Genomic DNA, 144,179 nt, shown 5'->3' with positions numbered 1-144,179 from the left:
GCAGGCTACTTATGTAGCTGTGAAGCTGTTAGCCCTTGCCTTCAACTAGCACAGTGACTCACCTCAAGCAGCACAAGCCCCTCCCACCAGGACTATGTGTTAGAGCACATGGCAGCAGCCCCTCTTGGCCATTTCTACCACTCCCATGTAAAATACCCTGTTCACTCCTTCTGGACCGCTCTGAATCTTGCACTACTATCAATGACACTTACGATACTTGAGGCTTATGTGATTGCATGGTATAAAGAAATACAATTTTATTTTACACCCCACTCTTCTACTAAAAGTACCCAGAGTGGGCATACAACCTCATCATAAAACCATATAATCAATAAAAATGCATGGACAACAATGAATTTCTGAAAGCGATACTACCAATGTGGGGCTGCGGTGGCTTAGCGGTTAAGATGCCGAACTGCAGACCGGAAGGTCGGCAGGACAGCAGTTCGAGACCCGAGTGCCACGTGACGGAGTGAGCTCCCGTCTTCAGTCCCAGCTCCTGCCAACCTAGCAGTTCGAAAGCAAGAAATTGCAAGTAGATAAATAGGTACCGCTTCGGCAGGAAAGGTAACAGCGTTCCGCGCACCTCGGTGTTCAGTCATGCCAGCCACATGACCACGGAAGTGTCTTCGGACAGCGCTGGCTCTTCGGCTTAGAAATGGAGATGAGCACCACACCCTAGAGTCGGACACAACTGGTTGGGGACACCTTTACCTTTTTTTTTTTATACTACCAACACTTAAAGCAAGACACAAGCCTAGAAGCAGGAGAGTAAAAGATGTTATACATTAAAATTAGCGACAATAAAAGTAGGTCTCACACATTAAAAGGCCATCAAGAGAGCTTCAGCTATGGGGCGGTATAGAAATGCAATAAATTATAATAATTATAATACCAGAATAAGTGTCTTCAGTTTTTGGTGAAAGACACGAAGAGAAGGGAGCCTGTTTGATTTCAACAGGGAGGACATTCCAGAGTCACAGCACCACCACTGGTCTCTCATGTTCACTCACTGAATCTCCCGAGATGGCACCAGGAGCAAGGCCACTGAGATTGATCTTCATTCCTGGGCAGGCTTATATGGGTCCAAACAGTCCCTAAAGTAACCTGGTCCTGACCCATTTAGTAGAATCTTCACTTTGAATTGAAGCCAGTGGAGATAACATAAGATCAGAGTTACATGTTCTGACCTGCAAGCACCAGACAAAAGTCTGGCTGCTACAGTTTGGACCAATTAAAGCTTCTGGGCTGTCTTCTAAGGCACCCCACATTTTGTGCATCTCAGTAATCCAGCCTGGAGGTAACTGAATCATAGGTGGCTAAAACCAAGTCTGCCTTCTCCAGGTAAGGCTGCAGCTGTTCTAATAGCCGAAGTCGATAAAAGGCATTACTAGCAATTGCTGCCATCCGAACATCCAAGGAAATGGATCAAGCAGTACCCCCAAGCTATGTACGTGCTCCTTCAAGGGGAGCACAGTGCCATACAGGACAGGTTGAAGTATTCAATGGAACCAATTACCTAGGGAGGTGGTGGGTTCTCCCACACTGGAGGCATTCAAGCTGAGGCTGGACAGCCATCTGTTAGCAATGCTGTGACTTGGATTCCTGCATTGAGCAGGCGGTTGGACTCGGTGGTCTTATAGGCCCCTTTCAACCCTACTGTTCTGTGCTTCTATGATTCATCACCTACATTGCCAGTATTCTTGAGTAATGATACTCCTATCTTTTCTGGACTAGACTTCAGCTTGTGCTATGATAGTGCTATGTGTCATCTGCATCCTTGTGATATTTCAGCCCAAGCCTCTGGACAACTACTCCCAGTGGTTTCATGCAGATATTAAAGACTGAACTTTGTGGTGCCCCAAAGGCCATAGAGTAGAAGAGCAATCTCCAAGCACACCTTCTGGGTCTGGCTTTCCAGCTAGGAATAGAACCACTGCTGGCCCTGGACCACCATGACAAATCCAATAAGGCTTTTACGCAAATTACTTTTTAGGGATTTATTGAAAGGGGAGTTGGCAAAGAAGAGAGAAAGAAATGGAACCACTACATTTCTTTAATAAGGGTCTCACTACAACCTCTTTCAGAACTGTGGGAAACGGCCCGTCTCTAAGGGAGGCATTGACTTCACACTGGCCCTGATCCATACACAGCTCCCTCTACCTTAAGGCAAGTGTGTGTGTGCATAGTTCTTTACATCCAGCAACATGGATATTGCGCATGGCTATGGCCCTGATCTAAAGACCTAGTGTGCAAAGTAGTGTACAGAGCCAGGCTAACCTCACACTGCTCCACTCCTAGAATAATCTCTTCCTCCCTGTTTAGGAGGTGGGATCCCAGATCAAGTATCCACTCCCAACTTCTGCCATTCATCTGTGTTACTAGGTGAAGGAATTTCTGGTTGATAAAAAGCAGTAAGTTCACAAGAAAGGGCATTTAAGGCTATAACCCTGGAAGCCCTGCAAATCAACTCCATCCAGTTAAAGTCAACCAATCAAGAGGCATCAAAGCTTGCTGGTTTGCCTGAAATTATTGCTGCAGTGGTACAAAAAGAAACAATTATCATGGGGACATAATGGAAATGCCAATACTCGCTACATGTTTTTCCTTTTTTTAAGTGCTATTATTAGCACTATATTAAAGTGTGTAACACTGGACTAAACTGTACCATGAATTTCTCTGCCAAAAGAGCTTACAGTCTAAAAGAGGACATGACCTAATAGGATGAGAGGAAATGGGAACAATGTTGTTTCCTTTCTGTGTGTGTGCGTGTGTGTAAAGAGAGAGAGAGAGAGAGAAAGTGAGAGTACAAGTTAAGGAGGAAAAGCCAGAGGAAAAAATGAGGGTATGATCCAGATGAAATTAAGCACTTTTTAGTCTCATTATTTTAACATGAGAATTAAGGAAATGCTTAAAATTATCCCGTTGGAATCAGTGAAACTTAGAATTCACTGTCAGCATTTCAATAGCAACTGAACACTTTAAAAAAAATCATGTATTAGCTGATCCAATGTCAGTATTTTGCTGAGATGGCTCAGTGGTTGAGAGACAAAGCAAACTGCCTTGCTTCAAACAATGTATGAATAATATTAGTAGGATAGTGGCAATGCTTAGCAGAGAACAGTCCTCTGCAAACTTGTATCTAAACAAATAATTTAGCATGTTCAGATTTTATGCAAATCTGTGGGCTCTTATGTCCTGTTATCAAGTGTCTCTGAGTTAGAGATGTGAAGGCTGGAAAAATTAAAGTGTTTTTTTTTTCCCCAAGAACCGTTTTTGTTTTTTTCCAAAAAATTGGAAAAATTGAACAGCTTTGTATTATGAAATATTTTCTTTTAGAATTTAAGACAAAGTATTTATATATTGTTAACAAGCCTTTACTCCCCTCAAAGTGATTTCTACAAACTATGCAATAAGAACACTTTATGAAATAAGAACACAATAAGAGAAAGACTAGAGATGTAAAATGTCTGGAAATAATTAAGCCATGGGGAAAAATATTTTTTAATCCTCTCTGTAAGATTCCCAGCATAGTTAGTTCTTTCATTCCTTATTAAAATTATTGATTTAAATGATATTTTTGTGATAGACATTTATGCTCAGTTTCCCAACATGTAAGCAGAGTCACCACTGTGCATTCTTGACAGTAAATGTGCATTCTTGAAGGCTTGGGTTTTGATCTATAGAGTCCTGTGATTCTGATGCTGTAGCCAACATTTAATGTAGTTCTAACCTATTCAGACAATTTACCACCTGAGTTTACTTTTAAAAGTTGAAAAATATAATGATAATTTTATGAGCAAACCAAGTTGTACATAAAATAATTTTTGGAACAGAAAGGCTGCTTTATGTTCGTAAAGCAGCCCTTCCCAACCTGGTGCCCTCCAGATGTTTTGGACTACAGTGCCCAGCATTCCTGACCATTGGCCATCTGTCTGAGGCTGATTGGAGCTGAAGTCCAAAATATCTGGAGGGCACCAGGTTGGGGAATGCTGTCTTAAAGCAACTAAGGGCGCAATCCTATTCTGATAGGCGGCTGCCTCTGAACTCAGAGGTGACCAGCTATCCAATGCAGGGCAGGAGAAGCATGGAGGGGATCATTCCCTCCATGCTTCTCCTGCCCTGCATTTTCGGCTAGATAGCTGATGGTGGCTGTCTAGCTGCGGGAGGGCAGAGGTGAGGGGAGAGGCTACTGTATGTCATACAGGCATTTCTGCCCTCCCTACCCCGGAACACCCTCCAGGAAAGCCCCTTTTCAGCTGCTCCGCACTCCTCTTGCGAGCGCACAGGGCTATTCCGCACTGCCTCTGAGGCAGCACGGAATTGCGGAGAGGTCAGTTCTCCGGGAACCAGAGCATGGGCTCCGAGGTCGGTTCCCAGAAAAGCAGATATCCTATGGCTGTCTAGATGCTGTCTAGCAGCCATAGGATTGCTCCCTAAGTGTACAATCCTATGCATGTTTAATCTGTCTAAACATGCATAGGACTGCGCCCAAAGTGACTTTAGATCTGTAAAGAGTGCTAAAGAAATAGGTATTGCTTATTTTTCAATTTTTCCAGAATTCCCAATTTTTCCAAAATTTCCAATTTTTCCAAAATTTCCAATTTTTCCAAAATTTCCAATTTTTCCACCCCCCCCCTGGAAAAAACTTGTTTTTTCCCATGGCCTCAAGATTTCCAGAAATTTTACATCTCTACACTGAGTAGATTTACCAAGTAAATCTACTCAGCAGCCTGTTAAATTTTACCTTCCTATTTACGCTGGGAGGAAAGAAACACTGGTATTCCACAGCCCCGTGGCTGGCTGGCCTGTCACTGCCACCTTGCTGGCACAAAGCATCAGGCAGCCACTTATCTGAGCACTGGTGTAGTGGTACATTTTGAAGTGCAGGTACTCTTCATGACACCCCCAAAGCCACACACTCCAAAGCCACATCCCTTCTACAACTCTAGAATAAAAATGATCTTTTGATCTCTAGCCTTGCTCATAGTTCTGTGAATGTGGGATTTGGGTATGTCCAAGATGCAGCCCCAACTGCTTAAAGCAGCAAAGCAGAAGCTGTTGCATAAATTAGAATCAAGCCAACTTCTCTCTCTCTCTTCTCTCTCTCTCTCTCTCTCTCTCTCTCTCACCCCCCCCCCACACACAAACACACACACACTTCAGGATTTCAGCTTTGCTCAGGCTGCAATCCTATACACGTTTACCAAGGAGTAAGTCTCATTAACCTCAGTGGAATTTACTCCTCATTAGACATGCACAGGATTGCACAGCTGAAAAATTCTGTCTGGAGAATTTGGTCCGCAATTCTGAGAAAGGCCTATCCACCATTTCACAGCCCAGATGAGGAGAAAATCTCAATCTAATTTCACCCACTAAAATTACAGCACAATATTTCCCCAAATCCACCTCAGCCAGCTTTTAAAAACCAACACACCAAATTAAATGCCTGCCATCCAGACAAACTATCAAGCCAGTTTTCGCCCCACCCCATGGATTTTCAGCTTTGTTCAGACTGCAATCCTTTACACATTTACCTAGGAGTAAGTACGACTGAACTCAGTGGAGTTTACTTTTGAATAAACCACAGGAAATATCTTTTAAAAAACCAACGTTCAAACCAGCTTCTTGGAAGAAATCTTACTCACTTCTGGACACAGTATTCTTTCTTTACCAGACAGCCCAAAATTCTAAACCCCATTGGAGGATCCAACCACAGCCAGTGCTGCTGTGGTGGTAGCAGACAATCCCAGCATGAGCACCTTTTCTTACATTGCGCAGAAAGCACCAGTAGAGGAAGTGGTGGACAAAGGTGGGTTGGAATTGGTTTACCGTGTTCTCAGCTAGCAGAAAGGACAGGCACTGTTGCCTCTCTTGTTCAGCAGGCTCATAGCTCACAAAGCAAGGAGGCGAAGAGAAAAGGGGCCGCCCTGGTTGGTGACACCAGAGCACCAGCTATTTGTCAGGCGCCAGGGCACCATCCGGGTGAGCACAAGCAGCACTACAAGCCTGTGCCTGAGACATGTGGAGGTTGTGCATCCACAACCTTCCCAGCAGGAGGCAGGATCCTCAGCAGTGAAGTAGCAGGTGAATGAGAGTCAATACTCAGGATAGAGTGGTGAGGTGGCAGGCACAGGATTCACACAGCATTCCTGCTCAGGTGTATATCTAATCATGCTGCAATTTTACGTGCTGCCTTGTCGCGTAGCCACAGCAACCAGAAAAGTTCTAGTTTTCACCTACATGTGCGGTCATTTATCATGAATATAAATTTGGGAAGAGCGGAGGACAGGAAGGCCTGGCGTGCTATGGTCCATGGGGTCACGAAGAGTCGGACACGACTTAACAACTGAGCAACGTATGGAAGTGGTGTGACTGACAATCAGCACACCCAGCAAGTCCGTGCTGTAGAGGGGGTTCATCCCTTTCTATAGAGCCTTTGCAATGGTCAGCAATGGCTAGAAGTCCTATCAATGGCCACTGTTGGCCTGCAGGAGAGAAACTTGGTCAAAGAAATTATCATCTGATCAATACACCATGCAAACAACTACACAACAGCATGGCCAGACGTGAGTACCAGCCCTCAGTTGCTTCCTCACCTGCTCCCCTCTCCCCTTATGTCCAGAGAACTTGCTCACTGCTGCTTATGGGAAGGAAGGAAGGAAGGAAGGAAGGAAGGAAGGAAAGAAAGAAAGAAAGAAAGAAAGAAAGAAAGAAAGAAAGAAAGAAAGACACAGACCACAAACAGAATGTGAGAACAGCTAACCCTGCACATGACTACTTCTCTTCTGTGAACTGAAATGTGGCAAGGGGTGTTTTTCCCAGTTCATGGAAGATAAGGGTTGATCATGAATGAGTTGGTTGCGCCCACATTAGTTGCTGCCACTGTGGATGTACACTGCTCGTGTGAGCAGTTAACTGTGGGCATCTTTGCTTGGTTGACTGTCCAAAGAGACTCACAGTCTATTTGCTTATATATGTAATAAACAAAAACTTTCTGTCTCCCCCTGCCCTGTATACCTTACACAGAATAGTGAGATGACATATGAATTCTCCTTAAACACAGTGTAAAATGAAAAGTATAATGTATTTTCAAGAAAGTAATGTTGATGAAATTAAACATTAATACAACAAAAATAAATTAGTATTTCCTTGTTTTGGACTCAGTTTCACATACACTTTGTACCTGTCAAGGGGGAAATACCTGCAAAGTATCACTCCATTCCTACCATGGATATCCACACGTGGAAGCAGTTGACACAGATGCTCATCTGGGCTCTGTTGAAGTGGCAAAACAAGTTTTGATGTGCATCCCTCAAGCACCATTTTCTTGGTGGAAAGGTGAGGTACAAATCAAATCAATCAATCAGTCCCCATTCCCACTTGTTACACATGACAGGCTTCCTCAGCTAGAGCTGGGTCAAGGTGTATATTTCATTGTGAAGCATACTTTTCTCCCATATAAAGATAGTTTTTGTGACAGTTGCCTTACTGAGCACTTAATGTTTGATATTTCTGCCTTGAGAGGTGTGTGTGTGTATACATATTCAGTGGACATTCAGTGGGCAGTGTAAACAGGTACAGAAAAAGATCTGTGCTTTCAATAGTAATGAAGGTTTCCCTCAATTGTAAATATCTGAGTCATCATAATGTGTTGGTTTAAGGTGTTGCCATTTTTAAAAAATACTCATGTAAGTTCAGGCATATTTTCTGGCCTTGTAATTTTGGTTTTTAACATTAGGCAGAAATAACCATTTTCTGCGGGTAGCTCAGATGTTAGCCGCAGCTGTGTCATTCACTGTTCATGTAATGGACCTATATATACGTATGTTGTTGGCATAAATTGCTTTTTCCTCTCTTTTCTTCTACTTGACTTTTTGAACCTGCTATATCCCCCTATTCCACTAACAAGAGATACCAAAGCAGTCGGTGGCTTACAAAAGCAAGGATAGCACAGGTTGTTCTTTCAGGTTTGCTATTCTCAGGGCCAAACCAGATGTTTGTATATTCATTAAACATACACTTGCCTGTTTACCTATAAAGAACATCCACCTTTTCCAGCACAGGTGCTAATTTTATTTATTTATTTATTTATTTATTTATTTACTACATTTCTATACTGCCCAATAGCCAAAGCTCTCTGGGTGGTTCACAAAAAATAAAACTTTAACATGCAACATGATAAAACATAATATAAAACCTTTAAAAGTTTGACACAGAATATGACCAGCAGCAGGGAAAGATAGAAAAGCACAAGAACACACATTTAACAACAAACTAACTAAAAAGCCTGGGAAAATAAAGGTCTTCACCAGGTGCTGAAAAGCTCATAATCTGGGGTCCAGGCAAGCCTATCTGGGGAGGGTTTTCCACAACTGGAGTGCCACCACTGAAAAGGCCACCTGCCTCACCTCATTTATGGGGCCACCCAGAGGAGAGTTTTGAAAAATACTGTATCTTAGGGTTGGGGCAGGTATATATGGGAGGAGACAATCCTTCAGGAGTAGTAAAGGAGGGGAGTTCACATTAAACTCTAAACCAGGCCCCATTTTCGAAGGTGACAGTTGCGCTGCCCCCTGTTGAGATGGGAAGTCCTGCCCTAGCTGGAAGCCCCACGTATGCGATCAGCTGACCCGGTCATATGACCTTCAGGGTCACCTGATCGGGGTCATGTGACCCCTCTACAAACTCGCCGTGCCACCGTGGACCCATAGGAATTGGTTTTAGAGCTCTAGGGGGCACAGGCGTGGAAACTGCCCATGGTGCCATTTCCAAGCCACACCCGGATTGGCCCAGCAGGGTCATGTGACCCCTCTACGAACTCATCACGCTGCCGTGGACCAATAGGAATTCGTTTTAGAGCCCTAGCGGGTACGGGCATGGAGATGGCCCATGGGGCCTTTTCCAAGCCATGCCCGGAGTGGTCCTGTGGGGTCATGTGATCCCTCTACGAACTCGCCACACCACCGCGGCCCAATAGGAAGAGGTCTTAGAGCCCAGTCCTGTAAGGTCATGCCCCACAACCCCATTGACCAATAGGGACAGCCTTGCCCCCAGAAAAACAGCCTTTTATCATGCCCAGACACGTTTTCTGCACAGAGAACATGGCGCGGCCAAGCACCCCTCTGGGACCATCTGCTATTCCTCCACCAGCTGCAGAACATGACCCCCGAAAACAGTGTATTAGTACCAGTTCTGATGACTCTGCTTTTCCACCACCTAAACTTCTACGTGAGGAGGAGGCTGAGGTTTCCCAAATGTGGCAGAACATGTTGGAGGCCATTTCACTAGAGAACCTTGTAGCACAGGTAAGATTTCAATGTTTCTATCTATGTGTATGGATGGATGGTTGGAGGGGATATTTTGTGGTGATTTCCGAAGTTTGCAAAAGGGTTACAGGCAGGATACAGCTTCATAATAGATTGTTCCATTTTCCAGGACCCCTGTGTGAATAATGTTGGTGCAGAAGGCCTTGGAAAAACTGTTGAAATTAAAGCAGAGGGGCCATCGCTGGTGGCATTATGGAAGATGGCCTCAATAGAAACTTTCAAATACAGGTACGTGTGATTATTTGTAGCATCAGTATTAAAGACATGCTGTGTGTGTTTAGGAGACACCAAAAAGTATTTTCTTAATTTCTTTTTAGGGTTGTGCTGATCTGTCAATGGAGCAGCCAGGCCATGTCACCCTGAAAAGTAGTCTAGGCCTGGAAGCGGATGAAACAAGCTTCAGCTCACCCAGAAAGCGCCACAGAGCAATGCAATGCATTGTCAGAACCACTGTTTTTGGAATTCTGAAGCACTGCTCAATTGAATATCTACATGATACATGTATTGGATGTATAATCCAAGCACCAGGACAATCCTCACATGAATGCTTATCTTGGCCAAAGCGTGTCATCTCTAGAAAGCTGAGAATTGTATGTGGGAAAATATGTTTTAAAAGTATACTGTATTATTATTACTCTAATCGGATGCAGTTTAAACTGTCTCATGCTAACACAAGAGTGTGTCGATAAAGTTTTAATTTTGGTGACTAAAATTGGTCGTTCACACAAAGCCCTGAAACTACTGGATAAAACCCTGAAAAATACCGATCATGTATTTTTAAATCATTTAATGAAAGTGATTAGAAACAGGTCCAATACATATTTTCTTACATCTGTAAAGCAAAACTCTGAATAAAATGGCTCATTTGAAAACTGCTGCATTTTTTGTTTTGTCAGAATCGTTTTTGAAAGAATCATTAAACATAGAAATCACAAGGGCTGCAAGTAAAACCGTCAAGAGTCTTTAAAAAGTAAAACATTCCTTAAGCGCCGCTTAGATTTTCTAAAAAATACCCTAGCAACCCCCCCAAAAAAACTATGATCACCCCTGTAAAGTGACTTTTGAGATGAAGAAGACACAGATGAAGCGAAGGAGTCCACAGAATATCAGGATCCAACCACAACATTCCCCTCTGTTGTTCTTTTTTATGTTCTTTCTGCAGAGCACTTGTGTCTTATGTTTAAAACCTACTATAAGCTTACCTGCAATTGACCCATCACCCTAGACACATTTAAAAATGCTGCTAGGTTTCCCAAAAACTATGACGGACTCAACCTTGGGGGAGCTGGGGGTGGCGACGGCCGACAGGAAGCTCTGGCGTGGGCTGGTCCATGAAGTCACAAAGAGTCGGAAGCGACTGACCGAATAAACAACAACAAAATGCTCAGCCCTGTAAATGACTTTGTAGCATTAATTCCCATTTTTGAGATGGGTCCTGAAACCCCATTACGTGTTTTGAGTAGGTTGTTGCTAAATTTTAGGAATCTGGTTTTTATCACTAGCTTCCATTACTGGTCAGAGGGCTGGTCCCGAAAAGATGGGGGTAGATTACATGGGCCCTGAAACCACATTATGTGCTTTGGGCAGGGTGTTGCGAAACTAAATTTTAGGAATCAGCTTTTTATCACTAGCTTCCAATACAGGGCAGAGGGCTGGTTCCAAAAGGCTCATGCCGCATGTCTCCAGATGGGGGGTAGATTACATGGGTCCTGAAACCGCATTACATGTTTTTTGAGTAGGGCGTTTCTAAATTTCAGTGTTGGGAAAACAACCAGTGTTCTAATCTAATCTTTACACATTTATATGTAGGGAAAACTATTCCCTCCTTTTCTTTTCTTTTTAAATTATTATTATTTTATTTTTGTCAGAATCGTTTTTGAAAGAATCATTAAACATAGAGAACACAAGGGCTGCAAGTAAAACCTTCAGGAGTCTTTTTTTTTTTTTTTAAGTAAAACATTCCTTAAGTGCCACTTAGATTTTGTAAAAATCCTACATGGCCTGCCCTTTAGAAGGGGGGGGGCAATGGTCTAGTCCTCTCACATTTGCTGTTAGCAGCTTGGTAAAAAAAAAAAAAAGCATTAATGTAAACATCTGATATTGGAGAGAGAAAAAAATCTCAATAACTGTCATTAAAATGATGGATACATAGGTATCCATTTTTTAAAAATAAACATGATGGGGTGGTAGGGGACACCCCCGACTTTGTGCATTTATATGTAGGGGGAAACTATTCCTTTATTATTATTATTATTATTATTTTATTTTTGTCAGAATCGTTTTTGAAAGAATCAACTTCTATCACTAGTTTCCATTACAGGGTAGAGGGGGTGGGCCCCGAAATGTCTCATGCCGCATGTCTCCAGATTGGGGGGGGGTAGATTACAGGGGACCTGAAACCCCATTACGTGTTTTTGAGTAGGGTGGTACTAACTTTTAGTGATGGGTTGGAGGCCAACCTTAGGGGCAGGGGGATCCTTAACTTTATCCAATCACAGTACCAGAATTCACACAATAGGACTAGCGCTGATAAAGAGCCCGCACTTCTGTGTCTTTACACCCCCCAAGCCTGAAGGGAAGGACCTGGAAGCCTAACTACATGTGAGTATACCTTAACTCTTTTTCCTTCTGCCAACTAATGTAGATGGGCTCAGATAAACTAAAATAAAATGCAATACAGTTTATGCTTCTTTTCCCAATTTACCCCCACAGAAAAACTAAATCACCCTTCAGTATTCTAAAAGAGGCGCAGTATGCCTGCAGGCAAGTTCATTTCATATATACATATATATATCTCCCCATATCCCTTTCTAGGGTTGTTATATTGTTAAAAAAAAAAAAAAAAAGGCTCTTTCTCTAAAACTGGTCTATCTTTTTTTTTTCTTTCTTCTTATCCATAGAACAATCCCCAAAAGCAGTCTTGATGTCACAGGTCTATCAAGAAGGCATGTATTTTCTAGTTAATTTGTATGTTTTAAGGGGTTTTGTGGGGGTGGGGGAACCACCTGCTGCTATCCAACTGCTTTGTTGTTGTTGTTCAGTCGTTCAGTCATGTCCGACTCTTCGCGACCCCATGGACCATAGCACGCCAGGCCTTCCTGTCCTGCGCTCTCTCCCGGAGTGTGCTCAAGTTCATATTCATTGCATCCGTGATGCTATCTAGCCATCTCATCCTCTCCCGTCCCCTTCTCCTTTTGCCTTCAGTCTTTCCCAGCATCAGGGTCTTTTCCAGGGAGTTTTCTCTTCGCATTAGGTGGCCAAAATATTGGAGCTTCAGCTTCATTATCTGTCCTTCCAATGAGCACTCAGGGTTGATTTCCTTTAGGATGGACTGATTTGACCTCCTTGCGGTCCAGGGGACTCGTAAGAGTCTTCTCCAGCACCACAGTTCGAAAGCATCAATTCTTCGGCGCTCAGCCTTCCTTATAGTCCAGCTCTCACAGCCATACATTACTACTGGGAAAACCATAGCTTTGATTAGACGGACCTTTGTCGGCAAGGTGATGTCTCTGCTTCTTACTATGCTGTCTAGGTTGGCCATAGCTTTCCTCCCAAGGAGCAAGCGTCTTTTAATTTCATGGCTACAGTCACCGTCTGCAGTGATCTTGGAGCCCAAGAAAGTAAAATCTGTCACTGCTTCCATTTCTTCCCCTTCTATATGCCAGGAAGTGATGGGGCCAGATGCCATGATCTTCGTTTTTTTAATGTTGAGTTTCAAACCAGCTTTTGCACTCTCCTCTTTCACCCTCAACAAGAGACTCTTTAGATCCTCTTTGCTTTCTGCCATTAGGGTGGTATCGTCTGCATATCTGAGGTTGTTGATAATTCTCCCAACAATCTGAATTCCGACCTGTGATTCATCCAACCCGGTGTTTCTCATGATGTACTCTGCATATAAGTTAAATAAGCAGGGTGACAATATGCAGCCTAGGCGTACTCCTTTCCCAATTTGGAACCAATCGGTTGTTCCATGTCTGGTTCTTACTGCTGCTTCTTGACTCTCATACAGGTTTCTCAGGAGACAAGTAAGGTGGTCTGGTACTCCCATCTCTTTAAGAATTTGCCACAGTTTGTTGTGATCCACACAATCATAGGCTTTAGCGTAGTCAATGAAGCAGAAATAGACGTTGTTCTGGAATTCTCTTGCTTTCTCCATGATCCAGCGAATGTTGGCGATTTGATCTCTAGTTCCTCTGCCTCTTGGATACCCAGCTTGTACTTCTGATAGTTCTGGGTTCACATACTGCTGAAGCCTAGCTTGTAGGATTTGGAGCATCACCTTGCTGGCATGTGAAATGAGTGCAATTGTGCGGTAGTTTGAACACTCTTTGGCATTGCCCTTCTTTGGAATTGGAATGTAAACTGACCTTTTCCAGTCTTGTGGCCACTGTTGAGTGTTCCAAATGTGTTGGCATATTGAGTGCAGCACTTCAACAGCATCATCTTTTAGGATTTTAAATAGCTCAGCTGGAATACTGTCATCTCCGCTAGCTTTGTTGTTAGTAATGCTTCCTAAGGCCCACTTGACTTCACTCTCGAGGGTGTCCAGCTCAAGTTCAGTGACCGCACTATCATGGCTATCAGGGACATTAAGATCTTTCCTGTATAGTTCTTCTGTTATTCTTTCCACCTCTTCTTAATCTCATCTGCTTCTGTTAGGTCCCTGCCTTCTTGTCCTTTATCATGCTCGTCTTTGCACAAAACGTTCCCTTGAGATCTCCGAGTTTCTTGAAAAGATCTCTAGTCTTTCCCATTCTATTGTTTTCCTCGATTTCTTTGCATTGTTCATTTAAGAAGGCCTTCTTGTCTCTCCTTGCTATTCTCTGGAACTCTGCATTCAGTTGGATATATCTTCCCCTTTCTCCCTTGCTTTTCGCTTCCCTTCTTTCGTGAGCTACTTGTAAAGCCTCATCAGACAGCCACTTGGCTTTCTTGCATTTCTTTTTCTTGGGGATGGATTGTGTTGTTCCCTCCTGAACAATGTTACGGACCTCCGTCCATAGTTCCTCAGGCACTCTGTCTATCAAGTCTAATCCCTTAAATCTATTCTTCACCTCCACTGTATATTCATAAAGGATACGATTTAGGTCATAGCTGAATGGTTTAGTTGTTTTCCCTACGTTCTTCAATTTAAGCCAAAATTTTGCAACAAAAAGCTCATGATCTGAGCCACAGACAGCTCCAAGTCTTGTTTTTACTGACTGTATAGAGCTTCTCCATCTTTGGCTGCAAAGGACATAATCAATTTGATTTCGATATTGACCATCTGGTGATGTTCATGTGTAGAATCGCCTCTTGTGCTGTTGGAAAAGAGTGTTTGCTATGATCAGCGTGTTCTCTTGGCAAAACTCTATTAGCCTTTGTCCTGCTTCATTTTGTACACCAAGGCCATGCTTGCCCATTATCCCAGTGATTTCTTGACTTCCTACTTTAGCATTCCAATCCCCTATGATGAAGAGGACCTCTTTTTTTGGTGTTAGTTCTAGAAGGTGTTGTAGGTCTTCATAGAACCGATCAACCTCAGCTTCTTCGGCCTCAGTGGTTGGGGCATAGACTTGAATTACTGTGATGTTGAATGGTTTGCCTTGGATTCATACTGAGATCATTCTATCATTTTTGAGATTGTACCCCAGTACTGCTTTTCCCACCCTTCTGTTGACTATGAGTGCTACTCCATTTCTTCTATGGGATTCTTGCCCACAGTAGTAGATATAATGGTCATCTGAATTAAATTCGCCCATGCCTGTCCATAGACTACTTTCCAAATGGCCAGGGAGTTAGACTGATTAACATCCACAGGTCTAGCTTTGATGGTTCTGTGAAAGCTACGGTTATAACTTTTTAGGAATTGCGGTAGCACGTCTATATAAGTGAAGGTATTGTTGGCTGTGAAATACCTCCACATTTTTGTTTTTAAAGTCCTGTTGAACCTCTCAACAACCCCAGCTTTGACCTCATTATTGGAAACAAAATGGTGTACCCCATGTTCTTTGAATAGATGACCCACATCCTTGTTTAGGAACTCCGTTCCTTTATCCATCTGTATTTTGATAGGCTGCCTTCCATCTTGTGTGAAAACCACTTTAAAAGCTCCAGACACCTCCCTGCCCATTTTGCCTTTTAGAGCGCAAGCCAGGCATATTTAGACAGAATGCCTATTACTGTTAAAATATACTTGTAACTGTTGTTGTATTGAGAAAATTGCTTCATGTCAACTAAATCAGCTTGCCATTGTGCATCCACTTCAGACTTTATGGTCCTATTTCATTTAAAATGGATCCTGGCTGGTTTATGCAGTGTGTAAGCCTCCTGATCTGAGAGCCACTTGGTAACCTCTCTTCTGACCAGCATTTTGCTCTGTTTCTTTGCCTCCTGAAATAAGGGGTTCACTCCACCCAAACTCCCAACATCACCAGGAATATATTAATCTTCTTTAGGATTTCTTCATGCTCTGACATTTTTGTAGGTTAACACAAGAATGGACGCGTAGGGTTACTACAAAGCATTTTTATTGATGCAAAAGAAACAACCACCACAGAAAGCATTATTTTTCTATGACCGTGTCTGGGGAAATACATGACAGGCAGGAAATGTTGACTGTTGGTGAACTCTCGATGTTCAGGTTCTCAATATCACCACACATTCCATGTTCCTGTGTAACACAATGAAAAGCTTAGAGACAGCAGCATGTACCCCCACCCCTGGAATTGCTCTCTAAATACTATTAAGAACAAATCTCAGAAATAAACACTTACTGGTGTGCCTCCTTTCTCTGCCACAAGTTCCATCTTCTCTTAGAGATCCTCAAGGGATGTGTGGAAAGTAGACCAGGTTGTGTCAGGATCCCCCAGCTCCATTTTCTGTAAAGGCAAAGTGGCTATTTTCATAAGCACCCCGCCATCCATGTCTTCAACAGGCTTCACTTCAGTGCTATCCATACTCCAAGCGGCATGTAACTTGGTTTCAGGAAAAGTTCTTTGCCCCATGGGAAATACAGCTAAAGGTAAGCTCTTTGTTACAGTCACTGTGACAACAGCTTCCTTCCCTGGTTTACTGTTTATGACTCCAGGTGTCATAGGTGCAGTTCCAATCTTTCTGGGCTGAATGCACAAGGGTACCGGGGGATGAGTAAAACCCAAAGGTCCCTCAGTCACTCTTGGCCGCGCCACATTCTCTGTGCAGAAAACGTGTCTGGGCATGATAAAAGGCTGTTTTTCTGGGGGCAAGAATTTCCCTATTGGTCAATGGGGTTGTGGGGCGTGACCTTACAGGGCTAGGCTCTAAGACCTCTTCCTATTGGGCCACGGTGGCGTGATGAGTTCAAAGAGGGGTCACATAACTCCGCCAGGCCAATCTGGGCATGGCTTGGAAATGGCACCGCAGGCCATCTCCGTGCCTGTGCCCCCTAGGGCTCTAAAAACAATTCCTATGGGTCCATGGTGGCATGGCGAGTTCATAGAGGGGTCACATGACCCCCATCAGGTGACTCTGAAGGTCATATGACCGGGTCAGCTGATCGCATATGTGGGGCTTCTGACTAGGGTGGGACTTCCCATCTCAACAGGGGGTGGCGCAACTGTCACCTTCGAAAACGGGGCATGGTTTAGAGTTTGATGTGAACCCCCCTCCTTTACTGCTTTCAGGTAACCTGGCCCCAAGCCATTTAGGGCTTTAAATGCTAATACCAGCACTTTGAATTGAGCCTGGAAACAGACTGGAAGCTAGTGCACATCGCAGAACACTGGCATAATATGTTCATATCAATCATTCCCCACGAACCATCCCACTGCCATATTTTGGACCTGCTGAAGTTTCCAGACCATTTTCAAAGGCAACCCCATGTATAATGCATTGCAGTAATCCAGATGCCCCTTCATGGATCACTGCCTTGTTGTGGCGAAGGGGCTTGCATAACTCAGTGAAGCCATAAGCTATGCCGTGCAGGGCCACCCAAGACGGACAGGTCATGGCGGAGAGATCTGACAAAATGTGGTCCACTGGAGAAGGAAATGGCAGCTCACTCCAGTATTCTTGCCAAGAAAACCCCATGGAACGTATCACAAGGCTAAAAGAGATGACGCTGGAAGATGAGCCCCTCAGGTCAGAAGGTGTCCAATATACTACTGGGGAAGAGCAGAGGGAATTTCCAAGTAGCGCCAGAAAGAGTAAAGCGGCTGGGCCAAAGCTGAAAGGACACCCAGCTGTGGATGTGTCTGGTGGTGAAAAGAAAATCCGATGCTGTAAAGAACAATATTGTTTAGGAACCTGGAATGTCAGATCAATGAATCAAGGTAAGCTGGAGGTGGTCAAACATGAGATGGCAAGATTGAACATCGACATCTTGGGAATCAGCAAACTAAAATGGACAAGCATGCAAAGAAATCGAGGAAAACAATAGAATGGGAAAGACTAGAGATCTTTTCAAGAAACTCGGAGATCTCAAGGGAACGTTTTGTGCAAAGACGGGCATGATAAAGGACAAAGAAGGCAGGGACCTAACAGAAGCAGATGAGATTAAGAAGAGGTGGAAAGAATACACAGAAGAACTATACAGGAAAGATCTGAATGTCCCTGATAGCCATGATAGTTCAGTCACTGAACTTGAGCCTGACATCCTAGAGCGTGAAGTCAAGTGGGCCTTGTTACTAACAACAAAGCTAGCGGAGATGACAGTATTCCAGCTGAGCTATTTAAAATCCTAAAAGATGATGCTGTTGAAGTGCTGCACTCAATATGCCAACAAATTTGGAACACTCAACAGTGGCCACAAGACTGGAAAAGGTCAGTTTACATTCCAATTCCAAAGAAGGGCAATGCCAAAGAGTGTTCAAACTACCGTACAAGTGTGCTCATTTCACATGCCAGCAAGGTGATGCTCAAAATCCTACAAGCTAGGCTTCAGCAGTATGTGAACCGAGAACTACCGGAAATACAAGCTGGGTTTCGAAGAGGCAGAGGAACTAGAGATCAAATCGCCAACATTCGCTGGATCATGGAGAAAGCAAGAGAATTCCAGAACAACGTCTATTTCTGCTTCATTGACTACGCTAAAGCCTTTGATTGTGTGGATCACAACAAACTCTAGCAAATTCTTAAAGGGATGGAGTACCAGACCACCTTACCTGTCTCCTGAGAAACTTGTACGAGGGTCAAGAAGCAACAGTAAGAACCAGACATGGAACAACCGATTGGTTCCAAATTGGGAAAGGAGTATGACAAGGCTGTATATTGTTGCCCTGCTTATTTAATTTATATGCAGAGTACATCATGAGAAACGCTGGGTTGGATGAATCACAGGTTGGAATTAAGATTGCCGGGAGAATTATCAACAACCTCAGATATGCAGACGATACCACCCTAATGGCAGAAAGCGAAGAGGATCTAAAGAGCCTCTTGTTGAGGGTGAAAGAGGAGAGTGCAAGAGCTGGTTTGAAACTCAACATTAAAAAAACGAAGTTCATGGCATCTGGCCCCATCACGTCCTGGCATATAGAAGGGGAAGAAATGGAAGCAATGACAGATTTTATTTTCTTGGGCTCCAAGATCAGCGCAGATGGTGACTGTAGCCGTGAAATTAAAAGACGCTTGCTCCTTGGGAGGAAAGCTATGGCAAACCTAGACAGCATAGTAAGAGGCAGAGACATCACCTTGCCGACAAAGGTCCACATAATCAAAGCTATGGTTTTCCCAGTAGTAATGTATGGCTGTGAGAGCTGGACTATAAGGAAGGCTAAGCGCCAAAGATTTGATGCTTTCGAACTGTGGTGCTGGAGAAGACTCTTACGAGTCCCCTGAACTGCAAGGAGGTTCAATCAGTCAATCCTAAAGGAAATCAACCCTGAGTGCTCATTGGAAGGACAGATACTGAAGCTGAAGCTCAAATATTTTGGCCACCTAATGTGAAGAGAAAACTCATTGGAAAAGACCCTGATGCTGTGAAAGATTGAAGGCAAAAGGAGAAGGGGACAGCAGAGGATGAGATGGCTAGATAGCATCACAGATGCAATGAATATGAACTTGAGCACACTCCAGGAGAGAGCGGAGGACAGGAAGGCCTGGCGTGCTATGGTCCATGGGGTCACGAAGAGTCGGACACGACTGAACGACTGAACAACAACACCACCACCAAGGCCACCTGTGCCTCCGGTGACGATGCTGGATCCAAGAGCACCCCCAAATTACGAACCTCATCTTTTAGGGCAGAGGAGGGCAACCTCTGGCCTGCAGGCCTAGCCCGGCCCATGCTCGGGCCCTGTCCAGCCCGCAGAGGGTTGAGCATCCCTCGCAGGCCCTGCCCCCTGCCCTGCCCTTCCCAAAGCCTCATCCCCTGAGGGTGAATGGTGCAAAGGAGAGCCCCTTTCTCAACTCCGACAAGCTGGGGAGTCCCCCGCACCACTTCCCACGCCACTCGCACCGTGATCAGGGCACAAACAGCGTGGGGAGAAATTGCCCAGCTTGGGTCCTGCAAGCTCTGGTCAAGTCCCTTCCTGGCCTGCACATGCCCCAAATTGGATGTTTGCTACATGGGAAGGAACAGCCTGAGTTGGCTCCTGCAAGCCCCGGATTAGTCTCTTTCTCAGTGCAGAGAGAGGCACGGAGCTCCATTCCTCTCTCTGCATGGAGAATTTTCTTTTTAGATGGGCGGGGATGAAAGATGTCATAGGAGGGATGGGGTGTTAGGGTGAGACCCCGCCCCTTGACCTCATCCAGCTTGCTGGCTTGGTCCATGGCGGGTAATCCGGTCCCTGGACCAAAAGTGATTGCCCTTCCTTGCCTTAGGGGGAGTGCAGCCCCCTGCAGAATAGGTTGGCCGCAATTTAGCTGGTCAGATGAACCACCCGCCAACAGCACCTTCTTCTTGTCTGGAATGAGTTTTAGTTTATTGGCCTTCATCCAGTCCATTACTACACCCAGGCACTGATTCAGTGCACCCACTACCTCACCTGGATGATGACAAAACAGGGAGATAGAGCTCAGTGTCATCTGCACACCTCGGCCCACATCTCTGGATAATGTCCCCCAGAAGTTTCATGTTAAACAGTATTGGGAGTAAGAGCCCAGAGATAAAATAAAACCCCATAGCAACTTTACGAAAGCACAGAGCACAATCCCCCAGCACCACCTTCTGGAATTGCCCATCTAAGTAGGAGCGGAACCTTTGCAAGGGTTCCACTCCAGCTTGGATGGCCAATTCCAGAAGCTTGCGGCCCCCGCCGCCTCCCGCCACTGCTGAGCCGCCAAGATTCACAGTGGCAAAATCATCACAGGTTTGCCATAGGAAATTGGTGGCAAACCACTTAGGCAGCCTAAAGCGGCCAAATCTTGCTTGTTTTGAAGTGAGATTTGGCCATTTTAGACTTCCGTCATCGCCAAATCTCACTTCAAAACAAGCAAGATTTGGCCGCTTGAAGCTGCCGTAGCAAACCAGCCAAGTTTTCTTTCCAGCCCCCATGGAGTGCAGCCTGATGAGGGGACATCCAAGGGGCAAAAACACCTCCCCTCCCCACCATTGCCCACATCAGCTTTAAATTATAGCCATTGTTTCTATACATATAAATTAGCATATGGAAATTTTATGCGGATCAGTAACCTCTTTCATTCACTTCTCAGAATCATTTATAGGACCCAAGGCCTGGATCATTGTTGGCAAGAGGTGGGAGACTACCCTTTCCATTCACTGTCTGCCAATGGATCCTTGACCAATTTAGGGAGCAATCCTATGGCTACTAGACGGTGGCTAGATGGCAATAGGATATGCCGTTTTCCGGGAACCGACCTCGGAGCCCGCGCTCCGAGGTCGGTTCCCAGAAAACCAACCTCCCCCCACTTCTGTGCTGCTCCATCCTCTGTGCTTGCAAGAGGAGCATGGAGGGCCCCAAAAGGGGCGTGGCTGGGGGGCGTTCCAGGGTGGGGGGAGCATAGCTGCATGTACAACACATCCAATGTGTTGTACACCAGCCTCTTCCCCGCTCCATACTCCTGCAGCTAGACAGCCACGATTTGCTGTCTAGCCAAAAAAGTAGGGCAGGGGAAGCGCGGAGGGCACGATCCCCTCTGTTCTTCTTCTGCCCTGCTTACGATAGGCGGTCGCCTCCAAGTTCGGCGGCGGCTGCCTATCTCGATAGGATTGTGCCCTTAATGTATTTGTGTATTATGTTTTGTTGTTGTTGTTGTTCAGTCGTTCAGTCTCTGCCATCACGGAACTCTGAAGTGGACAGGATTCTCCAGTGCCAAGCTAGGTCTTATATCCCTTGCAGGTCCTTTGAGGTTTGCCTGGAATTCTGCTAAATAAATCTATGGAGATTTGGACTGTGATTGTTCAGAATGGCAGCAGGTTAATATTCAGCTCCTTACTGTAGTTTTTCAGGAGTGGGGGAGGATTGCTGAGCAATGTCTCTAATAGTTAACCAGTTTTCCAAGGGAGGGCAGGAGTTGTAGTGCCATTCAGATTCATTGGCATCACTGGCAACTGGCATCTCTGTATAATATGCCACCTGGCAAGTACTTCATAACTCTTTTTTCCCCAGTACATGCCATGCTTTGATGCAGGGTCTGTCCCTGAAAGAGACTGAGGGCAATACCCCTGGAGGGCCATCCTCGTCCTCCTGGAACAGCAAGCCCTTAAGTGGTTTCACTCCTTTGCTGTAACCTCCTTGCAAAATCAGAAGATCAGTGTCAGTATGACATCTCTTCAAAATAGAAGTTGCTGTGTGTCTCCAGCCACTTTGTTGAAAACCTGGGGCAGAGGTGGGGTGGTGGGAGGACAGCTATTGTACTGAAGTGGAGGCTGAAGGGAACAGGGCTGGGGAACATGACGTTCAAGGCATAAGGGTACTTGACATAAAAAGAGCCCTCCTGGATCAAGATCAAGGATCCAGCTAGACTAGCTTCCAATAATGGACAGGCAGGTATGCCTGGGAAACTCAGAAGCAGGGCATCAGAAGGCAACAGGCCTCCCTGGGGGTTGTCTCCATTTTCATCTGGTATTCAGGGGCATTGTACTGGACTTCAGAATTAGGTCAGGTCCATGGCAATACTCCCTGGACAATTCCTACCACTCCCCCTGTAAAAAATCCATTCTAGAGTCAATCCCTCAATTTTAGTCTACTTTTTTTTAATGAGTGGACATGCTTGTTTCTGAATCTCTCCATTTTCTGAATAATTACATTTGTGTTCTATTGCATCACTTCCCATTTCATATTTATTTACTTGTTGCCACTGAAGCTGAGAGGCTACTGACAAAGCTCTGCTTTGAAATAAACATGGGCACTATCAAGCCAAAAATCAAGCATTTTTAAAGTTCCTTTGATTTCAAAGGGAGAATTTTAAACATCTGAAATAATAGAGAGAAGACGTGCAGAGTACTTTCCTCTTGAGAGGACTTCTCTTGCATCTTGGGACCGGGATAAAAACAGGTTGTTTACCTATAACTGGTGTTCTTCAAGTAGCAAGTTGTTATGCTATGTGTGACTGCATGGGGACCACAAAGAAGTGAGAAGGGTCTCCACATTAGGAATGTTTGACGAACGAAAGCCATCATTGGTAACCTAACCCTCTGTCACTTGAGTATATATTTATACAGAGAAAACATGGATACAGTCCAGCAAGGAGCTTCCACTGATATTAATTGGATTTCATAGTACTTGTCCTTGACTAGTTTGTGCTTAAACTTTGTGCCTTGCACAAAGCATTGGCCCTGAACCAGAAGGTTGTGTACATTATGCCGACATTTAACTAAATAAATAATAGATGTACCATGTGAACGATCACTCACGCCCAGCAAATTAAGCATCATGGAATGTTAAAGCACTTCTGACCGTGTTAAACACAGCCTTTTGATCCTCCCGCAAGCAGCCGGACAAGTCTGCCTCCCCAAGTGTCGCTGCGAAGTTCTAAGCTGCAGGGGAAAGGGCTTCCATTGCCTCCAAGTGTGACATCAAGTGCACACTTAGTGCTGCACCTGACACAATGCTGAGGCGCTACCCTTAGATACCTCAGAACAAACAGAAAAGGCAGGCTCGGACTTGACTGAAGGATGGGGCATCAAGGTCAGTTTTGAGGCACTACCACTTTCCCCAGCCCCAGGCCAAAGCACTGGTAAAATTAAAAACACATTATCATGGCCTGTAATATCATGGCCTGTATCTGAAGACCATTGCATCATCTGCCTGTTGCTAGAGCATGCAAGGATTCCTTCAGAACTAAAAAATATAGAGTAGGGGTGTAGAATCCCTGGCCTGAGAGCTGAATCTGAGGTCTCAGTGAGGTCCTCCAGTATTTCCCCGAATGCCCCTGCCTCCTCCTCCTTTCCTTTAGGAGAGGCTGAAATGCCTCGCCCAAGGCTTAGTTGCTGGTATTAAGAGCTTTACACTAAAATATGCTGGTATTTTGGGTAGCTTTGGCCTGCTCCTTTGGCCCCACCCACCCCCGGAATGTGGCCTCCGAGACCTTCTAGGCTCTAGGGAGAGGGCCTTCTCAGTGGTGCCGCCCCCCCATTTATGGAATGACCTCCCCAAAGAGGCCCACCTGGTGCCAACCTAATTATCTTTTCAGTGCCACATCAAGACTTTTCTCTTTTCCCAGGCATTTGGCAGCATGTGATGAGTTTTAATTGATCCTGGATTCATTTTATGGTTCGGCTGATTGTTCAAAGTTGTTAGATATATGTTGTCTCTGTGTATACTGCCTGTTGTACATTGTTTATGTTTTTAAATTTTGCATATCGTATTTTTAATGTTTTTAATCTTTGTAAACTGTGCAGAGAGCTTTGGCTATGGGGTGGTATAGAAATGCAAACAACAACAACAACTCTCTGAAATGGAATTCAGCCCTCAGGTTGAAAGAGATACTGTACCCCTGATGTAGGCACTGCTCAACTCTAGGAAAAACAAGTGATAACTCCTGCAACTGAGGGCATGCCCTCCCTGATTATCTGGATAGGTCCCTAGAAGCTGATGATGATTACTTCCAACATGCAAGGAAGTTCTTATAACTGCAAGGTGATTCCGTTCTGAAACTGACTAGAACATAAGGAAAATCCCTGGGAGAGTTGCTAAAACATAATCTGGGTAGTGAAAGATGGGTGCTTTATAACCTCTATTTCAAATTGCTCCAGTGAGGATAAGGAGAGTTACCATTATGCCAGAACACCACCAAAATCAAAATCGAATTACATCTTAGCAGGCAAGATGAAGAGGGAAATTCCAAAGAGATATTGCTTCTCCTCTAAGGATGTAAGCATACTCACTCCATCAGGAAATAAAGTTGCAGTAGACAGAGAGAAAAGAAGAATTAGAAATATTCAGTCAGTGAAATTACTTCTCCATTTTGGGAGAAGGCAACAGGCACACAACTAAAAGAATCAGAATGAAACCGCAGAAAAAGAGATATAAACCCCTTTGCTTTTTGTGGCACCCCAAAACTTCCCTGTGTTCTCATTGGTTGTTGCTTACTATTTGATCAAGAACGTTTACTCCAAATAAAATTGTAAAACAGAAATTATAATTCCTGGACCAAAAGCCTTGATAGCTTCTTCCTCTTTTCTTTTTTAATTGCAGCCTGTCCTCCAAAGTTATTACTCAGAAAGCAAATGTCATAAATATCTGCACCCAAACGTCCTCCCTGATACCAAGTGAAGAGACAGACCTTGTCAGCCACTATAAATCCGCCTTCCAACTTTTAATTCAAACAGGGAACAATAGAAGCCTTTTGCTTCAATAACTGAAATTTAAAATATAATTAAAAATATTCTCAAGTACAGAGGAGGGGAAGATTTTTGGGGTGGGGGACTGAATGATGCCCCGCCCCCCAGCCCTTTGAGGGCTGTATGTCAGGAGGGGTGGGTGAGGTTCTGACTTATTTGGCTTATTAGTATTTTAATGCTTTAGCTCCACACTCTGTTTGTAATATTCTGTCCTGCTCATAGGGCTGCTGTTGGTGATGTTTTAAAGTTTTTACATTGTTTTAAGTTTTAATTGTAAATAGCTATGGGGGCCTTATCTTGGCTGAAATATGATCCATAAATGTCTACTTAAATGAAAACACACACACACCCTAGAGAGGTTTCTCCCACACTGCTATAAACAGTGTGGAATGAGCGATCTGTGTAAGGATCTGTGTGGGAGGGAGTGGAGAGTACAGGTAGCAGAGAAATGTGCAGCGAGAGTGAATCTGGCAACAGGGTGGGTGAGTGGGTGTTAGGGCGCCTGTGACGGCCAGGGGCGGGTGGGCACAGGTTGTGCATTCCTGACTGACATGGAAGCTGTACAAGACATTCCAGCACGTTACTCTTCAGTTGTCAAAACAATTTTGCTAGAAGAATGCTCTAAAATTCTATTGTAATAGCCGAGGGATAGCAGAGTTTGACTGTTCAGAGCATCTGTTCCTCTGTCAACACAAATGTTAACTGGTTATTTTAATAAACTGTATTTAAATAGTTTCCACGATGCAAACTTTTGCAAACTCTTGCAAACTTTTGCCACCGGTTGTGACTGGAAGGAGTAACAGACTTCTACAAATTCTACAGTCTGTCAAACAGTCAACATCTGTTGGGAATCTCCTCACTTTTATACTCCCTTTGCTTTCTATAAATTCTTCTGGGACTTTTTATTTTTTTTGCACTTTTGCTGCCATCTAGGGGAGATAGCTGTAAATAAAGAGATCTAACCCATTCTTCAAAGCACCTTAATAACATCTGCCAAATTGTGACTCCTAAGCTTGAGCGTACTCAGTTATCTTTTATCCCAACAGCAGCGCAAAACAGGTTTTGACAATGAATAGCTCTTGTGCCTGCTCCATCTGCTTCTGAAGGTGATGGCTACCATTGTGTGGCTATTCTATGTTTGGCAACTACCATCCCCAAAGATAGATTTGGGACTTCTCATTTGATTCAGAGCCAGATAGCCATCTTTTCCCCCAGTGGGAGCATTCTCCCTTTTTAGCAGATGCAAAGCTGCAGATGAAACAAGTTTCCTCAACAAAGACAGCTACAAGTTAAAAAAATCTTGTGCACTCTTGATTTCCTAGACTGCTTGGGATAGGATGGTTCTGCATTACAGCAGGGGCAAGATCTCATAGCCATCGATCATCCTTTCCCAACCTGGTGCTCTCCAGATGTGTTGGCCTGCAACTCCCATCATTCTCAACCAGCATGGGTTTGTTTTTGTTTTTTTTAAATACAGTTCTGGACCACCCAATGGCCAAAGCACCCTGAGCAGTTCACAGCTGTTAATACCATAAAATACAACATGACAAAACACAGTATAACACTTCAAAAGTTTAAAACGACAGAGGAAAGCAACTGGGGAGACTACTGGGAGTGTGACTGAAAAGCATCGTCCAGAGAAGGAAGTGGAACATTCATTCCAATCAGCCCCACTCAGGATGGTAAATGGTCAGGGATGCAGAAAGTTGCATTTAAAACATCTGGAGGGCTGATGTTTTGAACTGGGGAAAGATGTTGGGGAAAGATGATGTAAGGGTTACTATATGTTATTCCAGATGAAGAAATGCCGTTTGATGGTGAAAGGACACATATCATCCAGAAACCCCTGTAAGAACAAATGTACACTGCATTACATGGGAATGATCATACATGCATACAGAGCAACAGTCATGGAATGGGTGAACAGCCCCATAGTCTGTACCTTGGGAACCAACTACACATTACATTGCATGCATAGCATGGAACTAAGTCTTCCTCTTTTCTTTAATTCCTAGTGCAGGTGTGGGGGATTCTTAGTGGAAATGTAGGCCCCCCTCCCATGCTACATCTTCATTTCAGTGAAAAAAGTTTTCACTGGCACCAATGGGAACTACTCCCCCCTCCCCCGACGTTTAGCCACATGGGGGTGGGTAGAATGTTTGTTTTGATCGCAGTCAGGGAGTGAAGAGATAACCTTCCCTTCCCCACATACTGCATTTCTAGTAAGGTTGGGAGTGGTGGTGGTGGTGGAAAAACAGAGAGCTACACACTATACATGCAGCATCATGAATAGTTTGGTCCTTAGTGTAAGATAGATAACGTTATGCAGTTCCAGGACAAAACCCATTCTTGAGTTAGAGAACCATCACTACTGCTGCTGCTGCTGCCTTCCTGACAGCCAGCTACTCCTGTGTTACGTAGATGAAGAAGGAACAGACCAGGAATCTCTATCTCCCCGTTTGACAGTTGCCCCTTTTTAATATAAAGCGTTAGGAATCTGACCCACGGATATAATTCACCTGGCAATATACCTGTCATGCTTATTTATGTGTGGGGCATGGGAGCATAGCTGGAACACATGCTTTGCATGCAAGAAACCCCAGGGTCTGCCTCCAGCAGGTAATGGGAAACAGCTCTTTGCCTGAGAGCAGCCACTAGTCAATGTAGACACTACTTGAGCTATGGAGAAATAAGTCTCACCTGGTACAAGGCAGCTCCCTATGTTCCTTATGGAGGACTGGAGAAACCCCCAGTAATGGGCTTAACCAGAAGTCCCTGGATGGATTCCAGATCCAATGTTTAGAGTTCTTTGGGATTGCTAAAGTTCAAATAAGATGAGAATACCTAATTAATTCATGGAAGTTTTCCATGAGGCTGGGGGCTGTGCTTAGTTGCAGTGAAGATATATCTATCATTACCCATCCATTTCCCAGTTATTAATTTTATGAAAGCTGTTAATCTATTTGGACCTGCAAATATTAAGCAGTTTTTGGTTCTCTTGTACTGGTTCTTTCCCCTCTTAACATTTTTCTCAATTGTCACAACAGTATTCTATAATCGCAAGCAAGTACATTTCATGAGAACATGGAAACTCTTACTTGGAAAGGAATATTCCTACACACCACGCTTTGATGCTACCACTTGATTCTTGGAGGTGTGCAAAATCAATGGTTTATTCATGTGGTTTTTCAGTTGATGTTCAGACCAACCCAGTGTTTTTTTCCAGTTTTAGAAAGTTACAATGTATGCATATTGTGAAGGAAGCTGCTGTCATGAACACTCCTGCCCTGAAGAATAAAGTACCACCATCTTTGATACCTTAAATATGTTTTAAATATCAGGATGGCCACAAGATAGCATACTGCTTCCCTAAAGATGATCTTTTAGTTAGCTCTTGCCAACTGATTTAAACAATGAAAACACCACCTCTTACTGGTGTGGATGGCAGCTCTGAATTTGTGAATTTTCTGAACTATAGGTTTACCTTTCCCATTCTAATGAAAAGGACAGCTATGGAGAAGCTGAAGGGACAAGCCTGCTTTTGGATCGTCACCAGACCTGAGCCAAAATTTCTCAAAAAACAATTTCTTGAAATAAAAATTGGGTGGGTTATCCAGATTTCAAATTGGCAAGTTTTCCTATGAGAATGTTCTCTGCCATCTACAGGGCATTATGGGGGATACAAAGATGCAGTCAGGCTGCCAATACAGGAGCTGTTGTTGCTAGCAGTGGCAGTAAAACAAACCTTAAAGAAGCCATACGGCTTGTTGCTAGTGGAGAGCCCTCCTGCTGCCCTTCAAAAATGTTGAGAACCTGGTCTCACAAAGCTGATTGGTGGGAGATTCAGGACAGATGAAAGGAAGTACTTCACACAGCACATAGTTCAACAATGGAATTTGCTACCACAGGATGTAGTGATGGCAACCAATTTGGACGGCTTTAAAAGAGGGTTGGACAAATTCCTGGAGGGAAAGGCTATCAATGGCTATATGCTACCTCCAGTACCAGGGGCAGTGAGCCTATGTACACCAGTTGCTGGGGAACATGGGCAGGAGGGTGCTGTTGCACTCATGTCCTGCTTGTGGTCGGCAGCTTGTTGGCCACTGTGGAAACAGAATGCTGGACTACATGGACCCTTGGTCTGATCCAGCAGGGCTTTCACGTTCTTAATTTCATCCCCCTGGATGAAATGGCCCCAATGTCACAGCCTGTGACTAGGAAGAATTTAAAGAGCCCATTTCCACTCAGATCTAACCTTCATACAGTATTTTTCTCTACACAGAGCTGGCAAGACTTTAGTCAAGGCAATATGAAGCCTGCATTTTTCTCCAATCTGCATAACACCCCAGAAAAAAATCCCAAGCCCATTATTTTAACAAGTCCACATGTACCCTTAAATACTTAAACAGAGGTATCCCTTCATTTTAAACATTCAAGTCCTACTTGCACACCTGAAGTATGCTTGAGCAGCAACTTGCAGGCCAGAAGGTAATTTGGCTGTAGATGTAGTTGAATAAAAAACTATGCATAAGAGATCTTACCTTACTTCCTGTATCTAGTGTAACTCATCCTCATGTAATCAGTGCATATTAACTGATATATGCATATGAGCAGAGCAGATGCTAATAGAGCCTGGTATTTTTTCTCCTTCCTATCCCTTAATTGCTTAACATTAAAAAGTTTGCAAAATCCTTGCTAAATCATCAACATTCATCTCAAAATTGGTAAGAACTCTGCATTACTGATTTCTAGGGATATAAGTTTGGAGCAGGCAGATTTGGCCTGTAAGTCCCATCATCTCTCAACCACTGGCTATGCTGGCTCAGGTTGATGGAATCTGCAGACCAGAAGGCCACAAACAGAACATCCCTGCTCTAAGTCCATGAATCAATCATATATTTCGCTTACATACAATACATTGAATTTTGTCTAAATTGGTAAATCAAGTTTAGGTTTGGTAAGTGTTTGGAGGACTTCCATTCCCCCCCCCCAAAGATTCAGAAATTTGTATCTAAAGTGGTGCTTCCTTTTCTTGGTGGATTTGCCAGAAAGTGGTTGTTAAATCTGACATGCTACTCATGGATAGCAGTGTCTTCAAATAAAAAGGCTTCAAATAAAAAGGCTTTGCTCAGCAGTAATAAAATGTAGACCCAGTTCAGGCAGCCTAGGGTGCAATCCTATCTTGATAGTTGGCAGCTTCCGAAGTCAGAGGCTGTCAAGTATCCAATGCAGGGCAGCCGAAGCACGGAGGCGATCCTCACCTCTGTGCTCCAGCCGCCCCGCATTTCCCTTAGATGGGTGCTTTGGCTGTCTAGGTGCAGCTTTGGGCAGGGAACGAGGCCAAGGTGTGTATACGAAGCTACATAAAGCAGCTTGCGCGGTCTTCTCCCCCTCCTGCTCCCTTTTCACTGTCTCCATACTCCGCTTCTGAGCACAGAGACTTAGCCAGCACACAGAACACCATGCTGGCTATGAGGGGGCAGGGAGTATGGTTTCTGGGTTCCAGCCTCAAATCCCAGAAACCAAAATATCCTATGCCCTCCAGATGCTCTCTAGGGCAGGGGTCCCCAACCCCTGGGCCATGGAGCAGTACCGGTCCATGGCCTGTTAGGAACCGGGCCATACAGCAGGAGGTGAGTGTAGGGGTGTGCGAAACCCCCTTACCCTGGGTCCGTGGGAGTCCACAGGGAGGGAGGCGAACCATCCCTCCCCCCAAAATCCTTGCCAGCACCGGCCGACTCCAGCCCCTGGCGGACTTCCGGCCACTGGGACGCATATGGCGCCCACATAGCAGACACCATTTGCATCCCTGTTCTTCAAGTAATAGGCTACATAAATCTTTACGTAGCCTATTACTGCAAAGAACACGGACACAAATGTACCCCCCCGCTCCGTGGAAAAATTGTCTTGCACGAAACCGGTCCCTGGTGCCAAAAAGGTTGGGGACCACTGATCTAAGGTGCAATCCTATGTCCCCTAGTATACAATTAATAACATCAGCCTGTGGTCTATTCTCTGAATCTGACTCAGTGTCCTGTCTTTCACTGCTTGGGAACTTTCAGAATCCTAATCTACATAATGTTATAATAAAGTAAACACAACTAGATTACACATAAAAGTATTTTAATACACAAAATAGTAAATAAAAGTGGCAAGCTTATTTTAAATAACATCTTTAATTAATTTTTTGCAAAGGCAAAATATTAAACTTAAAATAGGTCTTAGTACATCAAAATACTAAGTTTTCTAATTGTATTCCAAGCATGGCCTTTGAAACACATCCTGTACATCCCAGGAAGAGCATCCTTGATCTTCAATTGTACAGATTGAATTTTACAAACATAATAAATATATTTACCCCCTTACACATAACAGTATATGTACAACAGCAGTTGACAATAGTAGCTCAGAACAGCAACTAAGGATATTTCCCACTCCCTTAAATTGTTTTGGTACCCTAGGCACACAGGAGCAAAATGAATGCGTGATGTTCCTACATGTGGCTAGCCAGAAATTCTTCTACTCAAAAAAGTTATCCTTTGTTCTTTTCAACATCCATATTGAGATCACAGTAAACATCTTGTCACACGCAAACAAAGTGCTGGATTTCTCAATATCCTCAACCCCCTTTAAAAATGCAGGAAGTTAAACACCCAAGAGATTCTAGCATTTTTCAAAAAGAGGAACTTAACTAGAGACAAATCTGATCTACCGCCTTTCAACATATAACTGCGTTTAATGTGGAACAGAAAAGTCTGCTACAGTGAATTAAACTGCTAATCATATTTGCTGATTTTTGCAAAAACCAAGATAAAAGATAACTTTTTTGAATTTCACTGCAGGAATTTCACTGTGAACAAGTGAAAGGCTATTTTTTTATCCTGCACTGGAATTACAGATTTTTACACAGTAGTAATTTGATGGGGACATTATTGCTGTTTGATATGAATAGACCAGAAATGAAAAACCCAGCGGTGCTAACACTATTTGAAAAACAACATTTCTGCAAATCTGGTTATATCAATTGCTACATGTTCTTTGCTTTTTCTAGCAACTGTGCTTCAATCACAAGTTTCATCCCCTTGAGAAAACAGCTAGCACAATATTTGTGTTTGTGAAATCATTATCAATTTCCAGGGAGATATAACTGATGACAAAAAGCAAGGGAGATGGAAACTTGGATTGCAACTAGATAGTGGGGGGGGGGAATGACACCGTACACATAAAATTTAAATAGCCCAATATAAAGTTCTTTGTGACAGTATCTAAAACCTTCTTCAAAGACATTTAATGTAGATGTTTTGAATGATTGCACGTTCTAGAAAGCCAGTAAGATTGGACTTAAAAAATGTTAAGTTACAACTGAAGCTCTGTAGGAAATCGACTACCAAAGGAACCCAATGGTCCTAGATATCACATCAAAGTAGGAATATCTGAAGATTGCAAAGGCACAAGACCCTCACCTTTTGTGTAATTACTCTGTAAATCTCCCCTTAGCCTGATCAAAACATAGGCGCTGCTTTCTCCATTTTCCCCATCTTAAAGTTAAAAGGTGCTCCTGTTATCTGTGCAAATCTAAACATAAGCCCTTCTTGCAAACCGTTAATTGCTTCAAAAGTAGATACTGAACTATTTAAATGGAAACTAATTCCAAGTCTAAGCCAAAAAAAAAGAAATCAACTCTACATAAAGTTTAAGGACTAACCATGGGAATCCCTTGCCCTCCCAAAAGGAATGATTTCAATAGAAACCTAACAAAATGGTTTGTTCAATTACATTGTTAAAACCATGATTAAAATTCAAGTACAATAATACACGTAAGCAAACTATATTCTTACAGCAAGCTGCTACAATAAAATGAAATTAAAAACATGCTTTTTGCTTAAAAAGGAACACTTGATGACGCAAGTAAGAGCACAAGTTTGGTATGTGACTGGCTTTCAGAAGAACTTCACAGGTCCTTTTGTTAACACCCTCATCAACCAAAACATATCCATAATTAATTTGCAAGACACCAAGCCTGCTTCCATATAGACGTAACTGTAAAAGTCACTTTTAAAGCTGTGGTATCTTCTAAAGTAAAAAGGCTACAGACAAGTAACTATTCAGTGCCCATGATGTACACAACGCTAAATCATTTGTATAGTATCTGGGTTCCAGTAATGAATAGAAAAGTATAGCCTATTTGGGTTTCACAGTGCAGTATTTCTGTTTTAAGTCTGTATTAAATCAAGCTAGAAGGCTAGGATATACTGTGAACAGGCCACAAGATACAGAAGGATGCAAAGGAAAATGGCGATTGATCTCAATCTAGTCACAAACATGGCATGTAAAGTAGTGATGCATTTCTTTTAAACCTGCATTGTTTTATACATTGGGCAAAATCCAATGTAGTTCCTACTTAGAGTAGGCCCACTGAAATGAATGGGTCTCCTTTCAGTAGGCCTTGGATTTTGTCCATAGGGAATAAATCTACTTACATACATCTTCAAGTCCAGAGCCAAAATTGCACCCAAATGTGTTTGTAGGTTCAGATGACCATAAAGTGAAACTTCTAATGATATTTATGCAGTACAAAAATTCAGATGCTTTACAATGTCACTGTGTAACAGAATCAACAATTTTGGCCAGCTTTAGCGACACCTTAGGTGTAGAATAATCTAATTGCTCATTGCAATGTACTAGGGATTTACTGCAAGCAGAAACCACTGATGCATTTGAATCAAAATGCAAGGAAAATGGTTTGGGAGAGGAGAAGAACTAGTATTTGGTGCTGATTAAATGCACTTGCCATTTTGTTTAATAAAAATACCCCAAAAGTTTTGTTTTCCACAAGAACGGAAGTATTAGAAATGGGGCCAGCAGGTATCTGCTACTGTCATAGCCCCCATCTGTGAACTCACCCTTTCCTGGCTTCACTGCTTTTCAGCTGGCTGGCTGGCATAATACAGACCTATCTTGCCATGATAAACCATCTGGAAGTGCATATCTTCCTTAATATGGCTGCATTTCAGCCCTTGCCCCCGACTGTGAAGACAGCTGTGTTTCTGAAAGCCTGATTTCCAAAAAACCATTGCTACAGAGCGAAATTTACCTTCAACAGCGACTTTTTGCTGTTAAAATTATTACTTTTTGAATTATTAGAGCTAGCGAGACTTTGTTCCATCAAGTCAAATTATTTTTTAATTACTGAAAGGAAAACTGGAAGCTCTTTCAATGCAGTAGACCAAAGTGCATAGTCACCTACAATTTCTGATCTCATCACCAGCAGTGCATATTCACTTGGCAATGGGAATACGCATTATGTTAACCAGTGGAATATATTGAAAAACTGATGTCTGACCAGCAATAATTCAGCACGCCACAGACTACTAACTTTGTTCAATCTTCCTTTAAGGACCTTTTGAAAGAGAACAGGGAGACTAAGACATCAGAATCACACAGCTTCCATCTGTAGGCCCCTTTAAAGCACAACAACCTTTTAAAAGAAAGATTTAGAATCATTACATTTGAAATACAAATGAGATCTTTTGGTGCCAGGATCAAAATGTATATAAAAGGCCCAGAACTGTAGATAAAATTATGCATGACTCAGAACAAGAGATTTAAAAATAGTTTACTCTTACAAGGTAATTAGAACTCAATGCCTCAGTCCTTACCAATTGGTTAGAAACTTGCACACAGTTTAAGCAAGATTCTCACCAACCCCACTCCCAGAGGGAACGGTTCAGCACAATTTATATACAAAGACACACTAAGCTTTTTCCATAGTACTGTTACCAAAAAAAGGGGAGTTCCTTCAAATCAGCGGAAGGGGAGATTAAGCATTACATGCTAGTTACCTTTATCTATAGGTAGAAGTGGTTAATTAAGGTATTAATACAAAACCAGCTTCCAGGCATAGCTAGCTGCACCAATGCCTCAGCTTTCCCAGTTGAATGAAGTAGTGTCAACGTCGCCATGCTATTCCTCTGTCCTAGTAGTCTCGGTTCTACTAATCCTTTCTGGTGTCCAGATACAGATTTCTGCTGAAGTGTATGTCCAAGTCTCAACCTTTCCCTGCGTTCACTTCGAGTTTGTTTTGTGTAAGGAATCTCACCATTCTGCATCTCCAATGGCTTTGGAAAATACATAATCTCTTCCATTAAGATTCATGATTCCATCTTTGAGGTGAAACTTCCATTTATTCTTACTTCTATGAATCTGTAGAGGATGGGGAGCAAATTTTATAGGGAAACATCCAAGGCATACAACATTTGGTATGCTGTGAGTAGCATTTACCCCCCCACCCTTCACAGCATTGTACTGGAACCGAAGACTGATGTCACATTTGCTGTGAATACGGTGCTACTGTTGCATAAATGCTTCTTGCTCCAAAAACAATTACAAAAAATACCTTCTTTATGAATAAGGAACTGCCTGCAAATATTTCAGCTAGGCAAGTTCATTCTAAAGGAAAGCACCCAGAGTGGGGCCAATACTGCCTGAACTAGTCAGAGCAAATTATTTCCAAAGTACTTGCAGAACATTTATTATTTAAAACTGTTATCCAGCCTTTCCATATTTCATGGCCAACATGACTAACAATAATATGTCACAAAAATTACAAGAACACAATAAAATCACATATCTCAAACTAGAAAGAAGTTAAAACAGCACCCAGTTAAGCTTATAAAATAATCCCGCAGGACCGAGAAATGATCAACTAGGCATGCCAGAAGAGGAAGGTCTTTGCCATTCAGCTGAAAGCCAAGGGGGGGGGGGAAGGCAGACGGGCTCCACAGGGACCTCCATAGTCTAGGTGTAGCCACCAAGATGGTACTCTCCTGCATTCCCACCAACCGTCTCAGATGTCAAATGCAGATAAGATCTAATACATGGGCAGGTACATACTGGAGATGTATCCTGGCCCCAAGCCATTTAAGCCTTTAAGGTAATATCTAGCTCCACATACAATGTGTTAACTATAATACAACTGAGATCTAATGAAGACATGAGTCATGGCCAGATTTGACATTTCAAAGACCAGATTCATGAAGGACTTACTAGCCAAGATTTTTTATACTCTCTTAGAAATGGGCATTTATGAATTAAAGTTTTAAAGAAAAAAGCACACTTTATTTTTAGATGCATGTTTTTATCATATCAGGCACCATTATAGAAGAGACACTCCTGTTCAAAAATGGTTCCTGCCACCTGCAGTATTTATTAGTACTTCTAATAAATGTAGTGGATTATATCCAATGGTGCCTGTCTGCCAGCAGGAAGGACAATGCTGTCTGAACACGCTCCCCTGCCGCACTGCATTCCCCCTGCTCTAGAGGATTGGGAGACCCTCCAGAGCAGACTGGGGGGAAGGGCACAGGGGAGGAGAGGAAAGGGAAGTACTGCTGTGTGAGTGGATGCCCCATTACGTAAAGTTGGATACAGCCAACTTTTTCTTAAAAAAAAGCTGTCAAATTAGGGACTTTTTAGTTGATAAAAATTTTCAAATTAATCTAAGTGGGTCATAGACTAAAAGTTGAAGTTCTAATTATCAGAAAGCTATACTTGATAAAAGAGATCTTTGCCAATATTAATATAAACCAGAGAGAAATACGCATACCCCCCTCTTAAGTATGTGGTTTTTGCAGAACACACACTTAAAGGACAGGGGGCATGCAGGTTTTAGGAAACAATTAGTCTGATTACCTTGTCATACTGGCACACAACAACATTCTCAGTGTCAAATAGTTCCTGTCCTTCTTCATCACTCACATCATCTTCACTATTGAGAGGCTCCTAGAAGAGATCAGAATAAACAGAAGACCCAATCTATTAAAGGTTACATACTCATATACAAGTCCTGCATAATGACAACACAGCTATTTTACACATAACACCTAGCCACACACATCATTTAACTAAAGGAAGCTCAACACTCAACTCAAATACCAATTGCTTCTCCAGTGAGAGGTGGGACATGCAACAAAATGTTGTAGTGTGAAGTTCTGCTGTTCAGTTTTCCAGACACGCCATTCCATTACTCCTCCACCCTTTCACGTCCACAGGGAGTAAGCATTCTGTGGCCACTGAGCATGCTCAGTTCTTATTGGGCTGCGGGGGGGCTGTCACCTTAGGTTTTTTTCTAAATACTTCTTGTATTTCTGCAAACGTCAGGGCTCCCCTGAGCATACTGATACCTCCCTCCTCTGCATGCACACATGCATGTGTGTGTGTGGGGGTGGGTGGGTGGGGTAGGGTTGGGTTGGGTTTGGGCTATATAAAGATACTATAGGATATGGTTTGTCCACAAGAGTGACTCATGACTTTTTACTACACCACAACCAATAATGTTAGCACACTGAGGAATATATATGCAAGCACTGTGCAAGACTGTCTGAAGCAGATACATCAAAATTTACCTCCTCAACTTGGCCATCTTCACCTCCATCCTTTTCTTTGTCCTCCTCTTCATCATCATCATAATCTTCCTCCTCCTCCTCCTCTTCTTCAGATGATGTGTCACCAGCACCATCTACCTGCAGTACTAAAGGTGCCTGTGGTTGTGTTGGTTGTTGCTGAGGTTGTTGCTGACTTGCTGCAGGAATCTGTGCTTGTGGTGGTGTAGGTGCAGCCACTGTCGTAGGTATGACCTGGGTTTTGTTTCCTGTAAATAAGATCTGCTGGGGCTGAATAATCACTCCTGTCTGCTGTGAGATCCCTCCAGGAATGGGAGCCAAAACCTAACCCAAAAATAATGAAAACCAAACAAACTACTGTATCAGTCATAATTCCTAGTTTTTACTTTCAGTATTTGCGCCTGTAATAAAACACATAATAATCTACTTCACTTTCATGAGTTGGCACAAATATATATATATTTTTTGCAAACAGTGCAAAAAAAATGTTTTATGTTTAAGCATCATTGAGGAATTCATTAACTACTTGACACTTATCTGAATATAACCTAATTTGGATATAACCTAATTTTGGTAACCTCTCTCATTTTTGCAATAATGGGATACCTGTAGAACAAACTAGAAAATGGGGAGATTTTGGCATACAAAAAGACTGAAAAGTAAATGATCCTCTTCACTTAACAAAATTATCTTACTTGCTGAATAACAGGAGACTGTACCCCACCAGGTTGCATTTGTGGTATAACCTGTTGCTGTAGAACCACTTGCTGCTGGGGCTGAATGATATACTGAGCTCCATTGGCAGTTCTAACCACCTGTAGGATTTGGCCTGTAATGAAATGAGTTCATTTGAATATTTCAATTAATTATTTTTCTTGCCCAAAAACCAATCCTACAACAAACTGACTCACATTTGATTCATATGGTAGAAAAGTGTTTCTAAAAACAAGGAAACAGATACAATTAAACTAGGCAAATTTGTGACTCAAGTGAAGTGTCTAATTATAGGGTTGGATCTAGAGTTGCATGGGCTGGAATTCTTGTGAACTGGATGCTCCCACAAGCAGAAGGGAGAGACAGTTTATCAATCCCCACTTCAACCCCCTATGTCCCCAGAAATCTCTTCTGGAAAAACATGGAAGGTAGCAAGAGGGGCCACAGGGGAAGGTGAAATCCCCCTTCTGCCCATGACAGCATCCAATTTGTTGAGAAGGACCCTCCACTGGATCATACTCACTTCTGCGAGTTTGAATTTAGCCCAATGTCTATAGCTTGATTATTTTGTCATGTTAGTTTCTCAACACATGAACTGCCTTGCTGGATCAAACCAAGAGTTCATCAAGCCCTGCATTCTTGTCTGCGGTAGTAATTAGCCAGATGACTAGGAGGCCCTAAGTCACGGCATCAAGTGATGGCCCTCCTCTGTTTGCCTCTGGCACCTGGTGTTTGGAGGTATAGCATATGGAAGGTTCCACTTCCTATTATGGATAAAAGGTATTGATAGGCCTATCCTCCATGAATTTATCTAATCCACTGGTTTTCAGCTTTCAATAGGGATAGTTTCTGTATTAAAACAGGACATACACTTACTCTTACACTCAACTTACACTAAACTGTTTCTCAATCAGCTCCCAGACAAGGTAGGCTTCCTCTTTAAAACTGCAGGATACTCCAGTTAATAGTCCCCTGGCATTCCACCCTCCTCTTTGTCCAGATATTCAATTGTCAAGGATGGGGCAGTGCTTTCTGGGCGATGAGGCAGCTTTGGGGATTCCCCCAGTTTAGCTCGATTAAGACAATGCCGAGGCACAGACTGGCTTATCCAGGATGGGGTCACACTCTTCCTAAAGAAACAGGTTTATAGCTTGGGGGTATTCTTGGGCTCCAAGGTAGCAGCTGTGGCCCAAGGGCATTTTATTAGCTTAGGATGATGTGCCAGTGACAGCAGTTGCTGTAAGAGAGACAAGGATATTATCATTCATGCTTTGGTACTGTAATGAACTGTTCATTCTCTGGAGGCAGCGCCAGTTAGTGCAGAATGCCACTGCAGAACTGATGACTGGTACAAATCAACACATTTGTATTACACCTGATCTGGGACATTTACACTTACTGCCAGTTTCCAGGCTCAATCCTAAATACCATTCCTGATTATGGAGTGGGTCCTGATTATCTCAAGAAAGACTGCTTCAAATACGACTCCCTCCCACACCCTGAAACTTCAACTTTGCCAATGACACCCTGTTGAAAACACCATATATTTGGAGGCTCCACAACACACAGGGCCCTTTCTCTGCAGAAGTTCCACAACTCTGGAACACCCTCCTTCAGGATGCTCTTTGGCTCCTTCCATCACCCTTCTAGAAGCTGGCAAAGGCTTCCCCCACCCCATCATGCCTTTGGACGTTGGGCTTTTATAAGATTTTTCTATTATGTATTTGTAGTTTTACTGAATATTTTTGTTTTAATTTTAGATTTAATTTTATTTATTTAAAATATTTATAGGCTGCTTTTCAGGGCACAATATTGGAGATATAGTTTTAGGTTTTCCATTGTACAACATCATGGAAATGTATCTCAAAAGGTGAGAGAAAAATCAAAGAAATAATACCTGAATTTGTGAGTATTTGCTGAACTGGAGTAACACCAGCAGGCAAAGCCAAAGTAGCTGCAGTAGCAGCAGCACTCTGAAATATAAGAGACTTGTTTAGCAACAAAAATCAGTTGTACAAAGTAACGCATTTAAAGTGAAAACCCAGATTTGAGGTGGAGTAGAACAGATCGAGTTTTTTAGTCCATTTCATGTCTGTTACAATGCTGATTTTCTTCTCCCACCCACCAGTCTTCTCGCCTTGGGCAATTCATACAGGAACACAGCTTTTTGAAGCTAGTCGTAGATCTGCATATTTTATAACAAGTATTAAGTTTTGTTCCTTTTTCTTCCAATTCATTTTTCAAAATATTAGCAGGTTTAAACTGATGTAAGATGGAAAACTAATGCTTTAACAAGCCTTTTCCTCTGAAGAAGACAGGCACATTATTCACACTGCCATTCTAGTGGATTCTGCAAAATTAAGCCAAGTTAAGAAAACCATCAGAACGCAAAACTGGCAGCAAGTTTTACTCATGGCAGAGCTTCCAGTTAGCACATTTTGTCATTATCTCAGTTCTTAAAATATGAAAGCTGTGAACATCTTTATTTTAGCTTCCCTTCACTGTTTTTGCTGGTACAGAAACAGTGATGTCAGTTGCTTCTGGGTCACTGGGAGGTGGAGGAGGCTTTAGCTTCCTCCCCATCCTGCCGACTCTGACTGGTATCGCTACTTCTGCACTGCTATTATCTGCGCAAAAATAGCTATGCCAATCGGGGGGAGGGGGGATGAATTAGGCAGCGGTAGGAGCATGGGCCACATAAAAGCACCCAGGGGACACATGTAGCCCATGGGCTTAAAGGCATTATAAATTATATAATCTTACCATGCCTGATGCGCTCATGTGCTGTATTAACTTGGAGTCAGGTACAATAACTTGTTGCTGAGGTGCTAGAACACAGTAGAAAAAGTAATAATTGCTGGGTCATTACAGAATACTTCAACATAGAGTAACAACCATGTTTTCTGTTCAAACAAGGCTTTTCACGTCACAATCCATGTGACACCAAACACATACTTCAGTAGAACAATTCTTAACTTAGAACTCTTGAAAGACTGCGTGACAGTTATAACACCCATTACACAACATTAATATTTACCTGTGTTTGCTAAGAGAAGTGTGTTTTTAGTTTAAGTACATAACACTTTACTATCATATGGAAGAGATCATACCCACTACAATATTCCAAACATTTTAACCCAAGGACCTAAAATCATAACTAAGAAATGAAGAAAAGCATATGATGAGGCTGGCCTGTATTGGGCATGATTTCTACTGTTTGACAGGCCTCCATTTTATAAGCCCAAGACTTCATATTGGAAGTCAGCCTAGCAAGGAAAGCTATACCTATTATTTATTAAATTTCTATACTGCCCAATAGGCAAAGCTCTCTGCGTGGTTCACAGTTAGGTATGAACGTTACATTTCCTTTGTTTAATCTCATCTGCTACACAAAATGAATGACTTGCCACACCTTCTACCTGACCAAGCCCTCCTAGGAAGCAAGTTGTGTATTCCATTAATCTGATATTAGTTCTGTCTGGTATTAAGTGAGGACTAGACATGTCATTAATGTCTCCCAGTTTGCATTTTACTGATGTGAAGAGTATCAGAGAATTAGCACTCAGAGAGAGTGTTGAACTCTTTCCTCAATCTAAAGTGCCCCCCACTTGAAGCCACTATTAGCCTTGCCGGGGGGGGGGGGGGGGGACAGGTACAGATGCTGTCCTTGGCTTCCCCCCCTGCACAGCAAATAGCAGCACTGGGGGAGGGGATTTAGATTTAGGAAACGGTTCCATATCTTCTCCCGACATGCTATTTCCTTAATCTTCAAACCACCCCTATGAGGCCAAGTAGCAGAATAAAGTGTGGAGATCTAATCACAGATATCCCATTATCACATTTAGTTTAGCCCTGAGAACAGGCTTTCTTTCCTGGCAGATGTGGTTAGGCCAGCTCTAATTGGTCCAGGGCGCTGAAGGTCCATCTGGCTGCTGTAATGGAAGGTCTAAGGTTTGGTGTGTGCATTTTTTTCTTCTTTTAAAAGGGGAGGTTCTGAAAAAAGCCTTCCTCCTTAGATTCTACCAGACACCTACATGGAGACAGATAGGCTGGCTAGGGCCCCTTCAGCGCACTGACTGCAAAAAACCATGCAGCCAAAGCCATGTTTGATTCCCTGAAATGCCTTAGACTTAAAAATGACTTAAAAGACTGAAATGCCTTAGATTTAAAAGCTTGCTTGGTCAAACCATGCAGTCCTACAGGGATGAGAGGATCCTGTTGAAAAAGGTTTCATATTTTGTCTTTCTGCTCTATATAATCAGATGTATTATCCCTAAGACAAGACTTATTAAATGAAACTAGAATCTAGGGTCATCCAATTAAACTAAATAGGAGATTCCGACCAGATAAAACAAAGTATTTCACACTGCACAGAATTAAACTAAGGAATTTGCTACAAGATATAGTAATAGCCACCAACTTTAAAAGGGAGTTAGGCAAATTCATAGAGAATAAAGCCATCAAAGTCATGTTGACTATATGCTATCTCCAGTATCAGAGACCGTATGCTTCAGTGTACCAGCAAGTTGCTGGAGAACGTAAGCAGAAGGGTGTTACTGCATTCATGCCCTGCTTTTGGGCTTCCCACAGGCAGCTGGTTGGCCACTGTGTGAACAGAATGCTAGGCTAGATAGGCCTTGATGCGATCCAGCACAGCTCTTCTTATGATGTCAAATTTGCCCTCACCTTTTATTCAAGAATATGCCTTGAGAGGAAGCCAGAATTTGCTTATCTCTTTATATTACATGGTTGTTTCAAGCTGACAAAGCAACTTAAGACTCTGCATCAAGGGCTGCCCTGTGTCTCATAAAAATACATTGGTGGCAGTAATTATGAAATAGCCATCACTAATAAATTGCCTAATGGGTTTTAACTGAGTGTTTTACTGTGTGCAAATACCACAGCGAATAAAGTAAGATGTAGGAAAACCCTTACCTGGGGTTTGGAGAGTAAAGACATTCCTGAACAGTTTATAGGATATCTCTCCTTGAGATCACATGTCTGTGCCCCAAGCCCAAATTTTGGCAGCAATAATAAGCCATATGGCAGGGGACAAATCATATGAACTTTATTTTAAAAATGCCTTGCTGCCAAAGCCACCAAGGCAATGTATAACAATCAAAACATTAAAACCATAAAACAGTATCATAAAAACATGGTTTCATTAGTATTGTTTTAAGAGGCCAAGTTAAAGAGATGCATCTTGACACATTTCCAAAAAGCGGAGAAGGTGGCTACCATGCTTCAAGGGGAACGCATTCTACAATTTGGGAGCAACACAGAAGAAAGCCCGCTCACGTGTACCAATCAAGAGGGCCTCTGCAAGCGGAGGTATCCTCAAAAAGGCCTTCCCTGCACATTTTAGTAACTGGATGGATTCATAGTGAGACAAGTGGTCCCTTAAGATAGCCAGGCCTTACATTGTTTAGGGCTTTAAAGTTTAAAGCCAACACCTTGAATTGAGCCTAGAAAACAATTGGTAACCATAACAGATCTTTCAATATTGGGGTAATATGATCTTCATACCATGTACAGTTAGCAGCTTGGCTACCGAATTTTGCACCAGTTGAAGCTTCTGGACGCTCTTCAAGGGTAGCCCTATGTAGAATACATTGCAATAGTCCAAATGTGATGTGACCAAGGCACGGATAACTGTTGCCAGTAATCAAGCCAGCTGAGGAAAAGTCACAGCTGGCACACTAAACATAACTGTACTGCCACTGCACCACTCCCAAGCTACAAACCTGATCTTTGAGAGCAAAACAATTTCCAGAACAAAGGAGCCTAAAACAGCTTATAACCAAAAGAAATGAGCCTTCAACAGCAGCTACATGGAGATAGTCATCCTAAGAATCAGCTCCTTCCTCCCCACCAATGAAACAAACTTGATTTTTTTAAAAAAAACTTTCTTCACTGCCTTGAAATATATGCCTCTGAACCTTGTAGAAACATGAAAATTATGTATATGCATGGCTGTGTCTGCCCATGTCCTAAACATGATAGCATTGTCAGACCAGTGCTTATACTATGCACCTCACTTATTTGCATATTCATAAATTACACTACCACCTGAAACTATAAGAGTTTGGGGAAATGGAAAGAGATGCTAATTTTTAAAAGTGTTTTGCCTTTCTACCATCTATTTCCTCAGTCTTCTTCTATTGCACTACATATGTACAGTATTTTGTTTTTGGAGGGCAGCTTATGATCAAGTGACAATTCAAGATGAGGTAGTATCAGCTGTGAGAAACTGAAACTAAGGAGGCAAAACATTAATGGAAAAAAGTTGGACTTGTGCTCCTATTAGATTTTATTTGTAGAAATCATTGCTGTAGCCATACATAATCCCAAGAGATGCAGAAAGGGGCTTGGTTCTTACCTTGCTGTGTTGCAGGAATAAGGACTTGTTGTGCCTGGGACTGCTGCTGAACTGTCTGCTGTGACTGTGGTTGTGGGTGATGGTGATGATGGGTATGCTGCTGCTGCTGCTGCTGCTGCACTTGCAACAAAAGCTGCTGTTCCTCTGAATGAAATCCATCTACAGCCTTGGACTGCAGCAGCTTATTTTCCCACAGCTGTGTTTAAAGAAAATTCTCCTAAGCACACTTTTTTTTTTTTTTACTGAAATATAGTTAATTTACCTGGCATTATCTTTACTGACCCATTGGATGATTCAGTATCTACTGATTTCTAGAGATTATTCCAAGTAGTTAAAAAAATGAAAGGAGCCTATTTAGCTCCTATTAATTTGGATCTACTCTACATTTGATTCTCATGCCACCCCTGCCTGCACTGGTAGCAGCCTGAATACAGTATATGTACATGAGTAATAGGGATGGGGCCATGCATGCTGGCCCTGCCTTGAACATCTTTCCAGCCAGCCCCCTCAGCCCCCAATCTCTGTGTTCAATGGGAAGATCTGCAGTGGCCTTCTACTTCTGTAAATCTGAACATGAGTAGAACCCTTTGCGTGACCAGGAGCCCTAATAAAGCAGGGGTTTTGGTTGTGTGGAGACTTCTACTCAGGTTCAAGCAAGCATAACCCCATGCAGATGTTCCTGTTCAGCACATGGAGGATGGAGACATTGCTGGCATATGTGGCCCTGTCCCTCTTATTCATACACATGTATCCTATTCAGGCATAACACCCAAGTAGAGCTAGTGTCAGCCATGCATGTTGCCTCTAAATGGGTGGTGACTTAGGACAGCTTCCTGTGAAAAATGCAAGCAGCATAGGAAAGAAAGGACAGGTTCCTTAACTCCAGTTTCATAAGCAGCATTTTAGGAAGTACTCTGCACAACCCCAATAATGCTGATGTACAATGCCAATCTTTCCCAGAAGGAAAGTTACTTTGCTTTTTGGATTAGTATGAACACTGAAGTGATACTTCTGGAATATTCATGCTGTCTTTATTTTGTTTGCCCTATTACACAGCGTTATTTTACTGAAATTTCAATTGCAGGAGAAAGTGGTAATTTCTCTCAATATGAGGGAAGACAATTTGGATAATGAAAAAAGTTAGCCAAAGAATTCTCAGTATTCTTACTTTGTTTAAATAATATGTTATGCTAACATGACTGCACATTTAGCAGTCATATTACAGCCATCAGGCAGTATCCAATATTGCTACTGTGCCTCCGTTGGTTCCATTATGACTGCAGAACCCACCACAAGTGCAACAGGAACATTTCCTAAAGGAGCCCTGGAAACTAGCGGGAACACTCGTTTCTGGAATGGGACAGGTCAGCAGAGCTCCCTTCTGTGAGCTCTCCAACCTGCACTGTTCCAGAAACTGCTAGGTTCTGATTGCACTAGCGATAGGTCCCGTTAGCACACTGGCAGTATTAGATACTGCCTATTATGGTTCAATGTTGTTTTTATTATTAGTGTTACTTGAAGGAAGGTGACATCAAAATTATGAAAACCACCAAGCACATATCCATGTAAATATCAGAGCCATATATAAAACTTTACTGAACGAATGTAGCAGTGGCCAAAAGGCCCCAGTTCAAATGTCACCACAACCTTGAACTTATTATGTTCAACCTTAAACTTAGGCAAGTCATAGCAATAGTTCCCCACCTGCAATACAGTGGTAGTAATGGCTTCCATTATAGTGTTGTTTAAAGGGTTTCAGCAAATGTATGTGAAGTGCTTTAAATAAAGTGGTATATAAATAGCAACAGCAACGTGCAGTCCTTACAGTTACTGTAACTGTAAAGCTGACAATTTTACAGGTTAACCGCCCCTAAGTTACAAGCTCCGAGTAATTTGCAGCGAATGGCACTTACTGTTTTCAGTTCCACAAGGACTTGCTCATCAACACTATCATTCAGAAAGACTTCTCGGACATCATTAATGACATCTTCAATCACAGACCTATACAGTTTAGGCTTTAAAAAGTAACAAATAAAAAGCACTTGTAAAAAAAAAACTATGATAGCAATATTTCAAAACATTTTGAGAAAGTATTTTTAAACTGAAGTCACGCTGAATTACTGAACTAATGATCTACAGAGAAACCTTGAAGAAGCTTCTATACTGGCTCTTAAAAAGTTTTTATTTTAAAAGGCCATCAAACAAAATTAGACTATTAATATTCCACTTCTAGCATGAAAACAATTCAGAAATACATCAGAAATACATTCTGAAACACTGTGCCAAATTTGTATATATGATGTAAGCATTTCTAACTGTTAAGTATTTATAATATTCTTCATATTAGGAGTGTTACTCTTTCAAAAATGGTATCCAAGTTCTTAACCTCTAGTACCCAGTAACCTTGACTCACAACTTAAATCAAACTAAAGTACTGTGCTCTACTTCAGTTCATTCCAACTGAAGTCAGAGGGACTAAAGCCTCAATTCACAGCCTAGGTAAACTGCCGTAGGAGGATTTAGAACACATTAGTAATATTGATTTAAATGGGGCTATATCTCAGCATATTCAGCTACTTGTATTTAACTAACATTTCAGGCCAGAGTTGTTAATAAATTCAAACTAGAAGAGCTACCTTCCCCTCAATTGCACTCCCAAGCTCAAAGGGTAAAGAACATTAAAAACAAATCTTCTGTCTTACTACATGTATATGAATATGTACACCAAAATCTTTTAAATATTGGTTTAGTATGTAAGATTGCAATTCTAAGCTCACCTAGCAAGCCCCATGGAGCACAGATGTACTTCTAAGTAAACACATATAACAGGCTAGACCTAACAGCTCTTCTGTAAACAAAACAAAAAAAGGGGAAGGAAAACCAGCCTCTATTTTGCGTAATACGTAACAGGGGACCATGATCCACAGGAACACCAAATAACACTAACGGATCACCAGCCGCTTTGCCAACTGACAGCCCCAGCGACTGGGATCTGAAAGCTGCCAGTAGCGGCTTCCGAGTGACAAAGAGAGCGCCTTTCAGACTGTGCCTGTGCAGTGCAGGCACCTCCCAGCCTGCTTTCCGCGGCTCTCTCCCTATTTAAAGGCTGATGTGGTGTTTAAATGGAGAGGCGGTGACGTGGGGCTGGAAAGCACCTTCCCATCCTGGCAGAGTCTATATTAGAGAGCGGCAATGGCTCTATATAAACAGGGCAGCCACAGGGAGGAGGAACACAAGGAGCAGGGAGAGAGAAAAGCAGAGGGAAGCCATGATGGATCCGAGAGCAGAAAATAAGAGCGGCCAAATCTGCGGCAGAGCCGCCTGGACTCCGGGTTTGTCAGCAGTGCTTTATTTGGGTGGGGCGGGGGTGTTGCGTATATTTTTTTTTAATACAATCCGTTTGGTTTTCTTTTTTCTTTAAATGTAGAGTCGTGAAAGCGTGATAAAAAGGGCTGAAGGGCAATTTTTCTCTCTCGTGTGACTGCTTATTGCAAACCGATATGAAACAGAGACCGAGAAACTGTGTCGTCTAGTAATAGCCGATGGGGAAAGCACAGAAAAGGAGGCGGGAAAAAGAAGAGGGCCGATTAATAATGATAAAACGCTTTCTAGAGAAAGGTCGGACTGACCGAGACTGGCTTCCTCCCAAATATATATTTATATTTGCGAGAAGAAAGGCGGAGGGGAGAGAAGACATATTTTCTGCCGGGCTGAGAATTAAAAGTGCTTGTCAACCTTCCGTCACCGATACATATATAGAGATTCTACAAAAAGAGGCTCCGCGGCTGGCTTCAACCATCAACATATTAATTTTTTTAAGCGAGTAAGAATAAATTGACACGAACACAGGCCGCCGCTCCCCCCACCCCCGACTCCCCAGCCTGGAAAGAGGCGCGCGGGGCGGCTGCGGCACCCGGATCCCGCCGCTCCAGCTTCCCCCCACCCCCACCGCCGAGGAGCGGAGCGGGCTCCCTCCAGACCCCGCGGCGGCTCCCCCGGAGCAGCGCGCAAGGGGCGGCTCGGAGGTCGCGGTCGCCCCCGCCCCTCTCTCGCCCCCGCCTGCCCACTGAGACGGCCGGAGGCCGGGAGGGTCTGCCGCCGCCCGCCGCCCGCCGTCCCCCTTTCGCCCGCCGCCGCCGCCGCCCTCCCAAGCCGAGCGGCCTCCCGCCCGCCTCCCCTTGAAGAAGCCCTTGCGCGGCCCTCGTCCTTACCACGGGGTTTGTATTAGCCGAGCTCGCCATGTCCCGCGCCACCCCCGGGCAGGACACACACACCCCCAACGGCGGCGGCTGAGGAGAGCGGGCGGCGGCTGAGGCAGCCCGCGACGCCCCCCCGCCTTCAGACGAGAGCGAGCTGAGGTAAACTAGTGCCCCCTCCCTCCCGCCGCCGCCTGCTCGCCCCCGTCTCGCCTCAGGGGTGCCCCCCTCGGCCTCGCTAGCTCGCCCGCCGCTCACGGGAAAGCCAGCAGGGAGAAGGCGCAGAGGCGGCCACCCTCCCCCGCGGCCCGGCCTCACACGGCGGCCCTTGGGCTGCAGCCGCCAGCCGCCTGCTCCGCTTGCTTCGCCCCTTTATATAGCGAGTGCCGAGCAGCTGCGCGAGCGGCCAGCGAAAGGGGGAGGCCGAGGAGGGGAGGGCGAGGGAAACGCCGCGAGAGCGAGCGAGATGTGTCCGTCCTTCTTCCTCCTCTCCGCCCAGCCGCTTCCGCCTTCCTGGCGCCATGACACCTACCGAGGCGGAAGCCTCGCGGCGGTGCCGAAGTGCCGCAGCAGTAGCTGCGAGGTGGGGTGCCGCCATAACGACAGCGCGGCCGCCGCTCCTGGCAGCTCCGGGCCCAGGCTGAGCTGCCTTTCCGCTCTACTTATATAGGGTGAGGAGGAGGGGCGGGGCGTGGCCATAGAGATGCTAAAGGATAGAACGACGGTACTCGGCACACTTACAGACTCATGGGCAACGGTGGCTTTCCATTTTTACAGGAAGTTCATGCTGTGAGCGATGCTAGTTTATTTCTTCCTCTATGTCTGCTGCTGTAACTATTACCGCCATAGAGATAGGAAGCGACACGATAGCCACAGACTTTTATTTCCGGTTTCCATGTGAGTGACGCCATGTGCGGGGCGGGAAAATATAAAATAAGGGGGCTTTCTGTCTCCACATCTCTATCCATTTTCCCTTGTCTTTATTCCTTCCATCATGTTGTGTTCAGTTAGGAATCCGCAGTCTATTTGTTGTTGTTCAGTCGTGTCCGACTCTTCGTGACCCCATGGACCATAGCACGCCAGGCCTTCCTGTCCTGCGCTCTCTCCCGGAGCGTGCTCAAGTCCATATTCATTGCATCGGTGATGCTATCTAGCCATCTCATCCTCTGCCGTCCCCTTCTCCTTTTGCCTTCAGTCTTTCCCAGCATCAGGGTCCTTTCCAGAGAGTTTTCTCTTCGCATTAGGTGGCCAAAATATTTGAGCTTCAGCTTCAGTATCTGTCCTTCCAAAGAGCACTCAGGGTTGATTTCCTTTAGGATGGACTGATTTGAGCTCCTTGCAGTCCAGGGGACTCGTAAGAGTCTTCTCCAGCACCACAGTTCGAAAGCATCAATTCTTCGGTGCTCAGCCTTCCTTATAGTCCAGCTCTCACAGCCATACGTTACTACTGGGAAAACCATAGCTTTGATTAGACGGACCTTTGTCGGCAAGGTGATGTCTCTGCTTCTGACTATGCTGTCTAGGTTTGCCATAGCTTTCCTCCCAAGGAGCAAGCGTCTTTTAATTTCATGGCTACAGTCACCGTCTGCGGTGATCTTGGAGCCCAAGAAAGTAAAATCTGTCACTGCTTCCATTTCTTCCCCTTCTATATGCCAGGAAGTGATAGGACCAGATGCCATGATCTTAGTTTTTTTAATGTTGAGTTTCAAACCAGCTTTTGCACTCTCCTCTTTCACCCTCAACAAGAGGCTCTTTAGATCCTCTTCGCTTTCTGCCATTAGGGTGGTATCGTCTGCATATCTGAGGTTGTTGATAATTCTCCCGGCAATCTTAATTCCGACCTCTGATTCATCCAACCTGGCGTTTCTCATTATGTACTCTGCATATAAGTTAAATAAGCAGGGCGACAATATGCAGCCTTGTCGTACTCCTTTAACCACTGTAATTAAATGTTGGAGAAGGACAGTGCAGGTTAGGAGGGGGAGGGTTATATGGTGGCGAGCAGGTGATGCTAAACTTTGCTTCTGATCGACTGTTCTGTGTAACTCAACTGTCTGACCCTCCAGCACTTTGAATATTGGTTGGGGTTAGGTTTGCTGAACTGCCAGTATTTTACTGGTCAGACTGGTAAAACATGTACTGCTAGGTATCCAGTACTTTTCTAGTAATGAACATCCAGTAAACCCCTGATCATATGGTTGTCATTCCACGCAACAGGGCAATTTATAATTTACAGTCCGTAATTGACTCTTGATCCCTGCCCATCCTGGCTTGTACTCCAGGGAGGGGTGATGATAAAGCTGTTTTTGCTGAATATTATTAATGCTTCCCTAAGGGAAGGTAATTTCCCATCATCTCTGAAAGAAACAATTGTTAGTCGGCTTCTGAAGAAGCCTTCCCTTGATCCCCTAGACTTCAATAGTTATAGTTCAGTAAGTAATTTACTGTTTGGGAGCAAGGTAATGAAGAAGGTGGTGTCCATTCAACTCCAAGCAGTCTTGGATGAAACCAAACTTGGACCCATTTCAAACCGGCTTCAGAGCAGGATACAGAGTTGAGACTGCCATGGTCGCCTTGATGGATGATCTTCTCCTGGGAATCGATAGGGAGAATGGACCCCTGTTGATTCTTTTGGATCTCTCAGCTGCATTTCATACCATCGACCATGGTATCCTTCTGGATTGCCTGAGGGAGTTGGGGGCACTGCTCTGCAGTAGTTCCACTCCTTTCTCTCAGGACAGTTCCAGATGGTGTTGTTCAGGGATAGTTGTTCCTTGAAAAAGGAACTATTATGTGGAGTCCCTCAGGGCACCATTCCATCCCCAATGCTGTTTAATACCTACATGAAACCGCTGGGAGAGATCATCAGGAGGTTTGGGGCTAGGTGTTATCAGTATGCTGATGACATCCAAATCTATTTCTCCTTAATATCGTTATCCAAGGAAGGTATGACTCCTCTGAATGAAATTACCTGAACTCGGTAATGCGCTGGATGAGGGAGAACTAGCTGAAGTTGAATCCAGGCAAGACAGAGGTGATCATTGTGAAAGGTCCTAATTCAGGTATTGAGGTATGTCAGCTAGTTCTGGATGGGGTTGCACTCCTCCTGAAGGAGCAAGTTCATAGCCTGGGGGTGCTTTTTGATCTAACCCTGCTCCTGGCACCCCAGGTGGAGGCAATGGTGAGAAGTGCCTGTTATCAACTTCGGCTGATACGCCAGCTATGCCCATTCCTGGAACATGTGGACCTCGTAACGGTGGTGCACGTGCTGGTAACTGCTAGGCTTGATTTCTGTAATGTGTTGTACTTTGGGCTGCCTATATATTTAGTTTGGAAACTTCATCTGGCACAAAATATGGCAGCCAGGTTGGTCTCTGGGACATCCTGTGGTGACTATATTACACCGGTTTTAAAATCCTTACTCTGACTGCCAATTTGTTTCTGAGCAAAATATAGAGTGCTGGTTCTTACCTTTAAAGCCTTACATGGTCTAGGTCCAAGGTACCTCAGGGAGCGCCTTCTCCCCTACGTCCCAGTCCACCACCTAAGGTCCTCTGAGGGCTCTCTGCTGCAGCTGCCTAATGTGAGACTGGCAGCCACACACAAGAGGACCTTTTCCTTCACTGTGCCTCATTTGTGGAATGACCTGCCGGTTGAAATATGCCTGCTGACCTCGTTGAAGTTTTTTAAGCAGGCACTAAAGACTCTATTATTCTGGCAGGCTTTCTCTTTTTAGAACTCTTGTTCCTTTTGCTGACTCTTGTATACTGTTTTTAAGCTGTGTTGCTTTATTGTTGGATTTTTATTTTTTATTTTTTGTTAAATTGTTTTTAGCTCAAAGTTGTTTTTAGTTATATGTTGTTTGTATATATTATGCATATGCTTTTATGTAAATGGCTTTTAAACTTTGTATATTGTGTTTTAATGTTTTAACTTTTGTAATCCGACCAGGGCTATGAATAAATCATCATCAAAACTGATTTCAACATCTTCAGTATATTGCATTTTTTTTTCTTTAACTGTAACTGTTAGGAAACTTAGGGTGCAATCCTATGCATGTTTAGAAAGAAAAACAGTCCTACAACTCCCAGCATTCCCCAGCTAGCATGGCTGGCTGGGGAATGCTGGGAGTTGTAGGACTTTTTTTCTTTCTAAACACGCATAGGTTTGCGCCCTTACTGCAGGAAGTTCTCAAAGTTAGTCATTTGTTATTTAAGGAGAATAACACATTTATTTTAGGAGGCACAGTCCTGTGCATGTTTAGACAGAACAAAGTCCTACAACTGTGAACGTACCACAGCCAATTGTAGGACTTTTTCTGTCTAAACATGTATAGGATTGTTTCCTAAGTCAATTGGCTAAGAAGCAATTTTCTGAGCGGGAAGTAAATGCCTTAGGGGCTGATTATTATATTGAATAACTACAATAATACATATTGATGTGCTTTTGCCCACAATGGAGGCCAACAGCACAAGCCTATGTTTGTCTACTCAGAAATATGTCCTATTAAATCAAATTAGATTTATGCCCAGGTAAGTGTGTCTAGGATTACAGCCTGAAACTGGGACATGTTAATGAAGAGACCTCCCCCACCCCCGCAAATCACATTACCTTGTGACATTTTATAATTTTTAAACTTGCTCCTTCATTGCCTGGCATTTCTGGTTATCTGTAGACAGGAACTTCCCCAGCGGTTGGCCAGTTTCAACACCATCTGTGTTCTATGGTGAATACAGATGGCTGAGACTCTTGTTATGATGTAGGTTGAAAATACTAGGTTATGGCTGTAGTATCAATCAATATTTTTGTAGAGGGGGTGGGGACAGACACACACACACACAGCTAGATCTTGTGGTTTTTCTCTTGCCAGTAGCTCAGAGCAGAAGCCTGGTGCATTTGAGATGCATGTGTGCTATTGAACACAGCTGCAAATGGTTCTCCTAAATGCAAAGCAAGTTTTAAGCTTTCTAGAAAGTTGCTAGCATGAGCTGTTTTCAGTTGATCGTGCTATGGCTGTATTCTAAAGTACTATTTCTGGAGTTTCACAAGTCATGTCCAACTTCTGCTCACTTTCCTGGCTTCACATTTGCTGAAGCATACAGAAGCCTAACTTGGCTGACTGTATGTGGTATACTTTAGTTGTGCATGTGGACATTCACCATGTGTACTGTCCCTCTAGCCTTGTCCAGCACCTTTAAAATATTTCCTTAGAAATTTAAGATTATTTTTGAACACAAAGGACAATAGGTTGGATTAAGATTTGGAGGCAGTGTCATTGGTTCAATCTTAACACTCTGGTGGTCTGTGTGGTATCTGTGCATGAAGTGCTAAATCAGGGATGTGCCACTCAAATCACTCTGAGGGCAATTTTCCTATTTTTATTCACTTCAAGGATTGCTTTTTTTGGGACACATCAGATATACTAATAGCCTAGATAGTCCTTATTTTATTTTATGTATTGGTTTATTTGTAAAATTTATATCCCACCTTTTCCTCCAAGGAACCCGGGGTGGTGTACATGATCATCCCCTTCTTCCATTTTATTCTCACAACCCTGTGAGGTAGGTCAAGTTGAGAGTCAGTGACTGGCCCAAAGTCACCCAGTGAGCTTCATGGCCAAGGGGGTACTTGAATCTTGGTCTGTCCAGTCCCCGTCCAACACTCTAACCATCACACTACACTACAGTGACTCCTTATGTAAAAAATACAAAAAGAACCCCCACACACACAACTTTAGGGGAAACAGTCTTAAGCATGGGAGGAGGCAGCCCCAAAACAGTCCACTGGGGACTGAACATGCTCAGGCATGGAACGCTGGCTGGCTTACTGCTTGAGGGCAAAAACAACAGAAATGGAGAATCATGAGGAGTGGCATTTCCTGAAAGGGGGCATGGCTGGCTGGAACAGGAGTGCTCCACACTGCAACATTTTATTACTGCCCCCACTTGTCCTTAACCTAATTGCATTAATCATACATAGAAACATAGCATCATGTCAGAGGAAGAGCACATTCTTTGAAAGTCCCTCCATCATGTCAAAGTTTTCATTTACCTCCCTAGCCAAAATCAGTAATTACTTTGGGTCACTGTTAATATGAGTGCATGTACTTCCCTCCTGCCCTTTCGAGGTAGGACAGGCTGCAAGAGGCTCTTGGTATTATATCCTGGGTAGTGCTCCCACCATTCACATTTTAATTCCTTGGTCTGAACATTCAGACTTGACAACTTGACAGCAGACAATTCAGACCTGAGGTATTCCCTGGTGGAGGTCAGAGCATTTTACAGGCTTCCTTTAAACCCCTTACGGTGCAATCCTATGCATGTTTAGACAGAGAAAAGGCCTACAACTCCCAGCATGCTGGGAGTTGTAGGCCTTTTCTCTGTCTAAACATGCATAAGGTTGCGCCCTTAAAAGCTTTAGTGTGGGCGAAATGGCAGGTCCAATGGCTATGCAAAATAAACTTAAGGTGGAATCCTATGCATGTTTAGACAGAAAAAAGTCCTACAACTCCCAGCATTCCCCAGCCAAGAGCAGTAGTAGTTTTTGTGGCTAACCAAGCATAGGATTGTACCAACTTCGGAGTTCTAGTTAAAAGAACAAAGCTGGTATAAGAAAGTGAAAGAAATATGCATTTGCCTTAAAGAAAGAAAAATATATAGCTGTACTATACAATATCTTGAGCAGACTTATTACTTTCTCCTTTCATGCCTATGGCCTGGAGCATCCCTGGCAGATTGTAGCAAGCATTCCAGTAACAGAGAACCTGCATGGGGAAAATGAGTCCTTTTTTATCTCTGAAAATTGAAGAAAGGTGCTAGGGAAGAGGGGGGGGGGGACCCAGGCAATCAGGTGGACCGTGGAGAGCAAACCTTCCTTGGGCTACTTGAGATTCTTCAGGGCAGAGGAATGGACCATAAGCATCCACTAATGACCCAAGAAGTGTGAATGGGAGCAATCTCCTCTGGGGTTTTCCTGTGCTTGTGGTGGGGAGCTAATAAGAAAGAGACCCTCGGTCTCAGATCATGGGCTTTATAACACCACCTCAAAGTTGCTCCTTTTTTCTGCATCACTATCTCCATTACCCCCATTCTCTTAATACCCCATTGCATTACTTCTGTACCATTGCAAGTCTTTGCAACCTCATCCCTCAGATATCCTCTGATTTAGTCTCCCTGCCCTAAATGCTTTTTTCTTCCAGTCTGTTTGGTCCTGCTTCACCAAAACCTAAAATGGCACAGCTGTAACCCAAGTTGAACCATTAATGAATTAATTAATTAATTACATTTGTATTCCGCCCTATATCATTAAGATCCATTGGTTCAAATCACTACTGTACCACCCAATTTTATGCCTCAAATTAAAAATAATTAAGAAATGGAGAACTGGAGCACCCGTGAAGCTGTATTACAGGAAAAACTATTGACACAGGTTGTTCTCCAGAGCTGAATGCTCTCAAATTGGGGTGTGTGTGGTCTGCCCGCCTGCCTGCCTGCGTCTCTCTAACATTTATTTATTTAAAACCTTTTTACCTTGCTTTTCAGCCAAAAAGGCTCCCAGAGCAGCTTACAAAAGATCAGTCATCATCATCATCATCATCCTTGCCTACAGACCTACAATCTAAAAGACATAAAAGGAAAAAGGGATGAGGAGGGAAGAGAAAAATAAAGAAACCCTGGCACCAGTCCGTACAGTTACATAGTAGTTCTTATAGTGACCAACTGGAATGGAAACAGTTCAGGGGAGAGGAGTCGTCAAATGGATCTGATCTCACAGCAGAGATGATAGAGTGGCTCTGCTTCTTGTCTCCCTCAGCTTGATGGAATGGCTGTTGCTAAGTGACCATATAATCCAAGTGAATATATACGCTCTTTGCTGGGTGAAGTTTTGGGGCCCAATTCAAGTGTTCTCTTATGCTTGCTGTTAGGTATGCACCATGGCTTGCGAACACAACTCTTCATTGTGGGAGATCTGGCGACAAGGGGTGGTGGTGGTGGTAGCAGGATTTGTGCAGGCTGGTTGGCAGGCAGTGTGAAGGGTGATTGGATTGCGCCCTTAAATTGATTCAGATTTTAAACCTATTGTTAACCTATCATGCCAGGCCACCAATTTGTTTCAGCAAACTCTGATGTTTTCCTTTTCTATGACAGATGAGCCTCGGGCATTGGCAGCAACTGTTCCTCATCTGTCATCACTCAAGCCCCAGGCAGCATGTAAGCATGTGTATGTAAGTTGGGCCTGGCTTGGTTGACTGGAATGTTTTATTTGGCTAGCTGCCAGAGAGACATAGCAGGAGGTTATCAACTCCCATCAAAAGGCGCTGAAAGTGCAAGTCATAGTGAAGAGAGCCCCTCCTGATTGGCTCTTGTTAGTGTTTGTGTAGCTGTTGAATTCATCTTTTGGGAGCTTGGCAGGGGGAATGCCTCCCCCTTTGCTCAAAGCTATTTCTTTCCTCTCATCCAAAGGGGGAGGACTTCATATCCTACTGACCATAATGAGAAAGAGATTCACTGGTAATAACAATGTCACCTGTGCTGGTCATTCTCCAGCATAGAATGGAACCCCGGGACCCTTCGTACATCCCTTTGCTTCCCAGGGCTTCTTCCCACTCTGCTACAGTGATATTCGGACATCAGAACCTTGTGGTTACAGCCAGCTGCATGGGTCCTTTCAACCCAAACTTCATCCTTTTTCTAGGGCTGTCCAAAGACCTTTTGCAACCTGAGGTGAAGAACAAGATGCTGTCTTCTCCCATTCCATGCATAAAAGCCGACTGGACTGTTCCTTCAACCATGGCAATGAAACAGCATCTTCTGCTGCACCTGAAGGCAGCAGGCTAGCTTAGGGGACACAGGGCAGGCTGCTTGGAAGAAGGTTCCCTCTTCTAAAACCTTGCTGCCGCCTTTCAGTCTCTGCCGTCTGAGGCGACTGCTTCACTCTGCCTTCTTCCCAGACAGGCAAGAGTGGGAGGAGCAGCGCAATAGGCTCCATCTATGGTGGATTTTTAAACTTAACTTTTATTCTGTTTTCAGTGTAGCAACAACGCTAATAATATGCACAAACCCTGTACAGTCAATGAACTGCACTTTAGTTTAGTGGAGATAATAATTTTTTTCTGATAACCAAGACATCACTATTTGAGGCTGATTTAAGGAAGAAGTAAGTGCAGCCATTACACTATCATCTTTTTGTTAAGGCCCGATGTCAGGGGTGTTTCTGAGTGCAGGGAGTGGGATAGCAGTTCAGATTCTGAAGGAGAACCACCAGACATGGGGGAGGTGTTTTCCCAGGCTTCCCAGGTTACAAACTGGCTTCCCAGGTTACAAACATCCAGCTGGCTGAGGATGAGGGTCCCTCTTCACACTCCCCCGTGAGAGGCAGCAAACAGGAGGAGGCAGGGTCTGGGGAGTATGACCTAATAGATGCCAGGCACAGAGCAAAGAGAGAGAAGGCTGGGGCGGAACTTAGACCGTCTACACGATTGGCCTTGCGTGAAAAGCTGTGCTTATAGGCCTCACAAGAAGCGAGGGACCTCACCCACCTTAAGTTAGGCTAGTCAGACCCCCTCCCTCTTCAAGTTGCAAGTCTCGCAACTTCCTTTTGTTTCCCCTGAAGGCATTCCTTTGTAGACTGAGAGTCACTGAGAATTTGCATCTGTATGACCCTGTGAAGTAATGGATTAAAAGCTGTAGACTGAAGCCTCTCCTCTGTGTGTGTTTGGGCTTATAAATAAAGTGAGAGCTAAAGGAATCCTGACCCCCGGAGTCCACCAGGTTACTATTTCCCTTAATAGGCACGTTCCTATGCTCTTCAGGCATGGCCTCCACTAGGAGCTTTTCTACACCTTTGAGCCACAGCTCCAACCACAACTCCATGAAGCATGACTCCAGAAGGTAGTCTGATTTTTGACTGCCCACTGACACCTATCTGATGGGACCATTTATCCACTAGAGTGATGTTCCAGGCTTCATTGTGCCCTTGTGCACTTGTGGATGCACTCTTCCAGCTTCAAACTTTACCAGAGCAGCATCTGTGAGTATTGCCATCCCTCATGCGGAAGAGAGTCTTCCAACTGGGAAGACTGTGTGACTTCCTGTCAGTGGTGAGGGTCAGACAATGTCATGATGCAATAATATCACAAGAGTGATGGTAGCTACAGTGCTGTGCTATCAGAACTGCTCAATATTCAAGACAAAACTGCAGCACAAAAAACTAACTAGAAACGTATCTGATGTTGTTCCTTGCTATGGCACCCCCAAGATGCATTGGGTTACAACTGCAGTCATCCCCAGTCAGCATGACACTGAGATGTTGGGGGGAGGGGTTTGCACTTCAACACATCTGGAGGGTGCCAGATCAGGATTATGGATTATGTGGTTCACAGATTTACTGAATTGAATTCAGATGTTCTTCTCCAAGTTATCAAAAATGTTTTAGAAATGGTGCTCGGAACAATCCTGTTACATTTTGGGTGCAGTCCTATGGCGATGCCCCTAAGCCTCAGAACTCAGAGGCTTAAGGGCATCCTACACACAGCAGGAAAAGTGGTGGAGGCAATCTTTGCCTCTGTGCTCCTCCTGCTCTGCATTTTGGCTAGATGGACTTTTTCACCCATCTAGCTGGGGCGTGTCTGAGCAGGAGGGAAGGAAATCTTCATTCTGAGACTGGGCCTATCTAAACTGCAGACCTCATGGCCACCATATCTGGCCATATTTTTTGAGCGTTTCTGTTTCCCTCACCCCCACCCCTTGCTTTTTGTACCAGCTAGCTTGCGGAAGAGTTCTGGAGAACTCACAAGCTTGCACAATTTGTGGAAGTTTGGTTGGTCCTAAAAATAAAGGTATTGCCCAACTGTGGATTTTGGATCCTCCTCACCCGTCCCATGGGCCAGCATGACTACCTTTGTATTACTATCTCAGTCATAGCAACCTGTAAGGCAGGCCAGAATTACTATCCCTGTACTGCAGACAGGGAGCTGAGTGACTTTATAGCCAGAGGGAGATTTGAACAGCAGACCTTCCAGCTCTGCAAATGTGCATAGCCACTGCATAGCCTAATCTGCCAGCTTTCTGCTTTAAAATCTAACTTTCACTATAACATATTATATAAATCACCCTTTTGATGTCTCCACCTCTGAGAGCTAGTGCGGTCAGAATATCAGACTAGGACTAGTGAGACGGCCTGGAAATGTACTTGTATGCCTTGCTTTCCCCACAGACTTCATTGCACAGCTGCCACCCACAGTCCTTCCGTCTTCTCCATGAAGCGTAATGCTTCCCACTGCCAATGCTTCCTCCTCTTATTCTGCCTTGGTAATTCCCCCAGCTGCCCTTTTTCTCTCCTTGAGAGCTAGACTGCTGCTTCTTCACCTTCTCCCAGCTGAAGCTGCTATCTTTCTTCAGTGCTGGTGCCAGCTCCTAAACTTTTGCCTCCTTTTCCTGAGCTTCTTTGGTTACAGAGCCATTGCATGGTTATTGACCCATTTCTCTACGTTTTTGGAAGGTGCTAATGCCAATACCAAACAAACAAAAAAAGGTTGTCCTATGTGAACTGTAAGCCAAAAGGTGAAAACTACCGACACTGAGAAACTGCATGGTAGTTGCAATTGTTGCATTTTAACCAAATAATTTACCTGTGGAAGATTTATATGGGCAGCTGAGGTTCACTTTGGTTTAGGTCATGATCGAATTTTGTGGAAAATTAGTACTGTCACTGGTTACTATCTGCTGGTTTTGCACCCCACTTTGGGATTGTTTTATAATAAAAAGCGGGTAACATGTTTGCAAAATAAAATAAATATTATTAAATTTGTTCTTCACTGAGTTGTGGGACGTCCAGGCCATTATCTGGCAGTATGTGACATCAATCAGATATTTTCGTATGGAGTTTGTGTCCTTGTAATTGTTGTTGTTGTTGTTCAGTCGTTCAGTCGTGTCCGACTCTTCGTGACCCCATGGACCATAGCATGCCAGGCCTTCCTGTCCTGCGCTCTCTCCCGGAGCGTGCTCAAGTTCATATTCATTGCATCCGTGATGCTATCTAGCCATCTCATCCTCTGCCATCCCCTTCTCCTTTTGCCTTCAGTCTTTCCCAGCATCAGGGTCTTTTCCAGGGAGTTTTCTCTTCGCATTAGGTGGCCAAAATATTTGAGCTTCAGCTTCAGGATCTGTCCTTCCAATGAGCACTCAGGGTTGATTTCCTTTAGGATGGACTGATTTGAGCTCCTTGCAGTCCAGGGGACTCGTAAGAGTCTTCTCCAGCACCACAGTTCGAAAGCATCAATTCTTCGGCGCTCAGCCTTCCTTATAGTCCAGCTCTCACAGCCATACATTACTACTGGGAAAACCATAGCTTTGATTAGACAGACCTTTGTCGGCAAGGTGATGTCTCTGCTTCTTACTATGCTGTTTAGGTTGGCCATAGCTTTCCTCCCAAGGAGCAAGCGTCTTTTAATTTCATGGCCACAGTCACCGTCTGCGGTGATCTTGGAGCCCAAGAAAGTAAAATCTGTCACTGCTTCCATTTCTTCCCCTTCTATATGCCAGGAAGTGATGGGGCCAGATGCCATGATCTTCGTTTTTTGAATGTTGAGTTTCAAACCAGCTTTTGCACTCTCCTCTTTCACCCTCAACAAGTGGCTCTTGAGATCCTCTTCGCTTTCTGCCATTAGGGTGGTATCGTCTGCATATCGGAGGTTGTTGATAATTCTCCCAGCAATCTTAATTCCGACCTCTGATTCATCCAACCCGGCATTTCTCATGATGTACTCTGCATATAAGTTAAATAAGCAGGGTGACAATATGCAGCCTAGGCGTACTCCTTTCCCAATTTTGAACCAATCGGTTGTTCCATGTCTGGTTCTTACTGTTGCTTCTTGACCCTCATACAGGTTTCTCAGGAGACAGGTAAGGTGGTCTGGTACTCCCATCACTTTAAGAATTTGCCACAGTTTGTTGTGATCCACACAATCAAAGGCTTTAGCGTAGTCAATGAAGCAGAAATAGACGTTTTTCTGGAATTCTCTTGCTTTCTCCATGATCCAGCGAATGTTGGCGATTTGATCTCTAGTTCCTCTGCCTGTTCGAAACCCAGCTTGTACTTCCGGTAGTTCTCGGTTCGCATACTGCTGAAGCCTAGCTTGTAGGATTTTAAGCATCACCTTGCTGGCATGTGAAATGAGCGCAATTGTGCGGTAGTTTGAACACTCTTTGGCATTGCCCTTCTTTGGAATTGGAATGTAAACTGACCTTTTCCAGTCTTGTGGCCACTGTTGAGTGTTCCAGATTTGTTAGCATATTGAATGTAGCACTTTAACAGCATCATCTTTTAGGATTTTAAATAGCTCGGCTGGAATACTGTCATCTCCGCTAGCTTTGTTGTTACTAATGCTTCCTAAGGCCCACTTGACTTCACTCTCTAGGATGTCCGGCTCAAGTTCAGTGACCGCACTATCATGGCTATCAGGGACATTCAGATCTTTCCTGTATAGTTCTTCTGTGTATTCTTGCCACCTCTTCTTAATCTCATCTGCTTCTGTTAGGTCCCTGCCTTCTTTGTCCTTTATCATGCCCGTCTTTGCACAAAACATTCCCTTGAGATCTCCAATTTTCTTGAAGAGATCTCTAGTCTTTCCCATTCTGTTGTTTTCCTCGATTTCTTTGCATTGTTCATTTAAGAAGGCCTTCTTGTCTCTCCTTGCTATTCTCTGGAACTCTGCATTCAGTTGGGTATATCTTCCCCTTTCTCCCTTGCTTTTCACTTCCCTTCTTTCGTGAGCTACTTGTAAAGCCTCATCAGACAGCCACTTTGCTTTCTTGCATTTCTTTTTCTTTGGGATGGATTTCGTTGCTGCCTCCTGAACAATGTTACGGACCTCCGTCCATAGTTCCTCAGGCACTCTGTCTATCAGGTCTAATCCCTGAAATCTATTCCTCACCTCCACTGTATATTCATCAGGGATATGATTTAGGTCATACCTGAACGGTTTAGTGGTTTTCCCGACGTTCTTCAATTTAAGCCGAAATTTTGCAAGAAGCAGCTCATGATCTGAGCCACAGTCAGCTCCAGGTCTTGTTTTTACTGACTGTATGGAGCTTCTCCATCTTTGGCTGCAAAGGACATAATCAATCTGATTTCGATATTGACCATCTGGTGACGTCCATGTGTAGAGTCACCTCTTGTGCTGTTGGAAAAGAGTGTTTGCTATGATCAGCATGTTCTCTTGGCAAAACTCTATTAGCTTTTGTCCTGCTTCATTTTGTACACCAAGGCCATGCCTGCCTGTTATCCCGGTGATTTCTTGACTTCCTACTTTAGCATTCCAATCCCCTATGATGAAGAGGACATCTTTTTTTGGTGTTAGTTCTAGAAGGTGTTGTAGGTCTTCATAGAACCGATCAACCTCAGCTTCTTCGGCCTCAGTGGTTGGGGCATAGACTTGAATTACTGTGATGTTGAATGGTTTGCCTTGGATTCGTACTGAGATCATTCTATAATTTTTAAGATTGTACCCCAGTACTGCTTTTCCCACCCTTTTGTTGACTATGAGTGCTACTCCATTTCGTCTAAGGGATTCTTGCCCACAATAGTAGATATGATGGTCACCTGAATTAAATTCGCCCATGCCTGTCCATTTTAGTTTGCTGATTCCCAAGATGTCGATGTTCAATCTTGCCATCTCATGTTTGACCACTTCCAGCTTACCTTGATTCATTGATCTGACATTCCAGGTTCCTAAACAATATTGTTCTTTACAGCATCGGATTTTCTTTTCACCACCAGACACATCCACAGCTGAGTGTCCTTTCGGGTTTGGCCCAGCTGCTTCACTCTTTCTGGCGCTACTTGGAAATACCCTCTGCTCTTCCCCAGTAGCAGATTGGACACCTTCCGACCTGAGGGGCTCATCTTCTGGCGTCATATCTTTTAGCCTTGTGATACGTTCCATGGGGTTTTCTTGGCAAGAATACTGGAGTGGGTTGCCATTTCCTTCTCCAGTGGACCACATTTTGTCAGAACTCTCTGCCATGACCTGTCCGTCTTGGGTGGCCCTGCACGGCATAGCTTATGGCTTCACTGAGTTACGCAAGCCCCTTCGCCACAACAAGGCAGTGATCCATGAAGGGGGTCCTTGTAATACAGTAATTTAATTACTTCTTAACAATCTCTGTGTATCAGGTCATTTTATATTATAAAAAATGTATAGTGCAATGTTATCTTGCGTTAATTATTGCCTTTGATTGCTGTTTCTGGTGTTTTTCACCATTGGGGTTATAATACTAACATCAGACCACAAGGTGGCAAAAACGTTCCTCACAAGGAAAAATGAAACATATTGGGAGCTACAGCAACTCTTCATTTTGGCTTGAACCAAGAAGGCTCAAGTAGGTGAAGAGAGTATTCCAACTTACTTTTTCAGTTAGGATTTAGGTTTGTGCTTAGGAGTCCCCTCTGCTTCAGTTTTTTGCATGATGGTTCTTTGAAAGATCTTGGCTTGAGTGACAAATCATTATCAAACAATAGAGAAACCTATAGATCTTCATGTCCGCAACTAATTTGACATGTGCTTTTGAGCCTCTTTCCTTGGTTTATGCACATGGGCAGTATCCAGTGCTGTCACAGTGCTAGTGCTAATGACACTGCATGAGCATAAGCCAATGCTAGCACAACATCATTAATGCTTGCAAAGGGAAAAAGCCATGATTTGCTACCAAATTTTGGTGGTTCTGTTTGCTACCCAATTTCAGTGGCAAATACTTTTCCATTTTGTCTACCAAGCACGAACGATGTTGCATCAGCACTGGGTTACACTAGTGCAACACCGTTAGCACTAGCACTGTGATAACATTGGCCACAGCTCCATGTACGAAAGAGAAATGCAGTTTTAAATGCACTTGGATTGGGTTATTTGATGTCTATGTGGGCAGATGGAGTTAGTCACATTTCAAACTTCTAGCATTTTTTTTTTGTTATTGTAAACAGCTCTTCTGTGCAAAGCACATTTTTAGTCCTTTGCCGACCATCCCCCCGCCACACCCCTGTAGGAATGGTTTTAAAAACATTTTAACTTCTCCTTAGGGAAATTTAATTTTGATCAGTATTAACAGGCATATTTTAAGAGTTGAAAATAAATCTGAGCCACATGGTGCGAACATAGGAAGCTGCCTTATAGTGAATGAGTCCAGTAGTCAATCTAACTTGGTATATTCTACATTAGGGTAGGCAACATGGTACCTGTGGGCACCAGTGCGCCCTCAAATACCTTTCTTGGTGCACTACCTCTCCCACTTTTCTTTTTAATAACAGTTTCCTACTGGCAGCTGAGATTACTTCAAAGCAAAGTGAGGGCCTGTAGCTGCTCCTAACTTCTTTTCCTGTGAAGGCCTCTGGGCCACACGAGGAAACATTCTTATGAAATGAAGATGGTGTGTGCCTTTGGGCCGATGCTTTCATCTGTGGTGCACCCAATTTGTCGTGGTGCCCAGGTCAATTTCTCAAATTGCCAAATATGCCCACGGGCTCAAAAGGCTTGCCTGCCCCTGCTCTACACTGACTGGCAGCTGCTCTCAGAGTCATTACTGATCTGTGTCCTTTTCTCTCCCTCTCATTCCACATCTCCAATCTGCAGCCACTTTAAAGATTTTATTTGTATTTAAAAGTGCTCAACAGCCCTGAAACATATTTTTTAAAAACCCAGAAGGAACGATAGAAATGAAATCTCAGCCTTGTAAATAAGGTGAAATCTTGCCTTGTATACATGGACATTTGATTTGTGTTGCTAGGGGCAAAAGGACAAGTGGGCAAGGAATGTGCAAAAGCAGGGCTCTACACTGCACTGTGGGATTGCATCTGAGTCTAGTTTCTGAGCAGGAAGGACCAGCTTTCAGGGTAGGTGAGCGGGGGAGTGAAATAGGGAACTTTCCCAGATGATAACAGAAGAGCTTTAAATTGCACCTGTTATGCCAGCCTAAGTTGTTTGAAGGCATTTGGCACCAGACACCCCCCCACCCCCGGGGTCATGATGAAGCCAGGGGAACAAGTTTCTTCCTTTGGGACCTGCACAAGCCAAGGGAGTAATGTAAATGAAGGCTGATGTTACAAACCCTTCCATTTGGAAACGCTCTGCAATGACAAGGAATTGGCATTTTATAAATTGAAAATGATCAGATCAAGATCTCCTTCTTGGTGTCTTGGCATCACAGTGCCTATGGGCACCAGTGCACCCCACCCCACCAGCTCCCTCTATACTTGAAGAGGCACCTGACTCTTACTGATTCTGTCTGTCTGTCTGTCTGTCTGTCTGTCTGTCTATCTATCTATCTATCTATCTATCTATCTATCTATCTATCTATCATCTCCCAGGCAGCTGGAACAGCTTTCAAGTGATGCCTTATTCTCCACTTGCCACAGTCTTCATTTCGCTATGATGCCTCTAGGCCCCAGGATCAAATACTACGAGATAATAAAGGTGAGTAGTTCTTTAGCAAGATTTATGGCTGATATCAATAAGTCAAATACAGTCAACACCTTTAGCTATAATTTCAGCAATGCTGAATTTTATGAAAAATCCCCAGATCTTTTCTTTAGACTTATCGTTTAGAAAAACTGCACATGGAGAGACCGTACAACGTGTTAAGATTCCTGCAGGAAACGCTAATGTCACTCAGTGTTTCCTACAGCAAGCACATAAAGTGTGGACGTGATATATGTCTTTTAATACCCATACACATGCATCTTGGAATCCTGGCCCCTTTCATGGTTTAAAAGAAGTCCTATTGCTTATGCGCTATAAATTACCTTTGTCTTCCTTTAATCTGTATGCAGGATGTCAGTGCAGAGAAATTAAAGCAATGTGACAATGAAGAAATTACTTCAGTGAAGATGATATTTCATTTGTATTTATTCAACAGTTTCTCCCACAACGAAATGCAAAATGGCATCTCTCTGAGATGCTGCGTGGGGGGGGGGGGGGAGTCACAACAAAATTTCTAAAGAATCAGCCAGTGTGTAGACTCTCTCATAGTATAACATCAAAAGGTAGAAACCTGTTACAAAATATGTTTAAAAAAACCACTCAATCACAATAGTGCAAGAGGTTACAAACAATTTGTCTGTATGGAGGCAGCAAAAACCCAGGCTGAAAACAACACGAGGCCTTTTAATTTAAGCTGGCAATGCTTTAAGGGCTTTTGCGGTTGCTTCAAGTGAAATAGCAAAGAGATGGGGGCATTTTCACAATACATGAACGGGATTCCAACAGTTCCTGCACAGTTAGCAATACCATAGAATGGTTCTGTCTATAACAGGAGTGAGCAACATGCAACTTATTGTTGCATGCAACCTCCCACCAAAATTCCTGGTGGCAAAATCCTGGTGGTATGTTGACAAATTTCAATGGCAAACTGCGAGGGAAGGCTAAAACGGCCCAATTTAGCTTCTTACCAAGCTAAATTGGGCTGTTTTAGCCTTCCATAGCTGTTAGCTGCTGAAAATTGGTGACAAATCGCTGTGGTTTTTTTGCCGCCATCAAATTTTGTGGTGTGGTGGCAGGAGTGCAGCAAGGGGTGGGGGGAGGGTATGGATCCCCCGAAGTTGCTCATCCCTGGTCTATAAAAGGAGGTCTAAAACCATGTGGTATTTTATAGTCAGTAACTCTTTGGAACAGTGGACTGGATACTGATAAGTCAATTGAAGGTGCATCCACCGAAGGCAGATGTACTCCGGGTGCTTCCAAATGGAGAGCTCCTAGCACTACCAATTAGAAGGCATTGTTCAGGTATTCTGTCTTTTTCTCAACAGATTTTCTGCAGTAAAAGAAAAGATGGAAGAAGTGGTGGAGAAACATGGGAGGGTTAAAAGGGGAAGATGATGACATGTGGAACTCCCTGCTCCCCCTGTAAAATTCCATGAATGAGGCAGGTGATAGTGCAATAAAAGCCTCATCTGGAAGCACCCTCAGTCAGTGGTGATGATTCACTTGTAAGGAGCATAAACATCAGTGAGAAGTATCAGCCTCTCTTGCACAGGACTACAGCCTTGCCTCCTGCTCCTTCACTTCTACAGGAGGCTTCTGGGTCTACTACAGCTAATTTTGGATTTACACCTGCTAAGGATCATGTATGCCCTTGTAATGGACTGTAGTGCATTCTACATAAGGATAGCTCCTGAAGGGGGCTGGTTGCTTAGAGCACATTAAATTTGAAGCTCTGGGGTATGAATGGACATCTGGGCACAATTAACAAAGTACTGATTTTTACCCTTAGAACTTTAATAGGTCAGGCTCCATATGAGTGAGAGAAAAACTTCTCCCCTATTGATCCCGCTTGCTCAAATTTTCTTTTCTAAGATCAGCTGAGAAGTGACTTTCTGATTATAAATCAATGAAGTCTATACATCAGGGCATGCAGATAAGTATTTTCAGAGACTGCTACCAAAGGTCAAAGTCCAAGCTTCTTCTGAAAGTGCTGTCAAGACCTTTTTGGGTCAGCTTTTAACTGAGGCCACGGGCTGGTTCACATAAGTCCATACAACATTTGATTATATATGATGATTGGCGCCTTGAATGTATAAATGGACTTCACTGAAAAAACATTTACCCCAATCTAGTTAGAGGCCGTATGCACATGTATCCCCATCTAGGTGAGGAGCCGTGTCCCCAAATGGGTGCTGCAGACAGGTTTCTCTTCCTGATCCGGCTGCACATACACATTTCTCTTCAAAAGCACTTTATTAGCTGTTGGGAAGACGGGTGGGTGGGCTGGATTTAGTGTTTCTGTGTTTCCACCTCACCACCACATGGTTGATAAACATGATTACTGCTTTTTAAAGACAGTTCCATATGTACACAGTTGGATCTTGGCTATTATGTTATGGATGATATGGAAGTTCTATCTCTGGTATTATATCTGTGATGGCCCATTCACACCACAGCTGAGCCAAAAATCTACCACCATCTCTGGAATGAGAAAGGGTGTACATTTTCTGCCATTTTCATGGTGGTTTAATTCAATACAACTTGTGGGGATGGGGAGCTTACCTATATGATACAAAGCAGCAAAGGGTTTCCCTAAGTTTTCCCATTGAATCTCCTGTGTAGGCATGCCCAGACATTTTCAATATTTTTTCCACAGCCAAGAAAGTTGAATTTTAAACCCACCTGCTCCCATTCTCAGGATGTTAATTTCTGCATTTGTATGAAACTACTGTGGACATCGAATTCAAAGAGCCCTGACTTCAATGCCATTATGTCTGCATATTAACAAAGTAATAACACAATTACTGGCAGCACACACAACTGTTACACTGCAGTCTTTCTAAAATAAGATGTGGTGTTGGGACAGAACATAAAATTAGCATTGTCAGCATCTACAAAAAAATAAACAGAACATCTCCTTTCCACCATACCTATCAAGAATATAAACTGTAGTTTGTCACAGAAGCATTGCTCTGGGTAATAAGCAGTATACCAGTCCACCTAACCATCCAAAAAGAAGTTCAAATGAGATCTATTTCGTCCCAGTACTGTCCAAGGCAAGAATGCTCAAATATCAGTCCAGTCCCCTCTACTGGCAGCTATAACTATGTTAAGTCTAAAGAATAACCTGCCCCCAGCAACAGACTAACTGAATAAAGGAAACTTTCTGATGACCAACATCCAAGGAAAATGTGCGATATTTAAATGTTCTGTCTTAGAGATGGCAAATAGGAAAGGGCAAACCACTTGTCCTTTACCTCCAGGAATTCCCAGTGATTCCATTCACATTGGTTGAAAGGAAAGGTTGTTCAGCTTTTCATTGTGAACTCTGAACATGATAGGAAACAAAGGGATTCTGTGGTATATGTTTTATACTGCCATCCCCCTCAGTGCTGTTGCAGACCACCTGGAAGAACTCTTCTGAGGACTGAATTTTCAGCAAGTGTCAAGTGCACAGAAGGAAAAAGATTGTTAACAAGACTAGGGCTACAGCTTTTCTTTGAGTTGTGGCTGTCACAATACCGTTATTTCACTGGAGGAAGATTAGTAGTAGGGATGGAGGCAGGTTTGACTGAATTGCAAGCCTACATACTTAGTGTGCTTCTACCAAAGCCACCAGGCTGTTGTAAACAAATCTCAAAGGAGCATCCTCTCTAAGTAAGGTCACAGAGGGCAAGGGACCCCCACGACATTCCAAATACTTCCCGGCTCTTCTGACAGCAGGAGTGAGGTGCTGTGTTTTCTCTTCAAGTCCTGTTGATTTTACTGTTTTAACTCTAGGTGGAACTTTCCTTCACTGTACAGCACATCCCTTGGGGTTATTAGTGTCTTCTCCCATCATATCTGGATTCAAGCTCTTTTTCTGCTCTATTTCCACCTGATAAGGAAAGAAAGGTGAAAGAGTTTTGGAAAAGAATGAAAGCTCTACCTAGTTTCTCTTTCCTGGTGTCCTCAGTCCACAGCAACTTGCTTGAAAGCAAGGATGGCCAATACTCGCCTGCATCTCCCATTTGCCAAAGCAGGACAGACCACAGCTAAAGCATCCCCACCCCCATCCTGCTCCAAACTGTTAGCAGTATAGCTGTACAGTGGGCAATGAAGGAAGCATGGAATTAGTGTCATGATGTTCTGTTTGATGGAAAAGACATCCAGGTTCAGTGGATATAAATCAGAACATGATGGGGCTCAAGGGGGGACTTAGTGCTGCAATCTCTGCCTTTCTTCTGCAACCCACCCCAAAACTGTTCCTATAACAAGCACAGCTAGAATATCAGATGCATTTTTCCTTTCCACCAGATTTATGAAAGTAAAAGCTGCCCTACACCAAGTCAGACCATTGGTTCATCTAGCTTGGTGTTGTCTGCTCTGATCTGCAGTGGCTCCCCAAGGGTCTTTTGGATCCTTGCTATCTGAGAGACCCTTTAGCTAAGGGGTGGGCCACACATGGCTGAGTTCGCAGCCCCCGCTGCCCTGCTGCTGAATTTCCTGCCAAAGTTCAGTGCTGAAGTGATGGGAAACAAACACTGATCTTCCTTTAAAACAAGCCATGTGGGGAGCACATGTCTTGTTTCAAAGCAAAATCGCACCCTTGGGAGCATCCAGGGATTGCAATTTTGTTTTAAAACAAGGCATGAGCTTCCCACATGGCTTGTTTTAAAGGAAAATTGACTTTTTTTTTCTGGCAGTGCAGTGGCACAAACTCCAGGGAGGGAGTAGCCCTTGCTTGTTTCTGGTGATGGGGTGGTGGTGGAAATTGACCCCCAGAACAGTGGAAGTTGACCATCCCAGCCCTACTTTAACTGGAGGTGCCAGGGATTGAGCCTGGGGCCTTTTTCATGCAAGACATATGCTTTGCTGCTGAGCTACAGCTTCTACTGCAAATGCACTGCACATTTAAGGTAGACAACTTACATTGGTTAATACTTGTTTGTTGAAGCTAGTGATCCAGCTAGGAGGTATGCTATCAAGAGTTTTATTTGCAAAAAAAACAAACAAACGTCAAGCCACTTATGCCGTGTCCCAATCTTGGAAGAAAAAATGCATATACAACTGGCTGTCAGCAGCTCAGTCATACCTTGTAACTATAATGTGCTGAATAGTTGACCCACTTCCTGACATCTGTCTTTCCTTCCACCGAGATGGACCGAATGGTGGCTTTGGATGCTGAAGTGGTTGGCATGTCAAACTCCACGTCCGCATAGCAGACAAAACTGGAAGGCACTTCCCGGTCTGAGCCAAGCTCCAGGTGGCAGAAGAAGCAGTGAGGATGACCTGAAGCTACAAAAAAGCAAAAGAATGTGGAAATTAAAGCCTTACCATGAAATCTAAAAGTGTTCAGAAGCAGCTTCTTAAACAGTTGAATTAATTAGATGGTTATGAGTCAGAAGGCCCATGTCGTGTTATTAATGAAAAATGAGAGATGTGGAGACAGCCATATTAGATTAAGATTTTTTTTAAAAATAAAACCATCTGGGGAGAAATGCAAGCACAAAGTGCTTATGTTACAGCATACTCTAGAGGGTAAGCATGGAACCTTGTAAACGGAACGGAAGGCCTCTCTTGATCTTCACACCAGCCTTTTGTTGCATGCATTGATAAAATTGTCACAGTGGATCCTGAAGGATCTTGAAAAAACTGTCAGCTGATGATTTGGAGGTTTTTGTTCCACTCCCTAGTTTTCATTGTGTAACATCATGTGGAACCTGCCAACCTGTATGAGAGCACCAGTGATGGATACTGCATAAGGGTTTAAAGCTCTAAATCTGTGACAGGCACACCCATGTCCACCTATGAAAGAAGGACCCCACATGTGCTCCTTTTAATTGTCCAATCTGGAGGAAATTAGGAAAATCAAATTCTTATTGAAATTTAGGGCTCTGGATAGGGGTGAATGCTCCTTCCTTGTTCTCCTCGACCGCTCAGTGGCTTTTCATATGGTTGACCATGGTATCCTCCTGGACCGCCTGGAGGGGTTGGGCATTGGAGACACCATATTGCGGTGGTTCCGGTCCTTCCTCTCCGGCAGGTACCAGAGGGTAGCACTGGGAGAGGAGGTTTCGGACCCGTGGCCACTCACTTGTGGGGTGCCACAGGGTTCCATCCTCTCCCCGACGCTATTTAACATCTATGTGAAGCCACTGGGGGCTATCATCAGGAGGTTTGGGGTGCGGTGTCATCAATATGTGGATGACACACAGCTCTACCTCTCACTGAGATCTTCACCAAGGTTGGTCATAGAATCCCTGTCCAAATGTCTGGAGACGATGAGTGGTTGGATGGGGAGGAATAAGCTGAAGCTGAACCCTGACAAGACTGAGGTACTTTTGGTGGGAGACAAGAGGAGGCTGGGGGATGCTGACCTGGTGTTGAATGGGGTATGGCTACCCTTGAAAAACCGGGTCCACAGCCTGGGGGTCATTTTGGACTCCCAGCTGTCCATGGAGGCTCAGGTGTCAGCTGTGAACTCCATCTGATACTGCGGCTGCACCCCTTCCTTCCCGACCATCTGCTCCCATCGGTAGTACATGCCCTGGTCTTCTCTCGTTTAGACTACTGTAATGCGCTCTACGTGGGGTTACCCTTGAAAACGGTTCGGAAGCTGCAGCTGGTACAGAATGCGGCGGCTTGCCTGATTAAAGGCAGCTGCCAGCGAGATTACATCACTCCAGTGCTGAAGGAGTTGCACTGGTTACCAGTTGTTTTCCGGGCCAAATTCAAGGTGTTGGTTTTGACCTTTAAAACCCTATATGGTTCCGGCCCATCCTATCTTAAGGAGCGCCTTCAGCAACACCAGACAGGCCACTTAACAAGATCAGCCTCGGATGGCCTTCTCTCTGTCCCATCAGCCAGGACAGCTAGACTGGTGGGGACAAGGGAGAGGGCCTTTTCTGTGGTGGCCCCCAGTTTGGGGAACTCTCTCCCTAGGGAACTCCGCCATGCCCCCTCTTTAATGAGCTTCCGCTGTGCATTAAAACGTGGCTGTTCAGGCAGGCAGTTGGGGTGGGTTAGGGTATTTTAGAAAATGTTTTTATTGTAGAATTTTATTGTTTTAAAGTGTTTTATTATATGCTTTGTACATCACCCAGAGTGGCTGGGTGACCAGCCAGATGGGCGATTAATAAATTTAATAATAAAATTTAATAAATAAATAAAATCTTAGGGGACTTTGGGATGATTTCAAAGAGTCAGAGGGAGCAATGCTATGGATCCTAGACAGCATCTGAGGGGTCTTAGGATAGTTCGGATTCCCTGATCCGAGGTCGGAGACAGCACTTCGACCTCAGAGGGAGGACTCAGAGATCTGACTCCCCTCCCCCTTGCAGCCAGCATGGAAGGAACCACATTGGCTGTCCTCCGAGGTCGGGAACTTGACCTTGGAGACGGGGGAAAGGGCGACTTTCAGTGGACAGGGAGGGGAGGAGACTGGAAAGGCCAGGAGCCTCTGCCAGGCTCCTCCCCCACCCCCTGAAATGCCTTTGGCTAGACAGGCAAAAAAGCCCATCTAGCAAAAAAAATGGAGGGCAGGAGGATGGGTGGCAAAGATTGCCTCTGACACTCTTTCTGCCCTGCATAGGATGCTTATAAGTCTCCTGGTTCAGGGCTTACAATCATCAATGGTGCAACCCATAGGATTGTGCCCTTAGGCACATTTCATTTCTTCTTTGGAGGAGAGGGCTGGTGCCCACTGACAGTACTCTTGAGCCAAATACTGTCTTCATAGAGAAAATCCAGTGACAAATATATTAACTGGGTTTTCTAGGGCCATAAATCAAGTCTTTGGCACACACTCCTTCAGGATATAGGGCTAGGAGAAGCTATGGATCTATGGGACAAATCACACATTTCATGCAACTGTGCATAAGAAAACCACAATGGCCCACCTTCTTGACTGAAAAGCAATAATGGGAAGGGCAAATTTTCAGTGAAGAAATGGTGGGGAGAGGGATACGATGCTTAATATTTCTACCATCTGCTGTTCTGCTGCTGCATCTCACTCCCCCAGCTACTTTTCTTGCTGTGAGGTTCCAGGCACTTGCTTATCCTTTGCAAATAATTTGCTCTCATTGCTGCTTTTTCACTTATAAACAGGCCATCAGAAATGTCTTACATATGTAATTTCTTAAACATGTATAAAAAGAGCCATATGTAACTTACCAAAGGTTCCAAAGAAAGTCAATATTAGGGACTAGAAATTAGAATTGGGAGACCAGCTGCTTCCACCAGAGTTAAATAATCATTTCTTAAATCTCAAAAGATGTATCTCAAAGTGAGTTAAGAATTACAGAGAGCCCCATATATCCTTTAGAAAAAGTCAATAAAGATAAAGGGAAAGCCCTTGTTTATATTTTGGGAAGTAGCTAATTTACTAGAACTGGTGTAGCACTGCAGCTAAATATGTGGACTGTGTGTTTAGAAATCCACAGTTCAAATCTTGCCACAGCCATGAATTCACTAGGTGACCTTGGCAATCCAACCCAGCTTCCCTGTCTGTGATATAGGGATAATACTGCTATCAACACATCTTGTTCAAAGATGATCCAGTGCCAGTTTCATGTTGCATTCAATATGCAGAAAGTGGTGACTGAATAAGCTGTGTGGATGACACATCCCAACCTTGGCCTTTTGAATGATTCCACGTGTCAAGGATAACGGCCTGCTTTCCGCCATAAGATCGGGTCAGGCTGTCACGTCCGATGTAACCACCTGGAATTGTTTGTAATCTAGAGGCTCCTTGGCCCTTTGCCCAAGGCCAGACGCAGCCCGGGCTACCTAGAAAGTGCCAACAGCTGGAGGTGGTGGGGAGTTCCAGCCTCTCAGAGGCCAGGGTGGAGCCAGTGATTGGCTGAGGCAAAATCTGCCCTGGGTTGCCAGGGCTGGGCTTTAAAAGTGGGCTGAGGCCAAGGCATGGGGTCTCCCTTCATCCTGGTGGTCCTGGACCTGCAGACGGCTGGTTGTTATCCAGGGAGATCCATACTTAGGTATGCAAGGATAGGCCCGGTAGATTTATTATTTCACTTGGGTGTGCATTCATGAAGCTCTCTGTTTATAGTTAAGTGATTTAGCTTTGTACCCTCTGTGTAACCTGCCACTTCCATTCTTCCCTTTCCCTCTACCCTTTTATTTTGATCTTAATAAACCTTTATCCAACCTTTAGTTGGTGTAATCTCTCTGCATAACCTCAGTGCTAATTTCAGTGCCTCTTGGCTTACAAGGGTGGCTACTGGGCATTTTGGGGGACTGAAAGGCCAGGTTTGGCAAGTCCTGTTTTTGGGAAGGGGACCCTGGGATTGGGTCCTGGGCAGCCCTCCCTCACAGGGAGGTTGGGGCTGGTCCCAGTGGCTGGGATTTTCCCTCCTTCCCTTCTTCCCCGTGACACCATGGATGCAAAACACAGTATCTGAATGGATCTTTTTTTCTTTTGTCTGTGACAACAACATAGTGACAAACACCCCAAGCTGAATCTAACTTTGCTATCCAAGATCTTGTGAGAGGCAAGATCCTCTAACTTATAAAGTCGTCCTTCTTCGATGACTACCACTATCACCACCACCACTACTAAGTATCTGCATGAGCTTTGCAGGGCATGTGTTTTAAAACTGCACTTTACAAATTCAGATGTTCAGTGCAATGCATTTGAGAAAAGGCCATTCAGTATTGTTAGTCATTCATTAGATGCCTATTTTCTACAGTGTTTCAGATCCAAAACCGTCTATTAATCAATGTTTTCTTAGCATCCTTTGTTCTGCTTGCCTGTTGGCTAACTAAAACACACACACATTCGCCTTGAAGCACTGAATCATGTCCAGTTGGGACTGAGACTCCTCACAGCCCGTAAACAGGGCTTATTTTATCAGCGAGCACCAACATATTGCTTATGAATCAGGGGAATGCAATAGACGTTACCAAGCTGTTCTTGGAACAATTGCAATTTCACTATTTTGATCTTGCAGCTCCAAACTGGTCCAACACTGGATTTTATTTTTTTTTTAAGGACCAGTTTTGTGACATATAAAAACAGCTGCCCCTCAAACACAACAAAAGACAGCTGCACAGTTACAACACTTGCCTTGTGTTTAGCAAGGAGCAACTGGTGCTTTCATGCGTCATAAAATCAGGCCAGCGAGACCCAAGCTGGGCCAATTTTATGAGAAGCTGGAAATACATGTTAGTCAGACTAAGGCTTCAATCCTATGCCCACTTTACCTGGGAGCAAGCCCCACTGAATACAACGGGACTTACTTCTGACCAAACATGCATGGGATTGCACTGTAAATTGGTGCATCCAGCGCTTTCAAATTTTATATCAAAGCAGCCCAAATTATGTATTCATAGTAAGTGGTGCAGATTTATGTCTACTCAGGGAAGTGGTAAACCTATGTCTGGCTAAACCACTTCAAACTGCAGGTGGGGGTTCATATGACTGATTGCTCTTCCATTAAAAAAATCTCACATGTGTTAGATGTCAGGGAGAAGGGTCCTAACCTAGCCTTCTCCCCGTCCATCCAGTTTTCTATTTTTGAAGTTATTTTGTATGTAGGAACTATGTTTGGAGGGCTCATCTAGTTTCCTATGAGCTTCCACCACCTGAAGTGGTTCAGCCCAGACAAAGGTTTACCATGGCAGTGAGAACTAGGCATACATACAATAGCATATTGAAAGCTTGTCCCATCTGATGGGCTTCCTAAACACTCAGTTGCCTGGGTGACAGGGCAGCCTTTCTATGACTTCAGAGCAGCTAAGGCAATGACATCCAGAGGTGTATGGCTCTGCTCCCAACAGAGGCCTGCCTGTGACATCCAAGCAGATGAGGTAGTGGCTCAAGAGAAGCAGTATAAGCAGAGGCAGAGGAGGGAAAAGGCAAAATAAAAAATGGGGGATGGATGGAAGCTGTTAACAACCATCAGGAGGGGCGTCCAGTACTATTATGGACTGTTGAATTATTAGTATTATTGTAGCAACTTTTCAGGCCTTCAGAAACTTTAAGTGCCTCACTTTATGCACGCACACTGAGAGATTGCCTTTTTACCCCTCATGACTCCAATATGCCCCAGCACCCAAAATATAACTTTCTGTGAGATTATCTGGTACAAGCAGCAGTACCCACCAGAGTTTTTGTCAGGCAGTCGATTTATCCTCCACACAATGGAATTGAAGGCATGCTCATATTTGGCAGTTCCTAGTGTCACACTCATTACTGGCTCAGAACCAGAAACACTAGTGGATCCAAAGCTAGCACTTTTGTTCACCTTTGCTTTCAAGGACTTTTCCCCAAGGACACTATCTCTGCGGAAGTTTTTCACCCACTCCTGTGGCACAGGGTAGCGGACCATCACATTTTCACAGGGGACCTGAGTAAGAGGGTCTCTGTTGGAGGAGAACCCCGGTGACATCATCAGCCAGCTCTGAAGCTCCACCTCAGCACCATTGATGCTAGATGCCACCCTCAAGGTAAAGGGCAACATCTTCTCAGAAAACACACTCCTGAAACGCATCAGTTCAAACCGGCAGGCATCCAAAGGGTTGAACAGAATAACGTGGGCGCTGGCAAATGCCTCCTCATCCACACACGAGTGGAAATGGCAATCGTGCAGCTTAATCCACTTGGTGGTGGTGGTGGGCATAATGTCTTGCCGTGAGACAATTTCGTTCCCTTTGACAAGGACGTCATTGAGGCCCAGCCTGCATTCTGCCAGGCCGGAAAGAAAAGTGAGAACATACACTCGTGTCAACACATGGTGCTGCAAAATTCTGTTGTCTCCTTTGGCCACAGTGCCATAGAACTCATCCTTTACATCCACAGTGATTTCCTCCTCTTGGTAGTTTAATCCTACTGTGCTCAGGTCTGTCAATGAGGCGGGCAAATCCATCAGTGTATCCTGGACTGCTCTGATGAAGCTGAGGAAGTCTTCATAGTTGGTGGTGCCTAGCTTAATAACTTGTTCCCGCTCCGCTGTGTGAGAGACAGCCGGCTTTGGCTGGTACTTCTTTTTCTCCTTGTAGGTGGTGCGATCTATCCTCACACTGTGTATCCTTCCATTCTCATCATAGTTCTGGAGCCTGGGTTCTGAAATCTCATGATTGATGTCAAGCTTGAATTCCTTGAAAGGCTTCTCCAGACCCTTCTCATAAAAGAGCTGCAAGTACCTGCTGTCAGTCAGTTTGACATAAATGGGACCCCAGTGCCTAGAGGACATGATATTCTTCTTTTCTGGTATCCTCAGCATCATTGGCCAGCCATCTTTTTGCTGAGGTGGCCACAAACTGGACAAGATACTGTCCAACTCAGTTGGCACTGTAGGGTCATCGTCGGGCAAAGCGGGGCTGCTCAGCTGATCTGGGTCCCCAATTTGGAGTTGTTTGAGTTGCTCAACAGCATCTCTGTGTTTAAGGTGTTTACTTGATTCATTGAAGCTGATGGAGTCAGGCTCTTGATGGAGGATAATGAGGGAGTCTCTCTGGTTTCTACCAGAGACAGAGCAGGATTGGGAACGCCTATCCCGTTCCTCAAAGAAAGAGCTGAATGGGTTGATGGGGGAAGGTTGAACATCCCTCAAAGATTCATCAAGGAAAGGGTTAGTAGCACTCCAGGGGGGTGTCCCACCAACTGAAGGCAACCTAGTTATGGAGGAAAAGTCTAGTTTTTGAACTTTAGAGAGGTCACCTAAGGTGCTTTTTGGACGCTCCCTTTTTTTAAAGGATGAAGAGGGGGTAGTAGAGTTCACATTTTTTATCTGTGTTGTTGTTGTTGCTGGTGGTGGTGGTGGAGTTGTTGCGAATGGTGGAGTGTCTGGTTTCACAGGGGATAAAGTCGGCGGAGAAACACAGTTGACTTCATTGTCATCAAAAGTCACCCAGCTAGGGAAACGAGCTGTTGTTGGAGTTTCACTGTGGCCATTAATGGATGTGTTGTTCAGCTGCCAGCTGGTGGCCTCCATGCCTAACTCTTCATCTTCCAGAAGGGATGAGGAATTGTCTAAGGGGAGTGGGGAGACAGTGTCATTACTATAATGTAAATTCTAGATATCACCATATATTTAATAATTTCTTCTACGTATGTTATGATTGCAATGTAATGCAAGTTTTGAAAGTGTCATAGGAGTTGCAGAAGGTTTCTGTAAGGCAAGGGTGTTGAACTTCATTCAGCCTCAGGGGCCACATTCCAGTGGTGGGCAGGGCCAAAATTCCCAAAATACCAGCATTTTTTAGCTTAAAGCTCTTACTGCGAGTAACTAAGCCTTACGACAGGCATTTCAACCTTATTCAATGGGGGAAAATGTGCAAAAGCCAGGCAGCCACCCAATAATCACAGGGTGGGCAAAAGGGGAAGGGGGCATGGCCATTTGGGGAACCCCAGAGAGCCAGATTGGGACCCCAGGGAAGCCAGATTTGGCACACAGGCCTGAGGTTCCACACCCCTGCTGTAGGGAAAAATATATGCTAACTATCCAAAATACCTCACCTTTTATCTACTTTAGATGGGAGAACCCATTTGTACAATCTCAGGTCAAAATAAAACAACCTCCTTCCCCAGCTCATATTGGTTTGCTTTATATTCAGGTTTTTCTGTTTATTGATGGTCTCTGGTAAGCCATGTTCAGATTCTTGGAGCCAGAAAATGTGATTACATAGACTTAAAAACAACCATAAGACTGTTATTTGCTCATTTGGATTTACAGATGTTTCTGTCAACCACAGAAATATGCCTCTAGCCAAGGCACAATCTTTGACAGCTTGTCTTTTCTGTGGCAGAGAAAATAACAGATGAGCAAACGAAACATTCAGCATTAATTCACATGATGTATTTGTGCAAGTATAACATTTAATTGCCTTTCATCTATATTATACATGTTATAGAAATACAATTTATCATAAAACCATGCCCTTGAATTCTAAATACATTCATGTTAGGCATATCTATAAACATATATTAAAGGGTTAAAGAAACTGGAGCAGGTGTTTTAGATAATTAGTGGAAAATAATGGTTTGGAGAGGGGGAAAGAAACCTCAATTGTATAGTGCTGTTTTTCGTTCACATGACTATTTTAACTCATACATAGATCTAGAACAGAGCAAACAGATACTCCATTAGAATAACTATAATGTTTCATTTCGCCATGTGTAGATGACTGTAAATTTATCAAAATGCAAAAAGACTGACCTTATGATAGATGGATGGTGGAGGACAGACTGTGTCTTGTAGAGACCCCTGTAGGGGGGCATATGCGCCTGAGCACGTTCTACACACAGAGACACACTGTATGGCCCTTTGCTGTCTCAGTGGAGACCAAAACACCCAGTGTCATGAGAGGGGTGCAGATTTTGCCCCATTTCCCCCCATAGGAGTGAATGACCTCCATTCATTTACATGGGCAAAAGTAAAGGGGTACAGCTCGGATGAGGGCTTAACCTGCCCCTGCCTGTGTTGAACTCAGTTTCTTTGGAAAACCAAGTTTTGCTCTTTCCTAACACTTGCCAATTGCAGCTGGCTTGCTTGATTTTAATGAGAGCCACTGGGAAATGAGTAAACATAGTAGTCATGGGATAGGAGAACAGGTCCTCTTATGGATCAGTAACTGGTTAAAGAACAGGATGCAAGAAGTGTAATTCCCCCAATGATCTGTACTGGGACAGGTGTTTTTTAATTTGTTTATATAAATGACCTGGAGTTAGGGGTGGACACTATGGTGGCCAAGTTTGCTGATGACACCAAATTCTTCGGAGTGTTAAAAAGGGATGGGGATTGTGAAGAGCTCCAAAGGGATCTCTCCAAACTAGGTGAATGGACAATAAAACGGCCAATGTGGTTCAATGTAATTAAGTGAAGTAGTGCACAATGGGGCAAGAAATCATAACGTCACATATATGCACTGATGGGAATCTGTCTGAGTTTATCGCGACTAACCAGGAAAGGGATCTTGGGGTAGCTTGATGGTGGATAGCTCAATGAAAACATCAGCCCAGTGTGGGGCAGCTGTGAGAAAGCCAGATTCCATATTAGGGATCATTAGGAAAAGGACTGAAACTAAAACTGCCAGTATCATAATGCCTTTATACAAATCTATGATGTGACCACACTTGGGATACCGTATACAGTTCTGACTGCTGCATCTCAAAAAGGATATTGTAGAACTGGAAAAACTGCAGAAAAGGGCAACCAAAATTATCAGACGGCTGGAGAAACTCCACTAGGAGGAAAGGTTACCATGTATTAAATTAAGGCTTTTTAATTTAGAGAAAGGGCAAGTAAGGGGAGGACATGATAATGTTTAATAAAAAATATGCATAGTATAGAGAAAATGGACAGAGAGAAGTTTTCTAGTATATACAGTACTAGAACCTGAGATAATCTAATGAAGCTGAATGGTGGGAGATTCAGAAGAAATGAAATAAATTATTTCTTCACACAACACATAGTTAAACTATAGAGTTTGGTACTGCTACAAGATGCAGCGTTGGCCATCAACTTAGATGGCTTTAAAAAGGTATTCATGGAGAATATGGCTATCAGTAGCTACTAGTCTGATGGCTATATGCTACCTCCAAGATCAGAGGCAACATAGTCCCGAAGACCAGTCCTGCTAGTGAGCTTCCCACAGGCATCTGCTTGACCACTGTGGAAAACAGGATGCTGGACTAGACAGGCCTTTGGTTTGATGCAGCGGGACTCTTATGTCCTCTTGATCCTGCTCCCATCTGCATAGTTGATTTATTTTATTTATTTACAATATTTGTATACTGCTCTGTATCTAAAGCAGATCCCACAGCAGTGAACATAAAAGGTAAAACAATAAAAAAGATAAAATGATTAAAACAATATATTAAACTTATTCTTTTAAAAACATTATTTATTTATCACACTCCATCTACATAGTACCACTCTGGGTTCCATTTAGAATGTAATAAATGGATTGAATACATCTACACATATATGACAGCATAGCCAAAACAAATCACTCCTGGGTACATAATGACTTGACTTTATCATCCCACACTCTCCTGCGGGGGTCTCCCAACTTTTTTCAACCCATGGGCATGTTTTGCAATTTGAGAAACTGCACCACCACAAAATGGCTCCCATGGGAGCCTGGCTAGTCAAAAGACAAGTAATTTACCCAAGAAACTGACTACAAGTAGAGAAATGGTTTGAACTCCAAAGGCAATCCACATATTTGACCCCACAGAAGCACAACAAAGTACCCATTTAAGGTTGTAATCCTATGCACACTTACATGGAACTCAGTGGGAATTACTTCTGAGTGTGTGTGTGTGTGTGTGTGTGTGTGAGAGAGAGAGAGAGAGAGAGAGAGAGAGAGAGAGAAGAACAAGAGAAGAGGCTGAGAAGGGAGAGAAAAAACAGCAAGACTAGGGCTGAGAGGAGGAAAAATAGTGAGATAAAGGGGTGAGAGGAAGACAAAGAGCAAGGCTAGGGACTGAGAGGGAGGGGGAAACAATGAGAGAAAAAGGGGGAAATAACAAGGCAAAAGGGTGGAGGGGAGAGAAAGAACAAGGCTAGAGAGGGGGAGAAGCCGCGAGGGGAGAAATAGTGAGGCTAGAGGCTGGGAGCAGAGAAAAACAGTGAGATAAAGGGGAGAGAGGGAGAGAAAGAGCAAGGCTGCAAGTGAGGAAAGGAGAGAAAGAAGGCGGCTAGGGACAGGCAAGGGAGACAAATAGTGAGGCTAGAGGTATGGCAGAGAGAGAGAGAGAGAGAGCGAGCAGAGGTGAAAGGTCTGTGTGAATGGAAGAAGATTGGATGGGGCCAGGAAGCAGCTTTTTCCTTCCTGCCCACCGAACAGCCCATCAGTGACAGGTTCAGGAACAACAAGAAAAATTTGGCACCTTAATAGTTTTCAAGGTTTTTATTAAAAATACATTTTTGAAGGGAAGGGAGTGGAGAGCTTCATGGGCACTGTTAGAGATCCCCATGGGCACTGTTAGAGATCCCCATGGGCACTACGTTGGGGACCCCAGCTCTACTGCTCGAGTCCATGGGACTGCACTTAAGCTTCATCCAACAAAACAGCAGCCATATTATGCTTACAAGGACAAGCCTGCCCCCTTCTGATTACGATCCCACAGAAGGTGTTAAATAAAATGCAGTCAGAAATTAATAAATATATTTCGAATTTAAAATGCCTAGAATTAAAACAATATGTAACATATGGTACAAAAATGCCAAATATTATTGTTGTTGTTCTTCTTCTTGTTGCTCCTAGTGTAAATCCCATGTCGCCACAGGGGCTAGTAGTCAGAGAATGATTGGATAAAGATATGTTTGCCCGTTTCCCTTGCAATTGTCTATCTGTTTTTGTCTCTTGTTTCTTTCTCTCTTCTTCCTCTGATGTCTTTTCAGCTCTTTCTCCTCAGCTTCTCTTCCTCCTCCTCTATCCCCACATTCTGTGCCAGTCTTTTCATGAACCAGCACTCTAAGCGCTCACAGGAGTAAGCATTATTACACATGCATATACACACTATGTCACATATTACATTACATGCACAGTGTAGGGCATATTAACCTCCCCTTTGCCTCATCCCTCTCCCTTCTTCTTTCCTGAGCTGTCCAAAGGTCGAGCGTTGAACTTTTTCCAAGTTTCAAAATTTTCTGCATGTCTACACTGCTCAAGCTTCAGTTAAAAACTAAAATGAGCAAAATCAGTCTGGTAGATCTCTACTAATAAGCCTTACACTACCGTATTCCGATATAGATTATTATATTCAGCAGTATTGGTGGCTTTAGTTCAGTGGTTTTGTATATTTAAAGATAAGCCATCCTGGCTGATAGAGCAGGCATGATTAATCGTTCCCTTGAGGGACTGGATATGGTATAAAGCTCAGAAACAAAAAACAGCTCAAGCGTGCATGATCAGAGAAACAATAGCAAAAGTTTGGGACAAGTATAGGTCAATTTTAGCCCCAGAAATTTTGCCCCTAGCACCAGTATTAAATAGAATTTGATTTCAAAAAGCAAGAGAGACAGAAGATTTTGTAACAGGATAAGGTCTGCATAAGGGCTGGTTTTGCCAGCTTTATGAACTTTATATCCCAAGGTATAATTTTGACTTATGATCAGCTTGCACATAGAAATTTAAATGTGCGGCTTCCATTTCCCCCCCAGTTCTTGCAAATCAGAAGTTGTATTCAATATTCCAAGAAAGGAATGAATATAAATAGACCATTAACAGCTCTTGAAAGAATTGTGATGACAGTAAAAGATGGTTGTCAGCAATATATAAAATAATATTAGAAGCAACTAATGTGAACAATTTAGTAAAACAAAATTGGGAAACAGAATTTAACATCAGAATGTAGAATGGAAATATGTTCGTAAGACTCTGAGGTATCATTTGGAGGATGTTATGTCAAGGGATGGCTTTTATAAGATATTATACAAATGGTATTATACACCAATAAAACTAGCTAACACGTATGCAAATACATCAGATGATGACAGAGATGGGGAAGTGTAAGAGGTACATTTGCCCACATAAGCTCTAGTTAAGATATATTGATTGGATGTAATCCAGGTTATCAGGCAGATTTTGAGATATGAGAAAACAATAAATCCAAAAGTAATGCTGTTGAGTGCTATAGATGGACATTTTATGAATGTATAGGTTCTATGTATGCTAATGGTAGCATATATAATGTTGGCCAAAGTTTGGAAATTGATGGTTATTCCCACTATTAGTCAATGGAAGAAGAAAATGTGGAATATTATGTCGTTGAACAAGGTCACTGTGTATAAGCAGCTCTGGGAAAGAAAAACTAATTCATTAGAGACTTTTCAGAGAAACAGATTGTTATTTATCCAATTTTTGAATCAATATAGACCAAATGATTTAGCATCAATTGATATGTTAATAATCTGATGGAAGGGAAGGATTGGATGTAACTGAAGAATTATTCCATTTTTTGTTTGTTTAAATGTCGGATATTTTGCTCTATTAATTTCTAAGTGTTAAGAAACCACCTTTATGTTTACTGTGATGCTGGGAAAGATTGAAGGCAAAAGGAGAAGGGGATGGCAGAGGATGAGATGGCTAGATAGCATCACCGATGCAATGAATATGAACTTGAGCACACTCCGGGAGAGAGTGGAGGACAGGAAGGCCTGGCGTGCTATGGTCCATGGGGTCATGAAGAGTCAGACACAACTTAACGACTGAACAACAAAATACTGAAAAGCCCACCTCCGACATGCTGTTGTACTTGCAAGAATATTTGCATAGCAATCTGAGGGCAATATCCTATGCAGGATCCACTGGACATTTTGTCCAAAATAGACAAGGAGGGATCAACAAAACTAGGCTTGCCGCTTGCTAATACACAACCCTGCTATCACTGCAGTAGCACAAAGGGGCAGGATGAGCAATCCCCCCCCCTCCGTATTTCAGGTGAAGCCTTCAGCAGTTCCTAAACGTTACACTGAATAGTGCCATGTCTGCAGAAAGTTAGTAACTTTCTGTGAAAGTAAATTCATTATGGCCCATTTTCAACATGATAAAATATTCCCTCTGTGTAGGCTTTATTAGTAACAACCCAGCTTCAGTCTCATTTGCTTTCTGTGAGTGGAGCCGAAACAATTGCTAATATTTCAATGTAAATTTGAGAACTTGTCCTAGAAGGATGTTATGAAGGATATTGCTTTATTGTATTTATATTTCATTTACTTATGTCTAGTGTATACTGCCCTGGAATATATTGGATGGAGGATGGTTTAGAATTATTTTTTTTGTCCTAGAAATGTATATTTAGGTGACTTAGGGTGCAATCCTACTGAGATAGTCGGCAGCCTGCAAAGTCAGAGGATGCTGAGTATCCAATGCAGGGCAGCCAGAGCACAGAGGCAATCCTCACCTCCATGCTCCAGCCGCCCTGCATTCTTGGCTAGATGGCCGATTTTGACTGTCAAAAGCCACAGCTTTGGGTAGAGGGAAGGAAGGAAGCCACGTGGTGCATAGGAAGCTTCCGTGGTCTCCATTCCCCACCCACAACCCACGCCCTTTTCTCTGTTTCTGAACTCCATTTCTGAGCACAGAGATGTAGCCGGTGTGGAGAGGCTACAAGGGGGTGGGGAGTGTAGTTTCTGGGAACTGAAGTCAGAACCCTGGCTCCAACCTTGGTTCCCAGAAACCAAAAAATCTTATGGCTCTCTAGACAGTGTCTAGTGGCCATAGGATTGCTCCCTCATAAGTCCTGATTCAGAAGTCAAGAGGGCCATGTAGCTGCTGGATAGACAGTGTAGCTGTAATACAGCCTTTCCCAATCTGGTGACCTCCAGAGGAGGACTATAACTCCTATTATTCCCAGCACAGCCACACCAGCTGGGGATAATTGGAGTTGTAGTCCATGACACCTGGAGGGGAAGCCTGCTGTAACATATTCAAGCAGTAAGCAGCAACCACATGGGGAGTATTGGCCATGTGGTTAGTTTCAATACCTGTGCCAGGAGCACCTCATAGAGGTGTGGTGTTTGTCTAAGGAACTAACTATACAGGCCGGTCTGTTTGTAGATGTCACACTCTGATTTGGAGCCTGGGCCACATAGAAGCAGTTTTCCAGGTAGCAACCTCTTTGCCACATAATATATGAATTAGGGCCCTTGCCATCTGTCATATCACCTCCTGAAATCCATAACCATGAACTTTGTTAAATCAGCATAAATTAATAGTTATGGCCAGAAGGTGGTGCCATAAAACCAGACTAAAATAGAGGACTTCTTGAGATTATCGTTAAAATTTTATATATTTACAAGTTTATATTCTATATACTTACAGTTGACAAAAATCCAACAAATAAAATACCAGGATATTCGCGCACATTACCAGGGCTGAATATATGTATTATCAGCCCCAATTTGTGCAAATATGGGGAGGTAATTTTTTTTTTTTTAGGTGGTTAGTGAACGAGTGACAGGCCCCCCAAAGTGCTGCTTGGGCACCATTGGAGGGGCTGTCACTTGTTCACGGGCGAGATCGCTCAGCAAGAGCGGGAGGGATTTCTGCTGCTCTTGATGAGTAGCTTGCTTGCTGATGCCCGCAACCCACGATGGGTTGGCAGTGCCGGGTTTGGACAACATGCCAACCCATCTTGGATTGAACAACCTCAAGAACAAGCCATGGGTTGTTAGGGTGGCTTGTTGCTCACACACAAGCCACTCTGCAGGAATCAGTCTGGGTTTGCATGACATGACAACCCACTGTCGCTCGTCACCCATGCCGGGTTGTCGTGTCGTGCAAACTCAGTCACTGTGTCAGAGCTGAAATAAATCCTGCCCCTCTCCCAATTCTCCTTCACAAATTTTGATCTTGAATATTTGCCAGATATTCAAATGTTCTCCAAATAGTTTATGGAACCATCTACACTGCACCGCTTTCAACCTTCCCTCCATCATAACTGAGCAGCATTGCAGCTGCAAATTAGTTTCTGCTGCGGTACACGTGCGATTTATCTGCTGGGCCCTGACAACATAGGCACTGAAGCGAAGTTAATTGCGGCAGTCGCACTGTTCTCTCTTTTTTTACCACTGTATTTAAATGCGCAGCTGCACAGGTATGTGAGGGTGGGGGTGTGACACTTTGGGTTTTAGTGGCTGTTTTGTATTTTAGGGGTTCTTTTGTATCTGTCCATTCTTCATTAGGTAAAATGTAGGTGATCTGCTCCTTTGTTACCATGCCAACTGTTTGGCACCTCCAGCCCAAGACTCTCATGATGGTTCGCACATGCCAAGGCATGCACTGAAGAGAGGTACATGCCTACCTATAATTCCAAAATGGTGGCTGGAGCGAAGTGGGTCCTCGACCTTCTGCTCCCCGGAGACCCCTTGGCCACTGACTCCAAAGCAACCATTGAAGACATGAAGCTTCAAGATATGAAGCTGCGAAGGTGCGCGAAAGTGTGATTGAAGAAATTAGCCTGCTTCCCTGTGCCTCTGTAACTGTGCAGCTGCAAAGGAACGGGGAGGAGTGAAGGGCCATCACAGAGTGACACAAGCACAAGGCACGCCTACCATACGCCCACCACAAAATGTGAAGTCGGTTCGGGGAAGAGGCAGACAGCTCGCAACTGCAGGAAACCTGCAGCAAACCAAAAACAGCGCAGCAAAACACATCTTTAAAAATCCACATGTTCTGGGTGAAAACCACGGTTAGGCTGCAAAGTGGCAACTGCATCATATGTCCCAAAGTACCTCGAATCGCAGCAGCCCCAGAGTAAATGGCTCGTGTAGATGGGGCCTCTATCTGTGTTTGACAGCCAGTGATATTTGTTTTCATTGACAGCCAAAGATATTTGATTACACACTGCAGAGGAAATACAGGAGTGGTGGCCAAGTGTCTTTCAGCCTCTTGTCAGTGAGGAATCCCTAATAAACTATTGAAGAACTCAGAGATCCCTGGAAGATTGTCTGAAAACCACCTGTATATTATATTTGACAATATTTGCTGGTTGGCACACAATACTATTTAATATTTGACATTTTGAAAGTTAACATGCAACAGTATTTAAATACATTTTTATGGCAGTTGATAGATAGCATGCAATGGTAATTAATAATTGACAGCTGACAGCTTATGAATTTTCGTATCTGAACCCTGCCAGAACCAAAACAAATCAAAGAGATGCCAACAAGCATTCAAAGTAAAAAGCATTCAAATTTTGAGTTAAAAATTGTCATCCCAAATATAAAACCAGAGTTTATTTTTACATTTCTAATTTCAAAATATGAATAGTGAAACTGGAACTTTGGCCCAATTGTGAATATCTGTGGGTACTTGTTTTAGCTCTAGTGTCCGTCAGTTTTATATTGCAAACTGAGGGCAGGGCCTCAACTAGCATGTAATAATGTTATGCTCTTCACAGAAGAATTATGAGGATGAGTAAAGGCGAAAAAAGAGAGGACCTAAAATAAAGGACAGATAGTGGTTGTAGAAGGACTGGTGCTGGTGTTTTCCTCCTGGAAAGGAGCAGCCTTGCACCTGTGGAAACATCACCCACAGGGCAGAGATATTTTGTTCCTCATAGAAATCAGAGGATGACATCTGCCAGTGATCACCAACAGTGGTCTCTTCCAGCTCAGATTTTTGTCTCAGGAACTTCCTTTATTCTTACTGACAGAAGGGTTATCCTTGTGTCAGCCTTCCCCAACTGGGTGCCCTCAGATGTGTTGAATGACAACTCCTAGCATTCTGGGAGGGCATCTGGAGGGCATCCGGTTGTGGAAGGCTGCCGTATGTGGTTATATTGAACATCTGGAAATAAGACACTTCCAAGGAAAGAGAAATAATAGTTTAAATGTATTGATGATCAGAGCTTAGAACACTATCCTTTGAGACTGACTCTTGCCTGATGAGGGTTTTCAACAATCTCTATTTTGTAATAGTTCCACAGGCCAAAACATCACCCACTTTTTCTTTCCTAGAATATACCCCCAACCCTGCAGCTCCATTAGCACCATGAAATAGATGTTACAACTGAATAGTGTTCTCTCTCTCTCTCTCTCTCTCTCTCTCTCTCACACACACACACACACACACCAGCCTCAGCAACTGTTTCTGTGACCTTGAAATTGTGCACAGTGTGGAAAAAGAGAACACCCTTTGCCTGGGAAAGAATGCTTCTCCCAGTCACACAAGGACTTCAGTAAATGCCTGTTCTGTAGCTTATCATACAGCAGAAGCACTTTCATTGATACTGCAAGCTGTGCGCGTTGAAAATTGTTCCGGGGCAGTGCAAGAAAAGATGGATGAGAATTCATAAGAGAACTAGAAGAAAACAGGCTTCCCACCCTCTTTATCTACACTGAACTGGCTAGAGAATGGATTATTTTAATTAGTGTCTGAATGACCTACCACTTAGTTTTCACTAATCTGGAGGAGGCAATAAAGCTTTGATCATTCACATAGGGTAAAGGTTAACAATAACTGTACCAGCAATATGAAAGTACCCCCCACCCCACCCATGTGTGCACACAAGCACGTACAGCCTCAAGTATGTATTTATATGCATTTATTGATTGATTTGATTTGTGCCTTGCCTTTCTGTTAAACTGGCACCTTCAGGGTGGGGTGGGGCTGTCTTTATGGCCATGACCCCAACAACATTTTGGGGAGCTATCAGGATTTGTATGATCCTGAGCATTGTACGATCCCAAGCATTTGCATGGGGTGGAGCCGGCTCTGCCATTAAGCAGACTGAGGCAGCTGCTTCAGGCAGCAGATTTTTGGTGCCATGAAAACGCAGCAAGTTGTTACTTATTAATTTATGGTTATTGTATTTTTACTGCCAGGGAGGAGGAGAGGTACTTGTGGGATTTTCCACATCAGATGCCAAAATAACTTGATTAGCCTTGGGTAATATGCACCTTGACAGGATGGAGGGCACTATTTGCTGCTCTGTCTCAAGCCAGCAAAATGTCTTGGGCTGGCCCTGAAATGGGGGCCACCAGCAAGTATGAAGTTAGTTTATCCAGGTGAATTTGCTCTTGTCGCTTAGGCTGCAATCCTATACCCACTTTCCTGGGAGTAAGTCCCATGGAACACAATGGGATCTGAGTAGACATATATAGAATTGTGCTGATAGTTCAAGACTGAAGAGAGCTACGTGTGACAAAAAGAGCACATTGACCATTTTTATTCAGGGTTCTGGATTTGTCGCAGTTTCCCTATGGGATAGGTGAATATATAACCAATAGTGTAACTATTTATTTAGTCAGGTAGGCAGAGGTGAGGGAAAAGCAGAGTTCACTCACTTCAAGTACACTATGACCTAGGAGAGTAAGAGAATGAAAAACCTCCACAAAACCTTGAATCAGTAATCTCAGATATTCCACATAATCTAACTCTGCTGAAAGGAAGTCAACACCATTTTAGTAGTTGTGGCTATGAGGCTTTCAGATTGCTGACATTAGAAGGTTGTATAATTTCCATTATCAGTAGAACTGCACTGATGAGAAATTATGTTTCCTAGTTTTCTGCATCAACATCCCAAACACAAGGAAGTGAATGAAAGAAGCTTCATACCATCAGATGGCATCAGTAAGACTTTGTACAGCCAGTGTGGTGCAGTGGATACAGCACTGAATTTGAATGAGAGAGAGAGAGAGAGAGAGAGAGCGCTGGGTTCTAATCCTGGTTCAAGCATGAAGTATTCAAGTAATCTCTCTCAACCTAACCCACCCCATAAGACTGCTGAGAGGATAAAATGGGATTATCCCATATATCAGGCATAGGCAACACACGGGCTGTAGGCAGCCACCACTGCCCCCTACATTGTTTGCAAGCTAATTTTGATCTGTTTTGTGCACTGCAGCCACTATGAATGCCATTTTAATTTTTTTATTATTTTTCAGCACCCACCAGGACAGGGTGTGTGTGTGTAAAAATGGCCCCCAGACCTCCTAAAGTTGCCCACTCCTGCCATATGTTACCATAAGCTTCTTGGAGGAGGGATAGAATAAATAATTATTTGTGCCAAAATGAAAGGAGAAGCAACTGTCTCTAATACTGCCACAAACTGAGCGGCAGTTCACCTGAGGCTCAGCTTCTGCACCTTGCTCCTCCCACTCTGCTTTGACATAGCCTTACCCCTTACATTAGCTTGTATTTGATTGGGTACCAGAGCTTTCCTCTCCCATTGGTAACACATGGAGGAAAGGGAAGATCACCTCATTATTGGTGCCACCTCTTGTTCTCTCTGTGCTATACTTAGCCTGCCCCTGGAGTTACAGGAGTGAAGGTTGAATTTTGGGTGATGTGGGTGGTCCTGAGAGATTCCTGAGTTCTTTTATCCTTCCACCTGGGCAAAGGAATGGAAATCTGGGCTGCTCATGTGTAGGCATGTGCAGTCCTCAGTCCTGTCTGGCTCAGTTGTTGCTAAGGAAGTCGGGCCCTGGAGCCACAGGGAGGCTGAAATCAACACAGTTCTTGATATTGTATTTTATTATTTTACATAAAACACCTTGGGGATCTTTCTGTCCCAGAAATCAATTGGAGGAAACCAAACAAAGACAGAGATAGTTGTGTGCCATATCATAAAACTGACTTCAAAGCAGGACTATGCTTTGAAAGATACACAGGGGATTGCCTGCATAAGAACATGGCCTTCTTGTGGGTGAGTTGCTCATCCACATTATTTTATGTGCACCGTCAAATGGTTTTAGCTCTTTTTTTCACACTCAGGTAACTCGCCCTACCAGTAGAATATTTTTGGAATTTGGACTTGCATTCCAAACTTCACAGGGAGATGACTTGATTGTTGCATGTGCCCTGCCCTGCATCTGAGGAGCTCAGGGGAGCGTTTTATTCTCATCACAGCCTGTGAGGTAGAGATTAGGCTAAGTGATAGCAATTTGCCCAAGGCCACCCATGGGGCTTTACAGTGGAGAGGGACATTAAACTGGGTTTACCATGTCCAAGCCCAACATACTAGAGCCTCTGGGGGTGCTTCCAGATGGAGGGCTCCGAGCCTTTGCCATTAGAAGTCATTGTGCAGCTGTTCCATCTTTCTCTCCTGAACAGATTTTCTGTGTTAAGGAAAAAGACAGAAGAAGTGGCAAGAAAACACAGGAGGGTCACAAGTAAAAGGTTACCACTTCATCTGGACCTCCCCACCCCCCTGCCGTAAATGTCCTTGAATGAGGCAGGGCGATGGCACCATACAAACCTTGATGCTATAAACAATACAGCAAAAATAGTCCTTAACAAAATGTACATCAACAAAAGCCAAAGTTAAGGAAAATGTATACCTCCAAACAGTATTCGTGAATACAAATGAATACATATAGCAATATCGCAAAGACAAATAGATCAATATAAAAAATTAAAACCTGCACGTATTGAACCTAAAAACTGTAGCGGAATAGGCCAAATGCATTACAACAGCAGTCTTCATCAGTGGCCTAACAGAACTACAAAACAAAAACATAACAAATCAAATTCAGCACAGGCAAAACATCAAAAAGACAATATTTTAGAAAGGCAATGCAATTGACCTTTTATGTTATAGTTTTTAGGTTCTATACTTTCAGGTTTTAATTCTTTATACTGATATATCTGTCATTGCTATATTGCTGTAATATGCATATTCATTTGTATTAAAGAATACTGTTTTGAGTTACACATTTCCCTCAACTTTGGCTTTTACTGAAGATAAAAACCTCGACTGGAAGCACCCTCAGCCACACAGGCCAGAATATGACTACCAGTTCATTCCCAAAGCACCTGGGAAAGAAGAGGATCTCAGATGCTGTGTAATAATGTAAGAAGAGTCCAAAAGTCCACCTAGTTCAGCATCCTGTTTCCTACCAATGGCAAACAAGATGCCTCCCAGAAGCAACAAAGAGAACATGAAGGCAACAGCCCTCTCCCATTCTTGGTGCCCAGCAACTGGTACTCCAAGGCAAACTGCCTCTGAAGCTTGGACTTAGTTCATACCCTCACACAGCTTAATATCTACCTCCTCTCAGAGATGGATATACACAGGAGGTTGCCTGCTGCCATAAAGACTACATCAAACTATTAATATTGGACAACCTGCACAGGGCTGAGAAAACAACATGCATGGAGTTTGCATGTCTGGGATCCTTAAGGAGGATTCATTATTGTTAATCCTACCCATTTCTAGAAGCTCATACTTGCCAGGAGTGGAATGACAGGAACAATGAAAAAGCACACAAGAGAAGGTATCCACCATGTATTTAAGGATCAGCACGTTCAGGCAAGCTCTCTTTCGTACGGTGCTTCTCTCTTGCTCTGCTTCCGACAAACACAGCAGCAGGATTGCCTTAAATTCTCACCAAGAAAAGCATGGTCACTTCCACCTCTCAAATACAAACACAGTATGTTCATACAGAGAATACATTTGTTACTATGAGACTCTGGGTGGCTGAAATAATAGAAAGTCTTGGAAAGATGGTTCTGCAGGGAGATCAAAGATAACATGCGCTTCTACTCTGGAAGAGGTTGTAAGGAAACTTGTCTTGTTCTTGCTCCATCTGTTTTGCTGATAAATTGGTAGTCAGCCAAAATTAGCAGTTCCAGGCTAAGAAAGAGTTCCATATCAATACTTCTGGAGTTTGGTCACTGCATTGGCTGCAGGAGCCACAGTAGGACTAATTTCATGAATGATGAATGATGCTCAAAGCGGTGATTTAGCCGCATCTAAGAATACAGTGTGTGTGAACAGATTTATAACTTGGCCTCCAGATTTTCACACGAAGAGGAAGATGGGAAAAGTAGCAGTCATTTCTAATTTCAAAACTAAAGTGTTCACAATGTTACTCAGACCAGCTCGCATTGTTTTTTTCCTTGACTTTAAAATAGTAACACTGGCTTCCTGTTTCTTGAGCCCAGGGTATTTCCCAGGGATCAAATGTTACCAAATGTATTTCTTCTATCTGCTGAATACGACAAATAGAATGCCTGCACAGATGGGGTGGGGAAGGATGTAAAACGGAAGCAGTATGTAATTTACATAAGAGTACTATTCTGGACTGTCTATTGGACATGGAGCCAACTTACAGCTTGGCATTTTACAGAAGTACTATACCTTCATGGGCAGTATTTAACAACAACCTTGTTGGATGACCCCATCCTGGCTTCTAGCTTGAGATCAACCACTGTTACAGGCAGCAACCTCAGCCTCAAGCAGTCTAGCCTTTAACAACATTAAACTGCCTTTTACAGCTGCTTGCAAATAGCCACTAGCCTGGTTGCTTATGGTAAGAATATTGCCATTCCCAATGGCAAGAATATTGCCCAAGGCAACAGGAAAGGGCATCTCCCTTAGGCACTGGTGGCTTTGTCTGGGATAATGCACATGGGGTTCTGAGTATAGGTTGTCCTACTATCCAAGTATGTTGGATCTCTGCCATGCACAGGGCTAAGAGAGGAAAGCCATTCACAAAGGAAAATTGATCATTTTTCTGTGTGACCCCTTTACATAGGCTTTCAGCAGCCAATATGCTCCTTTCATCAACTGTTGCAAGCTGCTGACTATGAGAATACAGATAAGAGAAAGAAGCGTTTTTTAAAAAATCATTTCTCATTTGTCATTAAATTGCCAAGTTGGATGCAGACAGCATAAATATAAACAGCAATCTCAAGATGAAAGGCAGAAAAGCCCAGCATATAGTTTATGGCTCGCTCCACTCTTCCTTGCAGAAATGAACTGCAAAGCTATTACCATGGAAATTTTGGTCAGATAAAGAAATAATTTAGTTTTATTTTCATTTGCTTGTATTTCTTATAAATTAAGAAACAGCTGGAAAGAAGACTGTACATTATAACAAACCAAAGCAGGACAAACAGAACCTGTTATTCCATATTATTTAGTAGGTAGTGAAAGCACTGGTGTTTACAAGCATCATCTTTGCAAATGGCGAAGAAATTACTTTGGGTTTAGATGGGGTCCATAAAGGAGCATTTGACGAAAGAAGCCATGGAAGAGAGAGATTCAGGAAATGTTCCAAAAATTCAGTTGTTGGGGACAATGATCTTAGTTGTTTTGTCTCCCAAGCTAAAACTCTCATTTCAACAACTGTTATATGATCAATTTCTCCCCAAGTAAAGTTTTTTCATTTGCCTCCCATTTACATCATCACCAGATGGAGTGATAAAAGCATGTCACCCAAGGATAACATTCTAACCACAAAACCAGACTGACTGTATCTAAAAAGAATATCATAGTTGCCTCTTGCCCCATTGGAATAGAAGCAATACCTGTTATAGTTTATGTTATGCAACCTTTATTTATTGGGTCACAGACAAAATTGGCAAAAACAGCAACAACACCCAACCACAATATATCACCAGCAGTATTACCAGAGATAGCTGTAGCATAGACAAAATTCTGGTGCTTCTGGCAATTTTAACAAACATATTTGAAAAAGTAATCTGTTGCTACTGGCCTTCTGAGACTTTTTCCCCAGTGATAAATTTGTCTTGTTCATAGACCATCTACTTCTACTCGGGAAAGCTTTCACAACAGTACTGGGTGTGTCCCAGGTAACATGGATGCTACAAAATTTATAACATATGTGCTGGAATTACTTCCCACCATCACAGCTATGAACAGGAGTGGGGAACCTTTTTCAGCAAAAAAAGTCAGATTCCAGTTTGGAGAATCTCTCAGGGGCCAAATTCCAGTGGTGGGCCAGCCAGCTGGAAAAATCCACCACCACCCTGCCCCAAATTCCATCATTACCAATTTATAGTAGGAAGCATGCCCATTCAGAAGTAATCAGGAAAAGCCTCAGAAGGCACTCAGGAGCTTCCTTCCGAAGCCCCAGCCTCTCTGCCCTGCAGGGAAAAAGCTCTTAACTCTGATAGGCAGAGTTCATCTCCATATACAAACATTTATTTTTAAGTTGGCTGTTAAGTTGTGGTTTTATTGATATTATTTTGTTCTGCTGCTCTTATTAATTGCAAATTATATTTTAAATATATTTTAAATTGATTATATAATGTTATCACCTCATTTTATTGTATTTTGTATTATTTTGACATAAGCCTCTGATTATTTTAACAGAAAAGTAGGGTTTACATCCTAAACTGGACTCAGCATAAATGATGATATGAAGCTGCCTTATGAGTCAGCTCACTAGTCTATCTAGCTCAATACTGTCTATACCAGGGATGGTCAGAAGGTAGCTTGGGAGCTACCAGTAGATCTCTGGATGTTTCGCAATAGCTCTTCAAGGGTTTCTATCTCCCAGTACTTTAACAAGCACAAGTAAAAGTGAAAGAAAAAAACCCTCTCTGGTATGGCTGCCCTTGTGCTGTCTCCTCTCTCATCCTCATCTGTAACATGGGAATACTAATTGGTTCCTTTTGAGCAGGTCCTCCTTCAGAGTGTTGTGGTAGAATCCTTGATCTCTGGTAAGCTCACATGCAGATTTGTCTACATTCCAGTATATAGCTCATGAGGTATAACAGATAATTGACTCCACCTCCTGAGCCACCATTTTGTGCCTGTCTCTGGTTGATAGACCTCAAGAGTTCAAATATAAAACAAAATAGATCCTGCAAGCCTGAAGTCTGTCAACCTCTGGTCTACACACATTGACTATCAGTGGTTCTTCAGGGTCTCAGACCCTTCCCAGTATGGAGATGCCAGGGACTGACTGAATCTGGGACCTTCTGCATGCAAAGCATGTGTTCTCTTTCTGTTCTATGGGAACCATTCCTTATAGATGCATAAGGCATACATTCCAACTTTCTGTTACACTGTCCTTCACAGCATAGCATCTATGCCTTAGACCAGAGCTTTCCAAACTGTGTGCTGCGACACATTAGTGTGTCGGCAGCAGTGTGTAGGTGCGCCGTGTGAAATGCAAAAATTTGTGCGGAAGGGCACTGCAGCGCTCCCTTACTCGCGTTTGCTTCCCTTGGCCCCTCCCCTGGAACTTCTTAAAGCAGCTAATGTTAAAGCAGCTAACCCTTAGCTACTAAGGCTTAGCAGCTAAGGCTTAGGTGCTTTAACATTAGCTGCTTTAGGATCATGTGGCGTCTTGATGTAGGACACACGTGACTGGCGGTGTTGGAGCGGTATGGCGAGGAGTGTGGTAATGCTGGCTGCACGAGGAGTGTGGAGAATTCTCATTTAGCAGAGCAATTAGTTGAGCAATTTGCAATCAGCTCGGGCAAGAGGCTTCCCCGCGTCCTTGGTGTGGCTGCAGGGCGGCAGGGGAGAACAACGGCCTGCTGGACGCCCTCGGAGCAGGGAGGGCTGCACCAGGCAGGCGAGGAGCTTCGAGTCTGCGCTCCCTGGAAAGGTGGAGGCACAGGGCGAAGAGAGGGGAAGGGAGGCACTGCCTTGGGAGCAGAGCTCGGCTGATGCCGGTGCGGAGAAGTGGCAGCAGCCACCAGCCCTGCGTGGGTTTGGGTGTGCCCTTCGCGGACTTCTGCACCACGCTGCCAGGCCAGAGTAACACTGGGACTGGACCAAGCGGGCCGTCTGCCATCTTGGCCAGTCGGAACGGTGCTCAGTGGAGGCCAGAAGCCTCAGAATCAGACCGGCTTCCGATCACCCAGGCAAGCGCAGCTGCAGGCTGTCACCTAGTCAACCCACCTGCTGCTGGCTGAAGGGAAGCCACCCTCCCAAACTCAGTGTGGCAAACCAGCAAGCCACCCACCACGTGGCCCTTATGATTTGATTTCTGCCATTTATTTTTATTTTTACTCTGCTGTAATCATGGATTAACCACCCACTGGCAGTGTACCACTGGAGAGTGCTGGAACTGGACTCTGGACATAGGCACTGCAAATATTTGCAGCGGTATAGCCTTGTAGTGAGACATATATATTTACACCATTTTTGTTGGACTTTTGCTTCTCTACTTCATGTGTTTTTGCAGTTGAGCTCCTACCTGGATCTATGTGTCCTAATATGTATTGTAAATACTTTAATTTTGTTTATTTTTCACATTTTCTCCTGGTCCTGATTCCTATCTTTATCTCACTTTATCACTGTGGCAGTGGGGCACAGCTGCTGTTATTTTCATAAGAAAAAACAGAGGAAGATAAGCGCTAAAAACAGTCCTGTTATTTTCATATTTAGTTAATGCTAAAACCTAGAAATAAATTTGCATAGATTTATTCATTAAATTGCAGTTGAATTACCCGTAAAATGGATACGTTTCTAATTAAGAAAAGGAAAGCTGGTGAAGATGACGTTTGCAATGAACAAAATGTAGCCACTATAGAGGAAACTACCCAAGAATCAACTGTTGAACAGTTTGTATTAGTACGCAAGAAGTGTAAAGGAAAAATTTCCAAGCCTCGTTTATACAGTAAAGATTATATGAAACTGGGGTTCACATTTTCTGGTAATGAAAACAATCCTTGTCCCCAGTGTTTAGTTTGTGGGGATATACTTGCAAATGAAAGTATGGTACCAAATAAATTAAAGCATCATTTTACCTCAAAACACTGTCATTTGTCAGAAAAACCAGTAGAATACTTTATTGAGCTTTCAAAATCTATAAAGAAGCAGTCCGAATCATTCACAAAGAGAGTGAAGACATCAGAGAATGCTCAAAAGGCAAGTTACTTGGTTGCTCAAATAATTGCCAAAAACAAGGACCCACACGCTATTGCCGAAACCACCATAAAGGAATCTTGCTGTGCTATTATTTGAACAATGTTTGGGCCCGAATTTGAGATAGAAGTTAATAAAATCCCTTTGGCAGATAACACGATCGGAAGATGTATTCAAGACATGTCTGATGACATTAAGCAGCAAATGAAGGATATTTTTCAAGACGATAATATGATCTTTACATTGCAATTAGATGAAGCAACAGATGTCAGTGGGTTAGCACAATTATTGGTTTTTATACGTTTCATTCATACTGACAGAATTATTGAGCAATTCTTGTGTTGTCTAGAACTTCCAATGAGAACTAGAGGTGAAGATTTAACTTTTGATTGCTTCATGAAGGAAAATAATTTGCAATGGTTAAATTGTGTAGGAATATGCACAGATGGCGCACCCTCAATGGTTGGTTCAACAAAAGGTTTTATAGCTTTAGCAAAGAAAGAGAATGAAATTACTCATTGCTTTTTACATCGCGAAGCAGTAGTCACGCAAACCATTGGAAATGAATTAAGAAAAGTTTTGGACAAAGTGGTTCAAATGGTCAATTACATTAAAAGTAGACCTCTTCAATCAAGATTTGCTCATATTTGTGAAGACATGGGGGCAAGGTTTAAAAAGCTTCTACTACACACAGAAGTTCGTTGGCTCTCAAGAGGTCGAGTGCTTTGTCGTGTATATGAATTGAGGGAAATGATGCTTAAACTTTTTGAGGAAAATCAGCAAAATGAATTCTGCGATCTAATTCAAAGCAACCTTTGGTGCACAAAATTGGCATACCTTGCTGACATATTTGAACATTTGAATAAAATAAACACCAGTATGCAAGGAAAAGGAGAAAACATCTTAACAGCGGTAGATAAAATTTGTGCTATGAGAGACAAAATAGCAATTTGGAAAAGGAAAGTGAAAGAAGGAAATTTTGAAATGTTTTCCAAAACTGCTGAGTGCCAGCTAAAATGTGATATCAGCTCACTAATTGTTGACCATTTATCATTGCTTGGAGAGAAAGTTCATCATTACTTCCCAAATGTTGAAATCCAAGACTATGATTGGATCAGAAATCCATTTCTTTCAACTGCAATGAGGAACTTTTCACTTATTGAAGAATTAGCTGACATAAAAAATGATCGAAATCTGTTAATGATGCATGAACAGGGTGACTTAGACAGCTTTTGGATTCACATTTCAAAAAATGCATCCAAACATAGCTTAAAAAGCATTAAAAATTCTTCTGCAGTTTTCTACTACATACATTTGTGAAGTATCCTTTTCAACGATGGCAAACTTAAAGACACTGAAACGTAGAAGCTTAAAAATGCTTGATGACGAAATGCGAGTGTCTTTATCTAATATTGAAAAGCTGTGTTCATCCCATCAACCTCATACATTCCATTAAAATGGTAAGTAGTTATTGGTGTTATTCAACTTTTTAAAATTCTTGCACATATTTACATAGTTGCTCATAAATAACAATGTATGTCATTATCTTACAAATCATATATTTTAAAAAATATAAATGAAAGGTTTTCATGAGATATATTGTATCCCCATACATTTCGTTATTACAATTTATGTATGTGTCCGTATCTCTTATAATGGGTTAGTTTAACCTCTGGTTTGCTAGTAAAACTGAATTACCGTGTCACGAAATGATGCATGACTAAAAAGTGTGTCACCAACATGAACAGTTTGGAAAGCTCTGCCTTAGACTATGGCTTCAGAATTTAGTATGTTCACTTGGAAATGAGGGCCTTTTCCAGATAATGTGTCAAGCATACATACACACACTATAAAATGCTCAGCTCTTACTCATGTGTTGTACTGGAACCATACATCTTTCCACAAGGTAATTCTTTAGCTGCAGTGCCGCTTACATTTGTTCTCAGCATTCAAAATAGCAATATCTTCTTGGAGGGGAAAATGCCATTTTCTCCCAGCTACTGCATTAATCCTGATTGTTAGTGCTGCATGGAATGTGGTTGTACAACAGAAATTATGGGTGGCATGGAAGACTATCTCCATATTGACAACCAGAATACTTGGGTCAGGTGAGTAGCCAAGCTTTCAGCAATCTTGGCTGGCCACAGCCCTCTTGTGTAATACCCCCATGGCATGATTAATATGGGGTAAGTTTACCTGCTCAACTTGTAGTCCACCCCTAGGCTCTCTGTTCTCCTGGGAACACATATCAGACCCAGCAACTTTCACAATAGCATACCTTATTATCATACACATGAGGGAAGATTAATTCTAAGGAGCCACACTGCCTCAGCTCCAAGACCTGCACTACAAGAGAAAAGCAACCCTGCCCAGGCCTCCAGAAAAGACAGAGAAACTAAAACTTGTGGGCTCCCTTAAAGATATTGTGTTTATTTTTATTTTTTTAAATCCCTGCTTTCATCACAGAGTGATTCCAGGGCGGATCACAATATACTATGTCATTAAAACCAATAAAATGCACAACCACCAGTCATAAGTATCAAAAATTCCATATATACCATATACATATCACAAGTGGGGTGAGCTAAAGTAATGCTACAACTCACAGTTGGAGGCAAGAGGCTGAGAGACAAAGCTCTGAGCAGGTGACCTATCCTCAGTCTCCAGAGGTCAGGCTGGGGGTCTAAGGACCATTGAGTTATCCTTGTGCAAAAAACAAGCCGCTCTCGCAACCTGGAACCAACTCTGGCAAGGTGCAACAGTGAGCAATCTGAAGGCTCTATTTTCCTTCACCACTCCCAGGCCAGAACTAGCGCCTGGTGGCAGCCCTGCTTGTAAGCAGTCATGACAATGGAGCAATTCAGCCTGGGACAACACTGCTTGTGTGTGGCTGATGTTCCCCCTTTCTTTGGGAATCTGTGACACTTGGGATTCAAAAGTATTGTGTTTTATTTGTAGTGACTGAAATCTTTTCAGCCCAGACACCAATGCTCCAAAGAACAGCACCAAACACATGTATATTCACAAAATGATGCCCGTAGCAAGAGAACTAGTCATTCACTGACCTTCATCTCTGGAGTAAAGGGGACCTTCTTGCTTTAGTTTGGGTCACCTCTGTGACAGATACTCCCACCAAACAGACAAAAACCCCTTCACAATAAAGCCTCAGCTGCTGACATGACTACTCACAATTGCAGGAAATTAACAGAAGCCAATATTGAGCTGTTACCTTTCAGCTGTCACTTGGATTTTGTTGGTTCCCATTCATTTGTGCGCACATGGAGACATCCAAGTTCATGGGGTTACCAGGGGTCACATCACAGAAAGCCACAAAACGGAATTAGCCAGGAGGCCACCGTTTCCTCTCACAATATTTCACACTCATTTTCTCCTACAGGCCACATGAACACATAGGGAGGGGAGAATGTTTGCTTAAAAGAAAGGTAGGTAAGCAGCCTACAATTTCAGAACAAAAGCTGACCTGCAAGAGAACCACATGATTACCAACTCCTTAATACTAAGGGAGTGTCACTAAATTATAAAACCTATCATTTCAGTCAACAATGAGCAATTCATGGTATGACAATGATTTCTGATAATTATCCTGGAAATGCATGGTAAAAAGTGGACAGAAAATCCATGCTTCCTTCCCCATTTCACACCACAAACAACAACATCTCATTTCTTTTAGGCACTGGGGACCTGTTGTTCCTTGAGTTACAACCCTATCTGTAGATCACTGGCTCAACATGATAAAAATGGTCAAGCTAGCATGTTTTTTCTGCACTTGGGAGTTTTCAAATGATCCCTGACCTGGAAGTTTGCCTATGTATACCAGTTGCTGGGGAACTTGGGCAGGAGGGTGCTGTTGCACTCATGTCCTGCTTGTGGGTTTCCCATGGGCAGCTGGTTGGACACAGTGTGAACAGAATGCTGGACTATATGGACCCTTGGTCTGATCCAGCATAGCTCTTCTATGTTCAGCAGCAAAAATCTTTCTGTAATACCAGTAAATCTTTTGTGACTGAGCTGCCCAGGGTGTTGAAATGCTACAGCACCAACTGAATGTTTCAATGAGCATCACCATCAACTAGCTCAGGCCTGATTCAGTCATTTGAATCTGCAGCATGGAGAGAGCTCTACATGGCAAACAGTTTGTGTGTGCTGCTCCTCATGTAGTTCTGTCAATTTAAATATGCCTAACATATCCTTCTTCCCCACCCCCTGTCCCAAAAGAGAGGTTGCAAGGCTGTGGTTGAAATCACTAGAATATCACAGGGTGCTGCGTCACACAGATGGCTTGTCATCTCCACATTGTTAAGATTTCCAGTGCACACATGAAACAGGTCTTATAAAGAAAGGTAGAGGCTGATACATCAAGAGCTAGACAACTTGTCAAACCCACTGACATAGGTTTCATCTGTCAAGCAGATGGTAACATTTCAGCCTGAAATGATGTGTCTTTCCATTAGCAAACCTGTGCCTTGTCACTCCGCATTAAAACTTTATTTTATTTACTTATTTATATCCCACCTTTAAGAATAGCATTTTTTTCCAAAGTAGCTCCCAGAGAAATAACATAATAAAAAACTTTGTAAATGCCCAAACAGATCAAATAAAGACATAGCCATAAAATGTCTAAAAACAGTGTGAAATCAATCCAATCAGGCTTTGCAGAATAAAAATGACTTAACCCCATGGCTAATGACTGGGAAAGAGGGGGCTTAGCAACAGGCCAGAGAGCAGGGCCTCTAAAGCAGATCTCAGGGCTAAGTTAGGTTTACATAGGCACAGGTGGTCATTTGAATAACCTGGTTAAATCAAACTGCTAGATGGCTCTAAACAAACTTTGTATTTAGCCCAGTCTTTTCGAGCAAGGAGACACTCCCCTACAGTTACCAAATACATAAGGGGTATTCCTCCATCACACACCCCTCACTTGGCATTTCTCCCATTTGTTTTAAGGCTCTGTTTTGCATTAGCATCCTTTATCTCCAGGATGAAGATACTTAACTGAAAAACAATTAGACTGCACACAACACAGCCATCTGCAATGCAGGCTCTCCTGAACAACACCAGAGGAGAAAACAAAAAAAATTCTCAACCTGTTGCTATAGCAGCAGCGTAAACAGGATTCAGTGGCAGAATTTGCTGCTTGTTGTATGAGCCCATCAATTCCATATCCCTGTCCAGCCCACAATGAGTGTCTCTTAATGAAGCAGTGCATTGCTGTTAACCCTTTGATGAACTGCTGCACAGGAACAAGAGGAAGCGAGGTAGTTAAAAGATGAGGGGAAAAGAGAGCAACACACACAGCACCAGACACAGGGGACGAATATGTTAAATTTGGGGGCACATCATGAACCATTAGAAACAAAGCTAGAAAAAGTGTCAAATTCCCACAGTGCTCTGGTGTTCTCTTTTTTTGTTTATTCGTTCAGTCGCTTCCGACTCTTCGTGACTTCATGGACCAGCCCACGCCAGAGCTTCCTGTCGGCCGTCGCCACCCCCAGCTCCCCCAAGGTCGAGTCTGTCACCTCCAGAATATCATCCATCCATCTTGCCCTTGGTCGGCCCCTCTTCCTTTTGCCTTCCACTTTCCCTAGCATCAGCATCTTCTCCAAGGTATCCTGTCTTCTCATGATGTGGCCAAAGTACTTCAGTTTTGCCTTTAATATCCTTCCCTCAAGTGAGTAGTCTGGCTTTATTTCCTGGAGTATGGACTGGTTTGATCTTCTTGCAGTCCAAGGCACTCTCAGAATTTTCCTCCAGCACCACAGTTCAAAAGCATCTATCTTCCTTCGCTCAGCCTTCCTTATGGTCCAGCTCTCGCAGCCATAGGTTACTACAGGGAATACCATTGCTTTAACTATGCGGACCTTTGTTGTCAGTGTGATGTCTCTGCTCTTCACTATTTTATCAAGATTTGTCATTGCTCTCCTCCCAAGAAGTAAACGTCTTCTGATTTCCTGGCTGCAGTCAGCGTCTGCAGTAATCTTTGTGCCTAGAAAGACAAAGTCTGTCACTGCCTCCATGTTTTCTCCCTCTATTTGCCAGTTATCAATCAAGCTGCTTGCCATAATCTTGGGGGGAGGGGTTAGGTTTAACTGCAACCCAGCTTTTGCACTTTCTTCTTTCACGTTCGTCATGAGGTTCCTCAGCTCCTCCTCGCTTTCAGCCATCAAAGTGGTATCATCTGCATATCTGAGATTGTTAATGTTTCTTCCAGCGATTTTAACTCCAGCCTTGGCTTCATCAAGCCCAGCACGTCGCATGATGTGTTCTGCCTACATGTTGAATAGGCAGGGTGAGAATATACAATCCTGCCGTACTCCTTTCCCAATCTTAAACCAGTCCGTTGATCCGTGGTCTGTTCTTACTGTTGCTACTTGGGCATTATACAGATTCCTCAGGAGGCAGACAAGATGACTTGGTATCCCCATCCCACCAAGAACTTGCCACAATTTGTGATGATCCACACAGTCAAAGGCTTTAGAATAGTCAATAAAACAGAAATAGATGCTTCTCTGAAACTCCCTGGCTTTCTCCATTATCCAGCGGATATTGGCAATTTGGTCTCTAGTTCCTCTGCCTTTTCTAAACCCAGCTTGTACATCTGGCAATTCTCGTTCCATGAATTGCTGGAGTCTACCTTGCAAGACCTTGAGCATTACCTTACTGGCATGTGAAATGAGTGCCACTGTTCGATAGTTTGAACATTCTTTGGTGCTTCCCTTTTTTGGTATGGGGATATAAGTTGATCTTTTCGAATCTGTTGGCCATTCTTGTGTTTTCCAAATTTGCCGGCATATGGCATGCATCACCTTGACAGCATCATCTTGCAAGATTTTAAACAGTTCAGCTGGGATACCGTCATCTCCTGCTACCTTGTTATTAGCAATGCTTCTTAAGGCCCAATCAACCTCACTCTTCAGGATGTCTGGCTCTAGCTCACTGACCACACCATCAAATCTATCCCCAATATTATTATTCTTCCTATACAGATCTTCCGTATATTCTTGCCACCTTTTCTTTATCTCTTCTGCTTCTGTTAGGTCCTTGCCATCTTTGTTTTTGATCATACCCATTTTTGCCTGGAATTTACCTCCAATGTTTCTAATTTTCTAGAAGAGGTCTCTTGTCCTTCCTATTCTATTATCTTCTTCCGCTTCCGCGCATTGCTTGTTTAAAAATAATTCCTTATCTCTTCTGGCTAACCTCTGGAATTTTGCATTTAATTGGGCATATCTCCCCCTATCACTGTTGCCTTTTGCTTTCCTTCTTTCTTGGGCTGCTTCCAGTGTCTCAGCAGACAGCCATCTTGCTTCTTGGTTTTCTTTTTCTTTGGGACGTTTTTTGTTGCCGCCTCCTGAACAATGTTGCGAACTTCTGTCCATAGTTCTTCCGAGACCCTATCTACTAAATCTAGTCCCGTAAATCTATTCTTCACCTCCACTGCATATTCATGAGGAATATTAGTGAGCTCATATCTAACTGCTCTGTGGGTCTTCCCTATTCTCTTTAGTCTGATTCTAAATTGTGCAATAAGAAGTTCGTGATCTGAACTACAGTCAGCTCCAGGTCTTGTTTTTACCGACTGCATAGATGTCCGCCGCCTTTGGCTACAAAGGATGTAGTCAATCTGATTTCGGTGTCGACCGTCTGGTGAAGTCCATGTATAAAGTCGTCTCTTAGGTTGTTGGAAGAGAGTGTTTGTTATGCACAGTGAGTTGTCTTGGCAAAATTCTATCAGCCTATGTCTCGCTTCATTTTGTTCTCCCAGACCATGCTTGCCTGTAATTCCAGGTGTCATTTGACTACCCGCCTTAGCATTCCAGTCTCCTGTAATGAAAATAACATCTTTTTTTGGCGTACTATCCAGTAGGTGCTGCAGGTCCTCATAGAACTGATCTACTTCTGCTTCTTCAGCATCTGTGGTTGGGGCGTATATTTGGATCACTGTGATGTTAAATGGCTTACCCTGAATTCGAATTGAGATCATTCTGTCATTTTTTGGATTGTATCCAAGCACTGCTTTAGCAACTTTATTATTAATTATGAAAGCTGCTCCATTTCTTCTGTGGTCCTCTTGTCCACAGTAGTAGATCTAGTGGTCATCTGATGTGAAATGGCCCATTCCAGTCCATTTCAGTTCACTGACACCCAAGGTGTTCTCTTAGTGCCAGATTATATTAACACACAATCTACTTCAATGTTAACAACAAGCAACTAGTGAGCTAATTCTTGCAGAAGGATGAGCTCCCGACCCATATCAAGTTGTCATCTTCAGCAGTTTCAAAAGAGAGCTGAAACTGCTGAGAAGGACAGGTTGAAGTGGGGAAGCTGCACATCTCCACCTATTTTTCTCCCCAAGAGTGCACGAGACAGTAAACCAGCCAATCCTCTTATTTATTTATTTATTGCATTTATACCCCACCTTTTTTCCTCTTGCAAGGAACTCAAGGCGGATTACATTATCCTCCTCCTCTCCATTTTATCCTCACAACAACAACCCCGTGAGGTGGGTTGGGCTGAGAGTCTGTGACTGGCCCAAAGTCACCCAGTGAGCTTCCATGGCTGAGTGGGGACTAGAACCCAGATCTCCCAGCTCCTAGTCCAACACTCTTGCCACTACACCTCTTAGCTTCCCTTGCCTTGTCATCTGGTGGGTGGAGCACAATGACACACAGAGAAAACAATTCCTGAGGATTCTAAATGAGCAGGATTTCAACTACGTGATGAAAAGTCAATATGAAGCAAACCTACGAACATACCTCTTATAAGCGAATTCTGATATTCTACAGAGTCTGGAAACTAGGGTGCTCTAACCCACAGGCTGGGGAACAGCAACCAAAGGATTCTGCTCTGTGCTAAAACAGAGTGCCAATATTAATCAGGTAAAAGTGAGGCCTTGCAGATGAGTTAGTTCCATAACAATACTCACCAAGATTCTAGAATGAGGTTGGTCTCCATTAGCCTTACTATCTCTATTCACACTTACCATGGTTAGAAATGGGTTTGCAAACTATGTTTTGATCTAACCATGGCCAGATCTATACCCTTATCATATCTATACAATCCCATCATGGTGACGCTATCTCTCTCTTGCGCATTTATACCTCGTAGTGCACACGATGACATTTGCTCTGGTATTTTGAATAATATGAATAAAAAGCAGGAAATAATACTAGAAAAATGCATACGGGATGTGTAATGTGGTATAGTGCCAGCATGGTGTAGTGGCTAGAGTGTTGGACTGGGAGCCAGGAGATCCAGCTTCTAGTCCCTGCTCAGCCATGGAAGCTCAATGGATGACTTTGGGCCAGTCACAGACTCTCAGCCCAACCCACCTCACAGGGTTGTTGTGAGGATAAAATGGAGAGGAGGAGGATCATGTAAGCCACTTTGGGTTCCTTGCAAGAGCAATAAAGGCCAGACAGAAATGCAATCAATAAATCAATCAATTGCTGCTAAAAAGCAATATCAAATTTTTATCAGTATTTTATCGATACTGATAAAAAGCACTAGGGTAGATCTAGCCCATGTTTAGTGAAAATGCTGATGCAGATTATAAGACTAACCATGGCTAGCTCTGAAAGTAAAGGAAGGGGGGATTTACATGCAAGGAGAGAGCAAAGAGAAAAAGATGTGGGGAGCACACAAGCCTGGGCAGCACTCCCAATGTATTAACCATGATTTAAAAATCGAGTAGTGCTAATTTTCACCGGACTTAAATGCCAGTCCATTATTTCCAATGGGATAAACAGCCTGATCCTACATATTGTTGTTGTTGTTCAGTCGTTCAGTCGTGTCCGACTCTTCGTGACCCCATGGACCATAGCACGCCAGGCCTTCCTGTCCTGCGCTCTCTCCCGGAGCGTGCTCAAGTTCATATTCATTGCATCTGTGATGCTATCTAGCCATCTCATCCTCTGCCGTCCCCTTCTCCTTTTGCCTTCAGTCTTTCCCAGCATCAGGGTCTTTTCCAGGGAGTTTTCTCTTCGCATTAGGTGGCCAAAATATTGGAGCTTCAGCTTCATTATCTGTCCTTCCAATGAGCACTCAGGGTTGATTTCCTTTAGGATGGACTGATTTGACCTCCTTGCAGTCCAGGGCACTCGTAAGAGTCTTCTCCAGCACCACAGTTCGAAGGCATCAATTCTTCGGCGCTCAGCCTTCCTTATAGTCCAGCTCTCACAGCCATACATTACTACTGGGAAAACCATAGCTTTGATTAGACGGACCTTTGTCGTCAAGGTGATGTCTCTGCTTCTTACTATGCTGTCTAGGTTGGCCATAGCTTTCCTCCCAAGGAGCAAGCGTCTTTTAATTTCATGGCTACAGTCACCATCTGCGGTGATCTTGGAGCCCAAGAAAGTAAAATCTGTCACTGCTTCCATTTCTTCCCCTTCTATATGCCAGGAAGTGATGGGGCCAAATGACATGATCTTAGTTTTTTGAATGTTGAGTTTCAAACCAGCTTTTGCACTCTCCTCTTTCACCCTCAACAAGAGGCTCTTGAGATCCTCTTCGCTTTCTGCCATTAGGGTGGTATCGTCTGCATATCGGAGGTTGTTGATAATTCTCCCAGCAATCTTAATTCTGACCTCTGATTCATCCAACCCGGCATTTCTCATGATGTACTCTGCATATAAGTTAAATAAGCAGGGTGACAATATGCAGCCTTGTCGTACTCCTTTCCCAATTTTGAACCAATCGGTTGTTCCATGTCTGGTTCTTACTGTTGCTTCTTGACCCTCGTACAGGTTTCTCAGGAGACAGGTAAGGTGGTCTGGTACTCCCATCACTTTAAGAATTTGCCACAGTTTGTTGTGATCCACACAATCAAAGGCTTTAGCGTAGTCAAATAAGCAGAAATAGACGTTTTTCTGGAATTCTCTTGCTTTCTCCATGATGCAGCGAATGTTGGCGATTTGATCTCTAGTTCCTCTGCCTGTTCGAAACCCAGCTTGTACTTCCGGTAGTTCTCGGTTCGCATACTGCTGAAGCCTAGCTTGTAGGATTTTGAGCATCACCTTGCTGGCATGTGAAATGAGCGCAATTGTGCGGTAGTTTGAACACTCTTTGGCGTTGCCCTTCTTTGGAATTGGAATGTAAACTGACCTTTTCCAGTCTTGTGGCCACTGTTGAGTGTTCCAGATTTGTTGGCATATTGAATGCAGCACTTTAACAGCATCATCTTTTAGGATTTTAAATAGCTCGGCTGGAATACTGTCATCTCCGCTATCCTACATATGCTTAATCAGAAATATATGTGTTTAGGACTGCCACCTTTAAGTAGTTGACTTCCTTTGGATTAAACCAGGTATGCTTTACAATTAATGCTTAGAACATATTTTAGTCTGAAATGTGCCATTTCTAAATGCTGCTATGCTATAGATAGCAAAATGAAATGATTTTGAAATCAAAGACATGCTCTGCTTAGTACAGCCTTTTTTGGTTCAATTTGCTCCTAAATAGTTTGCGGATTCCGAAAGTCTGGAAGCCTGGGCTAGTCTTTGTTGTAAGAGTTCCAGCACTTCAAGTCAGAACAGAAAAGCTGCTAGATCAGCATTCCTGAGAATATTTCGATCTTTATGTGTCTGGTCACAAACAAACCCTGTAGGCTATGAAATGGTTGTAAAAGAGACAAGAGAGTAGGGATTAAACAAGCCCTTTCTCACTTCTGAGGTCTCTAGAGTTGAGTGTTCATATTTTAGAAAGGACTCACAGTTTACGTGTGTGTGTGTGTTTTAAAAAACAAGATGCTAGCAAAAATAGAATACAATTGGATATCTGAATGACAGTAGGCCACTACACACTGGGAAAAAAGGTCAAGTTTTTTTCAATAGGTAGTCAATACAGGATCGATTCTGAGTTACAGAGATACTCCTGAAAGTTTGTAGGTTGCAGGTAACCTTGCATACTATGGTGGAAAAACAAAGAATGAGTGTATCACATGAAAATAGCAACAGCACTAGATGAGCTGCGTTAAACTATTCTGGATTTATATACCATGTGTGCACACAGCGCCCCCCTCTTGTACTTCATGCAGCTGCCCCATCATAGGGTAAGGTGTAAATGACTCGACCACCTAGTGGAGTGCCAATTCTGTGGCCTAGTCCTACAAAAGTAGCACCCGCCCATGTTGCTGAGTCATTGGAACATAACTTCAGCTGCATGAGAGCCACTGCAAATGTTACTTCTCATAGTTATTTTGACATGACGGCAATATTGTGAAGCCAACATCAGCTCAGTTTTTGGCAAGGTCCTGTAAACCTTCCAACATCTCTAATACAGGTCAATGTCACAATTCGCCCATCTTTGGCTCAGCCCTCATTTTTGAAGTTGCCAGGCTGCATTTTCCATTTCAGCATGTCATTGACTGCATCACCACACCATGGTCATGTGAATTGACCTTCAAAGTGTTGTTCTTACAAGGATGCTTCATGGTCAGTGAATGTATTAGACAGTGGTTGGTTAGCTGGTTGGTTGATTGGAACTATGTGTAAAGAAGGATAGGTACAAGGTTCTCCACAAGCATTGGACTAAGCATGTAGTTGGAGATACAACCATACTTCCTCATCACTCATGGAGCTTCAGTATTTGACCTGGTCTGTTGTCCATGGCCTCAGATCTGAGGGTAGCAGATTCTGCATCACCCAGGTTCTCCTCCTTAACCAGCCAGCCCCTTTACTATGTTCCAAAGGCTGGCTAAACAACCCTTTGGCTTAATCAGCTCCCTTCCTCCTATTCTCACTCCAGCCTTCAACTGTAAGAACCTGTACTCCCAAACACCCAATATTTCCCCTATGTTTCCTCCTGGTTATTGTGAAATTCTTTAATTACATCCACTTCTGGAAATCTTCCAAAATGCCCACCATGTATTTTCCCCTGAGTCCTAGCAGCCATCTGAACCCCCAAACTTTCAAGTCCTGATAGGATCAGGTTGCCACTACCATGCCCTCTATGAATCCTTTCCCCGTTATGGGAAAACAAAAAGTTATAATTTTCTCAAAACATATATGCAATTCACAGTGCATCTGTCTTTATTAGCTTTATTCATCAGCAGTTATTAAATCTCCCCATAATAAATCAACTAACCTAAAACTATTCACAAGTAATAAACTTGCATAGCTTCACATCTGAAAGCTTTGACAATATAGCTCCTTGTGCTCTCTCTCTGTTAATATTTCTCTCAAAAAATAATAAAAAAAAACAGAAGGCAAAGACTGCCTTGAGATGAGTAGCATTATTCATCAATGTCAGAAGATGAGAAATAAAGCTGGAATTAGAAAGTGCATAAACAAGAGAGTACTGTCCTCAAAAAACCACAAGAGCTTGAAGATTTTCTTGTACATGATAATGATTGTGGTGGTGGTGGGGCTGTGGAGAAGGGAAGAGACAGATAACGTCCGAGAACGTACTGTCCAACACAGTTGATTCCACATTCTGCCTAACGTTCACCATCAATATGAAAAAGCAGTATTCATAAATATATACTAATCTCTCAAATATTCTAAAAGCTTAATTCAAAGGGTAGTATACAATAGGGGCCGTGCATGACCACAATATAGCACTTCCAGGGGAAAATCTCGACATGAGTGAAAATGCTTGAAACCAATTTTTTTGCTCATGTTGGGGCTTGCCCCAGAAGCGTTATATCGCAGTCGTGCACGGACCAGGGCTGGGCATGCATGCACAGCCCCTATTGAATACTACCTAAAGTGTTAACTTTGGAGATACACTTTCTTCTTAATTTAAATACATTGGTGTAACTCTTTTCTGTATGTGTGTGTGGGGTGGGGGGAAGGGGTTAGGTGTAAGTGATGGCTGTTATAAGCACCATGTCTTCAGTCTGCTTATAAATTTAAGTCACAGAAGTGTTGCTGTGAATCACTCCTATGATTTAAATAAATGTGGAATAGGGGTCAAAGTGTAGTGGAAAGAGCAGTGTTGTGTAGTGGTTAAGGTGCTAGACTAGGACCTGGGAAACCCATTTGCAAACCCCCATTCTTCCATGAAGCCCACTGGGTGACCTTGGATCAATCATTCACTCTTAGCTTAACCTACCTCAAAAGGTTAATGTGAAAATAAAATGAAGAAGAAACCAGATATGCTACCCTGAGCTCCTTGAAGAAATAAGGGTGGGTTAGAAAATAACAAACACAATGAACCATTGCGATACACACCAATTTACTCACAACAGGTAGGCAGAGCCAGGCTGATTCTCAGTGTATGCATTTGCCTGCTTGAGAGAAAGCAGCGAGTCACATTAGGATTTTATATATTGGGAGTGACTTTGTGGTTATGAACCTCTGCAGGGATTAACTCCCCCCCCCCACACACAACTTTGCAAATAATGATGTGACTATGTTCAAGTTTGCCTGACAACATAGAAGCCCTGCCTGATATGCCCAGATGTCTTTGGTTGGGTGCTATATAGCTCGTCAGTGATAATTCAAATGCACATCTACAAATGCTCTGAAGTGTGGGAGAAATCCAACAGACTTCTGCTCATACAACAGGACTTTCCCCTCCTCTCTTCCCCCTGCAGTTCCCAGCATGCACCCCCCACCCCACCCCCAAGCAATCTGCTCTGGAAGTTTCCCCAATCCCCCAAAGCTGATTCTGAGGGTGCGCAAAGAAGAGAGAATCTCCCCCTCCCCGTTTCATTGATGGAAGCTGTTCTGTTGGGGGCGGGGGTAATTGGATACCACCCTATATTAGTACTTCACATGATCCTGGGTAGAGAAGCAACAACAGGATCTGGTGCTGTCTACACTCACTTAAAAAGAACAACAAATTAAAACTTCTAGCAATCTCTACAGGTTTTATATTTGTGCATTCTGTCCAACATTTCACAAATTTTTAAAGAAGGAACACACTTTTGCATTTGTAATACCCCTATTCTCAAGACTATTGTAATACCCCTATTCTCAAGATCACTGCCTGAGCCCCACCCTTTCCAAAACACAAACCTGAAGGATCTCTTTTTCACTAGTTGTATGCTGTATCCATTTACTCTGCAACTGTCTGTTCTGCACTGGCTTCCAGAGCAGGGTGTTAATAGGCTCACCATAAAAGTCTCCTCCACCCCCTACTTTTAAAAGAATGTTTAATCTCACAGTCAATTTGGTTGTACTTACCATAGAATAGCTGCAACTCATGAACACCAAGGATCCACAAATTTGTGGTTGCCAGGGCACTGTCCCAATGGGAGAAGGGCAGGGTCTCATCTCTGATGTCACACTGAGCTTCAGCTGTGCCCACAGTGCCTCCAAAGCATCTCTTGGGGTCAGAGATGATCACTGCCCAGATTGAAGTTTGGGAAGACTGCTGTGGCTTCTCATGGTCACCAAGAGAGGGTGGCGAGTGTGGCAAGAGAAACTGTGGATACCTGCCCAACATATTCAGCATCATTTACTAACTGGAGAGGTGGTTATGGGAGGCAGGGGAGTTAGCAGTACACTGGCATTGTGTGTTCATGGATATGTACACTAAATTCAAGTTACATCCATGCCACCCCCACTGAGATATTTACCCTCCAGATCGGAACATGGGGGCTAAAGACAACATTTTCAAGAGGCACTCATTCCCACACCTCCCCAAAAGGCAGAAGAGGGACAGTGAAAAGTATCTAAAAATAGGAATAGTGCCTAGGAATAGGGTCAGCTGGAGTGCAGTACTGTGATTAGGGACACAGGAAGCTGCCTTATCAGACTATTTGTTCCTCTAGGCCAGTATTTTCTTCTATTCTGGTGGGCAACGGCTTTCCAGGAACTCACTGGTCTCTCCCATTACTTGATCCTTTTAAGTGGAGGTGCCAGAGTCTGAACTTGTGACCTTCTGCATGCAAAGAATATGCACTTATCACTGAGCTATGGACCCTCACCTAAGAGTCATTAGGACTGTTGCCACCTCCACGACTCTCTATGCTAGTGGCAGCCACAAATACAATTAAGAAACCCCTCACATGACTTCCATCATGGTTTCCCCTTTCCCCCAATGCTTATAAGCCTTGGTGAATTCTATTATTCTGTTTCTCACAAATATCTATTCATAATAAGTAGCGCTTATTCTGTCTTTTCCTCCTTAAAATATTTTTTTCCTGGATATTTGGCCTATTTTTAGAAATCTGCAAGAGATGGAAGAAGTGGTAGGAAAACATGGGAGAGTTACAAACAGAAGTCGATGAAGTCTGAACTGCCATAAAATTCCGTGTTTGAGGCAGGACAATTGCAGGATAAAAGCTTTGCCCAGAAGCAGTCCATGATGATCCCACTTATTGTGGCATTAGTTTTCAGAGATAAAAGCCTATTTTACCAGATCCAAACCATCTCTCCTCTACGAATACTCATGCTACAGTACATTTACTAGTTGGTGCCGCAGCATTCTCTTCTGGAGTAAATTCTGAGCAAAAAGGCAAAATGAAAGGAACCTCAGAATTCTTTGGGTCTGGGTTGCATAATTTGATGTGACCCAACTTATTAAACACATGGCATGATTAGCCCGGCAAAAGAGAAAGCAATCTGGTAAAAAGGAAGTTATAAACAAACAAATGGAGAAATAAAGGGTTTGTATATATACCCTTCTTGCTTTTCTTTTCTTTTTTTAACTTATTTTTCTTATAAAATTGGTTTGAAAAAGCAGTGAAATATGGTATTTGTTGCATTAAAATCTTGACTCCTCAAGAGTGTCCAGAAATGCTTTGCCAGAACTTCCATGCTTTTACTGGTAATCAGGTTGGTGCTCAAAGCTCAGTTTAAAAATAACAGGGAAGATTTTTTTTTTTAAAGGAAACTAGTATCAAATTAACATCCCCTGTAGATTCTCAGCGGTTTCCATCAAGAGACCTTTGCTTTCCTAGCTTACTGTACAGCTTCTGAAGTTCAGATCATTTATGTATTCCACACACCCAGGCAACAAATGTTGAACAAATGTTAAAAGTCAGATTTTACATCTCCTAACAATGCAACCAGTTGATTAAACTAAGTTATTCACTCGCCTACTTACAAATCCCAGTCCTTGGTTATTAAAATCACAGCAAAACTTTCATAGGCTGTTTTTCAAACATCATTATTAAAATCAAGGTTGTTCTTTTCTTTTTTTTTAACATCTCCATACCTAACATTGATTTGAATGCAAATCTACATTGGCTAGAACATAGTTGTTTTTAAATGATACCTTTGCTTCACACATTAATATTTGAGTTACTTATACTAACAGCTGTGCAGTCCAATCCTATGCACGTTTACTCAGAAGTACATCCAACTGAATTCAAAGGGTCTTTCCCCCAGGAAAAGATATATAGGACTGCACACTTAGAAAAACCTCTATTCTCTGCAAGGAAGCATCTCCAGCACCTTCTAATGGAAGGATGTTTTCACAAGTTATACCCAAAACACCTTTTAGTCTGAAATGTGCCATTTGTGAATGTTAAGAGGGGACAGAATGTGGAATGGAACTTTTAAAAAAATAAATAAATCAAAAAGTAAATTATAGTCAATTGTGGGGATTTACATTTGGATTACAGATGTGAAGAATGGTTAAAAAACATTGATTTAATTTGTGAAAATGGTATTCAACTTGTTTTTTCACAAAAATGTGAAACAATTTAAAAAGACACATACTTGGCATTAGTTTCAGGTTTGTAATACTGTAAAAGAGCCCAGCTCATATTTATTTTGTTTTTTGTTTATTAAGATAAGGGGTAAAAAAAAAAAACCTTACCAGGTCATCCCAAAGTACGTAACAAGAATCTTCCAACCTTCCTTTCAATTCAAAGGGTATACTAGAAGCATCAGGATTTTTCAGTGAGGTGGGGAGAAAAATGACGTTGAGTTCATTCTACATCCTCCTGCATTTACAAGCCAACTTTCACAAAAGCTGAATCAAAAGACAGTAGCTTTGTAAGGGGGGGGGGAGTATGCACGCGTGTGCGCATGCAAAGGGCAACTCTATCTCATCATTTAAGGTTCTCATCACAAATCTCCAGTTAACAGCAAACAGTCGTTACCTCACCTCAGTGCTCTCAGGTTACAAATTCAATTTCAGACTTTCAGCACTACAGTTTCAAGTATATTGCAGGCAACAGGCAACACATTTCTCAACTCAGTTTGTGTGTGTCTGTGTCGTGTTCCCCCCCCCCATCTGCTTCTGGTTTTGTCTCTCTTCCCATCTTGCTCGCCTCCCCTCCTCCCCACCACACAGTTAAAATGAAAGCAAGCCTGGAAACCTTGTGGTACTTACTTCAGGAGAAGGTGCTGCGTGTCACTCAGTTTAGCAAGTTCCTTTAGAATGACTGCCAAAACAGGGCTCCCTTTTGCGTCGCAGAGGCTATGTGTGGGAGTGGTGTGGGGAGGTATGCATTATGCATGCTTGAGCAGGACCCGTGGCTGTTTGCCTGCCTGTCAGCCAGCCCTGCTCATTTGGTGTGGGCAGGGCATGGGGGGGGGGAGTGTGGAGCAGGTTACCTTCAAATCAAACAAGGCACACCCTTGTTGAGAAAGAGAGAGAGAGAGAGAGAGAGACAGAGAGAGAGAGAAGTAGTAGTAGAAGGAAATGGGCAGCATAATAATAACCTCCAAATCCCTGGAACCTGGGTAACATTTGTTTTTTTGGTGGTGGTGGGTTAATTCCTGAGGGGGTGGGACGAGAGGATAGGGGGCCACTGGTTAGCAGTTTTTAAAGACTGCCTAGAAGCTATCTTTTTTTGACAGGGAAAACCTGTGCTTTAATGTCAGACGTGACAGGCGATAGTTACTCTATGGTTAGAGAAATGCACTCTGCATATGCTCAAAGACTTGCTCCAATTCATATAATTCCATTGCCACGAATAACCCTGAAAGTCAGCTTTTTATGAAGTAGTATATCAGTTTTTAAAGTTTTAAACTTCCTTTAAAAAAAAAAAGTCCCATCTATCTTAAGTAACATTAAGATTAAACTTGTTTCCTGGACATGTGAACTTATATTAAATCCTGTTTAGCCCATCTGCCTGACTTACATTCCAGCAGTGAATATGTCAGTGGCAGGTGACATTTTGATAATGTTATTTATGGAAGGAACACAATTACTTTCAGCTAAAACAACACAGACAAACGACTAATCACTTGGAGGAACATCTTAAAGCAGTTTTGTTTACAACAATGCCATCAGCACCAGTCACCCCTTTCCCCAGGAGACAATTCCAATTAAAATCAGGATTTAAAATCCACACTGTGCCTCTATGACTAAGAAACAAATCTGTTAGAAGAAACATTGTCTAACTGTCCCAAAGTTGGCATTTCAGTGTTAAACCTTTGCTAAAAGAGAACCATGTATTGGCTCTAACTATTGACCCAGAAGTGGAAGCCCCCATAACTAGTTACCACTACTGACATCCTGATAGCCCACCCATAAGACCCCCAAACCACCATCTGGGGGGGGGAATGCACATGTATGCTCACAGTATTCCATTTTTTTCTATATCCTTTCTATCAAGCAGGGATGGTGTCAAGGATAGGCTGGCCCTACCATTAGGCAGGGTGGGGCAGTTTCCTCAGGCAGCAGTTGCTGGGAGGCGGCAGCAAGCTGTTCAAGGAGAAAACTGTCTGCCTTGCAGCCTACTCTGCACCTGCTAAGTTGGCCTGCTGCCTTCAAGTTCAGTGGAGAATACTGTCCCATCATTAACATTGAAGACAGACTCATCTGCCAGTCCAGTCAGCTTTTGTACACAGAATGGGACGGGGCGCCATCTTGTCCTTTGCCTCAGGCAGCAAAATGTCTAGGGCCGTCCCTGATGGTTGGGCACCTGACAAGGGCGCACACTCCAGCAGGGGCCCACTGACAAGAGCCCTCCTCTTCACCATTGCAGCATGATTGTTCACCTGCTTCTTGCTGTGGTGGTGATAAGGAGGACCAGTAGATGCCCCTGGCTACTTGCTCACTGCCTCTCTGCCTGTCAAGCAAGCAAGTGGTAACAATGAGGAGAAAGAGGATGAGGAGAAATAGCAGCTGGTGACAACAGCAGTGAGATGGTAGATTCACTGAGGTAGCAGGGCCGTTGAGGGTGTCTTACCAAGTACCCTCAAAGACCTAGAGCTGGCACTGCTATCAAGGATAAGGCCATAGCTCACTTGCTTTGCATGGAGGTCCCAGATTCAACCCCTAGGAACAGAGCTGAAACCCTGGACAGCCACTGCTAGTCACAACAACATTGCGGCACATAGTTTAGTAGTCTAATTCTGGTATAAGGCACCTTTATATGTTCACTCATCAACTGAGATGTACTATGTGGCAAATAGCCATTGTAGGACAATCATTGCAGACAGAGCTTCCATTATCACTTTGCATTACCGCAAATACAACACTTTTAGGGTTTTATCCAATTATAGACCCTCCTGCTGAAGGAATGGCTTCAGTCAGAGGAATGGCGAGGGAGCGATTGCCCCACCCCCTGCAGCCTTCTGTGCACCCTCAACATTTGCTTGAGGCTTGGGGAAACCTTCAGTGGGCTACATGAGGGAGAAGAGCAGAAAGTCCCATTGTGCAAGCAGACATCCGCTCATGCATCACTGCATTTCACCTTTAGAAGACACAGCTCAGAGAATTCAGCTGCAAGTAGTCAATCAATATCATCAGGGAGTGGGGCAAATGTTGTCAACATGATGTAAATGCATGTATGACAAGTACAAAACATCACAAGAGTTCTGGCAAACAGGTAATCCACTTCCATGATGGAAGCCATGAAGGTTTTGTTCCTGAAGGAAATACAAAAAACCAGGACCATTGTCCTACTTGGTATCTTCATACTGTTCCCAGGCTGAATTTGATCAGATCAACCTTTGGAAGCCCTTAAGTGCAAAGTACGAGAACAACATTTAGGCGAATCCTATAATGGTTAGCGGCTGCGGTGGCTTAGTGGTTAAGACGCTGAACTGCAGACCAGAAGGTCGGCAGGACAGCAGTTCGAGACCCGAGTGCCGCGTGACGGAGTGAACTCCCGTCTTCAGTCCCAGTTCCTGCCAACCTAGCAGTTCAAAAGCAAGAAATTGCAAGTAGATAAATAGGTACTGCTTTGGTGGGAAAGGTAACAGCATTCCATGCACCTTGGTGTTCAGTCATGCCGGCCACATGACCACGGAAGTGTCTTCGGACAATGCTGGCTCTTCGGCTTAGAAATGGAGATGAGCACCACACCCTAGAGTCAGACACGACTGGTTGGGGACACCTTTACCTTTTCACCTTTTATAATGGTTAAGGATGCAAATGAAGCCCCAATAACCTTGCCAGACATGATGGATCCATTCAGTATTCTTTCTGCCCTCCTGCTGCAGATTTACCCAGCCTTTTATCCCAGAGAGAAGACTTTTTGATGGGCAAAACTAGCCTTGATGTCTCTGGCTGCTGAGGCAGCAAAACCAAGGAGGCAGGAACAGCATACCAAAGCTTTGGGCAGTATCCAACTATGTCATTCTGTTAGCACAAATGACACTGCTCTAGTGGAAACTAGGTTCTGAACTACATACAAGAGGAGAATCCAACTAAAGTTTTGTTTGCAGAATTGCAGCTGCACAAGCAGTTGTGCAGTCTGTTGTGCAATCTGCTTGTGCAACCCATTGTGCCACACAACTGCTTGCACAACCAGTTGTGCAAGCATAATGGGCACTTGCTTGCACAACGGAAAGATTCAGTGGAGCTCTGCTAGCACTATTTGAGTTTGTAGAATGACACCATTGGATACTGCCCTTGGTCCCCTGGTTTCTGGACAGCAATTAGAGCTCATAATTCATTCAGCTACCAAGAACAGCCCCCATCCTGGCATGCCAATCTAAAGATAGGGATGTCATTGTCAAGTGGTGTCAGGCAAACTCATGTTAATTGTGGGTTGGGAATGGGGTTACATTCTAGACCTTCATTACTTACTCTAGAGTAAAAAGAAAAATTAAGTGTCCTTTGGGTCTAAATAATGCAGGGAGCCTACACATACAGGGCAGGTGCCCCACTCCAGATCTTCTTCCCACCCCCAATGCACAGAGGGTGGAGGGGCAGGGTAATGGGGGCGTGATGCAGGGGGTGGGGCCAGCCCCCTCAGTTCTTTCCCTCATTGCATGAGCTAGGAATTCCTGAAGAGAGCTAAAGCAACTCTCAGCAGAGCTCCATAACTTGTAGGACCTTCAGACGATATTACAAGCAACCTAAATGCAAATCAGTTCATTCTCGCTTCAGGTTTTTTGGAGACTGAAAACCTCTCAGGGCCAGGAGCAGGAGGGCTGGTGGGGTTAGCCATGGCACAGAACTTTTCTACATGAGGCAGTTAATTAGCTGTATCCACTTTTGGTTTCATCCCATTACTGAGATGCAAGCACTACATGAAGAACATTTCCTTTCCTGCTTTTCCACTACATAACCTCTAGGTGACACTGTGGTGTATTAGAGTAGCAAAAATACACAAGCAGAGAAAGTGTTTTGTTTCACTTTCACAAATACCACTGCATCTTCAAGCCCCTCCCCCTCATAAACTTGCCAAAAGTGCAGTTTAAAAACAGACACAAAACTGCAGGGTCACAACGTTGTCTAAAAAACCATAAACAACCATGAGTAGGGAATGATGAGCACACAGTAAATGCCTCATGTAGAAAATCTCTAAATCAAAGCTGTGCTCCTGCTTGCTCTCCACCAGCTCAGTAGAGCATGGAAGCCTGTACATGTAGCGTAATGCCCATTAGTGTGCCTTCACCTCTGAGGGCCAAAACAGACATTATTTTAAATCTGTCTCTAACAGCTATGATTTTTTTCCATTTTTACTCTCAAATAGGCACAGGGGGCCTAATCCAGATCTTTAAAGCCCCATTATCTCACCATGCTAGGGTCCCAATCCAGATTGGGAGCCTGCACTATTCTAGAGTATTTTTTAAAGGACCAAAGCGCTAGATACACTTTTAACATAATGTCTGTCTGGCCTGTTACCTTTTGCACACTCTACAAATAGGTTTAAGAACATAAGAACATAAGAAGAGTTCTGCTGGATCAGACTAAAGGTCCATCTAGTCCAGCATTCTTTTCACACAGTGGCCAACCAGCTGTTGACCAGGAAACCACAAGCAGGGCATGAGCAAAACAGCGCTTTCCCACCCATGTTCCCCAGCAACTGGTGAACATAGGCTCAGTGCCTCTGGTACTGGAGGTAGCACATAGCCATAAAGACTAGTAGCCATTGATAGCCTTTTCCTCCAGGAGTTTGTCCAACCCACTTTTAAAGCCATCCAACTTGGTGGCCATCACTACTTTGGTGGCCATCACTACAGGGTTGCCACAGCTGTCCTAGTCATTTAAACTGATAGGGTTCTTTCATTCTTCTTCAAATATTTTAAAGGATGCCAAGAAAGAAAAGGGAAAATAATAGTTCATCTTAATCACCAATGATAGCTGAAGAAGCAATGAATTTCAACCTCAGAAAGGAAGATAGAGGCTGGGAACAACACCAGAGGAACAAACTGCCTACAGATGTTGTGGAATCTCTTTCCTTGGATCAGATCCTGGCTTATTATCCTGGTTTGTTAACTGACATTAAGCCAGGTATTAAGCCAGCATCTCTATGCTGGAGTCAGTGTGCAAGAGGAAGGCGAAAGGGAGTGAGGAATGTGCTGCCTTGGTTTCAAAAACCATGCTTTATGAAGTCATGGACAAATGTTTGAATGCAGCCAATATTTGACTGTGGTCAAATAATTGACAGTAAATAATTGATTAACATTCCACCCTTACCTAGATGGGCCAGTCATGTGATTTTTGAGGAATATATGAACTTGATATTAGGTAGCACCACCTTGTGGCCATATGCAGGTACTGTGAATCAGAATGTATCAGAAAGAAGGTCTGATTCATGTTGTGGTCAACTGTGCAGCAGTGCCACGTAGGGAGGTGGGCCTCATGTCCTCTCCCTTGTGTTTCAGACCACATGATCTATTCCTGGCTCCATCACAGGTTTTGTACCCTGAGCAACTCTTGCTATAAATGATTACATGGATCAACATACTAGGCATACTGAAGGAAAAAACCCTCATGACACACTGGCATGCATTGATAACAGTGTTTGTTAAACAACAAAGCATTGTAACAATCAATAATTATAGCTGGAGCATCTCCCTTATGAGTGAAGGTTACAGCAGCTTGGGATTGTTTAGCTTCAAAAAAAGGCAAGTAAACAGGGACATGATAGAGGCCCACAAAATTATGCATGGTGTGGAGAAGGTGGATAGGGAGATTTTTTTCTCCCTCTCATAATACTAGAACCCAGGGTCATCCCATGAAGCTGACTGGTGGGAGATTCAGGATAGATAAAAGGAAGGACTTCTTCACACACCACATAGTTAAAACTATGGAATTCGCTATCACAACATCTAGTGATGGCCACCAATTTGGACGGCTTTAAAAAGGGGTTAGATAAATTCCAGGAGGAGAAGGCTATCGTTGGCTACTAGTCCTGATGGCTATGTGCTACCACCAGTGTCAGAGGCAGGATACCTATGTACAGCAGTTGCCGGGGAACATGGGTGTGAGGGTGCTGTTGCACTTAAGCAACTGGTGTACATAGGCATACTGCCTCTGATACTGGAGGTAGCACATAGCCATCAGGACTTGTGGGTTCCCGGTTGACAGCTGGTTGGCCACTGTGTGAACAGAATGCTGGACTAGATGGACCCTTGGTCTGATCCAGCATGGCTCTTCTTATGTTCTTAACAACTAGCATCATTAATATTTTGCCATTAATTGTGTTCTTTTGCAATTAATTGTGAAAATATTTCATTTTCATTTTATTTCTTGCTTATACCTTGCTTTTCCTTCCCAAAGAAAGCCCAAAATATCTAACAAAATGGACTGGGGGAGATGCCCAAATACAAACAATATATCCATATCTACAAGTTGTGTCCAATCCTGGCTGTGCGCCAGTGGAATGGAAACCATCGGCAGACAAAATGGATTTCCCTTTCCCTCTGAAGCCCTCCAATCCTGCTCTGGACAATTGGGAGACCCACCAAAGCAGTTTGGGGGCATGGAGGAGAACAAGGGGGAAGCCCCATTGCACAAGCAGAGCTCTGCTTGTACAAAATTGAATTTAACCCTATATCTCTTCTCTTCAGCCTGTTCATCGAGAGGAGCTATAGGGTTAAATTCAATTTAGTATATTCAAAACCAATTGCAAAAGAATTTGCAAAATAACAAATCTTCCATGGATTTGGGTGAGAGCTAACATGCTGCTCAATCAGTCAAATGAAGTTTGAGGTATGTGACAACTAGGCTCCCTCATTAAAATAAAAAAGGGCTGCTAGGGTCCTCTCCTATCCCAAAATACATGGGTGCTGAACTACTAATTGCTGTCAGAACCAGGGCAACGCAACAAAAGAGTGCAAGCATTACAGTTGATTCATTGAGGTCATGATCTGAAAGGAGGCTGGGGCCAAATAAATCCCCCAACACAGCTACACCAACAGTTTAATGAAGATGTGCTCAGTCACCCTTATTAATGGAGATTACGAGGGAGAAGGGCTGCTCTACTGCTTTTTTCAGCAAAGGCACAATGGAAGCTAATTTCAAAGCAATGTTTTCCTCGGCACTCTTTAAAATTCATAACTGTGCCACAGAGTTCATCCATCGGTTAAGAGACAGAGTGAAGTAGGAACAGAAACTAGGGAACCTTCTGCCTTTTAAGGAGTCTTTATTAGCCTGCTGTCCTGTTTAATAACAGGGGTCTCCATTGGGAAAAATAGCAGACTGAGATGACACTTACTTGGGCAATGGGTCTCCACAGAAATACTTTTTATCATGCCAACAGATGTTTTCTAAGCTTCTAGTGAAAAAGGAGCACTGCTCTTCTCAAAAATGTACATAACATAGCAAGAAAATGGCTTCAGTGAGATGACATGTTATAAATGGATTAAAACCAAGCAATTATGAATGAGAAACAAATAACTTTAAGGGTTCATAGAATCATAGAATAGTAGGGTTGGAAGGGGCCTATAAGACCATCAAGTCCAACCCCCTGCTCAATGCAGGAATCTAAGTCAAAGCATCTCTGACAGATGGCTGTCCAGCTTCATCTTGAATGCCTCCAGTGTGGGAGAGCCCACTACCTCCCTAGGTCATTGGTTCTACTGTCGTATTGCTCTAACAGTCAGCAAGTTTCTCCTGATGTTCTGCCAAAATCTGACTTCCTGTAACTTGAGCCCATTATTCCATGTCCTGCACTCTGGGATGATTGAGAAGAGATTCCTCTCTGTGACAACCTTTCAAGTACTTGAAGAGCGCTATCATATCTCTTCTCAGTCTTCTCTTCTCAAGGCTAAATATGCCCAGTTCTTTCAGTCTCTCCTCATAAGGCTTTGTTTCCAGTCCCCTGATTATCTTCATTGCCGTCCTCTGAACCCTCTCCAGTTTGTCTGCATCCTTCTTAAAGTGTGGCACCCAGAACTGGACACAGTACTCAAGATGAGGCCTAACCAGTGCTAAGTTGTATCCAATGTTAGTCTTGCTTAGAGCAGACCCATTGAAATGAAAAGGTCTTAAGCTAGACTAACACTGGATACAACCCTATGAAATAAAAGGTTCACTGTTGCCATTGGCTCAGCCATTTTCAGTTTCCAGTAAAAGCTCATCCCACAATTTCATCTTATCTCTTTAGCATTAGGCTCCATACGATAGTGCCTCTCTAATCTTCATATCACAACACAAAGAACTAGAAACCTTTAATCAGAGTTTTCAGTCAATTAAATCTGCATAAGTTTGCCAATAAGAACAATATGTCTTTTCCTTCAGAGCTACTTTATTTCTAGATGATATGTGCATGCATCACAGCAGGTATCATCTTAGGAGAGGCATCCCCCTTCTTCCTACATAGGCCAGAATGCATTTTTTAAGGTTGCTCTTGCCATCTTAAGTTTTTACAAGTCCTTGTATATTTTTTTAAATTATATAAATGCACACAGAGACACAAATCTGCCTGTTTAAATCAGGGGCACCTAGTAATTCTTCCAAATGATTTTAAATTGAATAATCTCCCTGATTAATTTGTGGTGTGTCTACCACAAAACTACTAGCATTGTGATCACACATGAGACTGCAACGATCAATAAACGAATATCCCATTCATGTGGACAGCCAGGACGGCCACAGTCTCATGGGAAGGAATCCAGTCATCCAGGTCATCTGTATGGTTCTGACATACAGGCATTACCAGAGCAGCATGGGGAGCTGCCATGTGCAAATAGTTCCCATGCTCTTGTGGGTGTGTGGGTGTACACACGTGCGTGCGTGCGCGCACACGCACACACACATATTTACAACATTTGTATCCTGCCCTATATCATTAAGATCTCAGGGTGGCATACAGATAAATTCAATTTAAACAGTATAAAACAATAAAGAATTTAAATACCTAAAAACATATTAAACCATTAAACAAGCTAATACCCATTTTAAAAAATCTAAAACAATAAAACGGTTTATTTATTAAATTTATTTATTAATTAAATGTCTTAATTGCCTATCTGGCTGGTCACCCAGCCACTTTGGGCGATGTACAACAGCACATCGTTAAAACAGTGTGCAACTTTAGGGAGTTCAATTAGCCCTCAAAGGCTTTTGTGAAAAGCCATGTTTTAACTTGGCACAGAAATGAAACCAACGTCTGCACCAATCAGGCTTCCAAGGGGAGGGCATTCCACACTGGGGTGCCACAGCAGAGAAAGTCCTCTCCCACATACCATCATAGTGTACACACACACACACACATGGTTTTATTCTTGAATGATCAGAAAACACCCTGGGGAAGGAATGGAAAAAAGGCTGGGTTTGATGCTATGATTCATAGCCATCATGAAATAGGTCTTTGGTGCGTCCTGAAAAGGTATGTACACCATTAGGGATTATCTTGCATAGCTAGCTTAGACTGGAATCCACCCTACTTTTCCTGTCACCAGATATGTGTGTCATAGGCACACAGAAATTAAATCTACGTCACTGAGTTTGGCGGTGGGGTTGTAGTTCAGGGGTAGAGCAGACACTTTGCATGCAGAAGGTCCCAGGTTCAATCCCCGGCTTCTCCAGGTAAGGCTGGAAAAGAATCCTGCCTGATTCCCTGGAGAGCCGCTGCCAGTCAGTGCAGACAATTCAAACCCTCCTTCCCGCCACACAGATACATACCCTCACACATCCATACTTTATTCTTTTACATATAACCACTTAGCTATCACATCACTAAAACAACGTTCACCCCAAAATTGAAATTCCATAAAAGGCAGGATCCCAGAGCACACCACAGGAGAGGAGTGTGGGGAGGAAGGCCTAGTAGAGCTACCTTGGTCTCACGCTTTTATCAGTTGGGATGAGGCAAGCAGAAGGAAAAGCAATAGACAGACTGTAGCCCCTGTACAGTCCCAGTTAGGGATGGGAGAACCAACAATTTTTGAGCTCTCCTAAATTCTCTGAAAATCACTTTGAAACTCATTTTGGCTCACTCTCATTTTTGTTTTCAACCAGTTTTTCGGCTTGTTTCAGTGTGTATTTTTCAAAAGGGTGCACTTCACCCACTGGCTAAAGCATGAACATGTATATTTTTGAAAATTGCACATTTTAAAGTTCTTTTTTTAAAAAAAATACACATTTTTCAAACTGGATCTCAAATTTCAGAATTTGCAAACATTTCTCAAAAAAGCTCACATTTATGTTCAGGATTGCAAATGAGATATGTTGGCATGATTTGCAAACATAAATTAAATTCTCATATATCCCTAGTCCCAGCTGGCTAGGGGAAAGGGAACCTCAGAAGAAAAAACAACCAAAGAAAAAGGCACAGGCAGGTGCAGGCACACTGCAAGTTCACCAGTTGCTTCTCCCTAAGGTGAGAGATTGATGCAAAGGCATTAGGGCTGCAAACCACGGTTGTGGCATTCGAAGCATCCCCTTTACAGAGTCTGCTTGTAAAACACACCAAGCTGCTTTTACATATTTCACAAAAGGGAAAGAGGTGTGTGTGTGTGTGTGTGTGTGCGCGCGTGCGCATGTCAGGGGAGAGTTTAAGCGATAGTTCCTGCAAAAGAAAATGCCTGTTTGTTTCACCCTCTGAAGAGACTGAGCTGAAAAAGTTTGCAGAGAATCCTGCCGATCTCCAAGGATACTCCATAGTTCACACTGATATTACGTTGCTTGAGGCAACCAAGCCTCTGCAAACAAATCAGCCCAGGAGGAGAAGAAATGAGTTCATGTAAGCAAAGCCTCCAGAGCCCCCAGGTTCTTTTGTGCAAAGTTTCCCAACCAGATCCTAATACTGTACTGTTAGAGAACACCCTGCCACAAAGGAGGCCTTGCAAAGCACTCTGGGGAAATCTAACTGCCCCACTTTCAGAGCCAAGATCTTTTACAGCATGGGAGAAGTGTATTTTGCAGTGCTTTGAAATCAATGGGACTGGCAAACTCCCTGCTTCTGGTCACCTCACAATAACACACAGTTCTTAATCCTTATACAGACTGTGTTTACTTTCTCACTCAGCCTAAACTCTGATGTTTGGTGATTGAGACACATCAAGCTCTGCCTTCTGGAATTCCTGTCTGTTTTTTGTAGTATGAACATTCAGGTTTCAATAGGATTTTCACCAAAGCACATTTAGAGTGGAGCTGCTTTATTGTAGAAGGCTTTTAGGATTGCTTTTGAACTAGTATATAATGCTTAGTACATGTCATCTGCTTAAACACAGACACAAAAACCAAGCCGGCATATCAGATTGTCTTGTACATTGTAGAGCACCTGTGTGTGTGTATACGTGTGTGTGGGGGTGTGTGTGGGGGGTGTACTTTACACTGAATGTTCAAAATTTGGTAAATATTGATAATCTTAGATTAAGTTTGTGAACACTAGCACATTTATACACCCCCTTGTCTGTATTATCTCTCTTGATAAGGGCTGACTGCACCTTCAGGGTGGGGATTAGATTAGGAAAATGGCGAAGAGGGGAAAGGGTTAACACCTTTCCTCACCTGTCACTGTCCAGGCATACTAGTAACCTCCTGCAGTTGCATCTGAAACTAAAAAATGAGAAATCCAATCAACGAACTCCCCTGTCATGTGTCATTTGGCCATCTTTGTGTGACGGAGGAACACCAATCAGGGCTGTGTTTCCACCAGTGATTTACTCCAACCTGGCTGCATGGTGAGGTCTCTGTGTTTCCCCGCCATCGTGGCTATTCAGCACCAGCCCCACATTTCATTGTGGCAAAACCGCTTCTTCTAAGACTGGTTATAGTCCAACTTTTCCTGCCTACTTTGGCTCCATTACTAACCTGTTTCCACAACTGCACTGGGTTCGGTATCATAGTCCTGCCCATGGGGCATGTAGCCCGGCCCTTGTGGGTGTGTCGCTCACCTGCCCATGACCTCACTGGAGGCAGCGTGTGAAGGAGAGGGGGAGATGATACTGGAGGGAGCAGTCAGGCAGAGATGAAGAGATGCACACATAAGCTCTCCTGACATACAAGTGCAGAGTCTGTCCACCCTGGGTATCCCAATTAGTTCCCAGTCAAGGTGGTGGCAGGGAAATTAGGAGAGCCGCAAAGACGGCTTCACAAAGTGTTGCTAAGTCATTATGGCTGCATCCCAGGTTTAGGGGAAGAAAGGGTTTAAAAGGGGGGGGGATGGTGCACATGCAACTTTGCTTTTACACTCCTCTTCGTTAAGGCGAAACTGTGCTTTAAGTCCCCGGTTGGGGGGGGGTTAAAAGGGGGGGATGCTGCACACATGGCTTTGCTTTTTCACGCCTTCATTAAAGTGAAAGTGCACTTTAAAACTCACTTTAAAGGAAAAAACGAAAGGGCTGGAGAAGAGCAGAAGGGGGCGAGGGGGGCAAAGATGATGAGATGCACAACTAGTATATCATCCACTGGCTCTCTTCACCATTTCCTCCCTGTGTATTTATTTCCCCTTTAGCACTTTGTCCCACTTTGTGTGGGTGTGTGCTAGGGGGTGTTACTTCTGAGTAAACGCACTGGCTGCAAGGCTTTCCTTTGGATGCTGCTGTGCATTTGAAGGTTCTATTCCATGCAATCAATATTCCCATGATAGCATCAGCAACTTTCTACTCTCTCCAGTTTCCATATCCTTGCACATTATCATTGAAGGCAGTCAGGGGTTAAATTGCCTGCATTTATGCCATTCATCCACATCTATTAAATTATATATTTGCTCCAAAATCGGCTTCAGGACATTTCAAGAAATTACACTGGTGCACTTTTTAATTTGCTTTGCCATTCCTGAGCCTCTGCGATAACTATCAGCAAACCTCAAGGCTGGAGCAAGTAGGTGTCTGTGCTGGCTCCTATCTACTCCAATGCTACTTGGAGCTCCAATTTCAATTCAGCTGGTGATTTCAGCCAGAATCCCACTGGCTAAATACAATGCTTTATACTCCTCCTGTGTGAGTGAGGTGTTTAATGAGAAGGGAAAGCAGAAATGTTACAGAGAATTCTTACATTGTGGAGGATCTCTATCAAGGGTGTTAAACCTCAGGCCTGTGGGCTAAATGTGGCCCTCCAGGGCTTTCCAGATGGCACAACACCTTCCACTGGTCCCACCCCCTTTCCCCCAATTGTTTGGTGATTTCTTGGCTTTGGCACAGTGTTTTTCCCATTCAAAAAGGTTGAAATGCCTCTCCTAAGGCATAGTTACTGGCACTATGAACTTTAAATATGCTGGTATTTTTAATACCTTCCCTGTGCCTGCCACTGGAATGTGCCCCCCCCCCCCAAGAGCTTCTTCAAAATTGAATTTGGCCCTTGGGTTGAAAGAGGTTCGACACCCCTGAGCTATATAAACAAACAATAATATGATCAATGACTCAGCTATAAATACAAGTTATTTTTCTTCATTAAGATCAAGACAAAATGGACTTTCTATTAAGATCAATTAACTCTTTTATTACATTATTGTGAACTGGCTGGTCACACCCTAGTATGCCAGTGTAAGGCTGGGCTACACACTCTTATTGCTACATGCTGGCTGGGGATGATGGGAGTTGTAGTTGGACATACCTAGAGGGCATCAAGTTGGGGAACACTAAGCATTAAAACCTCTAATATTTCTTCAGTGGTAGGCAAAAGCACAAACATCTGGAAGCATGGTTATGATACAAAGATCATCGCATCTGCACACCCATTGAGATTTCTCTGAAAGTTCCACTCTTAAAAGCTAACCCTCTGTTACCCCTGATCTGATTTTCAACTCTCTCAAGGAAAAAAAAATAAAAGCAAATATTTTGGGAATTTGGCATAAGAACTACTCAAACGAACATGTGAAAGGAGGACAGCAGGCATATGTATTACAGGTAGTTGTTGTTTTTCTTTCATAGAGAACTAAGCGATCACCACTAGGGTTGTGCAAAGTCTCAGACGAGGCCCAGGTCTGAGGTGAATATCTCCGCCTTGAAGATACTTGGACCACCTCCAAATTTAAGTGACTCAGGGTGCTGCAGGTCCTACAATGCCCAGCATGCCCCATCCAGCCACGCTGGCTGGGGCATGCTGGGAGTTACAGGGCTTTTCCCTGTCTAAACATGCATAGGATAGCACCCTTGGTTTCAAAGTGGTCTGAGGTGAAGTGAGATGGTCACAAGGCTTTGGACCCAGCTTGGATGTGGTTCTTTTTGTCCCAATTTGATACATTTTGGAATCTCTTCAAAAACTCCATAAATAAGAAATGCCAAGCTGGGGGGGGTGGCAGAGGAGGGGCTATAGTTTTGTGACTGACCATTCTAGCTTCCAATCAGGGAATTACTTTACCAGGGCTCTCCTTTAAGTTTCAATCAGTGGTCTTCGGAGCTTCTAAAATGCTCCATCAATGCTCAATTTTAGCAAAAAAAAAAAATTAGGGGGCAGGGGCAGGGGGAGAAGGAAAGCAGAATAAGCACTGCAACAGCTTCTGTTTGCCCATCTAGGAATAAATCATTCAAGAGGAGCAGCCAACGTTTGGGCCCAAAGTTTTCCCCTTGATTTTCCCCTTCCCTTTTATGAGAGATCTGCTTCCAATTAGTTCCCTGTGCTTAAGAACAGTTAGGCCTAAAATTGATCCTCTAAACCTCTCATCATTGCTGAACCACATTCTTCTGCTTCTTACTGGTATGATCTCCTCATCTTTTCCCATGCTTTCGATGTGACCACATTAAGCTACAAAGAAGCACAGTCTCTTATTTCAGTGCGAGGAGCCCTTCCCCACCCCCCACTCACTGTGTGGTCCTGCCAATTCTTGGGGACAGAGCAGGATCACTGCTTGATTAGGAAGAAGGGAATGCCACCTTTTGTGTACACTTGGCAATACACATGCTCCAACAGCCAGAGCACATGAAATGAGTTAAAAGGAATAGCAGTCAGTGCTACTGCTAAAACCTCACTGACTTAATCTCCAGCCACTTAAAAACCACATCAAGAGAGTGCAAGTTTCTCAGTCATGTATTTCATGCACAATGAGAAATTTGCTTACTGTGGGGCTGCGTGCATTTCTGCTCTGGATAGTGCAAAGCTTTGCATAGTCCTAGCTTGCTCTCACAGTTGTGAATCCTTGAGGACACATGCCCCTTAAAACACAGACTACCCTTTCATTGGCTTCTGCTCGTATTTTCCAACTCCACACCTTGTTAGTCAAACAAAAAGGAAGATCCTTTCGTACCCAGGGACTTTAAAAGGATTTTCAGGGTGCTCAGTAGCTTGCAGTCATGGACCTGAACAATTTGCTGCCACGTTCTTCTTTTCCACCCAGTAATTAGATTCCTCCACCAGAAGTAGAAGACCAAGAATTTCCATCGGCACTTTTACAAAGAAGTGTGACACAGCTGTGTCCTGCTGCAAACTCTCTCACTGAACTCCTGAACATCACAAAGATGTTTGACTTTCCACACTGCATGACAAAAGGTCAAGGGCCAAAGTATGCATGCCAAATCCGTAAAGGCATTGATCACTTTGCAAATCCTTCCCACAATGTGCAAAGAGCCCTGCCTGCTCAACGTGTCCCTGTTGATACTTCACCCAGGGAAGTGGAAGATCTCAACTTAAGGCAGCTGTCCTTGAAGCTTGTCAGAGATCACCTCTCTGCCCTGAAACAAGCCACAGCTACTGCAGATGCATTCTCTACAAAACACTGGAATGGTTCCAGAAATCTAGCAATGGCTGCACAGAAATCCAGGTTTTAATGTGGTCACAACAGTGAATGGTTCAGTGAGGGTCAGCCTTCATGTGTTCAGAGAACACTTGCTCTCTACCTCCATACAGGGATCCAGCTTTAATTCCAACTTGCAACATGGGACCTGCTTCTTTTTTCTATTTGTAAGAAATCATGCAGGTCTGCCTATTTGCTTCTTTGTCTCTGGGCCAAAATAGATATGGCATGGAGATCAGTGACTAGATTCTTCTTTTCCACCAACTCCATTTTAAAGCAGATGTGTGTGTGTGTGGGGGGGGCCTACTCTCAGATTTTGATCAAACAGCAACACTGGATCAGAGGGTGTTTAATCGTATCATGCACACACCAGCTCCAAATAGCCGTGCAGTAGAAAAAAAGGATGCATGGCACAGGTCCCTTTATTTCCACCCCTACCCCCCAAGGAAGGGCTCAGACCAGCTGGGGAGGATGATGCCCAGGGTTGCTGCTGCAATCAAAATCTGAGCCCCCACAACAGTTGCTTTAAAGTCACATCAAGTGGTTTGATTCTCTCTGTTTTTCCTTTGTCTTAGGGCCAGACTAGATATGATGTTATTCACATCTTTAGCCTTGGTATGCATGATTCCCCAGCCATGCCCCCCCAATCCACCCCACTCACAAATAGGGATGTATGGACTGTATAAAATCTGCTCCATCTGTGTTTTGCAGATTGTCAGGCGCCTTTCGTTCCACCATCTGCCCACAGATTCGTCATGCGGAAAAATACGCAAATAATTACGTAAATATTTACGTAAGTATTTACATAATTTACCTCAGTATGTAACATTTAGTGTATTGTCCCCCATTCCATTCAATGTTTCCTCAGCAGAAATGTATGTATTTTTCTACAGATTTATATGCGTAAGTTTTGGGAGAGTAAAAAAATCATCTGAAAGTCCAAGGACTCTGCACGGCCTGAGAGGGCCGCAGCAGATTCCGCAGGTCTGATACTTAGAAATCCAAGCTCACTTTAATCCATCTCAAATTTCTCCAGCATCCTTACCCACAAGTAGTTGTGCCTGTGGAAAGGGAGAGCAAGCTGGATTGTGACTGGCAGGGGTGTCCCCCACCACACACTCCATAGTCCCAATCTAGTTTTCCCCGCCCCAACCACCGGCTATTTATCGGGTGGGGGGGGAAACATGGCAGCCACAGCTAAAGACATGGATCAGGTGACATCTAGCCTGACCCTTAAAATTAAAGGGGAAAAAAAACCTTTCCTGGGCAAGGTACCAGCAGGAGGGGCTGGAGATCTTTAAAGTGGGAGAAGTATTCACTCGCGTATGAAGAAATGCAAATGCGCTAGAGCAGTGATAATGTTCCAGCTACAATGTGAAGTGATTTGTGAAGCATGTATCAAAATACCAATGGCTTCATTAGCGCATTCTTTTGATAACTGGAACAGGAACAGCAGCATCTAGAATGAAGCTATAAGAGAACTGAAGGCTGACTTACCTGTTTCTGTCTTGAAATAGTTTGATCCAGGATTCATCATAAATGGAGATTCTGACATTAATGATTTATTTGGGGAAATTAGGCCAATGAAAAGAGTACAAAGCTTGCTTACCCGTTGAGTCTGCTGCAGATTCTCTTCCACTGGTCAGGTCTTCAGTATTTATGGACTGAAGATCGGTGTAAGAAGGGGTGATACTTGGGCTGTTGGTGTTCTCAGATGTCGGTGTCCAACTGCTGTCTGAGGCAAGAGGCCGTCGTTCAGAAGATCCCGAGGAGGGACATGTCCAGCAGGATGTTTTTGGAGAAGAAGCTTAAAAAATAGAGAAATAAATTTGTGGAAATAAGTTCCACACAAGGGATTCTGAATGGGTGTAATCATGAGAAATGAGAGGACTGGATGGAGCAAACTATCAATGGAACAGAGTGTGGTTTCTTAACATTTTCATGGCAAATTTTTCCTAAGGCAAGAAAATTCTGTTTGAGCATCCTGCAGGGCACCTGTAGCTTAATCCTATAAATACTGTTCAGTTGTTATGAAGTAAACACTGGTAACATACAGTAACCTATGAAAAATATACACCTGTCTGTTCTGGAATATGAACTTGTTGCCAAGTGCAGCTTCATGCCAAATGCACATAGTGAAAGACACATACATGTGATTAATCACATATTACAGCCTAACCAAAGGCCCAGTTTGGATGATCATATAACCCAAGTGTGGGCAAACTTCATGCCTTGGCCTATATTCAAAAAATCCTCTGCAACCTCTAGCAAGAACGATCCGTTCCTTCCCTGGTAGCAGGACCGGCCCAATACATTTTGCTGCCTGAGGCAAAAGACAAAGATGGCGCCCCTTCCCATTCTATGTACAAAAGCCTAATTGGCTGGCAGTTGAATTTTTCTTCAACCCTGGTGATGGGACCATGTCCTCCACTGCATCCGAAGACAGCATGCAGTCTTAGGAGGCAGGCTGTGTGGCACACAGGTCTCTCCTCCAGCACCTTGCTACCGCCTCCCAGCATCTGCTGCCTGAAGCAACTGCCTCACTTTGCTTAATTGTAGGACCAGTCCTGCCTGGTAACCTGCTGGGTGGGGAAGAAAAAGTGGGGAGGACAGACAGACAGACAGACAGGATGTTAGGAAAAGAGAAAGAGGAGGGTTTGGCAAAAAGAGGGAGAGGGAAAAGGGTATGGCCAGAAGAGAGAAAGCAGATGCCCTGCTCATTTTTGGCTCTGGCTCCATCACCACTGACAGGCAGCCTCTGACAGATTACCCCCAAGGAAATGTGCCCCCTGCAACTGAAAGAAGTTCCACAACTGAAAAAGTTTCCCCACTCCAATCTAAACTGTAGTTTGATATCCTGGTTTGTTAACTAACTAGAATTAGAATAAACTAACTAGAGTTCCTCCAGTTCATACATAATGAGAAACAGTGGTTTACTCAAAGCTAAAAGCAAAAGCTTTTACTCTCCTCCTCTCATGCATGAAAAAGGAGGAGAGTGGAAGTCTGAGGCTTTCTGAGCTCATCTGCAATAATCTAAGCCATGGTTTACTAGCTGTACACAGCCAGTCTCTCTCCACATAGTTTTGATCTTTGCAAAATGCAGGGTGTCAGATTGCGTATACAGAACCTACACGTGCAAATCTTGTATGCGTACAGGCTCTGTGTGCACAGGAGTGATCAGTGCAAGGAGAGCGGAGGCCCATGATCCTTGTCTCTCTGCTCCACACTTTCATTCCACACATGCTTTCAGAATGTCTGAGTAGGGCTATTCTTTTCCCTGCCAAAACCCCAAATCCAAATAGCATCTATCATTAGGAAATCACAGAAGAATATGCTTTCATGAAAACAACTTCGTTTTCATGAAACAGCTTTCATGTAAAGAACAAGAACTTTGAAAACAAGTTCTACCTAGAATAACCTGCTTGAGAAATGTATCTCCAATTCGTTTCAATTACACTATATCCTTACTGTGAAAACATATACTCAGAAGTAGGTCACACCGAGTTAAATGGGACTCCCAGGTAACTGCTTATCTCCAGCTACCTTAGCTCCAGCAACCTTTTTCTCTAGCACAAAGATGTCATCTTCACCTTGTTCTGATTTTAGTATCACCTAAAGCTCTCTTTGTTTTGAGTTACTGCTTTCCTTTCCCCCCGGCTGCGTTATTCCCTTACTTAATACTTTCCCATTTCAGAGCAGATAGCACAATAAGCATCCCATGAGGTTTACTCTATTGTGAAAATGCCTTCCCAAGGATGTGAGATAAAGTCCAAGTTACTTGAGCCATTTTGATACAGACAAAGTCCTTCAGAAGCGTGTGAGCTAGATGTCACAAATCACAATAGACCTTTTCTAACTCTACATTTCATGCCTCACTACATTCCATGGTGCAGCTCAACCCAACAGTATATCTGATTGGTAACCTACTGACTTCAATACAAGATGCAAATTCTTTTTCTTCTCCCTCTCGCATAATACTAGAACCCAGTATTTTTTCTCTCCCTCTCACATAATACTAGAACCCATGAAGCCGATTGGGGGAGATTCAGGACAGATAAAAGAAAGTACTTCTTCACACAGTGCATAGTTAAACTATGGAATTCACTGCCACAGGATGTGGTGATGGCCACCAACTTGGATGGCTTTAAAAGGGGGTTAGGCAAATTCCTGGAGAAGGCTATCAATGGATACTTGGCTTGATGGCTATGTGCTACCTGCAGTACCAGAGGCAGTGGGCCTATGTACACCAGTTACTGGAGAACATGGGCAGGAGAGTTCTGTTGCACTTGTGTCCTGCTTGAGGTTTCCTGGTTGGTTGCTGGTTGGCCACTGTATGAACAGGATGCTGGACAAGATGGACCCTTGGTCTGATCCAGCATGGCTCTTCTTATGTTCTTAAATTAAATGGGGGAGATTTTAAGGCCCAGTTTGTACGTTATCATTGCAGTGTGAGAAAGCTGTTTCCATATGATCCTGTTCCATGCTGCATTGGTTACACAGGTCATCAGAATAATACGTGAGCTGTATGACTGATGTGGTTATTTCCTATGCCATTGTTACCCCTTCCTAGGACTTGTGTCAGATCCCAAGTTGTCATTCTTTGTATAATTAGACAAGTTTTGGCTGGTTTTTTTTTTTTTAATTAAAATATTTTTAATTATTTAAAAAGATTTGTATCCTGACTTAGACTTTAAAGATTTTAAAACTCAGCTATTAACATTAAATACAATATTTCTAAAATCACACACAAAAGAAAATCAGTAAAAGGGCTCATAGCCCAGTGGTACAGCACATGCACTGCATGCATGCATCTCCAGTTAAAAAAAAACAACAATGGATCAGGTAGCAGGTGAAGTGGAAGACCTCCTTCTACCCGAAACCCTGGACAGCCATTGCTGCCAGTCAGAGTCAACAATACTGGGCTAGATGGACAGTCTGACATAGTATAAGGCAGCTTCTTGTGGTTCTAAAAACAGCAATAAAAATGACAGGATCAGCAAGAGTAAAAACCTAGATCATCCTTTAAAAGCTCAGGATCTTCACTTGTTACCAAAAAGCTAGCAAAGGTGGCACCAACCAAGTGTCTCTAGGATGAACATTTCACAACTACAGCACCACCACCAAAAAGGACCCATCTCCAGTTGTTGCTCTTGGCACCTTTGACGGTAACAGCATTCTGAGCGGATACATATTATAAAAGAGCAGCAGGTTAATATGAGAGTAGGTGGGCCTGTGGAAACCCTGCGTGGTGGCAAAGGGGTTGTGTCATTCTGCTTTGCTTCTGCTTAGAGTGGCCACTTACATATCACCAAGAAAGAGGAAATGCCTTACCCCAAAAAGGAGAACACAGATTTGCGCGCGCGCGCGTGTGTGTGTGTGTGTGTGTATCTATATATCTATACATATATGTAAATTTAGAAATCATTACTATAATTTAAATAGAAATACAGTAGCTCTCACCACAGTGGGGAAGAATATGGCCAGGTGAGCTGTATACCTGCTCAGACTACAATCCAGATCCTAAGTGCTGATGGACAACTTTTCCTTCCTTATGGTTCTTTACCTTTAAACTGGACCTGGGTTGAGCAGCATGGGAATCGGAGGTGGGGGGGGGGGACACAAAGGGAGGCAGCTTTTCCTCCCAGAGGAGCCATAATCCTCTGATCCTCAGCTTTCATTAACAAAAAACAAAATACAAGCAAGTCTCTAGCCTCTGTGAAACCCAAGATACAAGACGACATGTGCAGGCACCATTCTGCCCATTTGTTTTGTGAGGTATGGGCCTGCTCCAGCTTTTAGTGTTTTTAGAGAATGAATGAAGCCATAGCAATGACTGACACACCCATTGCCTGGAGAAGGAATTTCCCGGTTCATTTTAAAGCCATTTTTTGGTCTTCCCTGGAGAGGAAGCAGTTGATGCCACATAGAAAATAATTCAGAAATCCAGGATTTTACTTTAGCTGTGATTGGCAATAGCACAGACAGCTCTTCCGTGAGATGAGGTAAATCCCTGGCCTCAGGCAGCAAATCAGGAGGGGTGACAGTCACTCCCTTCCCACTGCCAAGAGAGCCCTCTGTCCCCTGCCACCGGTTGCCAGCCACTGCCACCACTCAGGCCAATGCCTTGCTCTGAGGACTCCACAGAGTGACGCATCAGGGTGGGCAGGCACTCTAGAGAGCCCTGCCAGCTGTTTTCCTGCTGTGGCAAAAAAGTGGTGCATACATTGCCCTTCAATTTTCCATTGAGGTAAATGAAACTAAACATGCATTAGCTCAAAGACTATCTCTGTAAATGTAGCTTGTGGCTACTCCCTTCTGCATCACTGTAAGAGACTTTAGCATAGTCCATTCCAACCTGATTGTGCATGCTCTGGTGAAGTACTGGTCCAGGGTGTATCTTCAAACTGGACCCATGTGCTGAAGGATGAAGATAAGCCAGGCTTTGGAGACGGATGGTTATCAAGCAAACATACTGATGCAGGGTCTGCAGCTGCTTTGTCCATCGCACCTCCCAGCTCAGGTTGTGCAAGTGCCCGAAGTTCTCCATCCAGGTTTTGGATGCCTTCAGAGGAAGTATCAGAGGAGGAAAGAAACTGCTCGAGTGGTTCCCCAGCATGGCCTGCAGTGAGAGCCACAATGTCAAAGGGAGTAATGTCACATCACACTGATCATTTGATTTTTGTAGCTGCTTTGTAAAACTGTAATGTCATAGGGTGACTTTGCAGCTTTATGTTTCTCTGAGGGAAACATGGCAGCCCAGCCTTGAGTTCTTAGCCCACCTCCATTACAGAGGCTTTGTAATGCATAGTACAACTTACCCCGTTGGTCAGCGACAAGAAGATAGGGTGGGCAAATTCCCATTAAAATAACAGCTCATGGGAACAATGTTGAAGTAGATGTTACAGAGGGGAAGAGGGGAAGTCAGCACAGGGCTGGTGTGTGTGTTTTTCCCCCCAGCACCAGGCCTGTGGTTCTTATAACAGTAGTCCTGCCCAGAGAAACATAAAGCTGTAGGAGTTGGAAGGAATCTCATTAATCATTTAGCCTGAGCCCAATTTCTCTACACTCCACCCTGTCTTTCATTTCATTTCAACCCAACTGTACCAAGTCATATGGTTGCATTCTCTTTTTTAACCGTGGTGTTTTATAACCTAGCTGCCTAAGTATAAGCAAATCCTTGAACTACATTTATCCTGCCCTTCCTCCAAGGAGCTCAGGGTGGTGTACATGGTCCCCCCATTTTATCCTCACAACTACCCTTTGAGGTAAGTTACGCTGAGAGAGTGACTGGCAAGTTAACCGCTGAGCTTTATGGCTGAATGCAGAACTGAACACAGTGCAACACTCTATCCACAACTTCACACTGCCTCACTCTAGTAGCAGCCACCACAACCGAACAGATAAGCGAAGGCAGAAGGAACTCCCCTACATGCAAGGGCTTCCTTATGCATCCTAACAGGACTCCTTGGTGCAGTATGCAATCAAGGGAGCATAAAATCCCACACAGGAATGGACCCATCAGTCTACCCCTCCATCAAAATGAATGGAGAAGACTGTACATGCCCATTGCAACTCACAGGAGGCTTTCAACTAGGATAAAGTGCAATGTCACCTTTGACTAACTTCTTTTGACATATTGATGAGTTCAGTCTGAGGAAGGAACTAACTCCTGCCAGGCTTCATTTAATGCCCTTTATTAAACTTGTTGGTAGACTACCTAACAGTGTAATCCTACGGGTTGCACTGCTGATACGCAGGGGCTCTGAGTTTGGAGCCCTCCGCCTATCCTATGCCCTGCCAACAGGAGCCAGGCAGGGCGAGAGGAGGACAGAGGTGATTTTTGCCTCCATTCAAAGTATAAGAAGTAGCTAGATGGACCTCTGAACCCATCTATCTGATTTACCTTTCAGTGGGCAGGGAGGGGACTGGAGAGGCCATATGATACTGTGTATCTCGGCCTCTCTTCTCCTCTCCCTGCCCACCAGCACACCCCTTTTCTCCCTCTCCAACTTCTCTTACAAGGTTGCAGTAAGCAAAGCTTTTGGTGGCTGCTAGGAGGGGGTGGGGCAGGGAAGATCCACAACTGGATCTCCTTCTCTATCCTCATAGCGATGTCTATGTGCATGAAGGAGGAGATCCACAGCATGGTATGGCACCCCAGATGTTGTCTGGGATTGTTCTCCAAGATACCTTATCATTTATGCCTTTGTCACTGTGGTTCAGGTGAGGTTGAGAATCTTCCCCATTATGTGTTTAATTGCTTTTTGACACAAGGTATGTGGGGGGGAGGGATTCTTGTTGATTTGTTAAAAAATGGAATTAAGTCATTAGTTTGCCAGAAGGTAGACATTTTGCTTCTCAACAAGGGTTTCAAGATTCTGAGAAGAGTTGCCACAAATTTTTCTACAGCAAATGTAAAAGACTGTATTGGAGGTTCGATTGTTAATAATTTTAATTTTATCTTCCTATGTTTTAGCCTTCGTTTGGTTAAGTGCCACTTATAAAAATGGGAACAGGAAACGAGTATCACATAATTTTATATTTAGGTTGAATCTGTCAACCTTGGATACATTAATCATTCTTACTGATCTATGTTTAATTTTGCGTACCTCTATTTTATTTGCAATATATTGGTTACTTTGTTTACATTGTGATAACTTACGGGTATAAGCAATAACACTGAACTGAACATATGGCAACCGCCTATTTCATCAGAATGAAGGAATTTACCCTGAGAGGTAACAGGCAGGTGGAGCCCATCGCTGAAGGAGACCCACTCAGACTGCTGGGAAGCAATGACGGTGGCCAGCGATGTCATGCTTGCTGCAGTCTGCTACTCATCATCACATCACCAGCGGATAGTAAAGTCACTAGAGAACAGGCAGTCCAGCATGCCGCAAAGTTCTTTTTCTCATTTGAAAGAAAACAGCTGCCAGAAAGATGTCAAGTTTAGAGATCTACCCTTTGTTTGTTAAATGAGATAATTTGTACCAACAAAATAAAAGAAAGGAATACATTAACATCTGTTTTAATCTAGCATTTTGAATGACATTAATAACATTATATCTACAAATTACCCCTGCCAATTACCTGTGCCATTTACACTACCCTACCATCGTTCTTTTATTTAATAGTTCACAGGTCTTGTTCACGTATTTATTATTTATTATATTTTTAATCCACCCAATAATCCGCCCAGGCCATTCTCTGTACCTGCTCCCTTCAGTAAGGCTTCAATACTTGTATAATACATTACAAGGTGTATTAACAGCTAGACCATTCATATTTTAAGGGTGGATAACCAAGATCACTTCACAGAGATCACTACACCTTTTAATCACATTTAGAAGCCGAACTACACAGTACATTAAAATGCATCTTTGGAGTTGTGTGTGCGTTCTTTTTTTTTTTAAAAGAACACAAGGTGGCAAGGGGCCCTGATCCAGACTGAGACCATGGTGTGGATGAGGGGAGGGGGAATTAATCCTTTTCCCCTTGCTGAGGTCCCAATGAACCTCCCAGAGAGCTTCAGCTATTGGGTGGTATGGAAATGTAATAAAATAAATAAAATGAATGAATGAATGAAAACTGTTTATTTATTTATTCATTTCATTTCTATATGCCCAATAACCTGAGCTCTCTACCCCCGCCCTCAAAAAAACCTTTTACTTCCCCAAGAAGCTGCTGTTTGCACCAAAAGCACACATCCCAGATCGCTCTTTTAACACTGCTAGCAGCAGCAGGGAAAGAGAGATCTGTATGAGGATTTGGGGTGGAGGCGGGGAGAAGAGAGTACAGGTTGTGGTGTGGGCAGTTAAGCAGCAGTGGGAAGGTCAGGGTCCCTTGGGGGCCTGCAGGCCATGCACCCTTGATCTAGAGTGTGAAAGAGTGCATGGCTCCCTAAATCACACTGTGCTATGCCTGGTCTCTTTTCATGGTATCTTCTGCAATGTATCTTCCTAGATCTATTTAGTCTAAGTGAAGAAGATTAAAATATATGGATCTTCCCTATTTGCTCAGGGCATTAAAATCTTCAAAAACAAATGGAATGTTTAAACCTATTTACATTTTGTGTGTTTCCATTGGAAAAGTCTGTATCTCATAAACTAGTTCCTGTTCCATAACTGCATGGAATTCAATAAAGCCAAGTCAACAAAGAAGATCCTTGTGGAACAACCAACACTTGAAGGATGACATGATCTTATGGTAACCACAATACTAAATATGAGGCCTAGGTTCTTGATGCAAGTTCTTTCCCAACATCCTCAACAACTATATTCTAACAGAGAAGGCATCATTTCCTAGAATCATAGAATAGTAGGGTTGGAAGGGGCCTACAAGGCCATCGAGTCCAACCCCCTGCTCAAAGCAGGAATCCTAGTCAGAGCATCCCTGACAGATGGCTGTCCAGCCTCGTCTTGAACACCTCCAGTGTGGGAGAGCCCACTACCTCCCTAGGTAATTGGTTCCACTGTCGTATTGCTCTAACAGTCAGGAAGTTTTTCTGACTATATACCTATACCTAATTCCTATATCAGAATTTAAGCAAGCAGGCTCCTTTGTAGCCAGAGGTTTCTATTGGCAAATTGTATTTGAAACCATAGCCCAGATATAATATTCTGCTGCCCAGTCACCCACTGTAAGACGTTCACGGGGCTGAGCATAAGGAGCCAATCAGGGAATGGAGCCAGCATTAAACAAATTGCTAACTGTTCCTCATAACAAAGGACACTTAAGAAGGCAATTGTTCATTAGGTCCCTGAATGAAATAGGTACCACAGC

At 43.4% G+C, this 144,179-nt stretch overlaps 3 protein-coding genes and 1 long non-coding RNA gene across 7 annotated transcripts; 1 reads left to right on the top strand and 3 right to left on the bottom strand.

Moving 5' to 3' along the window:
• Positions 1–31,138: 31,138 nt before the first annotated feature.
• GTF2A1 (general transcription factor IIA subunit 1) lies at positions 31,139–49,390 on the bottom strand. Of its 4 annotated transcripts, none has more exons than XM_084841312.1 (10): positions 49,255–49,388; positions 46,440–46,541; positions 44,527–44,722; positions 43,674–43,745; positions 40,911–40,975; positions 40,045–40,120; positions 38,129–38,262; positions 37,437–37,757; positions 36,724–36,813; positions 31,139–35,235 (listed from the first exon to the last, which is right to left on the bottom strand). In XM_084841312.1, exons 1-10 carry the CDS (start codon positions 49,318–49,320, stop codon positions 35,128–35,130), a joined length of 1,230 nt encoding a protein of 409 aa, XP_084697438.1. In that variant the 5' UTR covers positions 49,321–49,388; the 3' UTR covers positions 31,139–35,127. The 4 variants fall into 4 exon arrangements, with proteins under 4 accessions (XP_084697438.1, XP_084697442.1, XP_084697443.1 ...); XM_084841316.1 differs by lacking the exon at positions 49,255–49,388 and adding an exon at positions 48,738–49,073; XM_084841317.1 differs by lacking the exon at positions 43,674–43,745 and having other exon boundaries at positions 49,255–49,390.
• Positions 47,757–76,834, top strand: LOC146357147 (uncharacterized). The gene is made up of 4 exons (XR_014788728.1): positions 47,757–47,858; positions 47,954–49,393; positions 66,081–66,186; positions 71,331–76,834. It is a non-coding gene; the product is annotated as an uncharacterized LOC146357147 (long non-coding RNA).
• Positions 67,248–117,666, bottom strand: LOC146357146 (stonin-2-like). The gene is made up of 4 exons (XM_084841302.1): positions 117,479–117,666; positions 77,297–79,165; positions 71,267–71,469; positions 67,248–70,069 (listed from the first exon to the last, which is right to left on the bottom strand). Exons 2-4 carry the CDS (start codon positions 79,125–79,127, stop codon positions 69,986–69,988), a joined length of 2,118 nt encoding a protein of 705 aa, XP_084697428.1. The 5' UTR covers positions 79,128–79,165; positions 117,479–117,666; the 3' UTR covers positions 67,248–69,985.
• Positions 117,667–134,908: 17,242 nt separating this feature from the next.
• On the bottom strand, positions 134,909–142,575 carry LOC146357145 (stonin-2-like). Its single transcript, XM_084841320.1, has 3 exons — positions 142,128–142,575; positions 139,753–140,016; positions 134,909–135,204 (listed from the first exon to the last, which is right to left on the bottom strand). The coding sequence occupies exons 1-3, from the start codon at positions 142,213–142,215 to the stop codon at positions 134,960–134,962; spliced, it is 597 nt and encodes a 198-aa protein (XP_084697446.1). The 5' UTR covers positions 142,216–142,575; the 3' UTR covers positions 134,909–134,959.
• Between the last annotated feature and the right edge of the window lie 1,604 nt (positions 142,576–144,179).

The sequence above is a fragment of the Heloderma suspectum genome, chromosome 1 (genome assembly GCF_057233095.1).
Source record: "Heloderma suspectum isolate Gila_16-S chromosome 1, 16-S_ref, whole genome shotgun sequence".
Lineage (NCBI taxonomy): Eukaryota > Metazoa > Chordata > Lepidosauria > Squamata > Helodermatidae > Heloderma > Heloderma suspectum.
This window is presented reverse-complemented; position numbering and strand designations above follow the sequence as displayed.

Bases quoted from the DNA above. Each gene is read 5' to 3' on its own strand.
- LOC146357146 (XM_084841302.1), bottom strand. From the start codon at position 79,127: ATGGAGGCCACCAGCTGGCAGCTGAACAACACATCCATTAATGGCCAC. The intron at 71,470-77,296 runs GTGGGTACTGCT...GCTTTTTTGTAG, and splicing joins ACTGCCTGACAAAAACTCTG to CTTCAGGTCATCCTCACTGC. The intron at 70,070-71,266 runs GTATGACTGAGC...TTTCCTTATCAG, and splicing joins CAGCACATTATAGTTACAAG to GTGGAAATAGAGCAGAAAAA.
- GTF2A1 (XM_084841312.1), bottom strand. From the start codon at position 49,320: ATGGCGGCACCCCACCTCGCAGCTACTGCTGCGGCACTTCGGCACCGC. The intron at 46,542-49,254 runs GTAGGTGTCATG...TACTTTTTAAAG, and splicing joins GCCGCGAGGCTTCCGCCTCG to CCTAAACTGTATAGGTCTGT. The intron at 37,758-38,128 runs GTAAGATAATTT...TTTTTGGGTTAG, and splicing joins AGTCTCCTGTTATTCAGCAA to GTTTTGGCTCCCATTCCTGG.
- LOC146357145 (XM_084841320.1), bottom strand. From the start codon at position 142,215: ATGACATCGCTGGCCACCGTCATTGCTTCCCAGCAGTCTGAGTGGGTC. The intron at 140,017-142,127 runs GTAAATTCCTTC...CTCTCACTGCAG, and splicing joins CCTGCCTGTTACCTCTCAGG to GCCATGCTGGGGAACCACTC. The intron at 135,205-139,752 runs GTTGGAATGGAC...CTATTTTTTAAG, and splicing joins ACCAGAGCATGCACAATCAG to CTTCTTCTCCAAAAACATCC.